We start from the raw sequence: 144,179 nt of genomic DNA, 5'->3' as shown, positions 1-144,179 counted from the left end.
TGATACCATTAGGTTACAAAACACCATCATCCATTTTTATAAAAAAAAATATATATATATGTATATGCCTAAAAATGAACAGGAAGTACTTTGAACAAAATATTTACAGTGGGTTTACCGGTGATTTTTCTTTGTCACGCTCGTTTGTGTTTTTTACAATACATACCTATTTCTTTTGTAACTTGAAAAAGGGTATTAAAAAACCACCCACAAAATGACTTGGTGCCATTTGGCTATGGAATACCCAATAACTTAGAGCAAACACTGCTGGTCCCTGAATTCCACCCACATTCCGTGTACCAACAGGGCCATCCCCTTGTACCAGTTCTTCCTGTCAGAGCTGGCTCTCCTGATCTACCAAACTTGGAAAATGACTCTGGCTAATAAGCAAGATCAAACAGGAGATAACTGGTTAAAACAAAGTGAGTTAAAACATTTGAAAACACAGGGCATTTATTATTTAAAGATTTCAAATATTTTACTTTCCTAAATTAGGATCCATTTCTATGCACAATGTTTTTCTCACCATACCTACCTGGGGAACCTGCCAGCTTCTATTATGTGATTTTAGATAGCTGAGAAGCCAGCAAGTACACTGGTTGGCCAATATTCTCCTAGTAATCTGAAACACACTGGTTTCTTACCAAGCCTACACTTAACTCTATTCCTAAAAATTAGTCTATCAATATATCAACATCTGTTAAAGCTGGATGGTGGACACGTAGCTTTCTGTAATATTACGGTCTGTAATTTTCTATACATTTGAAATACTTAGCAATTAAAAAATAATTTTAGTTTCCTGCAGGAAGTTCTAACCATCTCTGGGGGAAAAAATGGCTTCTAATAAATTTAATGCAATTTAATTTAATTATTTAAATCATCTTTTAAATAATAATTAGCTCTTCTCTGCCTATTTCTTAAAATAGCAAAAAGAAAATTAAACATGCATAAATGAAATTTTTTTTAACCCTAAATTGCCATTATTATACTTACCAAAGCTAGATACTTTGATCATTTCCATTAAACACACACACACCAACACAATAGGTTGATCATACATCAGAATTGGCTGCCACATTTTGAAAGTCACTTCCAGAATATGAACTCTATTGCAACAAATCTATTACTCCTGAGACCAAAAAAATGCAACTTGTATGCTCTGCCTTTTTAAGCAGTAAGAAAATCATGAGTGTGTTAATAGGTGGGACAACAATTTAGTCAGCATAAATGGATTTGAGGTAATTGGCTTGTATGTGTCATCTAATATTTGGTAGTATTAGAGTTCAAGTTAATTCTCTCTAAATTCTAGATATAAACATCAGCTTTTCTCCTTTTTTAAGTGGTTGCTTTGTGTTACAGTCCTGTGTTAAATTTTTATTGGAAAGATACATAATTGGGCAGTCCGGGTGGCTCAGCGGTTTAGCGCCGCCTTCAGCCCAGGATGTGATCCCGGGATCCAGGATCCAGTCCCACATTGGGCTCCCTGCATGGAGCCTGCTTCTCCCTCTGCCTGTGTCTCTGCCTCTCTCTGTCTCTCATGAATAAATAAATAAAATCTTAAAAATAAATAAATAAAATAAAAATATAATTTGCAAAGCTTAGGGCAAAAATGTTAAGAGCTTTTTGTCGACCTGTTAGATAGTTCAAGGGCCTACATAAGATTTTTGAGGTGCAGAAGCTGGTCTGAATTCATGAGCTACCTGAAAAAGATTATTTTTACGGCTTTCCTTTATTCCCCACCAAAACCAAGTTATTTTATATAGTGCTGGGTGGGAATTGTGTTGCTGTGAAGAGATGAAGGAAGCTCTTTGAAGCAAACCTAGAAACAATTCCATCTCCAGAGAGAAACTCAGTCTGGCCAGAAACAACCCCTGCATCACTCATGCGGAAGAATTCAGATGTCATCATCCAGGGGTCCCTGGGGGATAAGGCACATGTAACCAGGCAGTAAAAGGTCCATCTACCTCTCACAGGAGAGGCTGTACCTGATAAAAACATATCCCACTTCCTGGTCCAGAGAGGAGCCCATGGAAGCTCTAATTCCACAAGTGTCTCTCCCAGAACTCTCCCAGGATTCTGGGAAGGGCTCCAAGGCCAGTCTGAGAATATTACCTTGAGCAGCTCACTTTGGCTAAGCCTAGATTTAAAAAAAAAAAAAAAAAATCACAAGCAAAGTTCATGAGAGAGTGAAGAGATTATTTTAAAATTCTACCATAGTGGGGCAGCCCGGGTGGCTCAGCGGTTTAGCGCCGCCTTCAGCCCAGGATGTGATCCCGGGATCCAGGATCCAGTCCCACATCGAGCTCCCTGCATGGACCCTACTTCTCCCTCTGCCTGTGTCTCTGCCTCTCTCTCTGTGTGTCTCTCATGAATAAATAAAATCTTTAAAAAAATAAAATAAAATTCAACCATAGTATTTTAAACCATTATTGCTACAATGGAAGCTGAATAACCAAAAACGGTGCCTGGGCGTGTTTTCCTTCCTAGGAAGGGTGGTGTGAAAGTCCTGGGTAAACCTTTCAGACTAGCTAAATGACCCCTTAATTTTTCACTGGGCTTTGGAAACTAGCTGGGGACATCTATCTGAAATGCAAGATAGCTCATGGAGCGATTCGTGCACCGCATGACACAGTAACAAATCCAGTGTGAGCTGCGATTTAATTTGTTTCAAAGACTTTTCACCACCTCAGGATAACCCTGTGAGAGAAACAGATACCTTGGCCTTAGTTTTACAGGCAGTTTCTTGGGGAACCACAGAGTATGAAGGACTTATGCTAGTTCATCTACCAAGAGGCCGAGCAGGACTGAAAACCTGACTCCCTGGGGCATCCTAAACCACAGTGTAGACCAGGAGTGGATCAGACTCGGGCTAGATGCCCAGCTCTGTCATGTACTATGTGTGTTACCTTGTGCAAAGTACCTAACCATTGTTAAATCCAGTTCCCATCTGTGAAACGGAGCTGATCATCCCTACTTTCTTTTTTTTTTTAATATTTATTTATTTATTCATGAGAGACAGAGAGAGAGGCAGAGACACAGGCGGAGGGAGAAGTAGGCTCCATGCCGGGAGCCTGACGCGGGACTCGATCCCAGGACTCCAGGATCAGGCCCTGGGCTGAAGGCGGCACTAAACCACTGAGCCACCCCGGCTGCCCCGATCATCCCTACTTTATAAAGAGAGGTGGTGTTTTTGTTTTGTTTTGTTTTTAAAGGAGATGCTGTGTGCGCTGCACAACAGGATGTGGCTATTTCTGACGCCCACCAGCTCAGGGTTTGTTTTACTCAAGAATGCATATATATATGGACAAATCAATGGTCTTTCCAAGTCATAATTTCTCTATTCACAAATGAAAAAGAATCCAAATCTACTTAACACATTACTGTCTTTTTTTTTTTTTTTTTTTAAAGGACTAGTGTAGGGGATCCCTGGGTGGCCCGGCAGTTTAGCACCTGTTTTCAGCCCAGGGTCTGACCCTGGAGACCCGGGATGGAGTCTCACGTCGGGCTCCCTGCATGGGGCCTGCTTCTCCCTCTGTGTCTCTGCCTTTCTCTCTCTGTGCCTCATGAATAAATAAATAAAATATTATTTTAAAAAAGGGAAATCATGGGCAGCCCCGGTGGGTCAGCGGTTTAGCGCCGCCTGCAGCCCAGGGCTGACCCTGAGGTCTCAGGATCGAGTCCCCGTTGGGCTCCCTGCAAATGCTACGTGGGCTCCCTGCAAATGCAACGTGGACACGCTATCCTGCAGAGAAAAAACAAAACAAAACAAAACAAAAAAAAGCACCAGGACGTAAGCTGTTCTCGAATCCAAGATCCAAGCAGCAGGTGCGGTGCGCTCCCAGCACCTGGGCTTCTGGCGGGTTATGCTGTGGGGCAGACACCACCCGCCGGCCCTCGCCAAGTCCCAAATCTAAGAAATAAGGAGACATTTCGGCTTTTCGGGAAGCTGCCTGATGAGACTAGAGCACCGCGCATCCGGGGGGGGGGGGGGCGGAGGCAGCGGCAGGTGCGCGGACTCACCCAGCAGCAACCAGGGCTTCAGGACGGCGACCCGCAGGTCGAGGCTGAGGTCCGGCACGAATCCGCAGCTGGCCCCGCGGCCCGGCGGCCCGGCCTCCACCACGACACCCCGCGCGCCGTCCCATGTTTCTATGGTGGTCCTCCCGGTCAGCGAGGTCACCCGGGTGCATTGCTTCCGGAGGCCCTTCCGGGAAAAGGCTCTAATTTCCTGGCTCAGGGCGTGCATCCCCCGCGCCCCCTGCGCCGGCCCGCGACTCGCGGCCGGCGAGCCCGGGCGGAACCGGAAACGGCCGGGGAGGAGCGCCGAGTGCGCCTGCGCCTGCGCCGGGGGCGTCGCCGTCGCTGTAAGGCGGCGTCTGATTGGCCGCCGCCGCGCCCCGGGGGTCGCTACTTCCGGCGCCCGCCCCTGCCCCGCTCCCCGCGCTGGGCCGGCCGCCGGGCTCCTTCCGGCTGCGGTTGGCTCTGGCTCTGGTTTTTGTTTTTTTTTTTTTTTGTAAGATTCTCCTTACTGGTTCGCGAGGGACGCCGAGGCCCGGGCAGGGGGAGCGCAGGCGCCCTGCGGGGCGGTGATGCGGGGCTCGGTGCGGGACCCCGGGGCACGCCCCGGCCGAAGGCGGAGCGCCCCCCCCCCCCCCCCGCCGAGGCCCAGGCGCCCCCAGGTCGGCCTCGGTTACCCCCGCGGGAGCTCCGGGCCCTCCGGGCGGGCACTGCGGGCGGAGCCGCTCCGCGTCGCTGCGGACCCCGCGCAGGGGCCACGGCGGCAGGCGCGGGACGGGGCCAGGGCGCCCGGGCTCCTCCGCGGAGACCCCCGCGGGACACCCCGTCCTCGGGGCCCCGACCTGGGCGCGGATCCGCCCCTCCGCGGAGCCCCCTCCCCCCGCGGAGCACACCCCCGGCCGCGGGGACCCCTCCCCCCCGTCCTCGGAGCCCCCCCACGGAGCCCCCTCCCCCCCCCGCGGGGCCCCCTCCGCCGGCGCCGCGCTCCGGGGCGTTTGCTGCCCGAACGCTGCGGGTAGGTTGGCGACGTCAAGCCGCAGAAGTCACGCCGCCGTTCTCGGTGCGGCTGAGACGAGCTCGGGTCTCGCCCCCCGCCCCCACGTTGACGGGCCGGAGCCGGAGCCGGAGCCTGCTTGCGGCGCATGCGCGCTCTCCGAGTCTGCCTTGCGCGGCTGCGGGAGCGCTCGGTACCCGTGGCCTCGGCTGCGGGACAGGGTCCTGCTTGCGACGGGGCGGCGCGTTCTGCAAACGAAACCACGAGATTGGGGCAGCGGGTGGCGCAGGGGTTAGCGCCGCCTTCGGCCCGGGGCGCGACCCTGGAGACCCGGGATCGAGTCCCGCGTCGGGCTCCCTGCGTGGAGCCTGCTTCTCCCTCTGCCTGTGTCTCTGCCTCTCTCTCTCTCTCTCTGTCTCTCATATATGAGTGAATAAATAAAATCTTTAAAGAAGAAATCACAAAATTAAATACGAATGTTCCTTACCCCGCTTATTAAATGCTCTTACTAAGGTGTGTATTTGCACTTGCATACGGTGAAGACGTTGCACTTAACAAAAGCTCCCTCCCCCCCCCCCCCCTCCACGACATACCCGACTTTTCCTCGTTTTGAAGTTTTCTGCTGTGGAACTGAAATAAACCAAGCTTCTCCCTGTTGGAGAACGAGCCCCAACACCCGGCCATCCACCGGGCCCTCCAACATAAAGAGCTGGAAAAAATGCTTTGCACCATCTCCACGACCACAGGTTCACCAAAATCAACTCTAAGCACACATTATTCTACATGTTTATCATACAATGATAAAAAAAAGGGGGGGGGAGCCCTATTAAATATTGAGCATTTCCTACTTGCTAGGAAGGGTGCTTGCAAGCAAGCAGTTTTTAGGTTCTCAGTGCTATCCATCAGGTGCTTAACGGCGGTTTACACACATTATCCCATCTGATCTCACCACAAGCCTATTAGGGACATAGTATAATCATCTGCATTTTACAACTGAGTGAACTCAGACACGGAGAAAGCAAATAACATACCCTACACTTCACAGCTCCTAAGTTTATAACTACAAATAAAACCTACGTTTGTTTTAATCCAATGCCTTAGCTCTTGTTTTCTTTGAAATAGTGCCTCACTCCCCCCAAAATTACAGCTAACAAATACTTATCCAGCATCTGCTATGTGCCAGGCACTATCACAGTCACTGGGGATGTAGCACTGAATAAAAACAAATCCCCTCTTTCGTGGAGCTTGTATCCAAGTGGAGGGAGCAGATGGATAGACAATATATAACCACGTTAGGTCATGATTTAAGTGCTGAAAAGAAAAATTAAGTGAGTTAAGGGAACAGAGTGAAGGCACAATGTGCTATTTGCCACAGGTCAGTGAGAGAAAGGCCCTCTGATAAAGTGAATTTTGAGCAGAAATTTGAATAAAGTTCAAGAGCCAGACCCTCCCTGCCATCTGGGAGAAGAGCTTTGCAGATGGAAGAAATAGCAAGTGACACAGAAGTGTACTGGTGGGAGGAAAGAGATGGAGACATTTAGGAAACTTAACGGGTGGCTAACATGGAGCTTGGGAGAGTGAGGGGAAGAGTGGTAAGAGAGGAGGTCAAAGACTTCGGGTTTCACGCTGAGTGAGATGGGAAGCCACGTGGTGGATCCCCCTTCAGCGAATGCCTGTTGGTGGGGGTGCTTTTGACACTCCCCTTAGGGACCGCCTCACCTGCAGAGAGCAGGTGTGCCTTCAGTTGTGCCCCTCACAGGACACACCACATCCACGACTGATGCATGAGGAAGCACAAAGGCCTGGCCATCTTAGCCCAATTTGAAACGACTCTGCAGGGCACCGTGGGGTTAAAGTCCAGCATGTGGTTGGCCGAGCCTGTCACTGGGCATGAAAACCTCTTGGCTTCTCGGTCTGCCCACGCCTGATCCTTCCATTCACTTCCACAATTGCTGATACCAAGGCCAATCCTTAAAAAAAGTCCTGCATGTCCGAACTCAACCTTAGTCTGCTTCTGGGGAAACGCAATCCGTGACAAGTGATGTGACATCATCCTTCTGCTGCAGAAGGATCTTTCTGGCTGCTGTGGGGGGGGGGGGGGGTTGCGGAATGGAGGCAGGGAGATTTGTTAGGAGGCTCCTGCAGTGGTCCACGTGGGAGAAGACAGTGGCTTGGGCTAGAACGGCAGCAGAGGCAGAGGTAACAGGTATGCAGATCCTAGATGCATATATATGGGAACCAAGCCAGGGGGATTTGTTAGCAGATTAATGTGGAGATTAGGATAATTACGAGGATTTTTGGTCTAAGCAACTAACGAGATTTGCTATTTACCAAGAAAGGGGTGATGTGCAGATGAGAAGTTCACTTTGGGATATGGTAAGTTTAATGTGCCTCTTAATCAAGCAAGTGGATATGTCAGGTGCACAGCCGCACCTATGAATCTGGACTTCATAGAAAGGATCTCTGCCAGAGGTGTGAATTTTGGAGTAATTGGCTCAAAGGTGCCTCTTAATGCCCAGAGCCTGGGGCGCCTGGGTGGCTCAGTCAGTTAGGCATCTGATCACGGCTCAGGTCACGATCTCAGGGTCCTGGGATGGAGCCCCGCGTGGGGCCCCTCTCCCTTTGTCCTTCTCCCCCCCCCCCCCCCCCCCCGCTTGTGTTCGCTCTCTCTTGCTGGCTAGTTCTTGCTCCTTCTGTCTCAGATAAGTAAAACCTTAAAAATAAATAAATAAAGTCATGAGACTAAACATGATGATCCAGTAGTGAAAACTGATGGAGAAGCCTGCCCCTATGCCCTCATTCAGGGGCGAGGAGGAAGAGGAGGATCCAGCAAAGCAGAGTAAGAAGACGAGGGAAAAGGGAGAGGGGAGCCAGAGAGTACAAAGAGAGTGTTTCAAGGACAGTGTGATCGACTGTCACATGCTTCATGCTGCCCGTGGTGTTAAGAGGGAAACCGAGCACTGTTACTGGATGTAAGGGCCTCCTCAGCCAGAACAGATGCTGTGTCCCTGCACTGTAGGTGCAGCATCTGATCCAGTCCTCCTGACAACACCATGGGGCAGATACTCTCTACTACATTTTTTTTTTTAAGAAAATGACATTTAATTTGGAACTTAAGGACCTAGTCGTTGGTCACGGACTGTGGGTTGGTTTGTTGGATTCTAAGAACACGAGGAGCACAGGTGCATCTTAATCAAAAGCCCATGTCCTGCTCGCCACGGCCCTCTCCGAGGACGGGAGGACTCAGCCTGGCACCTGCTCACGACGTGTGCCTCGGTGCCCGCATGCCTGCAGCAGCCCCATGCGGAGGCCAGCACACGGCTCTGATCCCAGCTCTCTGGATTCGGTGTTTAATGCTTGTTCTACGCCACTACATGGGCTTCCCAAAGCCCTTTGAGGGCAAGACTCCTTTTCACCTAGCTAGCCTGGATGCAGAGGGATTGGGGATGCAGAGGGATTGGGGATGCAGAGGGATTGGGGGAGCCCCGCTCTCCGGGACTGGAGTATGGGCCCCAGACAGAGAAGAGGCAAACTCTTAGGAGGCCCAGGCCAGAGGCAGACGGCAGAGGCTCATCCATGGAGGAAGCCTTGCCTATGCGGGGACACCACCGGCAAGGGAGTATCCTGGAGGAGGGCGACATCCTCTCAGAGCCCAAGGGGCACCCCATGTAACTTCCCTCTTCTAACAGATTTAGAGTATTTATGCCAAGTGCGGTACTAGGCATTTTCCAAGTATTATCTCTAGTCCTCCCACAAATCCCACTTTACTCAGATAAAGTAATCGAAATGCAAAGTACAAGTAAGCAGTGGCTCTAGTATTCAGTCTCAGGTCTGTTGGATCCCAATGCCCACTTTCATCCTGCTACGTAATGCATTCAGACATATTACATAATAAAATCATCATGGGAATATGTACTCTTACTTCACATAGGACCTATATGGGTAAAAACATTTATAAATATTAAGAAATATTTTTTGCATTACAGTTTGGGGCTTGAGTTAATGGTCCCCATTCTGCACGTCACTGAGAATGTGCAGACATAGGCTGAAATGCATACAGAGAAAAACCAAACTTCTCTTGTGATTATGGCACTGTTCCCTGTGCAAGCTTTGTAAAGATATTTCCAAAAACTCAATTCAATTAAAACAAGTTTCAATGCAGATTTTTCTTTATGGCTACAATGCCTATAGTATGAATAGGCATGCTCCAGTTTGTTACTGGAGCATTTTCATTACATAACATTTTTTGTTTACGTATGCATGGCTATAGTGATAATACAATGGTTAAGGACCTCACATGGCCCAAAACAATGGAGATCGTTTCAAAGCCTGGAGAAAGAGATTTTAGGATATAACTTAGAACTTTAGAGTTCAATTCTTTGTAATATACATTTTTTAAAAAGTAGGTTTCACATAATTGTCTAATTCTTTTTCATCTTTTCTATCTCCCCTCAAAAAACAAACGGTTTTTGTTTTAGTTTTTGAAATCAATAACATGCTAGGTATATGAGTTTATCTCTCTTGCAGCCACGGTTCAAAACCATATAACTAGGAAACAAATCAACCAACAAGCATTTATGGCATATCTGCAACGAGCATAATATTTCTCCAAGGGTAGTAAAAGTAGGAAAAAAATTGGCATTTGATTGCATTTAAGATACTATTGAGTACACAGTATCACTTTGTATACCACCAGGAGAGAATATATTCTGCCCTTGAAACTATTACAATGTTTAAGATGTCAATTTTTGTTGTAAGATGCTTCTTGACTTTAGGAAAGTTAATAATATGAAAAAATGTGCGTTTTTGGAGTTGATAAAATTAAACAACTAAAAATAGATCCTGATTTCCAAGAGCTCACAATGCTATTTTGGGGGCAGGGGAATCAACCAAGAAAAAAATAAATCACAGAATAGGAAAAACAGTATTTGCAAAAATATAGAAGTAACAAAAAAAATCCACACTGTGGGGCAACAATATGAATTAGCTTTCTAGCTATAAAGAAAGGATGCATGTTGGGAATAAAATTTATGCAGTATGGGGAGTCTAGGTTATAAAAAGCTTCAAATACCAGGTGGAAATGTTTGGGCTTGCAGTGTCTAAGAACAGTAAAAGTGACATGATAAGAAATATTTTATTATACAGGCTGAAGAAAATAATCAGAAGACCAATTAGAAAAGCAAAGAAATAATCCAGGTATAAGGGACATGACAGCTTGGATTACATTGAATCCCATAAGAGCTGATGACTTAAAAGGCAGTTTTCAAAAATAAGTGAAAGATATTGAAAGAATGAATGAAGAGATTGAACAAAGAGGTTCATCAAACACAATATGAAAATTTAAAGCTAGGGCAACTTGAACTCTAGTCTCATGAGGGTTATGATGAGTTTAGTTTTATAGAGTGTCGAGGAACCCAATTTATTTATTTAATACCTGCCATTTTGTAAGCCTTCAATAAATTTTTCACAAAGGAGTGAGGAAAGCCATGACATCTGGGTTGAGTTGAGGCCATTCACATAGAGGTGATGGTTCAATGAGAAAATATGGATTTCTCAAAAGAGCCAGTTTAGAGAAAGCCCAGTCAAGGACAATGCCTTGGGGGACAAACTTTGGAGGCCTGAAAAGCAGGTGAAACATGAAAAGAAACCAGATAAGGAGAAGTCACGAAAGCTAATAGAAAATATGGGCTGTGTAATCAAAGGTTAAAAAGAGTTTATTTTATTTTATTTTTTTTTAAAAGAGTTTAAAACAAACAGTTGCCCAACGATATAAGAAGTTACAGAGAGGCCAGGGTACAGAGAACCAACAAAAGATAACTCGACATGATAAAATGAGATCAGCTGGTGATTTTTCTTGGAATGGCTTCATCAGAGTGACAGAGACAGCTGTCAAATTAGAGGGGCTGAAGGGATTTGATGGATTGGAAGCAAAGACAGATGTAGGTCATGCTCAAATCCTAGATTATCAATGACAAAAAAATTCCCCTTCTATGCCATCATCCTCAAGTAATGTTAACCTCTCCACTTTCTTTCAGGAATTTATTGATTTATTTATCTCATTTAAATGTCTTTAATTACATTATATTATATGTATAATTATGTGTAATTATACATATTTTTAAAATATTTATTTATTTTGGAGACACAGAGGGCAAGTAGGGGGAGGGGCAGAGGGTGAGGGAGATAGAATCTCAAGCAGACTCTGCGTTGATCATGGAGCCTGTTGCAGAGCTTGATCCCAGGATGGTGAGACCATGACCTGAGCCGAAATCAAGAGTTGGATGCTTAACTGACTGAGTTACCTAGGTGCCCCTCTAATTATACATTTTATATATATATATATATATATATATATATATATATATATATATATATTTAAATTTTTATTTATATATTAGCTTATGATATTTTTATTTAAAATGATAGAAATGGAGAACTGTGAACAAAATTATTTTTTAAAAATTAGGAATAATATGGATAATGTTAACTAAGTTAATAAAAGCCTAGGATATTTAAAAATACTAGGGAGTGTATTTTGAAGTTTAAAAGAAGTAATTTTAAGTCAACCAAAAGAACATGGTGGGTCTTAATGTTAACTGATTATGTTGTCTAAAGCACCGAAATAAGCAAACAACAGAATAATGGTCAAGAAATTTATTTTTTTTTAAAGATTTTATTTTTATTTATTCATAGAGACAGAGAGAGAGAGAGGCAGAGACACAGGCAGAGGGAGAAGCAGGCATCATACAGAGAGCCCGACGTGGGACTCGATCCAGGGCCTCCAGGATCACGGCCTGGGCTGCAGGCGGTGCTAAACTGCTGCGACACCAGGGCTGCCCAATGGCCAAGAAATTTAGAAAATGTTTGGGTCATACATCAACTGATCTAATCCATTAAGGAAACCATCTATATTTCTGGATTTTAGATGGATTAATTAGAAAGCCATAGTGCTTTCCTTTAAAATGTGTCTTGGTGTCATGGGTAGAATAGGTGATTGGGACTGCATGATGAGCACTGAGTAATGTGTAGAATTTTTGAACCTCTATATCGTATGCCTGAAACTAATATGACACTGTATGTTAACTATACCAGAGTTAAAATTAACGATTTTTCAACAATGTGTCTTGATGTCAACAGTCAGCTGAATGACCACCTGGTCCAATGCAATGTGACATTTCTTCTATTTTTATCTTCAATCTTCTCAACTAAGTCAAGAGTTCATAGTAACTTTTGTTTCTCTGGAGATACTCAAAAGGAACTATATATTTATCTGAAGATATCTCTAAAAATATTCTATGACAATGAGTAGTAAAAGCTAGAATCACTAGAGCTAAGCACATAGGTGAAAGCACTCCTTCTTTTCAAAAATTGGTTATTTAAGTGCTTATGTTGGCAGCGCATATACTAAAATTGGAAAAATATAGAGAAGGTTAGCATGGCCCCATGCAAGGATGACATGCACATTTGTGAAACATTTCATATTTTTAAAAAATGGTTATTGAAAACTAAGTTAAGTTGGGATGAGACTATGTTAAAAGGATGAAAGGATTTTTTTCTGATCTCTGAGAGGTCACTCATTTGATGGTAGTTCAGACTTTTACTTCCTGATGGTCCGATTTAAAAGACCAAGATTGAAAGACTTCAGATTTTAAAGATTTGGATTTAAATACATTGATAAATAAGCATTTAGCAGGAAGAGAGGTAAGGCATATTGGATCAATGAATTTAGGGAAAAAAATACAAATTTCACAACTTTTTCCATGCTGCAATTCTAGAAAGCAGACTGCAAGAATAGTGAAGTGAAGGTTAGGGAATTATATTACTAGATATTTTGCTGATCTCAGTTTTGAATTTTGTTAATTTTTCAAATGAAGAATACACCCCAGCTCTAAAACTACATGATGCCTCAGGTTGAAAAAAAGCAGCAAATAATGAGAAACTTTACATGAGTATTTTTTATGGAAAGACTGCAAAAGATGATGTGCTGTTCTATAGTTGTACTATATAACTTTTGTGTACTCTTTTAGCAAGTCTAGAGTATTTGTCTACTAATCAAATATGTTAAAATAGTTATAAAAGCAAAAACACATTTTGGTTTTGTTTATTTAATTTATATTTCCTGTGTTTCTATAAAACAAATCAAGGTTCATGGCTTCCTGTAAATATACTTTTAAATACATAGCACTAATTAGTCTAAAAAGTTTAACTGTGTTATTAAAAAAGATTTCTCTTTTCATAATAAAGAGTCAAACAGTGCTTCAAAGCTAAATGTAGCTAAATCATCAGTGTATTCAATGTTTGAATGCTTGATGAAGCCTTATTATTCTAGTTCTACTCGTTCTTTACACTGCTGAATTTAGTACCTCACATTGTACTCTATTGACAAGGAAATCTTTGAAGTTTCCAAGAAAACTATTTAAAAAATCAGATTATGGAGGAAAAAGTTTTCTTACTGGCTAATGGAATGATTTAAAATGATGGAGGAAGGAGGGTTATAAATCAAACAGAATTAGCTGTATGTCAATAAGTACTGAAGCTGGGTGATTGGTACATGGGAGGAGGGTTGATTTTACTATCCTTTCTCCTGTTTTTTGAAAATTTGAAAATATCCATTACTGAAAAGTAAACAAATACATAAATTAAATAAAAACAACTTATCAGAACATACACCTTTGTGGGGCACTTGGGTGGCTTAGTCAGTTAAGTGTCCAATTCTTTGATGTTAGCTCAGGTCATGATCCCAGGGTCATGAGACTGAGCCCCATGTCACTGGGCGTGGAGCCTACTTAAGATTCTCTCTCTTCCTTTCCCTTTGCGCCTCCCCCATTCTTTCTTTCTCTTAAAAAAAAAAAGAAAGAAAGAAAGAAAATATACCTTTGTGATCTCCTGAAATTGGCCTGTGTCTTGGCAATTTAAGGATCTTAAAAATTGTGTTCCGGGATCCCTGGGTGGTGCAGTGGTTTAGCGCCTGCCTTTGGCCTAGGGCATGATCCTGGGGGCCCTGGATCGAGTCCCGTGTCGGGCTCTCTGTATGATGCCTGCTTCTCCCTCTGCCTGTGTCTCTGCCTCTCTCTCTCTCTGTGACTATCATAAATAAATAAAAATTAAAAAAAAATAAAAAAAATTGTGTTCATTAAAGGAAGAGCAAAAGAAAAAAAAAGCAAACGAAAAAAGGAAAGCAGGGAGAGAAAGACTAACCAGAAAATGATGCCCTCATGTAATTAATACTACTATTAATAACTGTTCTTATTAACCTTAATAATATGTTAGTGTTAATACTATTGAATGCTCTGGGGAAAATAACTCAATAACTTTTTAATAATATACTCTGGGTTTTTCTACTACTTTTAAAAATATATTTTACTTTATTTATTTTATTTTTAAAAATATTTTATTTATTTATTTATTCATGAGAGAAACAGGGAGGGAGAGAAGCAGAGAGAGAAGCAGGCTCCATGCAGGGGGCCCGACGTGGGACTCGATCCCAGGTCTCTAGGATCACACCCTGGGCTGAAGGCAAGCCCTAAACCGCTGAGCCATCCGGGCTGCCCTTATTTATTTTTTTTTAACTAAGTTCTATGTCCAATGTGGATCTTGAACTCATAACTCCAAGATTAAAAGTCACGTGCTCTACTGATTGAGCCAGTCAGGCACCCCGTTGTACTTCCTTATTTCTGCATTTCTACTCTAAAGAGGACTGACAGCTAAGAAATGTTTTCATCACTTTTTTTTTTTTACATGGAAAGTGTGTTATTAGTCTTTTAGTGCGATTCAGGCTACTGTTACAACGTTTTTAAAAAGTCATTTTATATATTTGTACAATATAACATTTTAAAGTCTCTAGAGTTTGCAGGTCCCTTCCCCATCAGAGATCAGCACTGCATGGAGTTTTATTATTTTACCAAAAGAGAGGAACCATATAACTTTGCTGTGCACGTGTGCATGGGCTGGTGTGCACGTGTGTGCGCGCAGCTATTTATGTCTTAGTAGCATAGATGACTTGTAATTTACAAGCTGTAGAGTCATACAACGTGTGCTTGTCTCCATGGCAACCATCTCTAAGATAAATGCACTTCTGAACAATGATCTCAAAATAGTCTGTTAACCATTTTTGTAGATTTCCATTGTAGCAGCAAAAAAACAATTTTGAATATTTTTGATCCATTCCCTAACCAACAAAAGTAGACAACAAAGATATTTCCAAATCCGTGAAGAAACTACGGTTAAGTGCAATAACAATTTCTATAATAAACTCAAGATTTTGTTCAGTCTCATTTTCATTTTATGGGTTATCTGTATTTATTGCTTCTCCTGCAACTTTTTGGCTTCATACATTTTAGCCATTTATCCTCTTTTTGAGAGTTCTTGGCTATAAAATGAAGAGGAAGAAATGATCTTGCAGGTCTCTTGCAGCCCTGAGATTTTATGTTTTTATGATTTCTCTACTCAACTTGAAATATTATTAGAAAATGAGCTTGGAAAATAAAAATAATTGGGACCTAAGTCAGGCAATTTTTTCTCCTTTTACTCAGAAAGAGGAGAGTTGGGTTTTGTTTTTTAAAGAGTCTGCTTTATTAGTATTGTTGTATCTTTTTTTTTAAAAGATCTTTAATTTTTTTATTTGACAGAGCATAAGAGAGCATAGACAGGGGTGTAGGCAGGCAGAGGGTGTGGGAGAGACAGGCTCCCTCCTCAGCTGCCTCGGGAGCCTGATGCAGGGCTCCATCCCAGGACCCTGGGATCATGACCTGAGCTGAAGGCACACCAGCTCAGGTGCCCATACACTTTTTTTCTTTAAGTAGGTTCCATGTCCAACATGGGGCTTGAACTCATGACCCTGACATCAAGAGATGTATGCTCTACTGAGCCAGCCAGGCACCCCTATAAAGGACAGTTTTAAAACTATTTATCATAATGACGGGATTGCTGTTCCTATAAATTCCAAATTTTTAGTCTTTTTTTTTTTTCCTATGTAAGTTGTCTACATGTTCTTAACCTTCATTAGAATATCTTAATTTTCTAAAAATGAAGGCAAGTTGAATGGAGTTCTTACATTGGGGGAAATCCTTTCTGTAGTTTTAAAGATGCTCATTTTGCACCCACTCCTCCACATCCCCTCGGTTGGAGTTTCAATATCCGAGTCCTCCAAGGGACTGGGAAAGTCTGTGACCCTAGATGGGCTGGGTCAGAATGTACCTCCATGGAGAGGACTGTAAAAAGCAGGGCTGATTCTCCCCAACCCTTTTCAGTTCCTGGGGAATGGAAGGCTGATTCCTTGGGTTTTTGTGTCTCTACCACTCCTCCTCCCCCGCCCCAACCACCTCTGGGGCCAGAACATTCTCTCTCCCCCAAGATTTGTAAGGAGAGGGGAGGGGCAGTTTCCCTAAGCTTTCACTCAGAGCAGCCTGCAGCAGAACTGTTAACGCCACACTTTCTTTTCCTTGGAGAGCAATCCTTACTTGGGGCCCAAATAAGGATTCTTTGATCCTTTAGAATTCCTTTGAAGTAGTTTCCTTCCTTTGGAGTATCATGTCTTCTCTCAGAGCTCATCTGAATGCTGCTATGTCCTCCTCTTGTACTTTCCCCAGGGAGAGGAAACTTCCTCTTTCTCTTATCTGGGTTATAGGTGTTTCTAGCAGCGCACCTTGGCCAGACCACTGAAACCATCATCATGGTTATTCTTGCCAAACCCAGACTCCCTCTCACACGTACCAACTCCTCCTAGGCCTTCCCCCTCAGCGCAAGGCTGGCTGCCTCGGGACCTCATCCATGCTAACGAAGGAAAAGAGGGGCTGGAGAACTGGGGTCTACCTTTGGGATACAAGTATATTTCAAAAGCAGCCTTTGCAGTCAGGACCATTACATTTTCTGGCTCGCCTCAAGCATGTGGGGACTTTCAGAAGGTAGGGCGGCACCACAGAATGCCTACAAAAGGCATACTTTGCACAATGGCCCCTTCAGCCAACAAAAGGGATGATTTTGGCATTGGGTTTTGTGAATGCCACAGAAAGCGCAAAGAACCCCAAGTGGAAACTTCACGTCGGTTTCCACAGGTTAGTGAATTTTATATCTAAATGTCCAACTCTGGGGATCCCTGGGCGGCTCAGCAGTTTAACGCCTGCCTTTGGCCCAGGGTGTGATCCTGGAGTCCCGGGATCGAGTCCCACGTCGGGCTCCCTGCATGGGGCCTGCTTCTCCCTCTGCCTGTGTCTCTGCCTCTCTCTCTCTCTCTCTCTGTGTCTCTCATGAATAAAAAAATAAAGTCTTTAAAAAATAAAATAAAATAAAAGTCCAACTCTATCAGTCATTGTCCACAGGCCACGTAGGACTGGAAACGGCAGTGCTTGCCTTGTCTTGACCATTTCTTTTTGGACCATCAAGGTTCCAGGTGTCCCTCCCTCAAGACCCATTTCATATAAAAGAATCTTGGGTTATGACCCAAGTACTTTGAAGGAGCCTGAGCGGTAGTTTAGTATTTCATCTACTTTCTCCTTTCTGCTAAGAATCTGAAGATGAGTAATACCATAATGCTTTAAGTATCAAGAGCTTACAGTGTTACTCATATCACATCAAGTTGGTGATCTACATGCTTTTATTATAGGGCCTACTTTACCAATAAATACACACCTTCTAGTTCTCAAAAACTAAATAGAAGACCAAGAACTTCTATCAAAAGCCTCAGCTAGCAGCAGACATGTAACAGGTTTTAATAAGACCTGAATATCCTTGTTTTCTTTCACTGACATGGAATTGCTTAGAAATTTCTTAGTAGGGATATGCTATGACTCCTGTGACTATAAGAATTTAAGTTGTGTTTAATCTATGTAATTATAAATAGTATCCTTACACGCAAAATTGTTTTTATTTTGGATTTTTTTTTCCTTACGGAATTTCCAGTAGTCAAATATTCAATTTATGTAAGTATTTATATACCTGTATTTAGAAGTTATGGATATTTTGAATGTTTTTCACATATATGTCCAAACTGACCTCCAAAAGGGTTACAGCACTGTTTAAAAGTGGTCTTTTTACTTCCTAAGCAGCTTATCTTTATTTTTATTTATTTATTTATTTCACAGAGTGAGCACAAGCAGGAAGAGGAGAAGTAGGACCTTGGGACCGTGACGCTTGATCCCAGGACCCAGGGACTGTGACCTGAGCCGATAGCAGTTGCCCATCCAACTGAGCCACCCAGGTGCCCAAAAGCACCTTATTTTTAAATTTAATTTTTGTTTTCCAAAGTATGAAGTCTTGCTGCTCTAATTTTTGGAAATCTCCTTTTTCCCGTACCATAAATTCATGAAGAAAATGCAGTTTGGATTTTTTGTGCTATAGGAAGGAAAAGGCATTTGATATCATGGATAACACAAAACTATAAAGATTAATATTTTTCTATGTTGTTGTAGCTCTTTTTCTTACAATGAATCTTAGGCTTAACTTAAAATTTACTAAACAATAACTAAATGGGGAGTATATTTATCAAGCTTGTCAAACTAATATAATTGCCAATATAATAAGCTAAATTTCCCAAAGCTATAGCCAATATTGCCAGCAAAAATGCTCTTCCATTATTTTTTTGGATATGAAAAAAGGAGAAACTGTTCTTAGGCTGAGTCAGTCAAAGTGATTTTTGTAATTTTCTTGCCAATTAGTGTAAATATCTAGCAAATGTTTAATAGTAACCTAAAAAAGGTTTTGTTTAACAAAATACTTTGCTATTATTTTGAATATTATCTGATCAAAAAAAAATTTTTTTTGACTTACACCTACGTACCAGCCAGAGAGCTTTTCACATAAGCAAATTCTCATAGTCACAGTTGCCTGAGATGAAAATATACAGAACAAGCACTGGGTGAGTATTATTGTGGGCAGGACAGGTAACAAAAGGCCTGGTGGCTTTCCTCCTGCCAGTCCTCAAAGACTTGTGAGTCACCTAGAAGAAAAAATATATCATTGTTTTTCAGTAGGTGGTTTATCTTTCTTTCAACCCAGTGACTCAGCACAATGAATGTGCTTGGTGCATTCTTTATTTGCTTCTCTGATCAAAGCAAGATTTAGGAAGCGCCACTCAGATAGCTGTGATATCACATGCTGCTAGCTTAGCTTCAGTTTGATAAAGAGATACGCATTTAACTGTTCTTAAATTTACCACTTGGTTTGGCTAATTGCTAGTCATGCCCCTTGGATATTTATCCTTATGGTCTCCTCTTTTAAAAAATCTGGCTAAACATTACCACTAAAAAACGTGAAAATAAAATTAACCCTATCTTAAGAATACTATTTATAATTCTAGGTCCTTCCTTAGGAAACAATAACTACTGGTCTTTTTTTTTTTTTTTTTTTTTTTAGATTTTATTTCTAAGTAGTCTTTAAATTCAACATGGGGCTTTAACTTACAACCCTGAGATCAAGTGTTTCATATTCCACCAACTGAACCAGCCAGGTACCCCTAAATAGTTGTCTTTATTATTATTATTATTTTTAATAATAATATTATTGTTTATTATTATTATATTTATTAATATATTTATTAATATTATTATATAATAATATTAATAATATTCTTATTTAATAATAATATTATTTTTATTATTATTTTTTATATTTATATATAAATATAATATTTATATTATTTTATTATTTTTAATTATTATTATTATTTTTATTTTATTCATTCGTGAGAGACACACAGAGAGAAGCAGACACAGGCAGAGGGAGAAGCAGGCTCCCTGTGGGGATCCCGATGTGGGACTCGATCCCAGAATCCTGGGATCATACCCTGAGCCAAGGCAGATGCTCAACCACTGAGCCACCCAGGCATCCCAATAGTTGTCTTTTAAAAAATAATTCAAAGTAGGTGGATGAGGTAACTAGGTGATGGGCATTTTATGGAATAAACACTGGGTGTTACACGTAACTGATGATTCACTAAATTCTACCTCTGAAATTAATAATACACCATATGTTAATTAAATTGAAATTAAATTTTTTAAAAAAGAAAAATAATTTAAAGTGATCTCTTCATCAAGATTCCCTAGTTATTTATTATTTATATTATAATAATTTATTATTTATTATAATAACTTAAGAATTTATTATTTATTACAATCATTTATTACTTATTATAAGAATTTAAATAAATTTAAATCTTCTGGTTTGGATTACAGACAAATTAAAATCCTTTACAGTCAAGTTTGGGAAAATGTTACGTGTCAAACTTGGGTAATGGGTACATGGGATAATTATACTCTACTCTTTTTATGTTTGAAACAATTTTGCAATAAAAATTAAAACTTAGAAAAACCTTCCTTTTGAATAAATATCTCTTGAAATTAAAGAAATACCTCTTTTTTAAAAAAGATTTTATTCATTTATTCATGACAGACACAGAGACTCAGAGACACAGGCAGAGGGAGATGCAGGGACCCCGATGTGGGACTCGATCCTGGGACTCCAGGAACATGCCCTGGGCTGAAGGCAGGTGCTAAACCACTGAGCCACCCTGGGATCCCCTAAAGAAATACCTCTTGAAGTAAAAAAGACACATGAAGAAAAATAAATCTTTTGTATGAATTAAACAAAAGTGTCTCCCATGGAGGGAAGGGGGAAAAATCCCTTAATCTTAGCATTTGGTTATATTTTTACATGATGTCACAGAATTTGAGGCACCTTACTTAACTCTGGTAACTGTAGTCAAGTCCATCGTTTTGTGTCAAACTGTTACTTAATGTTAAATAATGCTGGTAGTGGTGGCGCTTGCACTTACTTTATATCCATGTTTTGCCTACCTGGAAAAGCATTAGCAGTGGAAAAAAAAATAGGGCCAATTATATGGTGGTAGAGTGGGAACTTGCCACCTGGCAGGAGTATATTATCAATGTTCAAGGACACGTTTCATGTCCAGGCATTTGAAAACCAACCAACACTGAATTTTCTTAGAATTCATTGCTTCTTCCATTTTTGTGATCCTTTCATGTATCCTAGGTCCCTTTCTTGCTCGAGTTAAGTTTGTAAAGTCTTACTTCTTACGAACAGAGTGTGTATCAGCAACAGATTTCCAAATGTGCGGCTTTATACAGAGCAGCTTTGAAAACCAAAAAGCTGGCTGAGTCTGCTTTAAGCAGCAGGTTTCTGAGACTAAATTTACAATTTCCCTGCAATCATTCCGAGGCCGACTAACTGTGGCTTATGTAATGTGCAGAAGCCACAGGAGCTCTTTAAACCAGTGCACATTTCATTAAGGAGGCAGCCAGCCCTGTATTGCACATAACAATAGGAGAAAAGGATAGGGAGGCAAATGATAACCTGCATGCAATTCAGAGCCTTAGTGCTCAACAGCAGTTTCCATCTTTTCCTCGCGCTAAGCTGTTTAGTCAAGGTATTCAACTGAAAGAAAAACAAAACAACTTGAATTTCTTGCTTTCCGGACTCTTTCCCACCTTCTGCTGGAGGTGCCAAAGTTCTGGCAGCCAGAGGTAGATAAAGGGAGAACCTGAGTCATCCATCTACAGTGGGATGTTTAGTACTGATATTAGCCTGATAAGAAGATTACCATGGAGTTGATCTATCTAACAGATAACAGAACTACCATAACTACTTGCGATTTAAATCAATTTACAGGGACACCTGGGTGGTTCTGGGGTTGAGCATCTGCCTTTGACTCGGGTTGTGATCCTGGGGTCCTGGGATCGAGTCCCGCATCACGCTCCCTGCAGGGAAACTGCTTCTTCCTCTGCCTGTGTCTCTGACTCTCTCTCTGTGTCTCTCATGAGTAAATAAATATAACCTTTTAAAAAAATTTTAAAAATATATCAATTTACAAATGCTTACTGTTCATGTCAAACTATTCTATAATTAAAATCTGACATAAGAAAGTGTTTATGTATATACATATATACACCTATATGCAAAAGTTTGCTTTAATATGCTCCTAATATTTTATTTTTTTTCTTTTTTTTTTAATTTTTATTTATTTATGATAGTCACACAGAGAGAGAGAGGCAGAGACACAGGCAGAGGGAGAAGCAGGCTCCATGCACCGGGAGCCCGACGTGGGATTCGATCCCGGGTCTCCAGGATCGCACCCTGGGCCAAAGGCAGGCGCCAAACCGCTGTGCCACCCAGGGATCCCTGCTCCTAATATTTTAAATGCAGAACCTACTATATAAAATAAGTGATGTTTTGAAACTAGTTAGAAGTAGTTGTCCTTGCTTTATAAACTAAAAGTTAATTGCTTATCCTATCATTTCAAATATGGCACAAATAAAGAGCATTAGGAATGGGAGAAATACAAAAAGTATGAAAAATCGGAATAAATTCTGATTCTGGGGCAGCCCTGATGGCCCAGCGGTTTGGCCCTGCCTTCAGCCTAGGGCATGATCCTGGAGACCAGGGATTGAGTCCCATGTCAGACTCCCTGCATGGAGCCTGCTTCTCCCTCTGCCTATGTCTCTGACTCTCTCTCTCTCTCTCTGTGTCTGTCATGAATAAATAAATAAAATCCTTAAAAAAATAAATAAATTCTGATTCTTGAAGTTTTATTGTGAAAATAGGAATTACAAATAGTGGAAGAAATGGTAAAACTTTAACATGCAGACAATCCAGGTGGGGCAGTTGTATATTTATAATTTCAAAGCAGGATAAAAAAAGGATTTGGCAGTAGCAGCTTAGTTTTTAGGATAGTGGTTAAGTAACACTGGATTTGAATTTAAGCGGGAATACAAATTTGAATTTAAGCATCAGCGAACACCTGACTTATTGTAAACATTTAGACTTCAGTGATGTTTTAATGGGGAAAAAATCATCTTATAATGAGTTTATAATATTTTAGCATAATGTATATTTTATAATAAGAAATGTAATGTTCTTAACATTTGCACATAATCAACACTTAGAAGCTTAATGATTATGGTGTGTGTCTAACATGAAATAGTGAAAATATCATTTTCAGAAATGATTACTTTGGAATAGGAATTTGTCAAGCAAAGCAATGTTAATACAATTAGGTGGGCTTTTAATTTTTTTTTTCAAATGTTAAAGCGCAGTGAGTTAGCTATATTATTCCCTAACCACTTCTCTCAACTCCTTTGCTACTTTCTCCCTCCTTTGCATTCACTTAAAAAAAGAAAAATCACAACTTTCCATATTTCTTTGTGCCATTCTCAATATAGAAAATTACACAACTGAGCAGACTGGGGCAGTAATAATAATAATAATAACCATAACAGTAGTAATCATAGGCAACATTTATTCTCAATTGTATAAGGTACGGTGCTAAGAATTATCTCATGCATTCGTCACAACAATGATGCCCATTTAAGGTGAAAAATTGAGATTTAGAGAGCTTTAGTCACACGTTCAACGTCACGTTGCTGCATGTGGCAAAGGCAGGATCCAGCTCTAGCAGTCTGACCTCAGAGCTTAGGCTTTCCTCTGCGAATCATTTAAATATATAACACCAAGCTCAAATGAACACTTAACATTTTTCTGACACATGACCTTCCGTTTAGTCTAATGAACTATTTGTTACGAATATGAAACACATTAATCCACGAAAAGCACTTGGAATAGAACATGACACATTGCAAGTACTCAGTAAATATTAGCTAATATTATCTTGTCTCTCCCTACAACCCCCAATCAAAAATCAGTCTGGCTCTATGTTATCTGCTTCCCCATCATCCCTTTCCTTCCTGTTTCATCAAAGCTTTATTTATTTATTTGAGAGAGAGAGAGAGAGAGAGAGAGAGAGAGCGCACACGTGTGCACCAGAGCTGGGGGGGGGGGGTAGGAGAGAGAATCTCAAGCGGACTCCATGCTGAAGGGGAGGTAGGGGCAGGGCGGGGTGCAGTGGGGCCAGTCCCTGGACCCTGAGATCAAGACCTGAGGCAAAGCCAAGAGTTGGATGCCACCCACGTGCCCCAAAGCTTCTGCTCTTTTGATTATCCTATTTCTCTGCGCTGAGTTATAAAATCTCCCTTTCCATAGGATAATTTGGCAACCACCACTGAAAATAAACAAAAACCCTCCCTTAACCCCTCCAGATACTGCCCCAGTCTTTGGTCCCTTTCATAATTATTTTGAGTCTCAGTTTGCTGGCTCTTGATCTTAAAAGTTGGGAGTTCCTTAGGGCTTTCGACTGATTTTATTTTATTTTTTAAAAATACTTCCTCCAAAAATGATCTCATCTATCCCTGTGGCTTCAAATAATTCATATTCTGATGATCCCAGATTTGTATCTGGGACCTGATACAGACTGTATCTGACCTACGTCTAGGTCATTCCTTGGATGTCCATCCAGTTCAGTATACTCAATATCCCTCCAAATTTTTGAAAGACTGTTTACTTTTGGGGTCTGCTAAATGTAAAAATGTTGGGTCTCATATGTTCAGCTGGAACTTAAGTATCATCATAGGTTTATCCTGTATTCTTTTTTAAAGAATATTTATTTATTTATTCATGATAGACATAGAGAGAGAGAGAGAGAGAGGCAGAGACACAACAGGAGGAGAGAGAAGCAGGCTCCATGCCGGGAGCCCGATGCGGGACTCGATCCCGGGATCAAGAATTGCACCCTGGGCCAAAGGCAGGCGCCAAACCGCTGAGTCACCCAGGGATCCCCTTATCTTGTATTCTAATTCAAGTTTTGTTCTACCATTGACTTTGCTAATTTTCTATGCATTCTCATATTTAAAAGAAGACTTAAGATCAAACTAAAAAGAGCCACCAATATTTGTATATACTGATTCATATTTTATCATCTACCATTTTAAAAAAGATTTTATTTACTTATTGTAGAGAGAGAGAGAACGAGCAGAGGAGGGACAGAGGGTGAGGCTGACTCCCCACTGAACAGGGAGCTCCATACGGGACTGGGTCCCAGGACCCTGAGCTCATGACCCCAGCAGAAGGCAGACACTTAAGCGACCGAGCCACCCAGGCATCCTCGTCATCCACTACTTAAGTGTAAGTCTAAGCATAACACTTATCTAAAACAAAACCAAGAAACTCACAAATCCTTTGTATTGGGAAAATAAGAAGTGAAACCAATCATAAAATTTTTCATTACATTAGAATTTTTCTACAGGGAAAACTGAAGTTTTCTGGGTGACTTTAATAGGAAAGACAAGTCTATCATTAGTTTTGCAGAGCGGAAGCAAAAAAACACCTGTGAAGTGCCTTATCAGAGATCCAGCCCGCTAAAAGATGAATCTAATTGGGTGTGAATGGTCAAGATCAAGACTGTTAACAAATTTTTCATTGTTTTCTTTTTGAACTTTCTGGCTCGGTCCTATGTCTGGCATCTCTTCTGCTGATTACTGGAAACATCTTATGTTTCATTTAGGCCTGTCTTCATTACTCCTTTGCAATACCAAGTTGCAATCTCTGGCTAAGTCTGAACTCCTTACTTCATTTACTACAGATACTGGGATACTGTTGCTCCATCTGTTCCCTATCCTCTTTCCTAATTATTTTCCAGTACAGTACATTTTCATGCCTGGTTGTCTTTGGATGTATGGGGTACAGAACTTCAAGTATTGATTTAGCCATATATGTTACTGTCTTTGAACACTGTTAAACAGTGAAATCTTCGATTGTTCTTCTCCATACTTCTTCACCCCAACTTGGTTCTTCTGTTTGCAATATGGTCCAACCAAATGTAGTCTTTAAAACAATTTTTAAAAACGCCAATTCCTTGTAAAACTCCATTAATTTCTATTTTATAGGTGGTCTGACCCTTCCCACTTTTTTTCTTTCTGTGCTCGATTCTATCAGAATGTAGCAGTTTCCCAAAGGAAGGGATGGAGGATAGAGAAACCCAATCTGCTGCACCATGCTCTCTAAGGCTGTGAGAAATTTGGCCCTCTATCTCTGAAGTCTGATGGGGAAAAGAAAATGTTGTATTTGTCTTGAAGAACAAGTGGAACATTACCTTTGACAAGGAACATCCTAATCAAATGGCTCTATCCCAAGAACCCAAAATGATGGGTTTTGGGTTCTTTTGTCAATTCTTCTCTCTCCTTGCCTTAAGCATGGAGGCACCACAAGGCTGGGTCTGGTCTCATAAGTGATTTTTAAAATTAGACTGAAATATTCCTCATGATTAGCAAAAAGCAATACAGAAATAATTTTTATCCTAATTTTCTGGAGAAAATAAAGCTAAAGAAAGCTATCTAAAAAAGCTGGCATATTAGGGGAAAATATGACAGAGTCTAGCTGTTATTTGAAGAGTTTAAAGAAGGGTCCTAGATGGCAGTCATTGCATCCTGGTTTCCTGTGGCCGAATGAGGTTAAGTGTAGAAGAACTGGCAAAAGGAAATCTGCATCCGTCTCTTAAGGAACATTCTTGAAAGCTTATATCCTATTGGCCAGAATGTCAGTCATATGGCCATAGTGGGCTGCAAGAGATGCTGGGAAATGCAGTTTTTATTTAATTTCTAAGGGAGAAAGAGACCATGGATATTGAAGGATAGTCTATAACCCTTGTCACAGTCAGCAATGGTCTCAAATTATCTTTATTATCCTCAAGTTCCCCAAAGTCATCTTTTGTTCTCTGGCTTTCTTTTTTTCTTCTTCTCCACTGAATTTTTTTTTCCTGCCTTAGCATTCCTAAGCCTATATATTTACTGTTCCACTTTTCTTTCCACCTTCATTTCTCATTCTGTCTTTTGTGTATGTAATGAACATTCTTATTATTTTCCTGCTATTTTTGCCTTTACTAAAGTTGAACTTCGTGCATAGAATGTCATTTTCTACAGGTTTGTAGGTCCAAGACTTCACACTTTAATTCAAAGTTCAATTATAGGTTATTTTGAAAAGGGTTCCTAGAAGCTTCAGTTTGAAACCGTTCTCTTTAGGTCTTGTCCTATAGCCTTGTATCTCAGGCTGCCTCATGTTAGAGCTGTTTCCTATTTCTTTTCTCATCAGGATATGAGTTTAAGGAGATCAAAATTTATTATCGTACATAGCTGCATATGTCCTCAAAAAAAAAAACAGTACTCTGCATATTTTAAGTATTTGATTATTTTAATGTATTATTTAGAACTGGATAATATTCATTAAATCCATCCACAATTGTTACTGTAAATGATCAAATGTTTTATAATACCTATATAAAGAGCTGTGTGCCATAGATTAGTTTCTGAAATTTTATGAGTAGAATTTTTATAATTGAATCATTGTAAAATATATTTGGGAGCCACAAATTATAATTCTATTATAAGTTCTTCTATAAGGCCAACTTCACTCCTCCTACAATTTAAATATTTTCTAGTTTGGATTTCCAAATCCTTACTTTGCATTTTGCTTAGAGTGAGTACATTTTGCCTGGCTTAGAAAACAATTTTTCAAATTTAGATACATAACTTTTTAAGAATCAGATTTATTGAGATAATTTATATACAATAAAATTCACACTTTCTTAGGCATACTGGTCTCAGCCAGTTAATTTTACTAGTTAATTTTCTAAGATTACTACAAATTTGAAGCTATTATCTACTTTCTATATCTCTGAAGGCTTACAATTTTAATGATCTCTGAATACGTTATAGGGACAAAACAGTGGAAATCTCTTAACTGAAGGGAAACTATTTGGAGATCTTTAGTACCAAAGGAACTGTTAAGACTATGCTTTACATGATGAGGGGAATAATTATCTCCAGTAATGCTTTTAAAGCTTAGTTTCCTAATCTTTTTAAAAATTTTATGCTTTTCCAGAAAGCTATGTATGGTAGGAAAAAAAACATAACAGGCACACTTTTTCATAATAGCCTTATAGGCTGATTAACATGATACAGCATATATTTTCAAAGACTGAAGAACCGAAAGAAAATATAAAATGATACATACTGACTACAACTGCCATAAAATCATCTGTACATGGCAAAATATATAATTACCTTAGCTCTGATAGTATAGTTTTTATACATATAGGCAGATACTTGAAAGGGTTGAATCTTAGCAACAAAATGCTTTTTGATGCAAACTGTAGAAAAAAAATGCAAGAATTATGAATACTTCATCTAGATCTAGTCCCTTTTACTCAAATAGGCATATTCTATTTTCAGTCTACGGTCAATATGTCTAGAAATCCGTTGTAATAAAAACTGGATAATGAACGAGTATCTACAGAGTTCTCCCTCTATTGGGTATTCTGAATTATAAGCAGGTACAAGTGTTCAAGTTCATGTGGAAACTTTTCTTGAGGAGTAACAGTTGTGTTCAAATTATAATATGGTGCCATTTCCTTGTTCTCTTTATACAACACTTTTGAAAAACTGGAAAATGATGTAAACTTTCTTTTTTCAAACAATTCATTTATATGAGCAGAGAGAGAGAGAGTGTGTGTGTATGTGTGTGTGTGTGTATGAGCAGGGGGGAGAGGCAGAGGGAGTAGCAGACTCTGGGTTGAGCAAGGTCCCAGGTGAGGCTGGATCCCAGGACCCCAAGGTCATGACCCGAGCTGAAGACAGATGCTCAATGGACTGAGCCACCCAGGCGCCCCGTGATGTAAACTTTCATTGGTGGGACTCTGTAGGTCTGCTTCTAGCTAAATTTGTTTGTGGTCGCCCCAAAGAGCACATCTTTCCCTCCACATCCAACATCTTTCAGTTCCCTTCTTGGCTGGTCTCAAACCCCTCATGCAGCTTAGTTTCTCCCAGATCCATCACTGTGGCAGGTTCCAGATAATCGCCTCCTCTAAAGTTTTAACTATCAGGTTGGAGAGTAACCAGATAAATTAAATCCCCCAACAGGTTACTGAGTAATAACAGCTCAATAGGTCTCTGGATTAAAAAAAAAAAAAAAAAAAAGGACTCTAGGTACAAAGCCTTCATTCAAGGCAAAGCAGTTCTATTTGCAGAATTTAAAGCGCAGTGTCAGGTCTGATTGGTGGATGTTGGATTCCTCTAACGTCCCTTAAGTCAAATGCATTCAGTCCATTCCCTTTCCCTTGTCAAGACGTTAAAATAAAGATTTCTGTAGGAATAGTACGTGTCTCAGCTTTAAAGACTTTAAAAAAGCCATTCATCATCATTTCCTTTTCCTAAAGCGTTTTGATCGATGCAGCGATAGCTTATTTGCTCTTAGAATGTCTTTTTTTTTTTTTTTTAAATTTTTGCAGGTGCCAGAGCATTTTGTCATCCACTTAAAATTAAGGAATACACTGGGAACATCGACCCTGGAGGGAAGTTCAGGGCAGACCCTCCTGGCTCCGCTCAGGCCGCTGACCCAAGTGCCTGGTTCCTCCACTTGGGGCCCGAGGGCCGCGTTAGAGCGCGGCCGGGGAGCAGCACGCACAGCGGGCGGGAAAGTAAGAGGTTTCCAAGAGGAGGTGGAGTTAGGGGGGAGGCCCCGCCAGCGCCAGCGTCCCGGGCCCTGCGCGAACCTGGGGCTCCCGCAGGCCGGGGCCCACGAGACTCCTCTCCGGACGGGAGCCGCCAGGAACGGATTCCGGGCGCGGAGCATCTCCGGAGCTCCAGCCGCCCTCGCTTCCGACCTCGGGTCCCCACCGGGGGCGGGGCGGGGGGGACGGGGAGGGAAGGGCTTGGGGCCACCGCCCTCCACCGCCCCCCACTGCTCCCCTCCACCCCCTCCACCCCCTCCGGGGGGCGCTGCGGGGACTCGTAGGAGCGCCGTGTGGGGCGCAGGGGGGGCCGCAGGGACGCGCGACCCCTCTGGGGCCCGCCCGGGGATCCCGTCCCGGGCGGCAGAGGCGGGGAGGCCGGGCGGGGCCGGGAGGTGGGGAGGTGGGGAGGCGGGATGTGTGGGGGGGACCCGGGCGGCGGGAAGGTGGGGGGGCGGAGCCGGGGATGCGGGGGCGGGGCCAGGAGGCCGGGGGCGGGGCCAGGAGGCCGGGGACGGGACAGAGAGGCGGGGCCCGGAGGCGAGGGGGTGGCTGGGAGCCCGGGAGGGGCGGGGCCAGGAGGCCGGGGGCGGGGCCAGGAGGCCGGGGGCGGGGCCAGGAGGCCGGGGACGGGAGAGAGGCGGGGCCCGGAGGCGAGGGGGCGACTGGGAGCCCGGGAGGGGCGGAGCCTGGAGTGCGGGGGGCGGGGCCGGGATGCGAGGCCCGGAGGCGAGGGGCGGCTGGGAGCCCGGGAGGGGCGGGCCTGGAATGCGGGGGGCGGGGCCGGGACGCGGGGGCGGGGCCAGGAGGCCGGGAGGCAGGGCCAAGCGGCCGGGGGCGGGGCCGAGAGGCGACTGGGAGCCCGGGAGGGGCGGAGCTAGGAGTGCGGGGGCGGGGCCGGGGGCGGGGCCGGGCGTGGCGGCGGCGGCCCCCTCCCCTCCCCTCCCCCCGGGCGCCGCTCCCCGTCCGGCCTGGCGGGGGCGCCCGAGCGTCGGATCAGGTGACCGAGCGTCCGTCCGGGGCTGCGGGAAGCGGCCTCGTTCTCAGCCGCCGGAGACGCCGCCGCCGCCGCCACACCTCGCGGAGGAGCCGGGGAGGGCGGCGCGGAGGGCGGCGGGGCGCAGGGCGGCGCGGGCGGAAGGGCGGCGGGCGGGAGGCGGCGGCGGGGGCCGCGGGGGCGCGGGCGCGGGCGGCTGCGGGGCCGGGCCCGAGGCCGGTGTGGGCGCCGGGGTCATGGGCGCGCTGCCCTGAGCCGGAGGCCGCGGCGGGGGACGGGGCGCGAGGCGGCGGCGGCGGCGGCGGCGGGGCCCGGCACCATGTCGCGCGCGGTGCTGCAGCCCAGTCAGCAGAAGCTGGCGGAGAAGCTCACCATCCTCCACGACCGGGGCGTCGGCATGCTGACTCGTCTCTACAACATCAAGAAGGTGCGCGCGGGCCGGCGAGGCGGGGGCGGGGGCGGGGGCGGCGGCGGGGGCGGGGGGCGCGGGGCCGGGCCCGGGCGGCCGCCGAGCGCCGCGGCCTGCGGGCGGGTCCTGCGGGCGGGTCCTGCGGGCGCGTCCTGCGGCCGGGCCCGGGGCCGGGGTGACGCCGCGTCGGCCGTCCGCGCCCCCCCCGCGGCCCCCCCAGCGGGGTCCCGGGGGAGGGGGAGGGAGGGGGAGGGGCAGCGCGCGGCGAGCGGGGGCGGCGGGGCCTGGGAGGGCAGGGGCCGCCCGCGGGGGGGCCGCGAGGGTGGAACCAGTTTTCTTCCGAAATACTTGTGGCCGTGAGTCACTGCGACCGGAATAACCGCCTCCCCCCGCCCCTCCCCCTCCCCGCCCCTCCCCACCTGGCCCGACGCCCCGGGCCCGTCCCCCGCTCGCTGCGGGCGCAGGACCGAGAGCGCCCCCGGTGCGGCCCGCCGTGGCCCCCGCCCCGCCCCGCCCCGCCGCGGCCCAGAGCCCGGGGAGAGTCTGCAGATGGCTCCGCCGGCTGAGCCCGGGCCCGTCCAGGTAGAGCGGACGCGGCCAGGCCCCTCCCTCCCGGTCAAGGCAGAGCCGGTCGGTGCGCCCAGGGCCTCGGTCGGAGGGGAACGAGGGCTCCGTGGGCACGGCCGGCCCCTGGGTCTCCAGCGTTGGCCTTTCCGGGTCTGACGAGCGTCCCCTCGGGCTGGACGCCGCCGGGACCCCAGCGTGCGTCCCTCGGGGCTGCTGCTGCTGCTGCGGACACGGTTCTGAAATGCAGACAGTGAGGCTCGAGCACGAAAGTAGATCGCTGCAGCCGTTTGCCGAGGATCCTGGCCGCCCAGGGGGGACTGTGCGCCTCTGGGTCGGGCACATGGGGTGTAAGGATCGCTGCTCCTGTGGCCCGGCGCGGTGCAGCTCACCTGAGCTGCCCCCCCCAGCTCAGCGCGGCCTGGAGAGCCCCTGAAACCGTCCAGGTTGTCACAAGGGGGGGGCAGGAGCGCAGCATCTTTACAAAGAAGCCGTCTGCCTTGACCCGAGAGCCTCGGCCACACGCTTGTGCACTTGCAAAGAACTTGATTTTCCTGACTCACAGGCTGTGTTGACCTGAGCTTTCTGGCCAGATTATTATGCTTCTTGACAGACTCTGAAACCGGTTCCTCTAGGAGCTTTGTCCAAAAGGACGAGCAAGGCAAACAGTACTGAAAATTACTAGACCTGTGGTATTGTGGTTAGAGGAAATGGTTATGATGGTTTTCAGAAGAGGAAGTGAGAGTGACATCAAAAGTGATTTGGGTGTTTGGGCGACCTACCTTTCCAAGCGTGCCTTGAAACACGTCTATGGTGTAAAATACACCCAGACTTTATCTCCTCCACCCTCATATAAATTATACAGGAGATTAAGCCGAGTTTTAAGCGTTTCAACTCGTATTATTTCAGTTCGCTGCCTCAGAAGCATATTTTTTCACTTCCTGTTTGTTGAGGAACTTCAGGCTCTTCTATTACTGAGCTACTGAAATTTAAAATGGATCGAACCCCAATGGTGACATCCTAGGGTCAAATATTTTTGAGTTACTGGAATGTGTTTCAGCCTTTAACACATATTTAGAATTTATTGAGGAATGTTTTGTCTCCCCTGCCTGATGGTGAGTTCCCTCTGGGCAGGGAGAGTGCTACTCATTTTTGAATTGCTTGTGCTCAGGCCCTTACCTGGTCTACGGAGTCTTGAGTCAAGTCTTGTTGAAGAGGACGAAGACACAGTATGTCTTAGGTTATACGTATATGTTTAGCATATGAGCGTATGATCTTTATCTAGTTTTAATAGTGCCTTTGGGTTTGCTCTCCTTGTGTAATTTTGCATACAAATGCATCAGATAGGTTTAGAATATTTTAGCCTGTAGAGTTGTCTGTAAGACTGGCACATCTTCCTGGCTGACTAGGGATTGAAACATTTGTTCAGAAATCTTGCCAAAAAAAGTGAGTAAGATTCGTTCACCATGTGTTTGTAAGGTTCATGCCGCCTGCATTTTTTATGACAGTATAAGCTACATAATCTTTTAGATCTCAATCTCAGAGTCCTCAAAAAAACACAAACCAAACCCTTCCACTACACAATACATGTCTACCAATCACTTACTACGTTTTTACTAATGCATACGTGCATCACATTGCCTGTCAGGTCCAGTTGCTCTGTTTCTATTGGAAGTCTGCATGGAAATATTTTAGTGAGCATACACAATGAAAATATTTAAATGACCTGAGTAAGATAGCTTCATACTGTGATCAAAAATAATATGCTTTAATGCTTGTCATAGGAAGAAGGTAACATGGTTGTTGAAAATATTTTGCCTTTTTAAAGAAAATTTCATCAGTTGAAAATTTTTTTGAGGTCTTAATATGTACAGATTATGGAAAATTTAGCAAAATCGTAGACACCTCAGGCATGTGAGAACACATGAAGGAGTATTTTAGAGAAAAGACAGGAAGGTGGTAGGTAGTTTTACATTTAAATTTATTTGTTTCTTGGTTTCTTACAAGTTCTGTTTGGTTTTTTTTATTGAAAATATGTCTTTTTCCAGACCTGATAATGCTACTCACTTCTATCTTGACTTTTAACATTTTCCAGGCTACTTTTATATCTTTTACCGTGGCATGGTAGGCAGTGTGGTTGTGGAAGTGGAGTACTAGGCCAGGTTTGGGGGGACCTGCCTCCCAGTCTTGAGTCTGTCGCTAAGAGTTCTTTAACATTGGGAGATGTCTTGACTTCCCTGAACTCCATTTTTTCCTCATCTGTAAAATGGGAAAGTTAACTGTTAAAAAAAAATGGGATCCCTGGGTGGCACAGCGGTTTGGCGCCTGCCTTTGGCCCAGGGCGTGATCCTGGAGACCCGGGATCGAATCCCACATCGGGCTCCCGGTGCATGGAGTCTGCTTCTCCCTCTGCCTGTGTCTCTGCCTCTCTCTCTCTCTCTGTGACTATCATAAATAAATAAATAAATTTTTTAAAAAATGCTAAAGTCCATTCCAGCTCTGATTATCTTTTCTCTAGAAGTGATAGCCCATTTTAAACAGTGCCTAGGCTCAGGTTAGTTTTCTGTAATACACAGATGGCAGTGCCTTCTCTGCCTACCTCACGAATATAAAAGACAGTAACAATGTGAACACAGTTCAGAGCTTCAGTGAACGTAAGGTAGTATTTATTTAGGAGTCTCAGCCACTATTTTTGGGCGACATTTGTTTCTCTGAAATTTTACTGCTATTTGCAAACACATTCCCAAATACCAAAACATTTTAGCTGAGTTCAGAAAATACTTGTTTTTTTTTTTTTTTTTTTTTTTTTGTCTTTCTTTTCCTACCTGTCCCCAACCTGAACTTGATGGTTCTGTACCACGAAGGTCTCCGGTAATACTTGCATAATTTTTCTTGTTACGTTATTGCCTTAATTCTAAGGGATAGAAAAGAAGAGCCACCCAACTATTGCAGACTTTTTTTTTTTTTGAATGGCGTGTGTTTGCAGATTTCAATGCACTTCCACTTGTTTTTTAAAAAAATTCCTCAAAAAAAAATTAAAAAAAATTTCTCTTATTAGTGATTATTTTTCTTTTTCTTTTTTTTTTCCGTAGTTTTCCCCCCGTGATTTTTGGATATGTTTATTTTATGAGGAAAAAAATGAATGAAATAGCAGTGTAAAAAATTGAAAGTATTTGGCTGGTATCTGCTTATTTAATGGAGAAAAAAAGATGTGTGTGAAGGGTGTAGTGCAAGGTAAAGGGAGGGGGAGCCACCTTTAGCTTTCTCTTTCAGTGTTAACCTTTCTTTTCATTTAGGGTATTTTCTCTGTTCCTCAATCAGGAGCAGAAACATGCTCCAAAGATTGGCTTGTAGCAAATTGTAAACTAATAAGTATTATTAGTATGAGATTTTTTTCTCATCATTATGGGGTTTCATTATTAAGAGCCTTAAACATGTTAAGGAAACATACATCTCTTCATAAATCTGAATTATGTAATTTTATTTATTTATTTATTTATTTATTATGCAATTTTATTTTTCAGGAAAGCTACTCATAAAAATAAGGATTTGATAATCTTTTTTGTTATGTTGGATGGTAGGCTGAGGAGATAAAGATCACTGAAAAATACTTAGGAAAACTTTTTTTTTTTTCCAAGTGGCAATGATAGATTGTCCCTTACGGACTTGTTAAATAACTTAATACTAAGCTTTTCTACCTAATACAAAAGGAATATATGTTTATTATCAGCAACTAAAACATAAGAGCATTGTGTCACTTCAGAAATTCTTTGCCTCCCCTTCTCCCACTTTTAAAAATAAGCCTATATACTTACATCCTTTTCTGTACAAATGCTAACATATGTGCATGCATATTTTATTATATTTTGATTAAATTAGACTCTTCACAAAAATAAAATTGAAGCAGCATGGTGCAGTTTGCATATCAATGAAATTAGGGTCCTTAATATATTGCTTGTGTACTTAGACTAGTAAGAAAATTATAAAGGAATGAACATACTTAACTATCTATATCCAATATGTAAAAAATGAGGGAGCTCAGATGAAAAGTATGTCAGTGTCAAAAGTTCCTGTCCTTACTGGTTGGGATGATTGAAAGATCTATTCCATATTCTTGTTTGATAGCATAGGAATGTTCACATTAACTGAAGTTCCAGCAGTAATTTTGAGTCAGCTCCAGTAGTTGCACATTTTAAATGTTACTAGAACTAAATAATTTCATCTCTTTATTGCCCAATAAAAATAATGTGTAATGAAATTAACACTTGCTGCCATTTATTGAGGCTTTACTGTATACTCTGTATTTTTTATTTTATTTTTTTAAAGTTTCTTTTTTTAATTTTTATTTATTTATTTATTTAAATTTTTAAAAATTTTTATTTACTTATGATAGTCACAGAGAGAGAGAGAGAGGCAGAGGCACAGGCAGAGGGAGAAGCAGACTCCATGCACCGGGAGCCCGACGTGGGATTCGATCCCGGGTCTCCAGGATCGTGCCCTGGGCCAAAGGCAGGCGCCAAACTGCTGCGCCACTCAGGGATCCCCTATATATATATATTTTTAATTTGTCTTTAGGTCTGTGATACATATACTTATTTATTAGTAAAAAATTTGAATTTGGAGAGATTAAATAACTTACCCAAGTTATAACTTACCTAAGTTATTTTGGGTAAATAACTTACCCAAGATATTTATTATATCTTTTTTTTTTTTAAACTTTATGTTTTACTAACCTACAACCAGTATTGGACTCTTAATTCATGACTCTCAGATCAAGAGTCACATGTTCCTCTGATGAGTAGGCCAGATGCCCCATGCCCAATTCTTATTCTAGAAAATAATAAGAATTTAGATTGATACCTTTTTTTATTGACCACTAAGATGGTTTCTAATTTAATTATTTTGCCATTAGATTTATAGTCATTATTGACATTTTTGTGGGAGATACAGTTAGATTTTTTTTTTTTAAGATTTTTATTTATGTATTCATGAGAGACACAGGGAGATGCAGAGACACAGGCAGAGGGAGAAGCAGGCTCCATGCAGAGAGCCCGATGTGGGACTCCATCCCAGGTCTCCAGGATCATGCCCTAGGCTGAAGGCAGAGCTAAACTGCTGAGCCACCCAGGCTGCCTGAACACACAGTATCCTTAAAGAAACATGTACATAAACATAGTACAGAAATTGTTTTGTTTTGTTTTGTTTTTTACTGGAGATGACTTTTGTATGAACTTTCTGTGGATTTGCATGAAAAGATCATTGAGATCATACTAACTGTATCAGAACAATTTTTTTTAAATTAATTAATTTGACAGAGGGAGAAAGGCAGGGAGAGAGAGAGAGCACAAGTAGGGGAAGCAGGGGAGGGAGAAGCAGGTTCCCCGCTGAGCAGGGAGCCTGACGTAGGGCTTGGTTCCTGGACCTTGGGATCATGACCCCAGCCAAAGGCAGATGTTTAACTGAGCCACCCAGGCACCCTGGGTAATTATTTTTTTTAAGAAAGATTATTTGCAAGAGAGAAAGAGAAAGAGGGAGGCGGGAGGGCGGGTGGAGCCCCATGCAGATTTATTTATTTATTTGAGAGAGATTGAGAGAGCGCGTGAGCTCACACAGGCGCGAGCTCACACAGGTACGGGCAAAGGGAGAGGGAGAGAATCTTAAACTCTCTGCTAAATGAGCCCCACACAGGGTTCTATCCCAGGACCGTGAGATCGTGACCTGAGCTGAAATCAAGAGTGGGGTACTTAACCGACTGAGCTACCCAGGAGCTCCTGAATTTGGAAATTTGAATGTATTTTTTCATTTTAAATCTTACATACAGTTAAATGGTAACATTTTCAGGTTGGGCTCTCTGCTCAGCAGAGCCTGCTTCTTCCTGTCCCTCTCTTCTTCCCCTTGTTTGTGCACACTCTCTGTCTCTCATAAATCTCAAAAAAAAAAAAAGAAAATTCTGTAACATGAAATATAAGAAATGCAATTAAGAAAGTCAACTGGTAAGTTTGTTTCTTTCTGTCTTGGGCAGAAACTAGTAATTAGTATGTCAGTCGTATGCTTTTTCTCTTCTCAAAATGCGTTTTGTTGTTGGCGGCTTTTTATTATTGCCTTTATCAGTAAATGTAGTAAAATCTTATTTGGATCCTATTAGACATTTGCAAATAGTATAATTAGACTGGCAGATTCTTTACTTATCTGACAGCGAGGAGACTGGCTCATCATTTCTTCAAATATTATTCTGCAGTGTCTTAAATGAGTTAACAAACTTCATACACTCTTAAATTGCTAATTTTTAAGTAGGGTTGTACATGTGCCAGTTTTAAAGGAATTTCTTGTTTTAAGTAAAAGCCTGTACTGGAAAATACTTTTGTTATTGCACAGCTGATTATTTTAGATACTTGACAGTAATAAAACTGCATTTTTAAAGAAGTGTTTTATAAATCACATGAACTATTCTTTTAGTTAATCCCAAATTTTGAGGGTTTCCTTTTCATTCATTCATTTCCTCTTTTATTGAATGTCTGGGGAGACAAATAAATTAAGATGCAGTCTTCAGTGCCAAGAAATTCACATTTTAGTAGGTTACGAGAGATTTACAGATACTTACCTAAAATGTATTATGTAAGTGTTCTTATGGGAGTCTTGAGAAGGGTGTTGAAGATTCCATTCTGGGGAAGAAGAGATAGTAACTTTTGTGCTTGATTTTGAAGTACTAATAGCAGTTTCAGGTAGGCAGTGACAGGTATAGTCAGTCATTATTTAATGTGCCAGAACTTTTGTTCAGCAGAATATATAAAGATAGATATATATAAGGTTACAAAATAATGCCCTAGTAATGTCTAATGTCCTTGCTGGCATACAGCCTCTGAACTTCTCTCTCGTTTTCCATACTTGCAGTATATTCTATAGCTTGAGAGAGCTTGATTCAAGATAAAGCTCTGATACTATTTTTTTAAGCTTTGGACAAGCTATTTAACTGTTGTTCCAGGTTATAGTTTCTTATAAATTGGGGAGACCAGTTTCAAAAGTTTTTTTTTTTTTTTCTAAGATTTTATTTATTTATTCATGAGAGACACAGAGAGAGAGAGGGAGGCAGAGGCACAGGCAGAGGGAGAAGCAGGCTCCATGCAGGGAGCCTGACGCCTGACGTGGGACTCGACCCTGGGTCTCCAGGGCTGGGCCCAGGGCTGGGCTGAAGGCGGCGCTAAACCGCTGGGCCGCCGGGGTTGCCCCCTGAAAATGTTTAAGAGCAATAGTGACATACACATCTTCTTATGAATTGAATAGTAATTGGTAACTCATTTGAATCATTAAAGTTTTTAATAATGAATTTTGAAATACATAATGCTTTGAAATATTTAAGTTTGTGAAATTCCCAGAACTTGTGCTTTGAGACCAAATACCATAATATATATTTTTAAGTTGGCCATTATTGGCTCTAAGTAACAGTTATTGATAAATTTGCATTAACTCAAAAGTATTTCTAGTAATTCCAATATACTTGCCTATAAAGCCTCTTAATCTAAATTTTAGCAGTGAGTTGCTTTTTTTCCCACCTCAGCTCAAGGGGAAGTTCAAAGCAGATTGGTTGGCCAAAATGTAGGTGATACACAAGAAAACAAAACAATTAGAGACTAAACCACTTAGTTTACTTTCTAAAAAACTGCAAGAATTTAAGGCTTGTTTTGCTCTTGATAATTTTCCAATATTTATTGAAAATTTTCATTGTATTTCTTTCATCATTTTTAAAAATAGAAAATAAAAGAATGATAGGTAAGTTGTTTCTATAGTTTTTGATTTTAGGTAATGTCTGTTTTCCCTCTAAGCATTAATGACAGTTAATTTCCTTTCAGACTCAACGGAGAATCTTGGTCCTGTTTTGCTTTTAGTTTTGCAAAACCTTTAAAAACTATGATTTTTCTTGTTTACTGAGTAAAAATTAAATTCCTGTTTCTAGCATAAATTGGTCACATTTTACATTTTCCTCTCCTTCCCTGACATATTCAGATAGGGCTAGTTTATTTCCTGTACTCTCACAAATAGCATTCTCACTCTGAACTCTGGAATTTTGTTCATATTTTCCATTATGTTATTATATTTAAAAAATTGGTTTGTTCTACAGTATTTTGGCAAAGGAATGTGTTTTATTGCTGAGTTAGACTAACAGTTAAAAATGAAACTGATCGAATTAAGCAGATATTTCCTTTTTAAAAATATTTTTATTTTATTTTTATTTTTTAAAAAGACTTATTTATTCATGAGAGACATAGAGACAGAGGGAGAGACACAGGCAGAGGGAAAAGCAGGCTCCCTGCGGGGGGAGCCCGATGTGGGACCGTGACCCATCCTGGAACCTCAGGATCACGCCCTGAGCCAAAGGCAGCCGCCCAACCGCCCAGCCACCCAGGCGTCCCCAGATACTTCCTTTGATAGTAATTACTCCAATTAAAGTTTTGGGCGGTTGAGGTAATTAAAGAATGGAGATCTTTTGTGTGTTTTTTTTTTTGTATTTTTTTTTTTTTTTACTTTTTTTCCAAGCATATATTTTTAAATAACCATTTTAGTGCTTTGGAATCTTTAGGTACTCACAGCTAAACCTTGAGCAAGTCACTTAATTTTTCTGAAGCTCCTTTCCTCTCTGCTGAGAGACACTTTTTAGACAGTTTCAAAAGCATAGATGTTTTACACACAACAGGTGCCCAGTAAATTTTCTTTTTATTCCTCATTCTTCGTTTTTTTTTCTCTTGATTGTTGCTTAACCTGTTACGAATAGATAGAAGACTATTTCTATATTTGATTTTTTTTAACATGATACGTTTTTGAAAAAATACGTAGCATTAACCGTGTAAGGTTAGTCTGTGGGATGTAATCTGACGTTGTTACAGCCTGAGGGAAGGATTTGGGAAGGGGTTTTTTGGTGGTAGATTGGCAGAAAAATTAGTTTTAAAGTCATACTTTAAAGTTTGGTCTTAAAGTTTTTAGTGAAAGATCTTTATTTTGTGGCCTGAATAAAATATAATGCGGTTTTCTAAAACATTTTTATTCTTTATATTTGGTAGTAATATTATATTTATGTTTCATGAAGAAAATGAACTTGGAGATGTTGATTAATAATTGATACTGAGCTAATACTGAAGTCAAATGGAAAATCTTACTTTAATAATTGGGAACTCACTATAAATATCAATGTATTTTTGAGAAGTTTTATTTTAAAAAGTAGAAGATGATTACTTAGAACTTACTAAGTATTTATGTATCAGTCACTGGAATAAGCACTTTATGTGCATTTTGTCTTAAAAATCTGAGCAGTTTATCCAGTGAAGCAGGTAGTATTAGTGCCCTTAAGTTTATGGCTTAGAGAATTGAGGTTCAGAGATTAAACAGCTTGCCAGGAAGTCATATGGGCTGTGCTCCTGACTCAGAGACAGATTTTTTAATTATTATATTTAAACATTCCCTGTAACACGAGTACAATTTTATCTTCTACATTAAATAGTTCTAACTTTGTTGAATTTAAAGATAAATAGAATATTCATAGAAAATAAAGTTCTAATTGTGAGAACTGGAAATTTAAGTATATAGATATTTAAATTTCCTTTAGATCTTCTGGAATTTTAAATTGGAATTTTAAATTACAATATTTTATGCAATATGAAAGCTTGCTGAGTCAAGATAAAGTCACCTACACAGTTTTGAGGTTGTGGGTTTTTTTTTTTTAAGTTCTGTGGTTCAGATATGGTTTCCTTTTTGTCTAGGAAAAGTAGCTGTTTTAACCACTCATGCAAAAAAACTTTTTCTTTTTTTTTTGATAGGACCATAAGGTTCAGTTATTTAGATGCAGTTTTGCCCTGTACTCCCTTTTTCTTTTTCTCTTTTGGTATGGGAAAGATAGAAGTATTCAAAAGTTTTGATTGAATTAGTAACTTGTTAAACCTTTGGTTCAGTCTTTGTGGTAAGCCTTTCTGATACATATCAGTCTAAAATTTATTAATAACCATTGTATGTATTTTCTTAAATGTGGTACTTCAAAGGGTGATATTTTTGAGAGTGTAAGATTAATTTTGTGTAATTTTGTAGTTGAATTAGGATGAAGTAGAGTTTCAGGTATACAACTGCAGGCAGTGTTTTTGAAATCTAGGTTATTTTATGATTTCTTTGTCCTCTGTGTCCTGAGAATGAAATGCTTTCAGTTAGGGTAGAGAAGAATAATTTTTATAAACTGAGATATCTGGCTAGTTGCAATTTTGCTATACTACTTTGGTATGATAAGAAACCCATTTTAACTGAATTACTAAAAGTATGGCTTTTTGTCAGATTTTAATTACTTAGACATTAGTTTTTTTTTTGGCCTGAGTGTTCCCTATACAGTATCACTGTTGGTATTAAGTAAATAAATCAAGCAGATTGATTTCAGAAAACAACAACAACAACAACAAAAAAATAGGGCCTAGTTCTGTATAGTATCTATGAGCCTCGTGTAGTTTATTGGCATATTGGAGTGCTCATGGTATTCAAGATATTTGTGTAAACTGCATGCACACATGTGTGCACACACGTAATCGGCCTAAAAACTTTTTAGGGTAAATTGCAATTATTATCAACCTATTTAGCAGATGGAAAAGTTGAGGCACAGAGGAGTAAAATCATGTGCCTATGGTTCTGCAGCTTAGAATTGATGGAGTTAGAATATGAACCTGGGCAGTCTTAGGACTCATGTTCTTAACTACCAGGCTAAACCCTTTCTGTAAGTACAACATATTTGGCATTCAGACTTAGGACAAATGAAGGAAATGTGCGATTGGAAGAGGGAATTTTAGTCATTATCATTAGTTCTGTATATTATGAGAAAGACGATTTTGCAATTATATTCTTATGAGACTTTTACTTGGGTAATTATAATTTTGAGGCGGTTTTTGGCAACAGCAAACATTTTTAGAGCATCTTAGAGTGCTTACCTGTTAGTCCTGCTAAGTACTGTACATGGTTTATCTGTCTCTTTTCTAATCCTCATAATGACCCTAGGAGGTAAGTACTAATTTCCCCATTTAAACATGAAGAAACAGAGTAGGAGGTATTTTGTAATATATTCAAGGTCCTATGGATCGTTAAGTGGTGAAGATTGAAACTCAGTAAGTCTTATTCTAGAATGTGTCTCCTGCCTCCTGGGATAGGATGTTTAGGTATGGCTCATTGAGCAGTGTGGAAAAAGGTAAATCAATTCCAAGGGAAAATTAAACAACCATTTATTTTTCCATTGAAATGAAATTGGATTCTTTTTGTTTTCAGTATAAGAAGGAAGAGTTCCTCACATACATACATGCATGTATGTGTATGAGAATACATAAGTTAGTTTGTAGATATTTGATTAAATTCTCATACAGTATAATTTGTGATCATGGGAAATGCATATGGTAGCCTGATGTATTTTCATTATTCTAAAGTCACTGATATTGTTGGAATGGAAAGCTAAATTTTAAAATACTAGAATATGGAAGATAAAACATACCATTAAAAAACTGAGTATAATTCGGAATCACGTTAGGATTCTGGACCACCTCAGGCGTATTTAGGGAACTTGATTTTCATTGTATTACATCGCTGTAAGGAAATGCTAATCTGTAGGTATTTCTATTTGGACAAACTCTTAGTATGTGGTTCTTAGTTATTCTCTTATATAGTATAATATTTTTGGGGAAGTGGATTAATTGGCAAATGAATTTATAAGAAATAATATTTTAAATGAACGATGGTCTGCTCTGAGGAAAAGTCAGGTACAGTTAGTATTTATGATGTTGAAATGAAATTTGCAAAGCTGCCTTGTGTCACTCTGGTTAAGGATTATGAAATTCTAAGTTTCTTGAGTTAATTTTGTTTTATCTACTTATGTTTCAGAATTAGGAGAATTCTTACTGCATTCCTATTTCCGTTTGGAAAATACAGGAATGTTTGCATTGATTTTTATACTTTGAGTTGGAAGGGAGTTAGGTGAAATTTGAAAAGTAGTTACAATTTGAGCTGAAGTAAAAGAGTCATCCAATAACGATTTATTTTTATTCTTGGCTACCGTTTCTTTTTAAGGTATGTAAAATTTCACTGACGGTTTTGCTCCTACTTTTATAGCTGCATGTAGTCTTCATTTTTTTTCTTCTAGTATTATTTTAAGTTTATTTAGAAAGAGCACCAAGAAACTTACATGGTTGTACACTTACACAATAGTATTTAAATATATATATGAATAATATAAAATCTATTGTATACTAAACTCGCTACTTAGAATACCTTTAGAGTTGTAGCACCATATAGTTGTTTTGTTATTCATAGTCTGCAGTGCATAAAGTTCTCTACTGAAACGTATGTCATAGTTTGACAATCATTGTTTACACGTAATTTTCTCTCTTTTTATTACAATGCTTCCCCAGCAAGGACAAGTTTGGAAGGTTTGCAAAGCTTTTCACCTTCCCTCTGCCCGCTTGCCCGCTTTCAGATCAGTTTCATGTTTCATAACTTCTCTTTCTGCAATTCACAACATAGCCATAGTAAACAATGAAAGAAACATTAAATTGCAATACGGTATTTCCTCACACGAAGTAGAGATATATAAGGGAGAGACGAAACTTTGCAAAGGACACACTTAAAAAAAAATGCAATGAGAAGTTAAATAGCAGTGCTACAATTTTAGTAATTCCCTAAGAAATAACATCTCACTAGCACGCAGTTAATTAAATGTCACATTACAAAATGCTGAATAGTATTGATTATATTTGGTAGTGCTAATAGTTTAGGTAAAAAGTTCTTTCTAATACAGTTTACTACAGAGAATGCTGTACGGCTGATGTGGTCAAAATGTAAACATTCCCATTCATTCTGTGCTTACGAGACGAGACGTAGGACAGATGCAGATTCATTGTTTTAAGTGCTGCTGGTATGATGGAAAGATAGTGCTGTAACTCAGATGTTCAGAGGAACAGGCAGTACACTTCAGTACTATAAAGACAATTTTAGCAGCTTCCAGTTCTTTTGAACTAGGGCTCTTGTATTAAAATGTTTAAAGTGAATGAGGAAGACATTTTGGAAAAGACATTTAAACATAAGCTTTTATTTTATAACACGTAGAAACATTTCCAGTACTCTTCTGAATATTTAATTTTGTAATATTTTATTAGCTTCAGATGAATACAATCCTACCTCAAACCAAGACTTTTATTTTCTTTTTCTTTTTTTTTAGGTTTGAGCTTTTTCCTTCACTGCTGTTCTGCGCTAACTGCTTTGAAACTTTCCATGCATTTTTTTCAGTAGAAGAACATCTCTGTACTGTCTCCCATTGCATATTTCAGCTGTGACAATCCCTGCACTTTGCCTATTCATTTTATCACCTGCTCACCAAAAACAATAAATATCTTTAATTTCTGATTACAGATTTGCTTTACTTGGTTTTAGAATAAGGATGCATTTCACCTTTTTATTACTGTTGTTTTATAGGCATGTGGAGATCCCAAGGCAAAACCATCCTACCTTATTGACAAAAACCTGGAATCTGCTGTGAAATTCATAGTCAGAAAGTTCCCTGCTGTAGAAACTCGCAACAACAATGTGAGTCATAGAAATTTTCGTATTACCTGATTTTTGCCATGTGTGAGAGAAAGTAATGGTTAGTGTAATACTTGAAGTAGTTTTTATTTGTCTAATTCTTTATATTTTGGTATGCCATTTATGTACGTTGATTAAGGGCTTTTCGGGACAATATTTTTATCTCTGAAACTGGAAAAAAAAGACTGAATCATTTTATTATAGAAAAAATAAAATCTTAATTTCTTACACACTTACTCCCTTTCAAGTTGCAACAGAAAGTAAGGTAATATGTATATATATTCCAGATATTTGCATGACTAGTTGGGGAGTTTTTCTTTATGGTAATAAACCTTATTTTGAGGTAAGTGAATGTCTTCATAGAACTTGTATTGTTTTTAGTAATTAGCTGTGTTTATTCTAAAATATATTTGTTTAGTATTTCTACAATTGAGAAAACTTTCTGAAAAGTATGTAACAAGGTAATACTGTTGGACCTTTATTTTTCCGTATTTTTTCAGATTGGATACTTTTTCATAATATATAAAATACAGTCATACTCACAGTTTTCCTGATAGGTTACAGAATCTTTTGGTAGTTCTTTATGATAATTTCTACATTTAACTAATTTTAGAAAATTGGAGTTAATTTTTATCTCACTCTGGTCTTTTCATATGAATTTTATTGACTTGGAATCTTCATGTCTTCTTTTAAATTTTTTTCTGTTTGTAGTCTCATGTTATAATCTTTGTTCTCTTTTTATGTACAAACTTAGTCTAGAAATTTCCTTATATATATGGTCTCCCTATTCCTAAGAAACTGTTTAAAAAATATTTTGTCATCTTTTGGTTTCCTCAAATCACGTATATTTATTGAAGATTCATATTTAACCTATGGATATCACCTTTACTTAAAAATAATGTAGGAAGAAAACACTAGTCAGAATTTATAGTCTGGTAAAGTGCTTTTTAAAGAACTAGAAAGTCTGTGATTCTTGTAAGTACAAGTTAATAGAAGTCTCCCTTTGTTAGAATATCGTGTTTTATAATTGGTATATTAATGTATCACAATTAGTTCCTGATTACAAATGGGTGATTCAAAGTATGCACTTCTTAAGAATACCGTTATTTGTGTGGAGAATTCTTTTTTCGTTGTTGACACTTCTTTTTCTCTGGGCTCATAAAATCTCTGTGATATGAGCTCTTCCGAGAGTCATTTAAATTTTGTGTGTGTGTGTGTGTGTGTGTGTAAATTTCCATATAAAAATAACCATAGTTCCTAAATCTGAGGTCTTTTCTTAGAAAATTAATAAGATACAATTAAATACATATTCACTGTTTTTATAACAGTAACATTTTTTTGTTAAAGAGTAAATTAAGAATCTTTGCTCTTCCTGATTTGCAGGGCAAACTTTATAATGCTTCTGTTTTTTGCTTTTTAATAGTTTTACTTCCCTTCTCAACTTCTGTAGTATAAAACTGATTTTTTTTTTAAGTAACAGTTTTATTAAGGTATAATCCACATATATCCAGTTTACCCACTTAAAGTGGGTTCAGTGGGTCTTTAGTACATCCACGGAGTTATGCATCCAGTACCACAATCAATTTTAGAACCTTTTTGTCACCCAAGAAACCCCAAACCTGTTAGCATTCACTTTTGTCAATCTCCCATCCCTAGGCAAACACTAATCTTTCTTACTGTATTGCCTGTTTTGGAGATTTCATATAAATAGAATCATATAACATGTGGTCTTTTGTGACTGGCTTCTTTACATTTTGCATAATGTTTTTAGGTTTATCCAGGTTGTAGCATAGATCAGTACTTCATTTCTTTTTGTTGCCAAAAAATACTCCATTGTTCAGATACACCATTTTATTTATTCATCAATTGATAGATGTTTGAGTTTCTACTTTTTTTTTACAATTATGATTAATGTTGTGAACATATGTATAAAAGTTGTGTGAACTTATGATTTCGTTTCTCTTGGATATGTATCCTTAGATGTGGAATTAGTCATGTGGTGATTTTTTGTTTGACCTATAAAGTCAATTATATGGTATTGTTGAATATTAGGCTGCTTGTGGAATTGACTCTGGTGTTTTGTTTGCAAAGCCTGACTTTTGTCTTAGAACCTTTGCATCTATTCTGTGATGCTGTTCTTTTGTATTTTGCCTACTGAGGTACTATGTACTGGGTGCTTAGGAAGTTTTGTGATCTCAGTTTTGATCTGAGCCTGCTAAAATCCTGGTGAGGGGTTCCTGGCAAACTTGGGTTACGAAATGAGAAATGAGTTCTGTTTTGTTTTCGTTTAATTTCATAGAAATATTTAATGGAGGTTTAAGGACTGGGAATGGTAGTAGCATCTGGGAATGATAGATACTCGTAGACTTCTGGCTGTTAGGTACACTGAAGATACGGTATTGATATCATGGTCGGGGTTTTTTTCCCTTATTTGGGTCATTGAGTCATAGTATAAATATGTGCCCCAGAGAGTATTTATCTCCCTTTATCTCAGGGAGAATTACTGGTTAGCATCATTTCTATTTTGATTCAGATAAGCACCACAGTTTCATAAAAGGCCATCATAAATTGTTTTGGTGAAAATTAAGCACAAATTTATTTTGAAGTTTCCATGATTAGAGTCGTGTGAAAAGGCTACCTATGTGCTCACGGATGATTATCTTACACTCTAAGAAAGGAGGGCGCTGCTGACAGATCTAGCCGGATTGGTGCCTAACATAGCTTTAACAGTGATGCTGTTGGGCTCTGTTGAGTCAGTTTTACTGTCTTGCTCAGGCCCCTTTGTAACTAGGTAGAAATTTTTATACTCTCTCAATTTTGGGTTTAGGGAAAGTCTGGATCAAAGAATTATTATTTTTTTTTCCTGAGTGCCCTGTAGGCTTCAAAGCAGGCTGATTAAATTAACATATAGTATAGGATATTATGTAATAATTTTTTAAATATTAAATAACAAATTAAGTAGTTTATAGCATCATTTACAGAATGACAAAGCAACTCTAATGTGAGACATAGCTTTAGAATCTGGTTTTATGTTTATTTATTTTTTAAAGATTTTATTTATTTGAGAGAGAGAGTGTGCGCACACACACACACACACACACACACACACACACACGGCATGAACAGGGGAAGGGGCGGAGGGAGAGGGAGAAGCAGACTTCTCGCTGAGCAGGGAGCCCAACCTGGGGCTCCATCCCAGGATCCTGGGATCATGACCTGAGCCAAAGGCACATGCTTAACTGACTGAACCACCCAGGTGCCCCTAGAATCTCTTTTTAAACATCATTTTATTCAACTGAATAAAAGTGATACCAGTTTATAATTATACCAGCACTTACTGAGTGTCTCATATGTGTCAGGCTATGTATTTTAATAGAGTTAATAGATTTTCTTATTTAATTAATTTATTATTTATTTATTTTTAAAGATTTTATTTATTTATTCATGAGACACAGAGACACAGGCAGAGGGACAAGCAGGCTCCCTGTAGGGAGCCCCATGTAGGACTCCATCCTAGGACCCCGGGATCACGACCTAAGCTGAAGGCAGACGCTCAACCAGGCATCCCTTATTTAATTTTAAATTAAAGAAAGCATTTGTGAGCTGATTGTCTAATTTATCTATAACATGATATCTTCTAGTATTTTGAATATGTGACTGCCAGATGGGTGCATAATTTGTCTCCTGTAAGTTTCTAATGAGCATATAGAGGGAATCTGTTATTTTCCTGGATAAAGAAAATAGTAGAAATTTCTTATTTTATTAACAGGTAAAAATTGTTTTGTCCAGGAAATTCTAAGGGGCATTTTAAGGAAATGTTTGGGTGTATGTATGTTAAAACATTTCTTCTGAAATATTTTTCCTAAAATATTTTAAACTTATTTCCTGCTTGTTCCTGTGTTGTATTTCCATCCAAAAGCTAATTTGTGTTTTTTAAAGATTTTATTTATTTATTTGACAGAGAGACAGAGAGTCAGAGATCACAAGTGGGGGGAATGGCAGAGGGAAAGGGAGAAGCAAGAGTGCCCAGTGTGGGGCTTGATCCCAGGACCCTAGGATCATGACCTGAGCCAAAGGCAGATGCTTAACCTGACTGAGCCACCCGAGCGCCCTAATTTGTGTTTTTTAAAATAGTAAAATTATCTGACACAGAGGTGTTATAAGATTTGTCTATTTACTGTACATTTCAGTATAAAATTTTGGATTTAATTCCCAAATTAATGGTAAAGTGATATAAATTACTGCCCTGTATATGTTGGATTAGGTCTTAACTCCCTAAGAATGAAGGCATTGTTGGTGAAGAGAGTGCTATTAACAATCTTACAGGGATTCTGAAGTGAGATATAGGCCATTATTGAAATAATTTGAGGGGCATCTGGGTGGTTCAGTTGATTAAGTGTCTGCCTTTGGCTCAGGTCATGATCCCGGAGTCTTGGGATCCAGGCTCACATCAGCTCTCTGCTCAGGGAGGAGTCTGCTTCTCCCTCTCCCTCTGCTACTCCCCCTGCTTGTGCTCTCTCTCTTTCTCAAATTAAAAAAAAAAAAAAATTTTTTTTAAATAAAACTTGAAAATTAAGTTTTCAAACTTACAGGAATACTTTTTTTTTAATTAATTAATTAATTAATTTATGATAGTCACAGAGAGAGAAAGGCAGAGACACAGGCAGAGGGAGAAGCAGGCTCCATGCACCGGGAGCCCAACGTGGGATTCGATCCCGGGTCTCCAGGATCGCGCCCTGGGCCAAAGGCAGGTGCTAAACCGCTGTGCCACCCAGGGATCCCCCAGGAATACTTTTTTTGTAGATGTTAATTATCTCTGCTCTTAAGGAACACGGTATTATAGGATACCTTGTAATAAATTTAAGTAGCTTATAGCATCATTTACAGAAAGACAAAATAAAGCAATTCTAATGTTGGTTGTGAGACATAGTTTTAGAATCTATTTCTATTTTTTTATTATTTTTATTTATTTTTAAAAGATTTTAAGAGAGTGAGTGAGTGCGTGTGCACACACATGAACAGGGGAAGGGGCAGAGGGAGCGGGAGAAGCAGCCTCCTCCCTGAGCAGGGAGCCAGATGCGGGGCTCCATCCCAGGACTCTGGGATCATCCCTTAGCCAAAGGCACATGCTCAACCGATTGAAATACCCAGGTGCCCCTAGAATGTGTTTTTAAATACCCTTTTATCCCTAGTGCTGAGTACGTAAAAGAAAATAAATATATGTTTGATGAGTGCATAAGATTTCCTTTATTCAATCATTGTTTTAAATTTATATCAGAACTCAAACTTAGTAATAATTTTTTAACTTCGTTATGTTATTAGCTAAAAAATATTCTTTTTAGTAGAGCTACACAAATACATCTTATTAATGATACTATTGAGAGTAAACTGGAATAAGAATAGGAGTCCCAGCTTCTTAAAAACATGAATGTATGTGGGAGTGGGATGGTGGTATGGAGGATGGGTACGGGGAAGCCTGACACACGCACTGTGGTTTAGTTAGTAGTTAGAAGGAAAGGGGAAGGACTTCCTTGTTTCTAGCTAATCTCTAAGAGAGCATGTGTTGTCTTGTCCTGGCTTCCATTATGATGAGGTAGTTAAGAGGTTGGACTTCAGAGCTAATAAACCAGAATTTGAGTTCTGGTCTTTCAACTTACTAGCTGAGTGGTTTGGGCGTCCTTTCACATCTAAAAGCCTGTTGGTTCTTATCTATAAAATTATGATAAAACCCAATTCTCAAGAAGCAGTTTAATATCTTCTAAGTACTTCACAGATCTGTGTGACAAATTGCTTCTGAGAAAAGGAAGCTGTTACTTAGATTACCTCTCTTTTTGGTCTACTTCACTGGCTTTTTTTGTCCTTTAAATGTGGGTGTTTCTGAATAATTTCCCCCACCTCCCCACTCCTCCCTGCCCCCCTTGCCTGCAGTGTATATGTATGAAAACATTTACTTCCATGGCTTCAACTAAGTGATATACTCTCTTCTTTTCTCTGGGTTCTGGATTAGCTACCTTTTGGACAGCAGCACAAGCAAACTTCATATCCAGTATTGAACACATGATTGTGATCCATTTTGTTTCTCTTATGTGGTTTCTGTCTTGAGCCATCATCCTCTACTTGGTTGCCTACACTAGAATTTTCAGAAATCCCTTTGACTTTTATAAAATGTCAAGTTATTTAGGGGTCATCAGTTTTAATACTTGTCAGTTTTAATAATGTCTTGAATTTATCCCCTTCAGGTCTGCATCTCCTGCTGGGAGAAACGCTGTGATAATCCAAACACTGCTTTTCGTCTTTTCCAATCTCTCTTATGTTGTCACCCTCTGCCTCCCACACTAGGGGAGACCAAACAAAACAAAACCCCTCTATTTCTCTGTGGTAACTCACATCTCTGTTTTCCTGGCCCAAGCACTCATCTTTGAATCCTTTTCTTTCTTTTTTTTTCTAAGATTTTATTTATTTATTCATGAGAAACAGAGAGAGAGAGAGAGAGAGAGAGGCAGAGACACAGGCAGAGGGAGAAGCAGGCTCCATGCAAGGAGCCCGACGTGGGACTTGATCCCGGGACCCCAGGATCACACCCTGGGCTGAAGGCGGCACTAAACCGCTGAGCCACCCGGGCTGCCCTGAATCCTTTTCACTAGGATATAGTAGGCCAGCAAATAATACTTTGGTTTTAAAAGGATTTATCTTACAATAAAATGATGTTACAGTATTTTCATGGTATATTTTGTCCTTAGTATGTCTCTCTCTACGCTAATGGAATATTATGCTAATGGAAACTTGTATATACGCTAATGGAAACTTAAAGAGATATCTGGTCTTGACCAATTAAACTTTACCAAAATTAAGCAGAACTAACTAAAATATCTGTTCTTTGAAAAAAGAATCATCAGGGTGCTTGTTTGGCACAGAGAGCTCAGGTCATGATCCCAGGGTCCTGGGATCAAGCCCCACATCCTGCTTCTTGCTCAGTGGGGAGCCTCCTTTTCCTCCTCCCTCTGCCTGCTGAGTTCCCTGCTAGTGTGTTCTCTCTCTCTCTGTGTCAATAAATAAAATTTTAAAAGAAAATAAAAAGGTATCATCAGTATTCATTTAATATTTTTTCTACATGTAATGGTCTTTAATTCTAACTTGAATAAACAGTAAATAAAAGAATGAACCCCTCATTAGCAGATGCAAGTAAGTCATGCTTAGATATATTTGAAAAGTATTTGAAATTGGTCAGATGCTGGCAGGGAATTGCATTAGCACTAATGACTTACCTAAACTGGTTTAAATGATCTTTTAATTTTTATCAAAATAATATGAATGCATGGTAATGAGTCAAGAAATTCAGAAGAATTTAGGATAAAAAGTGAGTATATCTCCTTCCTATTCCACTCTTTCCCAACCTGGTCATGTTTCTCAGAAGGAACTTCTATCTCTTTTTTTAAAATATTTTATTTATTCATGAGAGACACACAGAGAGAGAGGCAGAGACACAGGCAGAGGGAGAAGCAGGCTCCATGCAGGAAGCCTCGATGCGGGACTCAATCCCGGGACCCCAGGATCATGACCTGGGCCGAAGGCAGGTCCTTAACTGCTGAGCCACCCAGACGTCCCAGGAACTGTTATAAGAAATATGCTTATTCTTTTTTCTTTTATAAATTAATTTAATAGTGTTAGACAATATCTGTTATAAATTCTTTGCTATAAAAAAATGAAAGTTAATTTCATACTTCTTGCCTACTCTCCTCCCGATATTTGATAGTTTTTTTTTTTTTTTTTTGGTTAATATTTTTAGATCATTGGTTACTTTCTTTTTAAACATTAAATAATATAGTTCTCTATTTTTATAGCCTTACTTTTGGGCATATACTTAAATGTTGTCAAAGTTGTTAGTGCTCCCTTTTGTTTCTGAACTCATAAAGTGTTCTGAGATTGAACTATATGCTGATTCTAAAAATTAAAAACTGGTAAAAACCTGAGTGATTATTTTGCATTACTTCACTCCATTGTCACACTGGACTTAAAATAACTTTTATTACATGTATTTATTTATGTTTATATATATGTAACAGTAAAATTAAATGGATTCTTCTAGAATTATTTCATACTTAAATTTGTCTCAAAGGTATATGTTGATTTTTCTGGACTTACAGTAATGTGCCTTGATAGAATTCTTAAATTTATCTGTCCTAATAATCATATCACTTTTATAAGCTTTCCTTTTTTTGTGAAGCCCACCCTCCTATAACCCGCAGTCTTCTAACTTCTCTCTGGAGAAGTTAGAACTTATGTTAGCTTATGTCTGCTGCATAGTTTTCATCCCGGGAAATCTTCTTTTTGTTGTCCGTGGGCTTTCATATGGAGTTTTCTTAGAGTTTGGGAATCCCTTGAAATTGTGTACAACGTTTGAGTGTGAATATACTTTCAGCTTTCATTGTATTCTCCAGAATGGTTTTTATGATCCCAAACCACATCTGCTTTGAATCACAGTATTGTGTACTGTATATGCTAATTATACAAAACTGTAATCATAACCTCTTCAGCTCATTGATGCTGTTTTCTTGCAAATGAGACTGCAAGTGGACATTATATTGGGGTTTTATAGCGTAGCCCCTAGCATAGCCCCCAAAGAGATACATTCCTGGTATTTGCAATCATCTTTATGTTTTCCTCAAATTTCCTAAAGTTATATCTTGCCTTTAGTGATAGCTTTTCAACTCTTTCTCCCTTTGGCTGTAATGGTGATTATGATGCCCTTTGTAATAACAAAGGATGTTACCAATACCTAACATTTGTTGATCTTTAATTTTTATTTTTCTTGGTCATTTGTTTGAAGGAGGCTTTAGCCACTTTTAGCCTGGTGCCCTTTGAGTACTCTTAGCATTTATCATGGCAGGTCTGGTCTTTATCACAGCAAAAGTTATTTGCCAACATCCAGAATAAAAGACAACAAAAGAAATTACAATGGAGTAAATAAGAAATGTTGCAAAAACTCTTATTTTTCTTTATTCTTCTTCCTAGTGGTGATCTTGGCTAAAAATGTTTTAAATATGTATACCAATGATCTTTGGCTAAAAATAAATAGGGTAGTATATATTGTGTTAGCCCTCTGTCGATAGTATTGGGTAGGTGTAGAGCATGAGAAAATTTAATTGCTTATATATTTTTTAAGAATTTATTTATTCATCTGAGAGAGAGAGAGCATGGATGTGCCATAGGGGGAGGGGCCAGGGGAGGGTGAGAGGGAGAGAATCTTAAGTGGACTCCACACTGAATGTGGAGCCCCAAGCAGGGCTTGATCTTATGACCCTGAGATCATGACCTGAGCTAAAATCAAGAGTCAGATGCTTAACCAGCTGAGTCACCTAGGCACCCCTAAATTGCTTGTTTTTTAAGAAGTATTTTACTTTGGGAACATATAGTGTATATACAAATAGCCATGCTTTACTTTGCCTCTAGGCCTTTGTTTATGTTGTTTTTACTCTGGAAAAATACTTTTCTCTATAATCCTTCACTAGGCTAACTTCTACTTGTTTTTTGGGTCTATCCTTAGATGTCATCATTCCAGAGAAGCTTTCTTTAACCCTTTCAAATTAGGTTGTGTGCTGCATGTATAGTGTTCTCCTTTTATCACTCATTTTTATCACTTTATTCATTTATTTAAAAATTTTGTGGAGTGCTGTCTGTGAGCCAAATCCTATTCGAGAAGGCAGTAATGAATAGACAAATTACTGCCCCTGAGGAGCTTACATTCTATTGGGTAGAGATAGAAAAGGATTTAAATGTAATACTAGGTAGAGGTGAGTTCTAAGAAGAAGAACAAAGCAGAGAGAGTGTGGGGGAGATGCTTATTTACTTAAAGTGACCAGGGAATGCCATTCTGAGGAGGATGAAATTTGTAGTCCTTGAGATAAGAGGTGATAGTGGCTTGGGGTAGAATGGTAGCAGTGAGAAATGTTCAGATGCTGGAAATGTTTTTGAAAATAGAATCAACAGTAACTTACTCATGAGTTGATATGGGATATATGAGACAATAAGAAATAAGACCCCAAGATTCTGGCTTGAGTGGATAACAAAATTTCCTTGGATGAGGACACAAGAGGAACGGGTTTGGGATAGGGGTGTAGAAGAGATAGTACTCACCAGCTCAATATTAGATATGTTAAATTTGAGGGGCATACTAGAAATCTGAGTGGAGATGTTGAGTAGCCAGTTGTATATATGAGTCTTGAGCTCAGGCTAGCCTGCACCTGAGAAGTTGAAGAGGAATTACTCAGTGTTTTAAGAGGGAGAAGTGGCATAATCACTGAGTGTAGGAGAATGAATTGATAGTAAAAATTGGCGGTGAAAATGGAGTAGTGTTACTCGTTATGGTTTATGACCATGAATTCAGGTTGAGGTCAAGGCAGCACATGTATATGCTTTCTCTCATTGTGGGTTTTATCAGGCAATAATGATAGAGGGAGACAGGGGCAAGGAAGTAATACAGTGAGGGGCCATTCAATCTTAAGATGGATAAAAAAGGAAATAGGGCATAAGACGGTGAGTGAAAAGATGGTAGGGTAAATGGATAGGAGGTGCCTCCGAGTTCAAAGACTTGATAAGGATATACAGGTATTAAGAGGGTATTAGAGGTATTAAGTGGGAGTTATTCTTCCATTGATGCCATTTTACCTTGTCTCTAAATCTGCTATGAACACAAATAAAAAGGCCAGAAAGAAGCCAAGGCAGTTTAAGCATTAACGTTACTCCTGTTTATAGGCCTGTGAATTGAGGAAATTTAACATGAGCCACTCTCTGTCAGTATGTAAGAAAAATAATTCCAGTCTTCTCTGTTTTAAGATCTCCTTTAACTTTCCCCTCTTCCTCACCATCCTCACTACCCTTAGAAACTCTGACAATTCTTATTGCGGTCTTCCTCAAACTGGAGTGTGTGTGTGTGTGTTTTAAACCTCTTTCATGTAATTACTAGTTGGTGAGGGTCTTGTTTGAAGCATTATACATGATAGTTTTTCGCCATGTACTTTGTACCTAGAAGTTAATTGTGGTGTAACCAGCTTCTAAAACTGGATATTTACCTAGAAAAAAAAGTGAGAATTACCTGTATATCTACATATACATCCCTCAGTAGATTATATACTGATTTAGAGGGCCATCATTTTATTGTTTTATCCCCAGGTTCCCCCACAATGCCTGATAATCTAATAGGTTAGGATATTTGTTGACTCAATGAATAATATATTATTACAGTCTTCCCTTTCCCAGAGGTTACTTTTCGTATCACTTGCCGCTTTGCATTACATCTGAGAACTAGGAAGGAAGCAATTCCACTTTTAAGAATCTTCCCAAGAGGACCACCTGGGTGGCTCAGTCAGTTAAGCACCTGCCTTTGGCTCAGGTCATGATCTCAAGGTCCTGGGATCTCAGGGTCCTGGGTTCAAGCCCTGAGTTTGGCTCCTGATCGGTGGGGAGTTTACTTCTCCCTCTCCCCTGCCTCATCTCACCACTGGTGCTCTCTCTCTCTCAAAGAAATAAATAAAATCTTTTTTTTTTTTTTAAAGCATCTTCCAAGAAAAGAAAGTATGTGTCCACTTATAAAGATATGTTTATAAAAGCATTCATTATTCATAATAGCCTAGAACTGGAAACAGGTCAAATGCCCAGCAATTGATGAATAAATAAACAAAATGTGGTATATCTATTTAATGGGGTACACTGTTCAGCAAAACACTACTGATACCTATTATAGTATCAGTGAACTCCAGAAAAGTTTAGACAAGTGAAAGAAGCCAGATGCAAAAAGCTACATATGGTGTGATTCTATCTTCTAGGAAATGTCCCTCTAGAAAAAGCAAATTTGTTGAGAGAGAAAGTAAGTAGTTCCTTGGTGCTGGGGGTAGTGAGGTAAGAACGAGGTTAACTATAAATAGGCACAAGGGAAGTTTTTGGGATAATGGAGATTTTCTCAAATAGGGTTTGTGGTTGCACAAATCTAAATTTTACACAAATTACTTAATTGTTCATATATTATCAGTGAATTTTATGGAATGTAAATTGTACCACAATAAAGCTATGAAGAACAAATAATTTTGAGCATCCAGATGTGGTATTTTAGAAAAAATGAAGTTTATCCAGAAATAAGCTTTTTGGTTCTCACTATGCCAAGCCTGTTGAGTTTACTTGGGCAAAATTGTAACCAGTCTATTTTCTAACACAGTGTACACGTCGTACATTTAAAAGATACTGATCAGGAGCAAGTGATGATTGACGGAAAAGAAATAAAAGCTTTAAAAAGTAAAAAGTAGGGCAGCCTGGCTGGCTCAGCAGTTTAGCGCCGGCTTCGGCCCAGGGTGTGATCCTGAAGTCCTGGAATCGAGTCCCACATCGGGCTCCCTGCATGGAGCCTGCTTCTCCCTCTGCCTATGTCTCTGCCCCTGTGTGTGTGTGTGTGTGTGTGTGTGTCTCATGAATGAATAAATAAATAAATTTTTAAAAAAAAGTAAAAAGTATATCCAGCAAAGAGTGTTTAATGTTGGCTTGTTACCTTATATATGTCAGTAGCACCTGAGGCCATCTTGACATTAATAGCTTGGTATAATTACTGATTACAGTGATGACATCTAATCAGTAAGAAAAGCTTGATTTATTTCTGTGTCCCTAGGTTATGAAAGCAAGGTAATTATGTAAAAATTTATAAAAATTAATTATTAAAATTGAATGTAAAGGAACTAGCTTCATTTATGCTTTTATTTTTATTGGAAAATGGTGCCAATGTATGAGGTAAATTATATTAACAGTGTGCTGTCTTGGTCATGTTACACCTGACGAATCACACTATACTAGGACCTGTAATTAGTGATTTTTCTAGTATTAATAATAAAATTATAGTAGTTTCATCAGTTTGCATTAACTTGACTGTCTTGTAACTAGAAATCTTAAAACTTTCAGGATTTTTTTCTGATGCAAGCTAATGCATTCAGATGGTAAAATAAAGGTGGTTTTCATTTAGTGCTAGTTTTAACCTAGTACTACATAACAGACCACCCCAAATCTTACTGAACTTAAAACAACTTATCTTTCATCATTCTGTGGGTTGATTGGGCAGTTCTTGTGCTTGTCTTACCAGTCTTACTTACATCACAGCTGCATTTAGCAGATGGGTTGCCTGGTGGATGGGCCAGGGGATGAGCCTAGCTGGGCTTAGCGAGATGCTGAGCTGCTTCTTGCCACATGATATATCTGAGGGTTCTTCACACATAGTGCTTTAGGGCAGTGTTCACAAAAGAGCAAAATCAGAAGTTGTAAGGCCTTAAGTTAAGAGTGTCATTTCTGCTGCTTTTTGGTCAAAGCAAGTCACAAGGCCGGCTGAGATTATAAGGGTGGGAAAGTAGACTACAACTCTTGATGGGAGGAGCAGTAAAGTCCTATGACAAAAGAGGCATGCATACAATGTTTACTTTTTTTTATTTTTTGCCTTTCTGTTCTTTAAAATATAAAATTCTGCTTTTCAGAATTAATTGGAACAGATGACTAGGAATATAAACTTGAGGGATCCCTGGGTGGCGCAGTGGTTTGGCGCTTGCCTTTGGCCCAGGGCACGATCCTGGAGACCCGGGATCGAATCCCACATCGGGCTCCCGGTGCATGGAGCCTGCTTCTCCCTCTGCCTGTGTCTCTGCCTCTCTCTCTCTCTCTCTGTGACTATCATAAATAAATTTAAAAAAAAAATTTAAAAAAAAAGGAATATAAACTTGAAAAGGTTTGCTTTAATATAAAAAATGAAGAGGTTGACTTAGAGGAGTTCTTGGAAGCTTCAGTCTGATGAGGCTACACGTAAATACAAGTATTTTCTGAAAAGAAAATAGCTTTAGCTTTGCTTGTTTCTATACTACTTTTGTGTCATTGTACGGCAACTTGAATGTCGAAGTGAGAAGAGGTGTTTTGAGCTTTGAAATTTGATTGACCTGGATGGGCATTTTATGCTTTTATGGTCTGTTTCTGTATCTGGAAAGTGAGGATAAAAATATACCTGGATTAGGAAGATAAAAAAAAGTTCTAGAGATAGATGGAAATGATGGTTGCACAACAGTGCTAGTATATATCTTTTTAAAGATTTTATTCATTTAGAGAGTGAGAGAGAGAGCGCACACATGGGGGAGGGAGTAACTGGACAAAGTGGGAGGGAGAGGGACGAGCAGACTTTTCATTGAGTGCAGAGCCCTATGTGGGGCTTGGGCTCCATCCCATGACTCTTGAGATCATTACCTGAGCCAAAAACAAGAGTCGGATGCTCAACAGACTGAGCCACCCACGTGCCCCAATGCTGGTATATTTTTAAGGGTGAACTCAACACCTAAAAATGACTGAAATGCTTAAAGTAGATTTTATGTTATGTATATTTTATTGCAGTAAAAAAAAAAAAAAAAAACATGTACCTTAAAAAGCACTTATGAGGATTAGATTTAGTAACAGACACTCAGTTATGCTTATTCACTAGGCAGCTTGTTAGGGTTACCTTCCCTAAAATTTATTTAACCTTTACTCAGAGAAATGTGTTTCTGAAATACTGACTACTGGTAGAATCATTTTATGTATGATAAAAAGAGAATCCTACAAAATCCTATGAACCTTTTTAAAAATGAGTACTCTGGGTGAATTTGGATTTTCAGGTAATCAAGAGATTTGCTTATATTGGATAGAAAATGTTCTCTTTAGATGTTTCTCGTTTTCTTCTTTTATGCTTTCTTGTCCCAGAAGGACATAATGAAATACTTTGCCCAACAGTGGGGATTTATTCAAGGGGTTAAATATTACTACTCTTTGTTAGGATACATAAACTCACTTGAGACATGAATTGATGCCTGATACTGCATTCATTTATAGTCAGCAGTGCAATTTAAAAAATTAATTCATGATTTTTATGTTGAGAATCTTGAAGATTGGTAATTGATTGACAGTTCATCTAATATGTGCTAGTGTTCTAGATACTGGAGATACAGTAGATAATAATACAACTGTCCTGGCTCTCATGGATTTAAATTCAAGTTGAGATTTTAGTCAATAATTAATGGAAATAAATACGTACTTTGATTTGGAGATAAGTGGTAGAAAGAACTAAAAAAGCAGGATAAGAAGTTAAGAGAGTAATGAGGAAGAAGAGACTATTTTAGAGAAGAGGGTCTAATGTTGGCATCTCTGAAGAGAAGTGTGGGAGTGAGCTATGCAAAGAAGTGGGGAAGAGCATCCCAGACTTGAGAAATAGCAGGTGCAAAGGCTTTGAGGTAGGGCCAAGGGTGGTGAAGTTGATTGAGCAGGAAGTCCAGTAGTTGACAACTACTGAGTGAGGCTAGAGGAACATTAAAGAAGGTGAGGTCTTAAAGATAGACAGGTGTCCTATTTAAATTTTTTTCTGAGGCACTGGTAGGGACTTTGTATTTTAAGTGTGATGGGAAACCATTGGAATTTTTTTAAAAGCCTTTTATTTTGAAATGGTATTAGACTTTAAAAAATTGCAGAAATAGTGCAGAGTGCCCATATATTCTTCACCCAGTATCAATATCTTGCATAACTATTATTGGAATCAGTTTTTTGAGGTAGTATTTTTTTTTAATTTTTTTTTTTTATTATTTATTTATGTAGTCATACAGAGAGAATGAGAGAGAGAGAGGCAGAGACATAGGCAGAGGGAGAAGCAGGCTCCATGCACCGGGAGCCTGACGTGGGATTCGATCCCGGTCTCCAGGATCGCGCCCTGGGCCAAAGGCAGGCGCCAAACCGCTGCGCCACCCAGGGATCCCGAGGTAGTATTTTTTTTTTAAGATTTTATTTATTGATTCATGAGAGACACAGAGAGAGAGGCAGAGACACAGGCAGAGGGAGAAGCCGACTCTATGTAGGGAACCTGACGTGGGACTCGATCCAGGGTCTCCAGGATCAGGCCCTGGGCTGAAGGTGGCACTAAACCTCTGAGCCACCCGGGCCGCCCTTGAGGTAGTATATTGCTTTAAAATTTGCACTCTCCTGCTTCTATGTGAAGACTGAAGAGGCAAGAGATGAAGTCTCGAGACCAGTTCAGAGGCTAGTGTACTGTGGAGAGTTGATGAGGGTGGGAAGCTGACAGTTCCTTAAAAGAGATGTACCCAAGTAGCTTCTTGGAACTCATATTTTTAAAAACCTGCTTTAGAGTATCTTACCAAGAAACTGCAGAAAGCATTCCCTGAGACCAAACTTCTGTACTGGTTATTTTTTAAGAGGAACAAAATACTAGCATAATTTAGATCAAGAAAAATATTATGTATAAGCAATTTTGATAATGAAAGAAGGTAGTAATTGACACAGGTGAATAAAGAACAAATAGCCACATTTATCTGTCTTGAAAATCAGTGAGTTACTTAGGCATTGGTTCCTTTATTGTAAGTTGCCAGTAGTTTTTCTTTGAAAAAGAAAACTAGTAAATATCACATTTCAAGTTTTTACTTTGTGTGGAAAATGCTTCTTATTTTGGCAAAGATTGATTACCAGGATTTTTCAGTGCAAAGATATAATCTGCATGGCTAATCTTTATCCTTTTTATTTTCAATTTTTACATATTTTACTTGAACGTTAAGAATATGATCCATAGTTTGAAAGTTTAAGGAAAGCATTGTACAAATATTTTGCTAATGTATATAGTTAATTTATAGATCTATGATGGTGCTTATATTTATTTATTCATATTTTAAAAAGATTTTATTTATTTATTCATGAAAGACACAGGCAGAGACACAGACAGAGGGAGAAGCAGGCTCCATGCAGGAAGCCAGACATGGGACTTGATCCTGGGACTCCAGGATCACGCCCTGGGCGGAAGGCAGGCGCTAAACCGCTGAGCCACCCAGGAATCCCCCCCCATGATATGCTTTTAAAGTATTAATGAAGTTCATGAATTATTCTCAAAATTGTAGTTTTCTAATGTTCTGTAATATCAAACAATTTACTAATTTATGTACTATTTCCAGCTTTTTGTTTTTTATAAAAACAGTGAGGTGATGAATTAAATAAACCTTGTTCTGAATGTTGAACCTAAAATTAAGTACTTTGTAGTAGTATCTACTCTCCTTCACTTTAAGAACTAAAAGGTAACATTTTTTTTGTGGCGGAAGTCTGAAAATCGTAGATACCTTTGTTCTTTGTTCTAATTCAACTCTTTAATGCATGGCTTTATGGAATTTATTTTCATTAAAGAGGGAACATAATTGAGAGGATTGAGTGAGATACTTGTAGAATATTTGGAACAAAGTCTGGCAAGGAGTTCATGCTTACTTAATATCAACTCTTAATAGAAGTAGTGTAAGTGGGATTGAGATTATTTAAAATAGCTTTATTTTTGCTTGTTTTGAAGAAGTGGTCTGTGAGCCCCCTTTGTTATTCACCTGATGTCTAATGGGTAGCTTCTGGTTGTCAGGCAGTGTCAGATGTTCTCATGTACATTATTTTGGCTTATGATGAGGGTAATAGGCTCTGAGATGTGAAGTTATTGAGTCATGGTTGCATAAGAGGTAGGCTTTCTAACAGAACTACCCAAACCTGCCATCTGTTGTTGACATAAAAGGCTTTTTAATATGTCAGAATCACTCCTGATAAATGTTTATATTGGATACTTTCTTATATGCAGAGGTGTAGGATATGGGCTCTGGAGATTGAAGATATGTTTGGTACACTGTCTTGTAGTGTTGGGGACACTGAGATACAAGGTAAAAACTGGTATTATTAGAAATTATACACACTTAGAGGACAGAGATGTTTGCTTCAGGGAGGAAGTTAAATCAGGGATTTTTTTTTAAAGATTTCATTCATTCATTCATTCATTCATTCATTCATTTATTTACTTATGAGAGAGCGAGAGGGATTGAGGAGAGAGCGTGCGCACCCACACGAGCAGGGGTTGGGAGCAGAGAAAGAGAATCTGGAGCAAATTCTGCCCTGAGTGTGGAGCCTGACAAAGGACCAAGATCCCATAACCCAGAGATCATGACCTGAGCCTAAATCAAGAGTCAGATACTTAACGGACTGAGCCACCCAGGTGCCCTCAGGGATGGTTTCTTGAAAACAGTTAACATTTAAACTGAGTGATTTGGGAGGAGTGGGATTTGGATGACTTAGTTGAAGAAACAGTAACGAAACATGAGATGTGTATAGAAAATAGTGCGTAGTTTGTTTTGGCTACTGTGTGTGAATGAATGAATGTAGGGGAAATTTTATTATTTATTTTTAAAAGATTTTATTTTTTTATTCATGAGACACACGGGGGGGGGGGGGGGGCGGGGCAGAGACACGGGCAGGCAGAGGGAGAAAGCAGGCTCCATGCAGGGAGCCTGACCTGGGACTTGATCCAGGTCTCCAGGATCACGCCCTGGGCTGAAGGCAGGCGCTAAACTGCTGAGCCACCCGGGCTGCCCTCTAGGGGAAATTTTAGATTGAAAAGGTAAATTAAATTTAGGACCAAATTGTGTAGGATCTTGAAAACGTGACTTTTGAATTCAGACATTCATTAGTTGAGTGCATTTCTTTTAGTCACTATAGAAGCTAGGTACATATGGTTTGGAGAAAATAAAAGGGAATGAAAAATTTAGACCACGATGAGATTTTATTAAAAAGGGAAATTGGTGGGCATGCAGAATGGTAGAAAGAACATTCATTTTATTAGGATAAAGGGAATGAAATTTCCAATCCTTGCCCTGCCATGAAGTAGTTATATAATGTCAGGAGAGGCCTTTTACAATCTATGTGCATCAGTTTCTCAGTATGTAAAATGAGGTTTGTATAAAAGATCATTAAAGCCATAATGAGATGGTGACTGTGTCTTTTCTTGTCTAAACTAACTAAGATGCTGAAATTGAAAGGAGGTACTATTAATAATTAAGCTCAGTAGCAACTGAATTATATTCTTATTATGAGTCTACTTTCACCTATTTCAAAACTCAAATTTAAGCTACTGAAAAGAAAAAGAACTAAGACATAAATCATATGTTTAATGTTGAACAAGGTAAAAGTAGTATAATCTGAGGAAATAGAATCTTTTAAACATTATTTTTAATTGAAGTATAATTGGCACTCGGCGTCACATTTGTTTCAGGTGTGTAACGTAGTGATTCCACAAGTTTACGTGTTAATGCTGCGCTCACCACCAGGGTGGCTCCCATCTGTTACCTGCAGTGCTGCTGTAACACCCTTGACTGTATTCCTCCTGTTGGACTTTTGTTCTTGTGACTGACTCATAACCGGAAGCCTGTACCTCCCACTCCCCTTCACGCATTTTGACCATCTACCACCCCCCAGAAATAGAATCATTTTTAAATAAGTATCTGCTTGATGTTACGTACGAGTGGTGATGATTAAAAACGTGCATATGAACATGGAATTGTTTTGAAACGTATATTGTTCAAAATAAAGTCCGTTACTCTCATAGACAAAGCTAAAGACAATTACACGTCACTGTAAGAAGTAGTAAGTCTGGCATTTAGGGGAAGTAATGAGGTACTTCATTTACACGTGTTTTCTCAACATAATTCTTTAAATGTCTTCAGGGACTGCAGTCTTCAGGGTAGTTTACCTTGTATTAGCTGGTCTTCCAGACTGCTGTGCTTGCTGTTTTAAATATTCTTGTTACAGTTTTCAAGATCTTCCCTTGATGATAGACTCAGTGCTGTAATTTTCTGGCTTTTCATGATGGTTCAATACAATTATGCAGAGGCATCTTTCCCCCCAGCCGTCCTATATAAGTAAGAACTGCCTGAGAGCTTCAACACTATGGATTTTGATAGCCAGATTGTTATTTCAAGCCACTTTCCCATATTTTCTAGTTTTCTCATATTTTAGACAAGAGATTCTCAGGCACTTGATGTACATGGAGATCATTTGGGTATTTTGTTAAAAGGCTAATTCTGATTCAGTAGATCTGTGGGCCTGAGAATCTGCTTTTCTAATAAGCTCCTAAATGATGTGGAGTTGCTATTCTGTAGACTGCACTCAGGACCAAAAGTTCTAGAAAGTTTACTGGAATTCTGTAAATCTTAGGATACGGGGCATTAAATTCCCCGGATTCTTTCAGAATTATCGATAGTTTTAAAAAAGAAAACTTAGTACTTCTGTAAATTTAATAATACAGCTGATTGAATAATGTTTATCTTTTATATTCACATTTCCCTCTTTCATGTTTACCTGTGTCTTAACTCTAGTTTTGCTTCTTTCTCATTTCTTTTTTTTTGTTGTTGTTGTGGTTTTTTGCTTTTGTTTAATGTATTATTGTGTTTTGTGGATCTGGTCAGGGAACCGTTACTGTATTTTATGTTTGTATCTACATTTTATTTTGCATGCGTAACGTGGCTTTGCCTGGATGTTCTTTTTGGTAAGTTCCAAATTTATAAAGCATATTGTTTTTTTGTAGTGTAAGTTACAGTGTTTTTCATCTTTTTTTCCCCTCTCACTTCTAGTAATGTGCTCATGCTCATGAGTTGTTTTTAATTTTTTTTTGAAGAATTCATTTGTATTTTTTCCTAACATTTTCCAACTTTCCTTAATAGTAGTACAGTTTGATACTAATCTGCTTTGATTGGTTTTATAGCCTCATGCTGTCAGTTGCTGATCACTATTAGCAATTGCTGTCTCAAGTATTTTGGTTTTTTAAAAAAGCCTTAGTCATCTAGAGATGTTGTTCTAAGAGCTTCTGCTTCCATATAGTAATCATAAAAGAAGATAGTTTGTAGTAATATTAAATATCTTTGTTCTGAATGAACAATGCATTCTGATTTTGTTTTTACAGCAACAGCTTGCACAGCTACAGAAAGAAAAATCAGAGATTCTGAAAAATCTGGCATTGTACTACTTCACATTTGTAGATGTTATGGAATTTAAGGTAATGTATTTTAATATGTAAAATTTAACATAGAATGATGTTTGTTAATTGTATAAATTGCTTTGTAACTTGTAGATAATAGGGATCCCTGGGTGGCGCAGCGGTTTGGCGCCTGCCTTTGGCCCAGGGCGCGATCCTGGAGACCCGGGATCGAATCCCACATCAGGCTCCCGGTGCATGGAGCCTGCTTCTCCCTCTGCCTGTGTCTCTGCCTCTCTCTCTCTCTCTGTGACTATCATAAATAAATAAAAAATTAAATAAAAAAAAAAAAGTAACTTGTAGATAATAAAATTAGAATTCTTCTAGAACTAAAAGTTAAAATGCATTTTATTTGTATGTGTTTTCTAAATTCAGTATTATTTATATAGGTGAAAGATTAAAATCAGCTTTTATTTTTAGGACCATGTTTGTGAATTGCTGAATACTATTGATGTTTGCCAAGTCTTCTTTGATATTGTAAGTATTATTTTCAGTAAAGTTTCCAGTTCTATTCTGATTTTCTAATAGAACTATGGAGACTGAATATTTTTCTTTAGAAAAAAATCTCCATGACTAGTGTGTGAAATTTTAGCATTGTTAATTTGGCTTATTTTCTAGCATTTTTTTAAGGTAAGAAGTTATAATGTATTCTTTGTTTTTGTTTATTTGTCACTGAGTATGAGTCTTGCATATTGAGAAACAGTTCTTAATTCTAGTATTTTATTTTAGTAGGTCTTTTAAAAAGTTAAGTGAATAATATTTTTCTCTGTAAAAGACATACTTGATGGGATCTTTCTTAGGTGAGACAATTTCTATATACAGAAAATCAAAGTGAAGAATGTCTCCGGTGACAATTTACTGATTGAATGACTTTTATTACTTATTTATTTAATACTTATTTTTTTTGCTTAGTGAGATTGGCTCCATATTCCTTGTTATTCTACTTTTGTTTATTCTTTTAAACTGTTACCAATTAAGGCAATAACAACTTTTTTTCATCCATAAAATTGTGTCACCAACACAAAACTATTATCTGTAACTTCCAAATTTTAGGTATGTTTTTTGGTGAAAGGAATTAGAATTTTAGAAATGGGAATAAAATAAATAACTATAGATTGGATTTCAGTAGCTGCTGTGAAGATTTTTGTACATTTAAAAGTTAGCAAAATAAGGAGTTAAACTTGATTTTTGTTTTCTAGACTGTAAACTTTGATTTAACAAAGAACTACTTAGATTTGATCATAACGTATACGACACTAATGATACTGCTGTCTCGAATTGAAGAAAGGAAGGCAATCATTGGATTATACAACTACGCTCATGAAATGACCCATGGAGCAAGGTAGACCTCCATTATACAAATCTTTGTGAAGTTCTTAGTTTGATGGCTAACAACTCACTGATATTTGATATGTCTGTTTTAAGTGACCGAGAATATCCACGCCTTGGTCAGATGATTGTGGATTATGAAAACCCTTTAAAGAAGATGATGGAAGAATTTGTACCCCACAGCAAGGTAGGACCTGGTTTTTAAATGTGCTTTAATGGGCATGTGAGATACAGGGTAATGAGATTGAGCTCCACATCAGGTTCCATGCTGAGCATGGAGCCTGCTTAAAATTCTCTCCCATTCTCTTCCTCCTGCGCCCCTACCCCCCACCGCCCACCCATGCACACTTGCTCTCTCTCTCTTTTTCTCTCTCAAAGAATGAATGAATAAATAAATAAGCATATGAGATGACATAAGGGTGAATAGAGTTAACAAACTTCTTTTATGAAAAACATTAAAATGGGATATGAATAGTAGGCAAGCATGGTTTTATCTAATTGTGAACTGGAGCACTCATTAGTTAGATTCCAAATAGTATATGGAGACTCAGGGATCATTCATTATAATTTTCACATTTGGTATTGGGTATAGAGGTAGTGAAATTTAGTATTTGAGAATGTCTACTCTGATACCAGACTATCTTGGTACTAATCCCAATGCTGCTGATTATTAAGTATATAATATTGGGAAAGTTACTTAACTGTTATCATTGTATCTCACTTTTCTTATCCGTAAAAATGGAGTAATGGTACTTGCCTCATGGTTGTTAGGATGTTTCAATGAATTACTTCATAAAAAGTGTTTGGATACATAGTACTTGATAAATTTTAGCTATATTAATTAATAAAGCTTTTTAATGAGGAAAAAATGACGAGTTTTGTGAAAATGCTTGGGAATGTCTGTCTTTTACAATATATTGAAAAAACTTCTGTTCGAAGGAGTCTTGCCATTATGGCTTCTCTGCAGTTAAGGCTGATTTAGTGTACGTAAGCACATGAAGGAAATGTATAGGTATCTCATAAATCCTCATTATAGGTAAGGAAGTTGAGTGCTGGAGAACTGACACGATTAGGCATTTGGCAGTAATGGCAAAACCAGAGCAAAAGCCAAGATTTCAGAATCTTAGTTCATTCTTTTTGAATGACGAGTATTAGACATTTTAATAATACACTATTTTGTATGCATCTGTTAACACCAAAATTTTCCTTTGTTTTCTTACCTCTGAAAATTCTGAAGGTGTATTTGCAGTTTAATTTTTGCATAGCTGTATTATAGCCACAAATTTATATATTTAATGTTTTGAAGTTAGTTGGATCATTAGTTATAAGCTAATAGATGGCATCAGATTTGAAGTAAAAATCATCCTTATAGATGGAATTCCTCAGAATTCCTCAGAGTCAGGAATTCCTCAGAGTGTTGATGAGCACATTGTAGTCATCTGTCTCTGATTTTAGTCATCTGTCTCTTTTTCCTCACCTAGAACTAGCTTCCCTACTTCTCCCTTGTTTTTCCTCTGGATCTGTGTCTGACTTCTTGCCAATCATGTCTGACCTTATTTTTAATTACCCACTTCAAATTTGTTTTTTTTCCCACTTAGGTGATAAAAATTTCCTTAAAGGTTTAAGGGTTGGATCTCTTTTTAAATAAGCTCTCCATACTCATTCACATATACTAGGCTATTAAATTGCTTGAGGACAATCATACAGTTGGATTAGACCATTTATTTCCTTATTATGATTTTTTCTGATGTACCATGATATCCCAGGTTTTTTGTTTTGTTTTAAGATTTCCTTTTTCTTCTTTTTGAGAGTGTGAGTGGGGGAAGAGCAAAGGGAGAGGGAGAGAGAAAAATCTCAAGCAGACTGTACTGAGTGCAGAGCCTGATACAGGGCTCAAGCCCATGGCCCTGTGATCATGACCTGAGCTGAAATCGAGAGTCAGATACTTAACCAATTGAGCCACCTAGGCATCCTAGTATCCCAAGTTTTAGTGGAAAGCCTATTTTGTATTTGCTAGAATTTGTTAAAATTAATTTAATTTAAAAAATATAATCATTTGGTAGAGCATCATAAAAATAGAGATTTCTAGAGTCTACTCTCAGAGGTTCTAGTTTACTAAGTTATAGGTAGGATCCTGCTTTCTGTTTTCTGAACAAATCCCATGGTAGTTCATGTGCAGCTAGATTAAAGAATTACTCTTAAACAGAAGTTTTAGGAAGCAGAGATGAGTACCAAAGCACAGTTAAAAGCAAACAAGAAGCAGATGAGAAGAAACATTGAGTATCTTGATGATAAAGCTGTAGTTAACAAACCAAACGGCAGATAGAAGTTAAGTAATTTATTAAGATAGAGTACATTTTTTTATAAGGCATTCTTTGGAGAAATATGAAATGTGTTGCGCTCTCTTAATACTTAGTCATATAACCCTAATGTTATGTTATTTCAGTGAGAATTATCAGAGTACAAAAGAATGACACTAGGTTTCCTACCCCTTTTGAAATAAATATGTCATGATTGCCAAACATTTTAACTTCTAAGGAAGTAACATGATTTCCTGAGCTAAGCTCTTGCCCAGGAATGCAGAATCTATTTTGTTTTTATGAAGTTAAAAAAAAAAAAATTCTAAAGGAGATTGCCAGACCCATCTCAAATATTATACGGAGTGTAGTTGTGATTAGGCTTTGTTGTTTTAGGATGGTACAGTTTTAGAAACACACAGCAGTTGTAGCTGAAATTTAAATGAGAAAGGAAAATGTTATTCCTCAACGTCCTTTTTTCCTATTTTAGTCTCTTTCAGATGCACTGATTTCTCTTCAGATGGTGTATCCTCGAAGGAATCTTTCAGCTGACCAGTGGAGAAATGCCCAATTATTGAGTCTCATCAGTGCACCTAGTACAATGCTTAATCCTGCACAGTCTGACACTGTATGGTTCTATTTTTCCCTTTTTGAATGAAAATCAACTTTAGTTGATTTTTAAAATAACATAAGTTTTACAGTATTGTTGCAGTTTTTCTTCTAATTGATATTAGCTCATCAGTGAAATTTATTGCTAAATGCTCATTAAGCCCTACTGTTGAGTTTTATTTCTAAATTCTGATGCTGAGTTAATACAATTAGTGTATTTTCTTACACTAATTTAAATGTTTTGTTCTGTTATGGTAGAAAATTTGGAAAATGCAGAAAGTTTTAAAGAAAAAAACAAAAAACACCTCAATCTTCACCAACCAGAGAAAATCATTACAATTCTTTCACGTAGTTGACCCTTGAACAACACAAGTTTGAAGTGTGTGGGTCTCCTTACACTTGGGTTTTTTTCTTTGATAAATACCATAAAAAAAAAAAATACCATATTTTCTCTTTCTTAAGATTTTCTTAATAACATTTTCTTTTCTGTAGCTTAATTTACTATAAGAGTACATTATATAATATGTATTAACATGCAAAATATATGTTAATTGACTTTGTGTCATTGGTGGGGCTTCTGGTCAATAGTAGGCCATTAGTAGATAAGTCTTTGGGAGTCAGAAGTTCTGTGTGAATTTTCAACTGCGCAGGGAGGGGGTTTTGACACTCCTAACCCTCATGTTGTTTAATCTTTTCTCTGTGAACAAAGATGTTCTGCAGGTGGAGAATACACACACATAATTACTGATTTGGGTGAGACACTGAACATCCATGTACATTAATCTTTTTTAACTTGATTAAAATATTATCTTTTGGAATACTGCAAACTCTGAAATAGACAGGAAATTTGGAAGTTGCCATTTACCAAATTGAAGACAAGCAGGAGTATTATTTTAAGGGAGGTTTCAGGGAGTGTAAATATGAAAGGGGCACAGCTCTTATTGTCCTTTATGACTGCACATTTAAATATAAGTTATAAAACTATTATCTAGCTTTTCAAATATGTCATGGTGGTATTTGAGCCAATTATTGAGTAGTAAGAATTTTTAGGAGGAAAAAAAGGAGTGTAACTCGGTACAGGATTTGTGTTTTTAGAAATTCTTTTAATCACAGATTTGTATCTTCTCTTTTTAAGATGCCTTGTGAATATCTTTCTTTGGATGCAATGGAAAAATGGATAATCTGTAAGTAAAATTAGTTTTGTAATTACCCCTCAGGTTTTAAGTTTTTAGAGAAAAATAACAGGTAACATGGATTACTTCTATGCTAAGCACTGTCCTGCGCCTTCTCTGTGCGTTACTTCATTCAGTTCTTTTATGACCCTGTCAAGACTAGATTGTCTCTTTTATAGATAAGGAATCTAAAGCTTAATTCACATAGGTAATCGATAAAGGCAAAATAAGAACTCAGGCTAATGCCAGGGCTCATGGTGTATTATGTTGCCTCTCAGTAGAGCTGTCAAAACTACATTTTTGTTTTGTTTTTAAGGATTTTAAAAAATATTTTGTTTATTCACTTAATGTTTTTGGTTTTGATTTACTTCAGTACATATAATAGCGACTCGTAGTTGGCAGTTAGATGCATGGAGGATAAAATTTCTTGTGCTCCTGAAAAGTTCACAAATTTTCGGGGAAATAGACATGGTGACACACAGATAAAATAGAGAATGAGAATTGCTATAATACAGCTGCTTGTATCACCCCCCGGTCCAGTGGCAGAGGGAATAATTTTAAGCAGTTTGTGTTTTTTACTTTCTCTAGTTCTTGTTTCTTGATTTTTTGACTGTTAGGCAATATTTGTTGATTTCTTTATTATAGTATGCCTCAAATTATAGTGAAGGATCAGGTTTTTTTTTTAAACAAATTTTTAGATTGATACTTACATAAAATATGAATGACTAAACTACTAATAACTGAAAGTGAATTACTAAAGTTACCAGAAATAAAGTAATAAAGATACAAAAGAAAAGCTCACATTTTTAGGGGTGGCTCAGTGGTTGAGCATCTGCCTTCAGCTTGGGTTGTGATCCCGGGGTCCTGGGATCCAGTCCCACATCAGGCTCCCTGCATGGAGCCTGCTTCTCCCTCTTCCTGTGTTGTGTCTCTGCTTCTCTCTCTGTGTCTCTCATGAGTAAATAAATACAATCTTTAAAAAATCCACATTTTTAATTATTAGATTGTTCGGTCTAATAGGTTACTAGATTTCTACTATAAATGTCAAATTTTTATGAAAATTTCTAAATACTCGTTTTCGTTACTTAATCTCAGTACACCCTGTCACTTTGAACAGCACTGTTTTTATTATGAAAGAAAAGTAATTTAGGACATACTCCCTATCCTTAGCCTTTTTTTAAAAAAGGTTTTCTTTCTTTCTTTCTTTCTTTCTTTCTTTCTTTCTTTCTTTCTTTCTTTCACACACGAGTGGCGGAGGTGGGGTAGGGGGAGAGAGAGAGCGAATCTCAAACAGAGGGGCTCAGTGTGAAACCTGTCATGAGACTTGATCCCACCACCCTGAGATAATGACCTTAGCCAAAATCAAGAGTTGGATGCTTAACCATCCAGGTGCCCCTCCTTAGCCATTTTTATTAATTATATTTTTCACATTGATCATTTTTTTGATACTTATATTTTCTTCCATTATGATAATTAAGATTTTCATTGTTTGCCTCTTGGTTGATTCAAAAGACAGCTTTCAAAGTGTTGATTTTGCTTAAATGTATCCTGATCCCTGATTGTTCATGTTTATGGAAGTATGGTTGTAGAACAGAGGTGATTAGTAGAATTAGGTGGCATGGGTGACTTCTAGAATTAATAGCACTGGTTCCCCCAGGCTATACAGGAATGCTGATTGCAAGGCTCTGTACTATGGGCAGGAATGTGGGTCAGAAGGCAGGCTACACAAGGTCATATATAAGGCAGATAGATTTGGCATGAGAACAGTTGCTGAAGTATGGAAAGTGTTAACTCTGAGCTTTGCTGAGCCTTGAGTAGAGTTAACAGAGGTTAAGAATTACCTTCAACTCAGCGCTTTTTTGACCCTGATATTCATAGTAGGACTTTTTCTTTTCTTTTTTTTTCATAGTAGGACTTTTTCTGTAGAAGATAGTCTTTCTTTAGCACTTTGCTTTAGATTAGTTCAAAGTGTGGTCCCTGGGTCAGCAGCATCACATAGGAGCTTGTTAGATACAGAGAATCTTGATGTCGGCCTAGACCTACCAACGTAGACTGTAAATGGATCGTGGCAGTGTGATTTAATAAGCCTTCCCAGTACTGATACAAGCTAAAGTTTGAGGATCACAGGTCTAGATTGTAACCTGGGGCCAAGAGTTACTGAGTCTGGAATGTTGAAGACCCAGCTTTTTGGAATGCAGTTATAAAATAACTTACCCTGTTGTTCTTACTATATTGGTTGCACTCAGAGGGACTCCTTGGAAAAGATTTCTTTTTCATTTCTAGACTTTTGTGTTACTAATTTCTGTTTCTTTTTAAATTGATAGTTGATTCTTTCTTAAAAGATTTTCTCCAACTTTCTTGTCTAGTATTGGTCTTTTATCTTGTTTTCCAACAATTTTGTGGCTTAAAAAATGAAAAAAAAAAGTTCATTTCTTTTATTGGGACCTTGGTGGGGAAAGATGGGTAAAATGTGATTTAATAAACTATCCTGGGGCAGCCTGGGTAGCTCAGTGGTTTAGCGCTGCCTTCAGCCCAGGGCATGATCCTGGAGACCCGGGATCAAGTCCCACATCAGGCTCCCTGCATGGAGCCTGCTTCTCCCTCTGCCTGTGTCTCTGCCTCTCTCTCTGTTTCTCATGAGTAAATTAAGTAAAATCTTAAAAACAAAACAAGCAAAAACTATCCTGATCTGGGCAATCTTAAATTAATTTACTTTTTTTGATTCTATCATAAACAAATATAGATACACTAAATTCAGAGGTAATCTGTATCTTAAAAAATAAAACATGGTAACACATAGTATAACTGCTAATATTTTTAGAGAAACCTTATATTATCAGCAGCAATTTTGTGAATCTAAGTATTCCACAAGGTATAAGACACTAAGTGAAATCTCTTTTTACTCAGGGTTTTAGAGTAAGAAGTCATTATATAAGGAAAGAATCTTTTACAGACAATTTCTCATAAGGATTCTTTAAATTTCCATGCATGTATTCTCTGTCTTTGGTTGTGTACCAGGTCGTATAATTGGCTTGTGTTTAGGGGTCCTCTTGTATTAAAAATATGTCTACGTAACTTAAAAAATTAACCTGTGGGGCTACCCAGGTGGCTCAGGGGTTGAGCGTCTGCCTTTGGCTCAGGGCATGACCCCGGAGTCCCAGGATCGAGTCCCACATCAGGTTCCCTGCAGGGAGCCTGCTTCTCCCTCTGCCTGTGTCTCTGCCTCTCTCTCTCTCTGCATCTCTCATGAATAAATAAATAAAATCTTTTTTTTTTTTTTTTAAGTTAACTTGCTTGTGTAGTGGCTCTGTTAAAGGAAGGTTCTTGAGCTAAAAATAAAAAGATAAATGGCAAGTTGTATGTTAATGATTCAGGAGTTTGTTTAAAGATGGGAATGACTACTGAGAATCCTAGGGAGATTTCATGGGAAATAACGGTTGATTTGTAACTGGCCCAGTACAGTAATTTGTGTATAGCCCGCACTGAGTAGACGTTGAATGAATGACAGTTGAGGTTTTGTGGCCTAGTACAGAGGGCTAGAGAGAGCACCCACAAACATATATATGATTATACATTTGTGTAGGGTTTCCAAAGTAGATAACAAAAGATGAAAGAGTTACCTGAATTCATATACTAGAGAGCAGCATAATATATTGAGTGGATAATAGACTTTAAGGGTAAATACTTGAGGCTAACTCTAGCTCTAACATGTTAATAATATAACTTTATGTAAGTCATTGAGCCCTCATTTTTTCAACTATGAAAGAAAAGGATACCATCTGTTTTATCCTCTCCGCAGAATCATGTGAGATAATATACGTGGAACTTATTTGGTAAACTATGAATTGCTATGAAAATGCAAGATGCCATTACATCTCTTCTGGTGATTTAGAAAAGTAGATTAGCCGTATTTTTCAGTTATTATAACAGTTGTAACGATTAGTAAGTTATGTGTTAATTAGTAACTTCTGATCTTTTGTTTAAAATATAAAGATTTTATAAATAAATATATTCATTTATTAAAATGACTTATACAACCCAGAAGCAACATTTCCTTTTCTCATCAGTGTGGGTTCAAAGAACTGATTTTGCAGTATACAGAAGATTGAGAGAAATATGTTGCCATCTTTATGTATATGAATTATCGCCTGTCACTTGAAATCCTCAATTTAGTGATTATGTTTATATTTCTGAAAATTTTGAAAGCAACTTTATAACTGAAAGATTTCAATTTTGGAATACTTTTATATTTGTATTTACTTTTGTTTCTTTAAAGTTGGCTTCATTTTGTGCCATGGGATTCTAAATACTGATGCGACAGCTTTGAACCTTTGGAAGCTAGCTCTTCAAAGTAGCTCTTGCCTCTCTCTCTTTCGGGATGAAGTTTTCCACATTCATAAAGCTGCAGAAGACTTATTTGTAAACATACGAGGGTATGACATTTTCATTTGTCTTTTATTTTTTTTGGAGAAGGGTAGTGAGCAGATTATTTTTATTGAAGTTTGGTGATAGAGAAGGATCATGTGGTGATCACCTGTACTTTCCTACTGGCCATAGCAAGTTGTTTTTAACAATTGTCCTGTTATGGTAGTATTCATAATTTTATAGGTAACTTTGTAGATTAAAGTTTCTAGTGTTTCTGCCTTTTCAAAATTTTCATTCTAGGATAGAGAAGATGTCTCCTCTTTTTCAAATCATGATATGGGTTTAGACATAAATATTGCTATAAAAGCACCATATACATTTTAGAGTTTTGACATTTTTATAAGTGCTATTTAAAATTGTGAATCAATCAAAAGCTCTTCTTTAAATTAATTACAGCAATTATAGAACTCAGACCACTGCACAAGAGAAATCACGGTTCCTTTTAATAAGATGTTCCAAGTGACTCATTTATATTCATTCCCTGTAAAGCAAACAGTTCATACAAATTCGTGTCCTTGAAATTTTTAATGCCTGCATTTCTTTCCACTTGAGGTTCTGTAGCTGTTGTATAGAAGTCAGGCTGAGCTCAGACTTGGTAGCAATTTTGAAATCTTTTGAAATTAGAAGCATCTAAAATATTCTGGGACCCCCTGTACCTGAGAATGTCAAATAATTATGTTTGGTTTTTTAGCTGCGGGTAGAAATGAAGTTTACCTAGATTTACTTCATATCCAGTTTGGAAATGTCTTGATGAAATTGATACAAAGCATCTGTTAGTCAATAAAAAATAAAGATCTGTTTAAGACTTTCAACTTAAGCCTCAAATTTTAGTGTAAGAATTACTCTGTGATGTGAATTAAAAGCCTGGACATCATTCAGGAATGATGTCCTATTGTATTTCCTATATCTGTATCTTGAAGGGGTTAATGGAATCTGCTTTTTTTTCCCCCTAGTAATTTTGAAGTAAAATTTACAGACAGAAAAATGCATAAATTTTAGGTGTATAACTCAACAACTTTGCATATGAATACTGTTGTTGATTTCCTAGATCAGATATAGAACATTTCCATTATCCCTAGAAAATTGATTTGCACCCCTCTGGGTCACTGCTGCCACGCTCCATCTCCCATCCATCAATCCCCTTCTCAAGTGACTATTGTTCTGATTTCTGTCACTGTGGGTGTTTCTGACATTCTCAGTCGTAAACTGAGGTCTAGTGCCCCGTGTACTTTCCAACTCTTATGTGGCTTTTATTTTAGATGCTGGAGTACCTGCAAGTACCCCCTGTCTTTTGGGATGTTTTCTAATTGATTTTCATTTTCTAATTAATTCAGATTGAAAATCCTGAAACTTGTATTGTGTCTTACCATATTGATAACCTCTCTGTGAAATCATATTTATATATAAATTATAAGCATTTAGAACAAGGTGGTCTATATATTGAGCGAGCTTATTTAAGATACACATACGCTTCATGGCATCATGAGACCGTCTTTTTGTTACACTTTTCTTTCCCTTTTTTTTCTGTTATGCTTTTCTAATAAATTTACCAGTTAAGAATCTTATTTAAAGTTGGAAATTGTTAATTTTTTATTCAATCATGAGTGATCAATTTAAAATATGATTTAGCAGTAGTTACAATCGGATCATTAAGTATAAAAGCTTTTTAATTGTAAAGGACAATGATTACAGAATTAGTGTATTTTGGACATTTGCTCAAAGAGCATATAAATCTTAAGAGTATTTAGTTTAGAAGTTGAAGTTCTTGGTATACTGGTTTTAGCCAGGTTTTCAGGAATATAGTTTTTCTTTAACATTATAGGAATTTTCAGTTTTTGTATGTAGTAGTTACGAAAATAACATTTATTAGCACTTATTTTTCAGATGTTACCTTTAAACTTTTTAATGTTGGTGTCCTGTTTTAGTTTAAAGTAGTCATATGCTTTCCCGCCCCAGTTTTTTGTACAACAAAACTCGTATGTCTAAACATTCACTAGTGTTGCTGACCTAATATATGTCCTTTCAGAATTTTTTTAATGAGATAGTATTAAATAGCTTTGTTATTACTTTAGATTTTTAGAAACCAATATTAATTACAATGGAAGAATAATTTTAATGTTTTTATGGGGACTGAGTGAGGTGTATTTACTCAAGATCTACATAGTGAGCTTTATTTTTTTTTGTTAGATTTAATATAATATGAGATCTGTTTTTCTAAGAATACTTAACTGGTACTGTAAGGGACCGAGAAAGGAGGGAGGTAGATTTCTTCCATGCACTTCTAGTTTGAGGGCTAGTTTTTCTTGTTGCTAATAGTCATTTTTAATTGACTTTTAGTATTTGGCTAACTCGTTTTGACTGTTACTGATGAAATTAAGATTAACATGGCTCTAAATTTTTTTTTTGCATGTAGCTATAATAAGCGTATTAATGACATAAGAGAATGCAAAGAGGCAGCTGTGTCACATGCGTAAGTAGTTCAATCTTATCTGTGGAAGTTACAATCAAGAAGAATTCTTTTCTTAAAGCATAATTTTGTTCAATGATTGCAGACTTTTGGTATGCAAGATGTGATAGAAATGGGGGACTTTGAATCAATGAAAAATAAGTATATATCAGTATCTTGTAAGCTTCAAGTTAGTGCATACATACAGTCCTTAAGTATTTTTGAGGTATTAATAAAAATACTCTATGCCTTACATAAAAATACAATGCCTTATACAAAAATACTCTGTACCTTACAGAGCCTTTATTTTAGGTGTCATTCAAGTCTTTTACCATTACTATGCTTTTGTGCCAATACTTTGCAAGTTGTGATGATTTTTGTACTATTTCATGAAAATTGACATCTTTACACTCCCCTCAATAGTATTTACTTTTCAAAATATGGCTTTCCTGAATTGTGGTAAATATTTTACATTAGTAAGTAGAATAACTTAAAAATTAGCATATTTAAGATCTTTGAGCAACTTCCCAATTTTCTCAGAAATAATTATAAATAACTTGATATTTCAACTTAATTGTTAAATATATGGTATACTTGTGTATATCTTTTCTCTGTTGAGCCTAGGTAGAAGTAATATTTGACCTATCTGTATTTCTATAAGCCAGAGAGAAGATAATGCACCTTTGCCATTATAGCACTGCCAGATGTAAAGCCACAAGAAGTTTTAGAATTTAGGTTTAGGTTATGGGATGGATGTTGGGAATTTAAACCATCTTTATTCATTGCTGTCAGTGCTATATCATTTCTTCATGCATATTTTTTTACTTGAATGAAATGCTTATATGATTAAAAAGTTATTTTCTAGTACAAATAACATACTTTGGAGTGTGTTAGAATTCCTTTCTTAACATACAGAAATACAAATGTTTTTCACTTCTTCATGGGATAGAGTTGTAAGCACATATATGGTGTCATAGCTATCTTTTATGAAACTCTTTTAAAGGTAAGGCATTTCCCCCCCTTTATTATATAAAGTAATCATAAACAGTAAGCAGTAGTAATTTTTCATAGGAATTCCTCATTACCATGTGCCAGGCATACTACTTTATAGACCTTTTCTCTCTGTATTAATAACACTGCAGGTTCCTTGCAGCAACTCTGTATAGTAAAATAGTCCAAATAACCTTGCCCTTTTTCGTCTTAGAAATCATACTGGAGGACTTTATTGTTAGATTAAAAAAGTGCTTGTCATTGGAATTAACCTAACATTGTAAAAGTACTATGTATCAACCATTATGAAAGATGTATCCTTTGAGGCAGGTATCATCATCCCTTTTTTATAGATGAGAGGCTGGAACTAGAAGTATCTGTGTCTTCTAAAACTAACCTGCTGTGTCCCAGCCAAATTTCTGGTATTCTGTATTCTTTACACTTGCTGTTCTGGCATATATACATAGTGTGTGAGTGTGTGTGTGTGTGTGTGTGTGTGTGTGTGTGTGTGTGTGTGTAGGACTGCCATTTTTTTTTTAACCTATCACAATCTTAAAATTAAAACTTAAATTGAGACAGTGTATGTCTTGCATAGTGTGAGGAGTTGGAATACTTAGGACATTCTGTGATTTTTTTCCATGTTAATATGTAAGAGTAATTATTTTTTAAAATTTTGTATTTTAAAAATACCTAGTAATGAATATTTATAATTATCTCTTCCCTTCCTCATCTTTCTGCTTTTGAACAAGAGTGCCAAATGATCTCATCCTAATATCTTTATTGTATATAGCTCTTTAGAGGGTCTTACATACTTAATAGAATGTACTTATTAGTAAACTAGGTTATAGATAATCAGATATTATCTTGTGTTCATTGATTTTTTTTTTTGTGGGGATGACAGAAATTATATAGTAGAACATTGCTTGCTTTCAAGGATTTCACAGTTCAGTTTATGAAGTGCTATGCTAAATGTTATTAAATTTATGGAAATTATTTAGAAACAGACATCTGGATTTTGGGAAATGCTTCTTGAAGGATTGGTCTTAAAGTTTGGGTAGGATTTTGATAGGTGGAGAGTAACAGAATAAACATGGTTCTAAAAACAACGCAAGAAAGGTGAGGATAAACGTAAGATTGGAAAGTCATTTAATGAGGTGACATACCATAGAAGATATTTGTAGGGCTTCTGGTTTCTAAAAAAAATCTTTGGAAATTGACCTGAAATGATAAGTCATTTAATAGCCAATAATGATTTTAGTGGCAACAGATAAATTATAATGATGTCTTTCCCTATAGTGGTTCAATGCACAGAGAAAGACGCAAATTTTTAAGGTCTGCGCTGAAAGAATTGGCTACTGTCCTCTCTGATCAACCTGGCTTGCTAGGTCCTAAGGTAATTAATTTAATTTTAATTATAGGTATGCCTTCTTAAAATGAAAAACTCATTGTGAAGTTTTACTAAAATTTGTTTTAATTCTTATCTCAGCTATTGGTGTACCATATTAAAATTTAAAAATACTCTATGGGAAGTTGTGCTAAAATTTGAAATATTACTAAAACTGAGAATGAATTGACACTCACATATCACACTTCTTTGCGTTTTTCTCACTTCTTCCTTACATGTGTACTTTCCCAAGTTTTCTTCTGTTGTCATTTTTGTTTTTTGAACTTGATTTTATTAGCTTTTGCCAGTGACTTTTCGCTTACAGAAAAATTGAGTAAGGTTTTGTTTATAATCTTGGCATGAGAATAAGCAATGTTGTTTATTTTTTTAATTAGGCACTTTTTGTTTTTATGGCATTATCCTTTGCCCGTGATGAAATTATCTGGCTACTTCGTCATGCAGATAACATGCCAAAGAAGAGTGCAGATGACTTTATAGACAAGTAAGTTAGTGACATTTAAAAAGTTATTTTTTGAATATTTTGATATATGGAATGTGGAATTTGAAAACGTGGAGTTAAATTATTTTGAAAAATCTTTTTTAGGGCTTTTCATATTTCATAGTAAAGTAATATTTGTAATATATCATTAGATGATACGAATTATAATGCAAAATCAACTGTAGCTTAATATTAGGGCTTTTAATGTTTCCTTTCCAATACGCTAGGTATTAAAGTAAAGTTCTTACTTGTTTTCTTGCTATAACCAGTAATATTTCCTTTGGAATTCAGTTTTTAAAATGATTAACCACACAAAAATTTAAATAAGAATCCTTATGAAGTAGAGTTGCACCAAGTGTGTTATTTGAAATGTCTTTCTATCTTTTTAGTCTACAGTCTTTCAATAAGAGTTAGATAAGTGAAGCAGAGAAGTAAGAGCATATAGAAAAATCTTATTTCTTCCCAATTCTCTAATCGTCTTTTATTTGTGGTTTTTTTTTTAATGATGTAATTTTTGAGATACCCTAATTTTATTTTCATTTTGGGTGGTCCTTTGTTAATTTTTTAGTTATAGCTGTTTTGCTGTTTTTTAAATTTTACTTTCCATGATGGGAGATATCTTTAAAAAGTAGTTCACATAAGATGATATTTAGCAGTGCTTTTTCTAAGAAAAAAAACTTGTAGTAATACCAAAAGCATTTTATGTGTTCCTTGATAGTGATGAATTTATTTTTTGTATACTTCTCTTGAATTTTTTTTAAAAGGCACATTGCTGAATTAATATTTTACATGGAAGAGCTTAGAGCACATGTAAGGAAATACGGACCTGTAATGCAGAGGTATTATGTGCAGTACCTTTCTGGCTTTGATGCTGTTGTTCTCAATGAACTTGTGCAGGTAAAAACTGTCTCATGCTGTTCTCCCTCTTATGCCTTCCTTCCCTCCTTTCTAGTAACTAATTTGCTTGCTCAATATAATTTAGTGTCAGGTGGTGGAGATACAAATATAAGTAAGTCATTGTCATATCTTGTCAAAGAGATACGTAATAGGTGTTATGCTTAAGTGTGTACAAAGCTCAGAGTGAACACAATGCAGGGAATAATTCTTTACTGTGGGGGTGGAGGTGTACAGTGATGAAATTTTAGAAGGCCTTGCAAAAAGATTTACTAACAGAATCCCTCTGGCTCAGTGTGGATGATGGATTTGCTGGGGGCCAAGGGAGGAGGCAGAGAGGTCAGAAGAGAGCTGATGAGAGCCTGAACTTGGTTGGCGGTTGTGGCAATAAAGATGAGATGATGGAGACATTATAATTGGTAACCAAGTTTTAGAGGAAAAGTAGAATATAAATCTTTTGGCATAGTGTGTTAGTAAATGACCAGATTTAAAAAGAAATCATCTAGTCCTAATTTTATTTTATTTTCAATTTGGACTTCCTCTATGGATTTTTAGTCTTACTTTTGTCTCCATAATTTCTTTATTCAGTCTTTTTCATCTTAATGTAAATTTGTTTTACTTTTATTCCAGATAAGCTAACTGTAAGGAAAATGTTTTTTTTTCCACTTCATTTTATAAAAATAAAGATGTCTAAAGAGTGTCGTAAGCTAACACAGTATAAAGAACAGCATGAATTCTCTTTATAAGACTTTTCTGAAATTACTCATTTTCCAGGCAGCTCGGGTGGCCCAGTGGTTTAGCGCCGCCTTCAGCTCAGGGTGTGATCCCAGAGACCCAGGATCGAGTTCCACGTCTGGCTCCCTGCATGGAGCCTGCTTCTCCCTCTGCCTGTGTCTCTGCCTCTCTCTCTCTCTCTCCCTCTCCCTCTCTGTATCTCTCATAAATAAATAAAATCTTTTAAAAAATTACTCATTTTCCAATGAAATAACCATACTTTGAAATACTGATTTTTTTTTCAAACCTACCTAAAAATGCACATAAGAAAAGAAAAAATTGTAAATTGTTTATCTTAGATCATACACACCTTATAGTTTGGTATCCTGAACTGGTGTATTTCTTCCTTTATCCACTAGATGGAGCTCAGATGCTTCTTGTCTAGAATGTCCATTAAAAAAAGAAATAGAAGAGCTGATTTTATCCCTAAAATGTTACTGTTTTCTGTACTTTTATTTAAATAGTTTTCACTTACCAGATAAAGGAGAGGCTTTTGTGCTATCACAATTTAAAAAATAAACCAGACTCCTGCTTTCATGTTATTTTGAAACTTGCTGAAGCTGGTTGGATATTAACTAATACATTTTACAGGTTTATGTTATATAATATTCAATTTTTTAAGTCATTCCATCTCTTTAGGTATTTTTTACATCAGTTGTGTTTTAACAATACTAGGAAAAATAATGTTTTATTTTTTTCTGGAATTACAGTCACATTACCAATACTATTACTAATAGTAATTATTATCAGATCTGTTGATGATGTATTTTACTATATCTATACAACAATTCTCTGGGGGTAGGTATTGTTACCATTTGTTGGGGAAAAAAGACTTTGTATGACTTGCTCAGTATCATACAGTTCATAAGTAATAGAACCAGTATTTGAGCATAGGCTTTATTAACTCCATAGCCCGAGCTTCGTATACCCTTTTTGGTTGTAAGGTACATGCATGGTGTTTTTACCCATTTACTAGGATTTAAATTTAGAACTAAGATTAATTTGTTAATATAGTTCATTGTAATAGGTGTTAAATTTTTTTATTGTGGTAAAATAAGTATCATATGCAAATTTTTATGTTAACCATTTTCAAGTGTACAGTATAGTGAAATTATGCACATATTGTATAGGTTTTAGAAAATTATGCTGTTTGTGAGCTAAGTATCTACTTTTTGAAAAAATGTTATTCAGCATGCACTTCAGGTGCAGTTTATAAGGTATTCATTTTTTTTAGCTGACTTGAGAGGGATTTTTTGGTCTTTTGTTGAAGTATAATTTATACACAATAAAGGTCACTTGTTCTCAGTGTACCATTTCAATTTTGACAGCTGTGTACATTCATGTTACTACCACTGCAGTCAAGACCTAGAAAGTTTCCAACACTTAAAAGTTTTCTTGTGTACTTTTGTAATTGATTCATTCTCTAACCCTGGGCAACCATTGATCTGCTTTTGATCTGCTTTTTGTCACTTTTACCTTAAAAAAATTTTTTTTCATATAAATGCTATCATATGCCACATAATCTATTTGTGATTTATTTGAATTAGCATAGTGTTTTTGAGATTGATCCATGTTAATGTATGTATCAATATTTCATTCCTGTTTCAGGCTGAAAAATATTCCATAATATGGCCATACCAGCTTGTTTATCCATCCACCAAATTGACGGACCTATGAATTGTTTCCCGGGTTAGATGTTTTTAACATTGTTCTTTGTTTCTTTTTTCAGAATCTTTCTGTTTGCCCTGAAGATGAATCAATCATCATGTCCTCTTTTGTTAACACTATGACTTCCTTGAGTGTAAAACAAGGTAAGTCTTCCAAATAAAAGCATATTTTCTTCTAATTAGGTTTTCAAATGTGATTAATTAAGGAGGGGATTTAACAGTTAATTTTTATATACTTATTTTTGGACACATTTAATTTGTTCTCTCTGAAGCAAAAGTTGCCAAAGTGTGTGTGTCATAATGTTTATCAAAATAATGAGGGATGCCTGGATGGCTCAGCAGTTGAGTGTCTGCCTCCTTGGGTCCTGGGATCCAGTCCCACATCGGGCTCGTGAGGAGCCTGCTTCTCCCTCTGCCTGAGTCTCTGCCTCTCTCTGTGTCTCTCATGAATTAATAAATAAAGTCTTAAAAAAAATGAGAATTATAGCTTGAAATAATCTTATTTTTCAGCAGGGAGAAAAAAGGTATTTTGTAATTAAAAAAACAAAGCATAACGAAGTATATATACAGCCCAAGCATCAGCTATGACAATAGTTGGTACCACTGATAAAATGTTTTAAAAAGTGGTAGGCATGTACATATTATCCTATTTATTAATTCAGATAAGTTTTAAAAAGCTGTTCATACTTTTGTTTGGTAGATTTGGAATCTCAATGTTTGATAGTGAATGAGAGTTAACCTCTCAGTTATTTAACATGATTTGCTCAAGCTGTGAACAGGTATTAAGTACTAGTATAGGGATTTGAAGTTCAGGTCTGTCATTCCCAAAAGTTAATGTCGTATACTAGACTGCCTCTTTGTGATTTGAATACTTCATTCCAGCAGATTGATATGATGTGTGAGTGTTGTAATCTTTAAGTAAAAGATATCCAAAACCTTGAAAAGTTCTGAGTAATAAATTTTATTTTTTTATTTTTTAAAAATATTTATTTATTTATTATTTATGATAGACATAGAGAGAGAGAAAAAAAAGAGAGAGAGAGAGAGAGAGAGAGAGGCAGAGACACAGAAGGAGGGAGAAGCAGGCTCCATGCCAGGAGCCTGATGCGGGACTCGATCCCGGGACTCCAGGATTGCGCCCTGGGCCAAAGGCAGGCGCTAAACCACTGAGCCACCCAGGGATCCCCTGAGTAATAAATTTTAATCAGTCTTTATCACACTTAAAAATAGAGAAACTATTGTAAAGTTGCCTGGTGATACTTGGTTTATAGTTACTTGGAGGAGCTTCACCATGCTCTGCAAAAGCCTCTGTTAACAGGACTTCTCAAGCTCTGTTCTAGCTTCTTCAAAATTGTCACTTAGAGTTAGGGGAGAAGTCTGTACTTTACACTTCTCCTAGCATAACTCCCTCCTTATATCAACATCTTTATAGGATTTGAGAATGACTTCAGTGTCTTAGTGATTAAATTATTTTTGTTTTTTTTTTTTAAGTGTGCTGTGTAATGGTGTTTAGTGTATTCACATAATTGTGCAACCAGTCTCCAGAACTATTCTTCTTGAAAACTGCAATTCCATAGCTATTAAAGACAGCTCTTGATTTTTTCCTTGCCCCTGACTGCTTTCTACTTTCTGGTTCCAGGGGTTTGACTACTCCAGATGCCTCACAAGTGGGATCACTTTTGTCTTTTTGTCACTAACTTACTTCACTAGCATAGTGTCCTCAAGGTTCAACTACGCTATAGCATGTGCCAGAATTTCCTTCCTTTTTAAGGCTGAATAATGTAACACATTTGGTTCATCTATTCCTCTGTTGATGGACATTCGGGCTGCTTTTGCCTTTTGGCTCTTGTAAATCATACTGCTGTGAGCATGGTGTACAAATACCTCTTTAAGACTCTGGTTTTAATTCTTTTATGTAGATGGCCATACATGGAATTGTCTTAGATCTTAAATTTTAAAACTCTGATTCTATATTTGTGAAACATTAACTTCCTTTGTAATCTTTTTTCTCTTATTGTAGTTGAAGATGGGGAAGTATTTGATTTCAGAGGAATGAGATTAGATTGGTTTAGATTACAGGTAAGAATAGTTAATAATTTTGTCATTCTGTTTTGAGTATTGAATATTTTAGTTAACATGAAAACGTTTAATAAGAAAAAGATTCATTGTTATGTGTTGAGAAGACTAGTTTTGTATAACTAACTATAGTTTTTACCTCATAGAAGAAACATTTTTATTAAGGTATCAACATAGAGTTTTCAGGTTTACAACATAATGATTTTTGTACATATTGCAACATGATCATAATAAGTCTAGTTAACATCCATCACCACACATAGGTAGAAATATTTTTTCTTATGATGAGGACTTTTAAGATCTGCTGTCTTAGCAAATTTCAAATATGCAGTACAGTATTCCTGAGACAGTAATCATGCTGTACATGAAATCTCCAGGACTTATTTATCTTATAACTGGAAGTCTATACCTTCAGATTACCTTCACCCATAATGCCCACCTCTGGCTCTCCACCTCTGGCAACCAGCAATCTGTTGTCTGAGAGTTCAGTTTTAGATTTTTGGGGGGTTTTGTTATTTTTAAAAATTCCACATGTGAGATCATTTGATCTTTGACTTTCTGTGTCTGACTTACTTCACTTAGCATAATGCCTTCAGGGTCCACCCGTGTTGTTGCGCATGGTGGGATTTGCCCCATTCTTCTGATTAAATAATATTCCTGTGTGTGTGTTTATACATATATGTATTTGCAATGTCATTTCTTTTATCTGTTTATCCACCAGTTGCCACTTAGGCTATTTCCATGTCTTGGCTGTTGCAAATAGTGCCGCAGTGAACATGGGTTTGTAGATAATCTTTTTGAGGTAGTGTTTAATTTCCTTCAGATAAATACCTGGAAATGGAATTATTGGATCATACGGTAGTTTTAATTTTTTTGAGGTGTCTCCATACTGTTTTCCATAGTGGCTGCATCCATTTACATTCCCACTAAGTGCATGAGGCTTCCCTTTTCTCCACATTCTTGCCTTGTGTTTTTGATAATAGCTTTTCTAACAGATGTGAGGTGATATGTCATTGTGATTTTGATTTTGATTTCCTTGATAATTAATGATGTTGAGCACCTTTTCATGTGTTTGTTAGCTGTCTGGATATCTTCTTTAGAAAAGAACAAGCAGGCAGCTCACAGGGTGTAGTTTGTTGTCCCGATATAGTGTCATATGCTTCATTTTTCTGAAATGCAGAAATAAATGGTAGTAGATTTTAAAAGTTTAGTTTTCATTTAATATATAACTCACATACATAGTTTTTAAGGACTTTTAAATTCAAACTTAAAATCTTTGTGTATACTATGAATTTAATGATGGGATTTAATTGCCCCTTAAATAGTTCTAGTAATTATGTGGAAACTGTGGCCCAGTTTTTTCAATAACTGCATATTTTTAAAATATATTTTTTTAAAATAATAATATTATGTTCTCATTATAAAATGTCAGAATACCCAGAGGTAAAGTAGGAAATGAAAGTTTGAACTTTTCCCAGTTTCATACCTCAGAAATACTCACTTAATAAGTGGCTTATATCCTTTTAGGTATTCAAACGGTAAGTGGGATTATACTATATATATACGTGGCTGTGCAACTTAAATTAATTTTTATTTGTTTAATTATAAAGTAAAATATAACCAATATATATTGGTGGAAGTCATTTTTAGATCAGCCCAGTCTCAGGAAGGACTCCTAGGAAGAGCATACTTTTCTGGCAGTCTGCTTAGTTCCCTTAGGTAATTTTGCTCTCAGGTTCTTTTCTTCCAACCTCAAAATACATGGACATTTTTCTCATTCTCATTCTTTGTTCTGTGGTTGCATACTTTTGGGGATGATTTTATAAAGAAGGCCACTAGTATTAAGTAACTTGCCTGAAGTTGCAGAGTTGGTTAGTGGGAAATCAGGGAAGAACGCTTAACACCACTACCCCAAAATAATAAGTGTGTATGTATAAAAGATTTTTTTCTTCCTATTAAAAATAAAGTTTAGAAATTAACATTTCTTTGTTTTAACAAGATCTGTGAAACAATATAGAAGTGGAGCATGTAAGGTGAAAATAAAAGTGAAATTGCTCTGCCAAAGGATATCCACATTTAGAATTTTGAAAGTCATTCACTGTCAAAAAGCTTGAACTATTTAGTATTTAAGTCTTCTGCTGTCAGTTTGTGAGAGTGCCTAAACCAACATTTGGGTTCAGAAAATTATAGAGATTTAGGTACATCCCAAATTTACCCTTATTAAATACTTTCAGGATTATTAAGCTTACTCATTTGAAGGAATCACTTGATAATTTAGCTGTGTTCAGTCATATGACAAAATATAAAGCATTGTATAAGCATTAAGAATGTAGAACTGACAGATCCCTTTGTAAGTATTTTTAATTTTTATGAGTGATTATAAGAATATCACCTGCTCTCTGATTTTTTCATGTGTTGTATTCTTGCTTTTATTAGTTTGCTAAGGCTCCCATGATAGCATACCAAAGCTGGATGCCTTAAACAATAGAAATTTGTTGTTTTATAGTTGGAGGCTTGAAGACTGAAATCAAGGTGTCAGCTGGATTGATTCCTGCTGAGGGCTATGAGGGAAAATCTTTTCTATGCTTTTTTCCTAGCTTCTGGTGATTTGCTGGCAATCTTTGATGTTTTTTGGCTTGTAGATGAGTCACTGTCATGGCATTGTCCCTGTCTCTCTTCATATAATCTGTACATATCTCTGTGTCCAAATTTTTCCTCTTATAAGGATACCAGTCTTATTGGATTAGGGCCCACTCTAATGACCTCTTTTTTAACTTGATTACCTCAGTAAAGATGCTGTTTCCAAGTAAGGTCACTTTCTGAGGTACTGGGGACTATACTATGACTTCAACATATTTTTTGTGGATACAATTTAACCCATAACATTGCTCATAATCATGACTGGGACATAAAGTCACTCTCTATAACTCTTCATTTTTAGTGACAGAAGGGTAGAGCATACAAGGAAGAAAGCAGTGGGATATACAACTAAGCCAGAGAAGTCTTGTCTAAGCGGGAAAGTGCAACTTGTGAGGCAGTGGTGAGAACCCTGAAGGTTTGCGTAGGTGATGAAGAATGGGTCAACAATGAAGGTTCCATGCCTACTGACTAGACCATAGGATACAGGAGATAAAATATTGAACATTATTTTATAATCTGTAGAGGAGTACAAATCTTGTTTTGAGGATATTATAAATTTGGGTGTGGAGACAGGCATAAAAGATAATGAAAATTAAGTAGCGGTTGAAAGTCTAAAAGATGCTACTTGACAGAGTATGATTATAATTAACTATAGTTTTCTTAGAGGGGAGAAAGCTTTTTTTCATGTTGGAATTGCTATTAATGACTATAGAGAAAGCATCATTTTGCCCAGATTTTGAAAGATGGGTAGAAATTGAATAGGAAAATAGCCTACACAGGAGGAAAGGGCAAGTAAAGAGACTTTTTAGTGTAAAGTATTACTACAAGAGGGAAGAAGTCTTCACAAGACAGATGACTGATGAGTGATCAAATAGAAGGATAAGAGTTGGGTATGAGCACGTGGCCCCAGAGGGCGAAGAGTTCTCTAGATAGCAGTAATTCTTGTACTGCAGGGCCAGAAGGATAAGCTTTGGGAGAATTTTATAATTGCTTTCTGCCTTAACTGGAGTCCTATCCAATTTGATCTTAAGGTCATTGGTCTTTTATAGGTCATTTTGATCTTTCTCCTTTTTTCTAATCTTTAAAGCGTTCTTTCTCCATGTATTCTCTGTCATTTTCTTTCTCCTTCCTACTTCTTGTTCCCCTATGTATTCCAGTAGTGTCTTAAGCATCTTTAGTCATTTATCTTCATTTATCTTCTTTTCTTCTGTCATCAAATTTACTTGGGTTGTTCATGTCTTACACTTTTATTTAAACCTTTTTTTTTTTTAAACCTATTTCTCCTTTCATTGTTGTCAAGTATTTCAAATAAGTCTTTTACGTAAAATTATCTCATTTTGTCACCATCCATTTCATCTGAAATTGTTTCCACAGTGATATTTTAATTCAGAATTTTTGAAATGAAGGTCAGTTAATGAAGGTCTTTATTAAGCTCATGGCCACAACTGTATTTCCTCTTTAAACTGTAAAGCTGATTAAAGATAAACTTCAGTTAGACTTAGTTTGTAATATATGTCCATGCCATCAGAATATTGCCCTCATTCTTCTTCATTCATTCAAAAACTATAAAATTGTTTTGTCTGTGGTGTTTCTGTGTTAGTAAACAGTAATTATCCATGCTCTGGCCCCTTGTTATTGTAGAGGCTAAGAGTTGATTTTTATCCAGTTTACAAGGAAATAATTGTTTATAGTCTACTGTTTCATGGAAACTGGCAGAAGACATGGGGCCCCTGCATCAGAGACAAAGGACTTAATTATTCACTGCACAGGAAGCATCATGAGCATTAGTGTATGTGTATCATTTTTTCCCCCTTGCTTCCATGACCCATGGTGGAAGGCCCAGAGGAACCCAGATGAATGGTGGGTACACAGTAGGTTTATGTTGCAGCTAAGGAACACTGAATTTGATGCACCCTCCGTTTTACCAATACAAGCATACTAGCTCTTTGATCCAGAGGTCGAGGTGACCTCATTCCTCAAGTTTGGTAGCTGCAAATACAACCTTGAGAAATGGCCTGAGTAATGAGTGCTCTGGATCTTGCATTCTTGGCATATCCAATGTGTAGGCATACATGAGATCCACGAGGAAGTATTTCCCAAAAGCCAGAACCCTGGCCATGATTCGTAGCTCTTCAGTTGCCCACCATTTCTAGTCATTTCCCAGATGAAGCTGTTTTAAACTATACCACCATTGTAGACCAGACCATCATGATCCTGTCTGGATTATTGCCACTACTGCCTGCTAACAGATCTCTGCCTCCTATTCCCTTTCTGTCCACCTTTCCCCAATTCTCTCCACTGCATAGAATAATCTTTCTAAAACAATAATTGGCCACTGTGCAGAACCTTTAGTTCATGAAAGGGGTCTACAAGATCTGGTTGACTCTCGTCTTATACCACTTTCTCTTTCTTTTTTTTCTTTTTCTTTTTAAGATTATTTATTTATTCATGAGAGACAGAGAGGGAGAGAGAGAGAAGCAGAGACACAGGGGGAGAAGCAGGCTCCCTGCAGGGAGCCCGATGCGGGACTCGATCCCAGGACCCCAGAATCACGCCCTGGGCCAAAGGCAGGTGCTAAACTGCTGAGCCCCCCAGAGATCCCCTCTCTTCTTTTCACTTTAACTGTAGCCATAGTGAACAGTATTTATTCTGTAGACACTCCTCCTATTCTCGTTCTGTGCCTTTCTGGAATGCTTACTGTCCATGGACAGGTTTCTGCTCTCTGATTTGATACCCTTATAATAAACAAGAATAATAAAATTTTTTATAATAAAAAAGAATAATAGTGTTTCTTTTCCCTAAACCTATCCTCATGGTTTTGGTTAAGTTCTATCACCTTATTGGTCAACCTACATTAATTTTTACTATCTTCAGTTCTTTTCTAGAATCCATCAGTTAGTACAGTGTGTCATATTACCTAGTTTTTAATTATTCAGTATAATCTAAAACCTCAGTGAATCAACATGTACAGTACTTACTTTCATCTCTGTGTTTCCCACGTATGTTTTCTTTCAAACTAGATTGAAAATTTCTTTTAGTAGAATTAACTGATAATTCACTGTTTTATACTTTTGATATTGTAACTTCAGTTCCTTTGGGGTTCAAGATGAATGACCCACATAGTAGATTTTGTTTTATTGACAGTAATACCTGTTTGTTTATTTAAACAATTTTCTTGATAGGAATTTCAAGTTGGTCACTATTGACAGCTTTAAAAAGGTGATGTTATTGATATGGTGTCAAATACTAGAAATTTTTCAGTAGTGGGTTTTTTTTTTCCCCTGTAGAATGTCAAGGCTGAAATCATTGGTCTGTTCTTAAACTACTTTTGTTTTTGACTTTCACAGGCATATACTAGTGTTTCTAAGGCTTCACTTAGCCTTGCAGATCACAGAGAACTTGGAAAGATGATGAATACAATAATTTTTCATACAAAAATGGTAGATTCTTTGGTGGAAATGTTGGTGGAAACATCAGATCTCTCCATATTTTGGTATGTGGTAATTTTTTAAAAATCAGAATTTGAAATTTTTAGTATTCAAAGATATCTTTGTTGGTTGTTTTTATGTTAGTGTTGTAGTCCTTGAGCCCATTCAGTAAAAGACTCCTAAGAATAAAAAGAACAGGGGTGTCTATAGCTGGCTCAGTCAGTAGAGCATGTGACTCATGATCTCAATGATGTGGGTTTGAGCCCCATGTTGGATGTAGAGATTACTTAAAAATAAAATCTTCAAAAAAATAAAAATAAAATGGAATAGTTGGCAACTTGCTAACAAAAAGTCTACAAAGTTAGGGATCTTATGTCTTTTTTTTTTTTTTTTTTTTTTTTTTTTTTAGTTCTCTATAAGAGTTGTGAATTTATTTTACTTTTTTTGAGGAGGTAAAAAACAGTCACTTTAGATTGCCTCAAGGCCCTCTTTTGCATCATTATATGAAGGAAAAGAAGTTGTGAATCAGGGTCAAATAGAGCAAATGTTGGAAACTAAATGGCAAGTAATTTCGCTCTGCAGTATTAAATTAGACGTTAATATTATGATGATGTGGTGACTACTCCTCCATGGTGCTCTGCTCCTCTCTGCTCTTATCATAGCCTTTTTAGTTCTTTTCTTCCCTCTCTTTCCCCTTACATAATGTGGTCCTTGAAGGAAGGAAGTATCTAACATGGTAGATACTTAATAAATGTTTGAAAGAATAAATGAACCTGATTGTGATCAAACTAATAAACAGTGGGACCAGGATTCATACTCAAGTATTCTGGCTCCTAAGCTGTGCAGTATCAGTGCTGTATCTGCTTCTTGGCTTTTTTTCTGTGTATGGAAGCTAATTGGAGTAACCTATTATCCTTTATTTCTACAATGCTGAGATAGTCTCAGTGGATAATAATAGTAGTTTCTATGTGTTGAAAGCTATCATTATGAATAGCTTCTCACTGTTTTTTGTTTTTGTTTTTGTTTTTTTGGTGTGGGGAGATACCCCCAGTCCACACTGATTGGGCTGTTTGTTAGGATAGCTTTAATTAACAGTATTGCAGAAGAAATCCAGGTCATCAGATAGGGAAGGCATGAGAGGTTTCTTAAGGGAATTCCTGAAACAATATATCACTGAAACACAATATATCACATGTCAGATTTGTAAGAATTTTAAGATTATTTTTAGAACTGTATACTATTGTCTGACTTGGAAAGAAAAATGGAACATTTTAGGTTTACATATATTTGATCTACAGCAAGGTACCTATTGGTAAAAGAAAGCTACTGCAATAAAAAATCATTTTCCCTTTCCTTAGAAGTAAAAATACATTGAGTAATGTTTAAAATTTGTGATTTTCAGTCATATTTAATTAATTTTTATCCATTTTTTTCTTGTCACATTCTTATTTTGTCTACTACATCCAAAATAAAGACATATTTACTACTTTTGGTTGTCTATTCCAAGATGTACTATATTTTATTGACTCATAGTCTTTTATATTTAATATCTCCTAAATCCAGAAGTAATTTTAAATTGATGGTGCATCATTATTTAATTGACAGTGCTTTTCTTTCCTGGTGGCACATAAAATAATGGTGTTTCTTAAAATTGATAATGACTTGACTTTGATAAATCTGGTAGTGTGAGATTTGAATGTCATATGTTCATATGCCATAGATAGTTTTTTTTTGTATTTTTATTTTAAAACTTGGTTAATATTATAAAATAATATTTCTATTATTCTGTAATGATTGTTGGTGTATAAAAGATAGTCTGGAGAAATAACTACTCTCTTCTTAAGGGAATAAAGGCTACCAGTTGATAGCTTTCATTCACTTGAATCAAACAAAATTAACTAAGTACTGTATCATAAAATTTTTAACTATAAAATATTCTAATTTTTAATTTGTTTCCTTATATAGTTTTTATAGTCGTGCTTTCGAGAAGATGTTTCAACAGTGTTTGGAGTTACCCTCTCAGTCAAGATACTCCATTGCATTTCCACTACTTTGCACTCATTTTATGAGTTGCACACATGAACTGTGTCCTGAAGAGGTAATTTCAGGGTAGTACTATGATTTTTTTTTTTTTTTTTTTTTTTTAATTTATATGGTATGTAGAGTACACCAGAGTACACCAAAATGTAGCTGGCTACATTTTGCAAAGTCACAATTACCTAATCTAGTTTCTTACCTAATTTCTCTGTTTGCAGAATCAGAAGAATGTTAGAATAGATTGAAATAGATGTAGTATTTACTTCCACAGATGGATAAATTCACATATATATTTTTAAGAACATATTATAAAATCACTTGGGGTTACATTTATTAAATGGATTAAATATTCATATTTATGCTAAAGTTACATACAGCAATTGATTTTGTATGCTTACTTTTCCTCTTAAATTATTATTGGAAAGAATAAAAAATTGAATTACTGATTACTGACTGTAAACATAAAACATGTCAAGGAGGAATTTTACTGATGTTAATATGATAGATATAGTAAACAAAATTAACATTATTAGTATTTGTAAGACATACAGCTGCACATAGTTATTGAATATTTGAATTACTTGGTACTTTTATCAATAAAAAGTATCAAAAAAGTATGCAGTATTTCTCCTGATTTTAGAAAAGAAATGTCACTTTGTAAGTGTGGTAAGACTATATATTAAAGTTAAGTGGTCTGTTTTTTTATAGTTTAACTTATGTTGAGTCCCTTTACTTAGAACTACAGAGCTTGGAGAAAAGAAACTAACAAATAGCAGTAGCATTATTAATGTCTTTAAGCATTAAGTAACATCTGTTGCAGATTGTATTCCTCAGTGCATTGGAAGGGGACTCTGAGACAGAACTTAGCCTGCAAGAGGTTTAGGAGGAATTGCTTTTAGGAATATTACCTGTGAGGGGATAGCAGCACCAGCAAATTTTAGACTTTTTAGATTTAATAGATTCTTTCCTTGAGCTTTATACCCAAGATATACTATTAATTTTTTCTTTGCAGTCATCCTTCCCATTCAATCACCATGAAGTCTTCTTAATTTTGTCTGGTTTCATTTCTTGAATTCACCCTCTACTTTCAGTTTTGCTTTTGTGACTATTGTAGCTCAGATTTGCAGTACTCTTCACATGTACTCCTATTTTGTTTTTTTTTTTTTTTTTAAGATTTTATTTATTTATTCATGAGAGACACATACAGAGAGAGAGGCAGAGACACAGGCAGAGGGAGAAGCAGGCTCCATGCACGGAGCCCTATGAGGGACTCCATCCCAGGTCTCCAGGATCACGCCCTGGACTGAAGGTGGCACTAAACCGCTGAGCCACCCGGGCTGCCCCCACATGTACTGCTAAATAGTTTTCCTGCCTTCAGTATTTCTGCCTTTAAGATTATCTAATACAATGCCACCAGAGTCTCTTTCCTTCTGGGAGAATCCTCAGTGGTTGTCTGTTGCATATGGAGAAAGTAAAAATTTCTCACCGAAGCACTTAGATCTTCAGCAATTTGGACTATCATTCTTTTTTTCTCTTAAAAAAACTGTAATTAGGGGCACCTGGGTGACTCAGTAGTTGAGCAGTTGCATTTGGCTCAGGGCATGATTCCGGGGTCCTAGGATCGAGTCCCACAGTAGGCTCCTTTCCGGAAGCCTGCTTCTCCCTCTGCCTGTGTCCCTGCCTCTTTCTGTGTCTCTCATAAATAAATAAAATCTTTAAAAACAAAAACCTTTTAATTAAAAATATATATATATACTTATCTTTAAAAACAAAAAGCTTGTAATTAAAAATATATATATATATACTTATATTTAGTAATTTTGAAGAAATGCTAATTCAGAGGTCTTTTTTCAGAATTAAGTGATAGCAAGGGATATGTTTCATCCTCCAGGAGTCAGAATTTGGTTACATAAAACCTTAAATGTTTACTATTTGAAATCTTTCCTTATGTAAACCAATATTTAATTGTATCTGTCCTGGAGGTTCGTTTTGGTTTGGTTTCCTATAAAAATTTTCAGTGGTGCTTAGAATAAAATACATTAAGGTGTCATGATAGATCTAGGAACTGTTACTTTAGGTATTGAAGTATTTTTATATTCTTGTATATTGCATTTGTTTTATCACCTAGAAATACCAAATGTAAACTCTCGGTATATTTGTTATGTAATTATGGAAGATTTGGTAAGGTAAACTTTCAAAAATTTATCTCTTTGTAAAGTATTGCAAAAGTGTAATACAAAATTTTATTGCATTATATACTCAACATTCTAGTTACCATTGACAAGAAAAACCTATTAAATTATTATGACACCACCAAAACTAAAAAGATTCAGATTCCTATAGAGAAAGATGGATGGATTTAAGTGAGTGTGGTGTGCGTGCTCTCTCTCTCTCCCTCTCTCTCTCTCTCTCTCTATATATATATATGTATATAAAATCTCCTTAAAATTAAACATAATATAAAAATAATAATTCTTTTTTTCCACTGTTGTGTTCAGAAAATGCATGGTCAGCTTTTTATCTCTTCTGGGTTGGGGGGTTTGATTTTAGCAAGTTGAATGTCTTGTGAATTTCTTTGTTTTATTGACATGATTTCTCACAATTTTAATTAAATATTTAAGCTTTTTTGTTTATACATTACCAAGTTAGTTTTTGTGCCAAGATTTACATATATCTGTATATATATAGTGTGTGTGTGTATCAGTTAAGATTAGAGAACATTACTCTTTTTTTTTTTTTTTTTAGAGAACACTACTCTTTTTTTTTTTTTTTTTTTTTTTTTTTTTTTTTTTTTTGAAGAGAACACTACTCTTAATGTGTTCTTTCACATCTTCTGTTTGATGGTTCAGTATTTAAATAAGAACGAATGTAGGACCTTGTGAAAATTGAATTAATAGCTTTTCATGGTAAAGAAATTACTGGTCCTCTAAGATCTCCCCAATTGTACTTGACTTGTATAATCACCAAATATTTATTTTATGTCAATTATGTAAATACAGTATGATAGGTTAGTTGTTCTAAGAGATAAAAGTAATCTAGAACATTCTCTACTACCACTCCTTAGTGTACAATGGACTTTAACTTTATTTTCCGTGTTTATTTAAAAGATATTTTAATTCAAGCTACTTTCTTATAACTTTTATTATTGTTGTTATCATTCGGCTTTGACAGCGACATCATATTGGAGATCGCAGTCTTTCTTTATGTAATATGTTCTTGGATGAAATGGCCAAACAAGCTCGAAATCTCATCACTGATATTTGCACAGAACAGTGTACTCTTAGTGACCAGGTAATAATTTACATGTTTCCTTACAGACAGGACTTTTGTGTATGAAGGCAAGAGAATTAAGTGTTAGGCAGTTGTAATTTTTTTATTGTTAAACTGTCAGTAAATCTCCTTACCTCCTCTTATAAAACATCATTTTTAGGTTTTTAAAAATTTGCCACCGTCTTACTATTTAAAATCCAGCCTCTAGCTTGGCATTCAAGTCCCTTCCTCATAGCTCAAACCATCTACTTCACCCTTCACTTGGTGCTTTAACACTGAGTAGTTCCCACTAAATTCTGAATTTTCTTTCCAGTAAAATGTTCTCATTCTTTGCTTGTCTAGTCTGTTTTTACTTACCATTTAAACTTTAGTTTTGATATAACTTCCTCTATGAAGCTTTCTTCACACAAGATTTACCTATTTCTGTTTTCTACCAAGCTGTGTGACTTCCCTGACCCAGGTAGGTAAACTGCATCTCACGTATGCCTCTGTTCTTTGCGCTAGATGCTATTTGCTACCTTGTCTGGATTCAGCTGAGATTTGCTTAAATAGTTAATGTTTTTTCAAAATAATTGGTGTAATGTAAGATTTAATTTCTTTTTAAATTTAGTTGTTGCCCAAGCATTGTGCCAAAACCATTAGTCAAGCAGTGAATAAGAAGTCAAAAAAACAGACTGGTAAGAAAGGGGAACCTGAAAGGGAAAAGCCAGGAGTTGAGAGTATGAGGAAAAACAGGCTGGTAGTGACCAAGTAAGCCATCCAATTTTATTGTATCTTTTTGTTACAAGTAGAAGTTTTTCTCTTTTTGTATGGCATTAGTACTGAGGGAATGCTCATAGTTGTAAATTCTTAATTTCTTGTCATTAAGTATTATCATTATTATTACTATTATTTTACCTTTGTGTATTTGAATAATTAGTGCTTATTTCCAAAATACAGATTTTGGATTTTTGAAGAAAATTCATTTAATAGGTAATATTTGTCTATATATAATGAATGCAAAAGGCCAAAAATCTGTCTAAAAATTGGGAGGATACACTATAAGTAATCCATAATTTTCCATTTATTAAAAAGCAGGTAATCTGAGACTTTATTTTGGCATATTGTTGTATTAGAACATAAATCATTTTTATAGTACGTATATCAGACTAGATATTATTAAGGATTGTGTTTTTGGAGGGTAGGCATTGGTGGACAATAATGGATGAACATTTGTTTAAAGTAAATTTCTTACTTCTTGGCTTTTTTTATGTTGAGCAAGCTGTTTGCCATTTTGTAGACAACTTTCGTCCTCCAATACAGAAAGTACAGCAAGATTGTCTATGAGCATGTAATAAACTTTCTTGTATATTAAATCAATGTAATTGTCATCTGAATGGAGAAACAAATGAGTGATACTGTCTTTAGAAAACTGCTCTCATGTTAGTGATATCCTTAAAGATTTTGAACTTGTCAATTTAGGAAGAAAAATACTGAATTCTGGAATTATTATCCCCAAATGAGATCTGATACATTTATAAAAGTAATTTTGTATTGTTATGATGAAACGTTGAATATTTCATTTACTGTTCATTAATATTTTTTCAGCCTTGATAAATTGCACACTGCACTTTCTGAGTTGTGTTTCTCTATAAATTATGTACCAAACATGGTGGTTTGGGAACATACTTTTACCCCACGAGAATATTTGACTTCTCATCTGGAAATCCGCTTTACAAAGTAAGAAAGAATATAAAGTTTTTTTTGTTGGTTCAGTTAATGAGTTTGTTATGTACTTCATATCCATATAGTGTTCCTTGTTACGAGGAAAAGTAGTAGTAGAACTGATATAGTATCAAGAATAATGAATGGGGAAGTATAGAGAATGGTGAACTAGGAATCACTTTAAGTTACCCAGATTCTTGTCCCATACTTGTTATTAACCAGTTTTAACACTGGACAAGCCAGTTAATTCTGTGAGTCTCAGATTCCCTATAAGTAAAATGAGAAGATTGAAGCCAATCAGTATATTTCAGCTGGTAGGTCGCAACCAAGTCGGGTCATGAAATCAGTGTAGAAGGTTGTAGTAAACATTTAAAAAAAGAAAGAAGAAGCAGGGAAGGAAAAGAAACAAGAATAGAAAAAATCATCCAGTGCATGTAGTAAGTATAATACTGCTTCATGAAATTTTTCACTTATATGTATATATGTACCCAGTCATGATGCCACATACATATCTTAAAAGTCGGTCACAGTCAAATATTTGAAACCATCAGGACTAGATGATATCTTGTTTTTTCTGAGTTCACATATATGCTCTTAGGTCAGTAGAATTCTAGACTCTTGGGGCACCCCTAATTAGAGTTCTATAAGTCTTATGTATGTTTCTTGAAATCATATTGCATGTGATATCAGAAACCTTTCAGTTTTATAAATGTTGCTTCAGCTTTTTTCTAAAGTTACACATGTATTTATTGAAGAAAATATTGATTGATTTGAGAAGTTTTTCTTAAAAAATCAATTTATAAAACAAAATTTAGCCAAAGATTTTTCAGTTTTGTGGTCATTAACAAGTAGTATTTATACCATGTGCTTGACATTTTTTTAAGTCCTGTAAGTAGTAATGAAATAGTATAAAGCTTAGAGCTATAGTTTGTGAGAAGACTACAACAATTAGAGAACAAAATAGGAGAATATGTAAGTGGGTACTAAATTGTGTGTTAAGTCATCAGTTGCCTAGTGAGATGTTAAACAAAGACTGTCTTTTGCTGTCCTTTATAAAGTAAGGCAGGCATTCTGACAGTGAAACCTAGAATAGTTTTTAAACCAAAGGGACATTATGCACTCTGGTATTTATTATTCTCAACTCGGTGGGAATGAGAGCGTGGTGGGTGAAAGATAGGGTTTACTTTACACCCCCCTTGTTTTCCTTCTGTAAGTAGTCTGGTCTGTTAATCCATAGAGAAACAGATGTTCTTTTGACAAAACATCTACTTAGTTATCAGAATCAAAGCAAGGCTGTAAACTTGTTTACCTGGGAAAGATTTTCATGCCAAAACAATAGCTTGCATTAGTTTGTTGATTTTTGCTGATCACTTGAGTACAGTCTTGGAACTTGAGGGGATATATGCAAGAATAGCAGTTATTGCCTTGCGTTGATCTTCTGGGGGTTGTTTCTATTAATGGAATTTGACGTTGTCTTTAAGGATTTATCCTTACAAACACAAGTTTAAGATCTTTACAGATCCAAAGCTCAGAGTTTTAAAGATGGTAAGATGGGGTGGCCAACATAGGAAAAGAACAGGTAGGAAAGTATTTTCAAAATTTGTGTTTCCTTTTAGGCTTATAGTTCATTGGGGTATCAATATAATAGAACTGTGTTTTGTGTGCTGCAAATGATTAAAAAACAACATGGGAGGTTTTTTGTTGCCTTGTTTGAGTGTTGTGCATTTTGTTGAGTGGCAGCACTGTCAGGCGGATGTGGACTCAAACCCTAGACCCCCTACTTCCAAACAAAGTGACCTTATTCAGTTTACTTGAGTTCTGAGCCTTAGGTAGTGGTGGTGGTGGTGTTTAAATCTGTGAAATGGTGGTGATAATAACTACATAGTAGAGTTATTAAATATGAGAATGATTGGTATAAAGCCTACTGGTGTGTTAGAGTGCCAGATAAATTTGAGCTGTGGATTAAATAATCCATTGTACTTGCTATAGACAGTGTATCTTGTTAAGGAATTTTTTTAAACCCTCTTTATCCTTAAATCATTTTTAATATTGATGTCCTTAGAATTTTTTAAATCATATTTCTACTTTATTGTAGCTTTTAGGTGTTCATTTTTTTTGGAGATAATGATAGTAATTTCATGGCTTTGTAACAAATTGTCTTTAAAGTTCATGTTCTTGCTATCAGTAGGTTAAATGGCCTGCTTAATAAATGGAAAAGTCAGTTCTTTTATTCACCCCCAACAGGTCAATTGTTGGAATGACTATGTATAATCAAGCCACACAGGAAATTGCAAAACCATCAGAGCTTCTAACAAGTGTAAGAGCATATATGACTGTACTGCAGTCCATAGAAAACTATGTGCAAATTGACATTACAAGAGTGTTTAACAACGTTCTTCTTCAACAAACACAACATTTAGACAGTCATGGAGAACCAACCATTACAAGTCTATACACAAATTGGTAAGCACATTTAGAAATTTGGAGTGATACAAAGTTTCTTTGTAATGAACTGCTTAGGGAAGTTTTTGGTTTTTTTTATTAATAAGTGCTCATTTTTGTTATCAGTCAACTTATGTAGGAATTTATACCATAATAAGTATTGACTTAATTTCTCCTGATTATAAATTTACTTTTTCTTCTTAGGTATTTGGAAACTTTGTTAAGACAAGTCAGCAATGGTCACATAGCTTATTTCCCTGCAATGAAAGCGTTTGTGAATTTACCTACAGAAAATGAGTTAACATTCAATGCAGAAGAATACTCTGACATATCAGGTGAATAAAACGGACATGTTCTCTAGAGTGAAGACACCTCGATTCTTTTAGCTTTTGATTGTTACGACTGTTTTCATTTAATTCATTCAGTGCATAATCATACATTATATTTTAGACTTACTTTGCTTTTGTGTTACCTTGTTTATTCTAGACTTCTCAGGATTTTTGCATTAATAATTTGCTTCTATAATGAAACATTCCAGTGTGTTAACATTCATTTTCTGAAAGTGTTTGCTCTGTCAAAGTATAAAATTAATTACATTTCCTTTCAGAAATGAGATCGTTATCAGAGCTCCTAGGCCCATATGGTATGAAGTTCCTAAGTGAGAGCCTTATGTGGCACATTTCATCACAAGTTGCTGAACTTAAGGTAATATAGTCTTTATCGGTTTTCGCTTTGAAATATTAAAACTGTTTCCTGCAAAACATTTTAAGAATATGAACAGCAAGCCTAGAATGTTAATTACTTTAACCCAACATGAAAGTTCTCATATATAAATGAAATTATAGAGCTAGCATGGCCTTTTTTTCTTTTTTTTTTAAGATTTTATTTATTTATTCATGAGAGACCCAGAGAGAGAGGCAGAGACACAGGCAGAGGGAGATGCAGGCTCCATGTAGGGAGCCTGATGTAGGACTCGATCCTGGGACCCTGGGATCACAATCAGAGCCAAAGGCAGACGCTCAGCTACTGAGCCGCCCAGGTTCCCCTAGCATTTTCATTTAGTACTCTCTCTTTTACAGAAGAAAAAACTGAGAACCTAGAGAGGTGAAATGACTTGCTAAACTCAGATTTCTTGACCGTTGGTCACGTCTTTATTCTGTTGTACCATGGTGTTTCTGTTTGAATGACTATTCAAAATTCCAACCAAAGTCATTTATTTAAATTTGTAGTTTGAATGTATTGCTTTCCACAGATTATATTACAAACATTATTAGGCTCACTGGTTTTGGTTTTTGTTTTTCCCTAAGTAATCTTAATTTCTCTGCCCACTGTGGGACTCAGACTCATGATCCTGAGATCAAGAGTCACATGATCTATCAACTGAACCAGTCAGGCACCCCTAGGCTCACTTTTCTTTTTCTTTTTTTTTTTTTTCCTAGGCTCACTTTTCTAAGTAATCTTTTAAATTATCTTATACCCTTTACACTGGATTAAAAAAAATGTCTTTAGAATGCTTACTTAGCATTTTTTTAAACGGCTTTGTTTATTTATTCATGAGAGATACAAAGAGAGGCAGAGACCCAGGCAGAGAGAGAAGCAAGCTTCTCGAGGGGAGCCTAATGCAGGACTCGATCCCAGGACCCCGGGGTCACGACCTGAGCTGAAGGCAGACACTCAACCCCCGAGCCACCCAGGTGCCCTGAGAATGCTTAGCATTTTATTAAAGATGTAAAAGAGCTGAAGCAACAGCATTTTAAATGACTTTTTTAAAAAGCCTTTTAGAAATATCCCAGTGTCAAGGTGATTTACTTTGAATGAGTTTGTTTATAGCTGTCAAGTGTTTGAAAGAATTTGAATTTGAGCCACTAAATCTTTTCAACTTATAAACAAAATAGGAGAGGCATATTTTTAAATGTGCTCTTTTAGGGGCAACTAGTTGGCTCAGTTGCTGGAGTGTGAGACTCTTGAGCTTGAGATTGTAAGCTTGAGCCCCACATTGGGTGTAGAGAAAATAAAATCTTAAAACAAATTGTAGAAAGATATGCCCTTTGTGAAATCTTTTTGGTGGTTACTTGTGTCTTGCACTTTTAATTTCTTAACAATATAGTATATAGCACTGTTAAGTAGCTTGCATTTTAAGTGTAGCACTTAGAGAGGTCTAAATGTGATAATCTTATTTACTGAAAATTGAGCAAATATATGGGATAAGTCAGTTCCAGCAAGGTGAGAAATATATTACTGAAAGAATAAAATAGATGGCAAGAAGAGTCTGTGACTAAAAGGACAGGTGATATTACCCAGTGTTTAAGAACTCACGCTTTTTTTTTTTTTAAGATGTTATTTATTTTATTTTAGAGAGAGAGTGCATGAGTGGGGAGAGGAATGGAGGGAGAAAATCTCAAGCAGTCTCCACGCTGAGCATGGAGCCTGATGCAGGGCTCCGTCTCATGACCTTGGGATCATCACCTGAGTGGAAACAAAGAGTTGGACACGCAACTGACTAAGCCACTCAGGTGCCCCAAGAACTCAAGCCTTCGAGACTGAAATTATCTTGAATTTCAGTCCTCTCACTTAATAAGAGCTTTGACATTGGGCAAAGTTTAAATTCCTAAACTTTTACTTTGAGAGAAATATATGAGATAATACATATCAGATACTTGGGTTCTGAGACTAGTCCTTGGCCCACAATAAACGTTAAATAAATCTTACTTGGTATTCATCATGTCCATTATCCTCTTACTGTTCTTTTTCAAAAGAGTGTTTTGCAATTTTTGTATAAAAGTTAACTTTTAGATACTTTGTAATATGGGTTTTAAATACATAAGCTGTCTACTTGATATAGTTTTGAAGACATAAACCTTTGAATGACAATTTTGTTCTTTACAGGCAGTCTAATTTCTCTTTATTAGACTCACTCACCTCTAAATACACGATCTCTTTTCCATCCTGTTATTCTTAGGTAACAAATTTCTCATCTTAACATACGTTCTTGTGTTCTTTACAGTAGGAGAGAAAAATTAGGACAAGATATTCTTGTTCTTGAATTCTAGAAAAGAATTTTACTTGTACCAGCTATTTTTTATTTCAGACTGAATAATAGGTACTTTTAGAATTCTTAAGTATTTTTAGTGCTTGTTTGCCATTTAATGTGATAGATTGAATATTGTCATGTAGTAGAAGAAATTAGCCTATTTAGATCTCCGTATCCATATCCATGAGAGTTCAAAGGCATGATGTCCTTAACAGTACTGAATGCGGCCTGGAATATAGAGCTGGCCTTTCACTTTTCTCACCTTAACTCACCCAGCATGGTTGGCTTACTTGTTCTTATTTCAAAATACTCTTCACTGAGGTATTGTCTTAGCTTACTTTCTCGTAATATTCATCATGTATTTTTCAAATGTTGCCTTATCAGAATATCCTTTCTTCACCACACTTTGTAAAATAGCAAGCATCACTTTTTATTCTCTTTATTCAGCTTCCTGTGTATCTTACTTGTGACTCTCATGTCAGGTATTTGTTTATGTCCCTGTCACTAGAATAAAGTCTCAGCTATAAACTCTCTTAAAACTTTGGTACTAAATTAGTATCCACACATAGAAGGTATGCACTAAATATCTGTTGGGTGTAGAAATAAAAATAGGTAGCTATTTTGACTTTTTACTTTGTTCCAGGACTTTTCTAAGCTCCTTACATAAAACTGGTATTGTTCCTAATATATACAAACTAGGAAAATAAAACCAAGAAATATTAAGTACCTTGTCTGGGTTCACATGCTTATTATAAGTGGTACAACTGAAACTTGAACCTGTCTAGTCAATCTAGACTTAGAGCTTATCCTAGTACTGTGCTAGACTGTTCTTAGAAATGAAAGGGATCTAAGCAGTCATCTACCCACGCTTACGTGATACAGGAAAATATACTACATTTTTCCAGGAGGATGATCTGGTATTTTTGAAAATGAGGCAGTCTTTTTAGTTAACTACATATCTCTGTTGAGTCAGTATCTAAGTAGCGATTTTTGATTGGTTTTTATTCTAACATCAAGAGGTAAAGATTGCCTTTGACAAAATTACCCTTCATATATTTTAAAAGCTTTTGTAGTGTATTGCCTTTGTCTTCCGCGTGTGAAATATACTGATGCTTAGTCTCCCCTATACAAATTCTGCTGAAATTGTTTGTCTCATCCTTAGAGAATAGCGCTTTGAACTGAGAATAAACTTTAGTTAGAGATCCGATTAGTGAAGATGCACTTACCTATTCTGGATACTATGTTTACTAGTACAGGTAAAGATTATGTTGACACTTTTGGTAGCTATAGCATAATATTTTTAAGTTTTTTTTAATGTATTTTTTATTTTTTTTAAAGATTTTCTTTTATTTACTCATGAGAGACAGAGAGAGAGAGGCAGAGACACACACAGGCATAGGGAGAAGCAGACTCCATGCAGGGAGCCTGACGTGGGACTCGATTCCCCATCTCCAGGATCTGCCCCTGGGCCAAAGGTGGCACCAAACCGCTGAGCCACTGGGGCTGCCCTATTTTTAAGTTTTTAAATTCTAGTTGGTGAACATGCAGTGTAATATTAATTTCAAGTGTACAATTTAGTGATTCAGCACTTCCATACAATATTTGGTGCTCTCCACAACCAAAGCACTCCTTAATCCCCATCACCTATTTAACCCATCCTTCCTCCTCTCCCTTCTGGTAACCCCTAGTGTGTTCTCTACAGTTAGGAGTCTGTTTCTTGGTTTGCCTCTCTCTCCTTTTCCCCATGTTCATCTGTTTTGTTTCTTGAATTCCACATATGAGTGAAATCATACGGTATTTGTCTTTCTCTGACTTATTTCACTTAGCCTAATACTCTATAGCTCCATCCACATCATTGCAAATGGCAAGATTTTGTTCTTTTTTATGGCTGTGATATTCCAGTGTGTACACACAGACTACATCTTCTTTATCCATTCATCAGTTGATGGATATTTGGGCTGTTTCCATGATTTGACTATTGTAGAAAATGCTGGTATAAATATTGGTCTACATGTATCCCTTTGAATTAGTATTTTTGTATTTGTTGGGTAAATATCTAGTAGTGTGATTACTGTATCATAGAGTAGGTCTGTTTTTAGTTTTCTTAAGGAACTTCCATATTCTAGAGTGGCTGCCTGCACCAGTTTGCATTCCCAACAACAGTGCAAGAGGGTTCTCCTTTCTCTACATCCTTGCTAACACCTGTTGTTTCTTGTGTTTTTGGTTTTAGTCATCCCAACAGGTATACAGTGAGATTGCATTGTGGTTTTGATTTGCATTCTGATGATAAGTGATGATGAGCATCTTTTCATGTGTCCGTTGGCTGTATGTATTTTTTGGAGAAATGTCTGTTCTTCCCATTTTTAATTGGATTATTTTGAGGGCTGTTGGTTTGTGTAAGTTCTTTATGTATTTTAGATATTACTTTATTAGATATGTCATTTGCAAATACCTTCTCCCATTTGGTAGGTTGTCTTTTAGTTTTACTGTATAGAAGCTTTTTATTTTGATGTAGTCCCAATGGTTTATGTTTGCTTTTGTTTCTCTTGACTCAGGAGACGTAGCTAGAAAGAAGTTGCTACAGCCAATGTTAAAGAGGTGAATGTGTATGTTCTCCTCTAGGATTTTAATTGTTTCATGTTTCATACTTAGGTATTTAATTCATTTTGAATTTATTTTTGTATATAGTGTACATAGGTTGCAACATTCTTTTGCATGTTGCTGTCCAGTTTTTCCAACACCTTTTGTTGAAGGGACTGTCTTTCCTGCTTTGCCAAAGATTAATTGACCATATGGTTGTGGGTTCATTTCTGGGTTTTCCGTTCTGTTCCATTGATCTGTGTGTCTATTTTTGTGCCAGTACCGTACTGTTTTGATGACCACAGCTCTGTAGTATAACTTGAAGTCTGGAATCGTGATGCCTCCAGCTTTTTCTTTTTCATGATTGCTTTGGCAATTTGGGATCTTTTGTGGTTCCATATAAATTCTCTAGGATTGTTTATTCTAGTTCTATGAAAAATGCTTTTGGTATTTTGATAGAGATTATATCAAATGTGTGTAGATTGCTTTGTGTGATATAGACATTTTAACAATATTCCTTCAATTCATGAACATGACATGTATTTACATTTTTTTAAAGATTTTATTTATGAGAGAGATAGTGTGTGCTCAGACACATGTGCACATGTGAGCTGGGGAAGGGGCAAAGGCAGAGGGAGAAGGACAAGCAGACTCCCCGCTCAGCATGGAGTCCCAACATGGGGCTCCATCCCAGGACCCTGAGATCATGACCAAGAGTTGAATGCTTAACTGACTGAGCCACTCAGGCACCCCATCTTCAATTTCTTTTATCAGTGTTTTGTAATTTTCAGAATATAGATCTTTCTCCTCTTTGGTTAGGTTTATTCCTAGGTATCTTACTATTTTTTGTTGCAATTGTAAGTGGGATTGTTTTCTTCTCTTTCTGCTGCTTCATGATTAGTGTATACACTAATCTATAGAATATAATCTAATCTATACACTGTCTATACACTAATTGTATAGAAATGCAGTGGATTTCTCTACATTGATTTTGTATGCTGTGACCTTACTGAATTATTTTATCAGTTCTAGTAGTGTTTTGGTGGAGTCTTTGGGTTTTCTATGTATAGTATCATATCACCTGCAACTAGAGTTTTACTTCTTTCTACCCAATTTGGATGCCTTTTCTTCCTTTTTGTTGTCTGATTGCTGTGGCTAGGATTTCTAGTACTATGTTGAAAAAAGTGGGAGATTGGACATCCTTATCTTGTACCTGACTTTAATGGGAAAAGCTCTCAGTTTTTCCTCACTGAGTGTCATGTTCACTGTGGTCTTTTCATGTATGACCTTTTTATGTTGAGGTATGTTCCTACTTTGTTGAGGGCTTTTATCATGAATGAATGTTATACTTTGTCAAATGCTTTTCCTGTATCTGTTGAAATGATCACATAATTTTTATCCTTTTTCTTATTGATGTGATGTATTACATGGATTGATTTGCAAATATTGATTCACCTTTGCATATTGGGCATAAATCCCACCTGATCGTAGTGATTGATTTTTTGTAAAGTGTTGTTGGATTCTCTTGGCTGGTATTTTGTTGAGAATTTTTTCATCTGTGTTCATCAAAGATTTTGGCCTGTAGTTCTCTTTTTTTTGTGGAGTCTTTATCTGGTTTTGTTTTCAGAGTAATGCTGGCCTTGTAGAATGAGTTTGGAAGTTTTCCTTCCTTGTCTGTTTTTTGGAATAGTTTGAGAAGAATAGCTATTAACTCTTCTTTAAATATTTGGTAGAATTCGCCTGTGAAGCCGTTTGGCCCTTGACTTTTCATTTGTTGGGAGATTTTTTATTACTGATACAGTTTCTTTGTAGGTTATCAGTATGTTCAAGTTTCCTATTCCTGTTTCAGTTTTGGTAGTTTATAGGTTTCTAAGAGTTTATTCATTTCTTCCAGGTTGTTCAATTTGTTGGCATGTAGTTTTTCATAGATTTTAGCATTTGGGAAATCCATGTGATTTTTCTTACTTGAGTTTTCATTTTATCTTCATAGAAACTTGCATATTTTATTAATGACAAGAAGTTGTAGTTACAGGAAGACTTTTTTTTTTTTAATTTTTTTTTTTTTTTAATTTGTGATAGTCACAGAGAGAGAGAGAGGCAGAGACACAGGCAGAGGGAGAAGCAGGCTCCATGCACCGGGAGCCCGATGTGGGACTCGATCCCGGGTCTCCAGGATCGCGCCCTGGGCCAAAGGCAGGCGCCAAACTGCTGCGCCACCCAGGGATCCCCCAGGAAGACTTTTTAAAAACCATGATTATATTTTGGTATTTAGGGACTTGCTGTTTTTACCTTTTTACTTCTGAAGTAGTAAATCCTGATTTAAATATTTTCAAAAGGCTCCTTCACGTAGGCAGCCATAAATATGAAAGCTTTACATTTCTAGCATTGTGCCTTTACCATTTAAGTTTCTTCAAAACAAAGCTAGTCCTAATGATTCAATTTTCTGGAATTGCACAGTGCTTTACAGCCATTTTCTTACAAATCCCTTTTAACAACCCCAAGATGTAATCCAGTTTTATCTGGATTCAACTACTTGTATATTATTAAGAACTGGAGAAGATGTTATTTATGACTTTGTTTTCTTAGCCTCTGTATGCTGAGGCATACTTCCATGTATATTCTTGTATTTTATAACATAAGAAATCTTATCATAATACATTGGTGTATCACATAGACAAGTTCAATGTGTTGTATACTATTCTGTCCCATTGAGATAAATCTTTGAAAGTACTCAGTCTCTCAGTGATGATTCTACTTGTTTTACATTTTTAAATGTATAAAGTTACTTTCCTTAGAAGGACCTAATTTATGAAAACACAGAAACAAAATAGCTTACAGATATTTGCTTCAAGTATTGATAGGCTAGGCTATTTAGACCATCTTTTCTCCTAAAGACAACTTAAAAAGTTGGAGAGAGATATAAAGAAAGATTCTTCTTTTAAAGAAGCTAAAAAGGTATAGGCCAAAATTAGGAGAATGTGGGAACTCAGAGACATGAGGCTAGCACTGGAAGCTACCCTTGACCTGAGGACATTTGCTTATCTAGAAGCAATATTTGTAAGAGTAATACGTAGGTTTTGTGGCCTGTGTACTGGTGGATTCTGTAGTAAAAAAGCCTGCTAAAGTGGAGAGTGGAAAATCTGCTTAAATTCCTCTCAACCTTCTTTACACATATACCCCCAAAGGGTTGTATCTGCAGGGTAATCATGAACTGGAAATGATTTGCCCCTGCCCAGGATCTCCAGCCCTTATGGTGTTGCTTTTTTTGACCAAGGAACCTGTAGTCTAAAACTTGGATTAAGGTGGTCCTAGATTAGTAGTGCCTCAAAGTGCTTGACAAAAGCTAACAAATACTCTTTGGAGGAAGGTATCTTCATCATAGTTTCAAATGATTCCTACAGTCCTTTTTCAAAAACAGTAACCTCCACCTAGAGAGTAGAAGTCTGTTGGAGATCATTGGAATGTGGAGGTAGGAGTTTCCATACATCTGTCTGGCTGTCTCAGGTCATTTTCTGCCCCTTCTCTTCCTCCTGTCGACTTTTGCTCCTGATTTTAGAGTTGTCGTAAATGGCATCACTTCTTAAGATGGTGAGAGGTGTGTGACAACCTCCCATTTAGACATGTAATAACTATCTTGTTTACATCTTCCAGTCTTTCTATGCCACTGCCTACAACTTCTACACCCTACGTGGGTCCTAAAGGCATGTATCAGCTTGCCTTCTCTACTATATCTCCCCTGCAGGAATTTGCTGGGTCACATTTCTCCCCTCTACTTATTCTTTGGTCCAGTTTCCATCTTCTAGAAGTTTGTTGACTTTCTCATTTGATCTTGTTTCCTGTAATGTTTTCTTATTTATTGTAGATTTATTCTTTTTTATTCTTTTCCTTTCACTTTAGTGAATTTCTGGAAGAAGAGTTTTAGACGTGTGTAAAACACTAGACATTTAACCAGCACTTCCGCATAGTTTATAAACATAATGTGAGCATAGGAGAAATTTCTGAAAATGGATCAAAAGATAGGGATGTCTAAATATTTTCTAATATTGCCAAGTATCCCTCTGAAGAGATTGTAACTCACACTCTTCACATTAGAACATGAGGATGCCTCTAATAGCATTTTATCCTTTTTTTTTTTAAAAAGTAGGTTCCATACCATATATGGGGTTTGAACTCAAACACTGAGCTTGAGCCTCATACTATACTGACTGAGCCAGCCAGATGCCCCGCATTTTTATCTTTTTGAAATTAGTATATAAAGGGACATCTGGTTGGTTTATTTGAAAGAGCATGCAGCTCTTGATCTCAGAGTTGTGAGTCTGAGCCCCACATTGGGTGTAGAGATTTCTAAAAATAAATAAATGATGAAATTGGTATATAAAATGTTATGGAGGGAATTATAATACTTTTAAGATAATTTCTATAACTTCTTAGCTTTTATTTTTCTGTTTTTATTTTTCATGTTTAATCTAACTTGACATCAACTAAATATGTGGTCACATATTTTCTTTTATCTTAAAGATGACCTTCATTGTTTCAAAGAGTAAGTTTGTGTGTCAGAAAAAAGGAGAACTTCTTTATATTTAATGATTGTGAATAAATCATGTGTCAGACATAGTCAACACTGTGCATGCATATCATGCATATTCATGGTAAAATGTGTTCATTGCTCTTTGGAGAAGAAAACAGCCAGTCTTCTTTCCTACTAAAATTCTTGAGGTGTTTCATTTGGTGGTGTGCCCATTGAGTCAATGTCTCCTTCTAATCCTGCCAAAAGAATCGTTTTTTGGCATTTTACAGATCAGTTCTTCTAGTTCTTCATAGAAGACTTTTTTTTTTTCAAATGAAGTAGAAAATTTAAATATGAGTTATGCCAAGAATTTAACACTTTCTTATTAACTGAAAACCAAATTTATTTTTAGTACTGTTGATATATTTCACTTGATTTGTATTCATTAGTATTACTTCCAGCTTATGGTCCATTTGCCAGTGATACTAATCAATGGCCTAAAATATTTAGAGTTCTGTTTCAGGATGCAGTTGAGGGAGGAAAAAAAATTTTTTTTAATATGTAAACTATTTTTTAAGTGGAGACATCATTAACTTTTTTTAAGGAATAATGTACAAACAAATACTTTAGGGTAATTATTTGTAAAGTATGATCCTCAGATCAGTGGCAGCAGCCTTACCTCAGAACTTAACAATGCACAACTTTTGGTTCTGCCTCAGACTTGCTAAATCAAAATCTGTGGGACCAGAACCCAGCAATGTGTGTTCTAATTAATAAGTCCTCCAGATTGTTCATACACTAAAAATTGGGAACCATTTCTTTAGGGATTAAGAGCATGGATTTTTAAATCAGAAATATCTGAATTCAAATTCCAAAACTCACTGTTTTAATATCTCTATAACTTTGGACTAGTTACCTCATTTCTCTAAGCCTTCATTTAGTTTCCTCAGTTGTAAAACTGGAATAACACCTCTTTTGTGTAGATCAGGTAAATGGGATTGTTTGTAAATTGGTCTGGTACAGAGCTAAAAGGTGATTACAGTAGCTTTACCATTAAATATACACTACAATTTATTGATTCTAAAACATAGTTAATATATATTTATGTTTCTGAAATTATAGGTATCTTAAAGTCACTTGATTGGAAACACTATCAATTTAATTGGTAAAAAAAAACAAACTTTTTTTTCCTTAATGCCATATAAGATAATGGTGCATTTAAAATTCAGTGGTGTCTGATTCAGTGATACATGTGGTATCATGTTCAAGGTGCAGGACCACTGTCAGGGTTGAGCATATATTTGAGTGTGTATTGACTGAATCAAGGTTTAGCATGGAACAGATTTTGAATTGGCCCCAGGAGGAGCAGATAGTATAATCAGAGACTGTAGAAGTTGAGTTTAGCAAACAGATATGACTGGAAATGTGTATCTCTTTGGGAGCATGAAGACAAATAATGTGAATACAGGAACACCTTGTTTCCTTGCACTTTACATATACTGTAGTTTTACAAGTTACAGGTTTGTGGCCAACCCTGTGTCGAACAAGTATATCGGCACCATTTCTCCAGCAGTATTTGCTCATGTCTTTGGCACATTTTGGTAATTCTTCCAGTATTTTGTGCTTTTTCATTATATTTGTTCTAGTGATCAGTGATTTATGATTTGCTGAAAGCTCAAATGATGGTTAGCATTTTTAGCAATGAAGTATTTTCTAATTAAGGTATATACATTGGTTTTAGACATAATGCTGTTACACACTTCATGGACTATGGTGTAGTGTCAACATAACTTTTTTTTTTATGTACTGGGAAACCAAAAAATTCCTTTGACTTGCTTTACTGCAGTATTTGCTTTAATACAGTGGTCTGGAACCAAATCTGCAATATCTCTGAGGTATGCCTGTAATATCAAGTAACCTAAACAAAATTCATACTAGTATAGGAAAATGAAAAAAAAAGTATAGGAAAATGATTTTTATAAATTTTCTGAATAGGTTTTCATGCTCCCTTAAGTCAGTTACCATCATCCTTTGGCTTGTAACAAAACCCTTTTGGCACTTTAACAGTACATTTGCTGTTAAATCTTTGCAACCAGATTTGCTAAATTGAAATATCTAAGGATGAAGCTTGGATTTGTATGTATTTTGAAATATACGTAGGCTTCCTCCCTGGATATTTAAATACTACATCGAGGCTCTCCACATACATATATAGGCATTATCTCTGCCAGAATCAAATTAATTATATTTGTTTTAATTTTAATTTTTAAACTGAATTACTTTTCCAAAGTACCTTTTAAGAAAAACATTCTTTAATGAGTTATACTTTTCTTTGAGTAACTATCCTTTACTCTTCCTCTCCGTTATTTTTATCTCTTCTTCTCTTCTTTTTCTCAGTGGTCTCTGAAAGAGAAGGTAGATAGTTAACACTTTCATTTTTATAATTTGTGTGGGAAACCTTGTTCTATTATAATCCCCATGAAGTGGTATATACCCCAAAAGTTATTCTCCCTCTGATTGTATGCATCCAGTGATGAACTGTAGGCTATCTTTGGCTAGCTTTAACTTTAGCAAGTTCTTCTTATTTTGGTTGGAATTTATTGCTCTCTGTATCCACTTCAGTGTCTGTTTTTTATTATTGATGCTGTTCTGTGTTTAAGCATTAGGTAATCCTTTATCCTACTGCATATCTTTATTGCTTTTTCCTGAACCATCCTCCCTTCTTGAATTTGCAAACTGAAGAAAAACATTAATCCTATGTAAATAATTTTAAGATTCTTTAATTAAACCACCAACAAAAGTATATAGCATAGAACATCCGGATTTCATGAATTGTATTTCCTACTTTACTGGATTATGATTTCCAAGCATGCTCTTATTAACACAAGGTGGTCTATGCCTAACCTAGGATCTTTATTTTTTTTTCTTTCTTTCTTTCTTTTCTTTTTTTTTAGAAACTTGTGGTGGAGAATGTTGATGTGCTAACACAAATGAGGACCAGCTTTGACAAACCAGACCAGATGGCCGCACTCTTTAAAAGATTATCATGTGGGTAACTCTTGAAACTTTCTATAAGCATTAAGAAGACCTTGACACTCAGTATTTATTTAGCTTTTGCTAAAACGTAAATATAAGTACTCCTTAGCTTATGAAGAGAGCAGAAAATATTTGCAGTGAAACAGTATTTTAAGTCTATGGCTTACGTATTTCACATTTATTTTACTATACTCTTAGTACCATGTATGAAATACTTGATGAATATTACTAGTTTATAAAGTCATTTAATCCAAGTAAGTCTATATCAATTTAGACTAAAGGAGAATTAACTTTTGAGTCTATAACTTTCTAAAAATCAACTTTATGGTGGTTTAGTTTGCATACGATGAAATTATGCATGTAAGTGAACGCTTTGATGAATATTGACAGAAGCATATATCTGTGTAACCATCATCGCAAGACATAGAGCACCTGCATTGCCTCAGAAGTTCCCTCACGTCCCTTCATAGCCAGTTTCTGGCCATCCTCCAAACCCAGACGAAAAGTGATCTGATTTCTATGACTGTGGATTAAATTTACCTGTTTTAGAACTTCACCTAAATGGAATCACACAGCATATACTCTTGTATTTGCCTTTTTTCACTTAGTGTGTTTTGGAGATTCACCGGCTATGTGAAGTGAATCAGTAATCTGTTCCTTTTCATTGCTATCTAGTATCCATTGGATGAAAACCTGAGCCCTACAACTAAAAAAAATTGTTTTTATTATCTTCTTGACATTGGTTCTTTGTAGGAGAAGAAATAAGATTCATTGTGGAATAACAGTGAATCTTAAATATTTATCAAACTATATTTAGCCAGGTAACTATTTTAGATGCTTTTGAATTAATTTCATTTTCATTTGCTTTGGTCCTGGAACTTGACGTATAATTAAAAATCATTCTAAAGTCATACTTTTATTGATTCATTTAAAAACCTTTCCAACATTAAAAAATTAATGAAATACCAAATAAAGTATTCTTTGTGTTTGAGAAAACCAAAGAGTTTATTCTCCCAAATAAAAAATAATCCTGAAAAAATTATAGCCATGTATGTATTTTACTCAATACTTCGCCTTTGATAATTTTCTTTTAACTGTTACGTAGCTTTATCAAATTTTATAAATGTATAAAGTTTTAGAGAATCATTTTATTAGGCTATCTTATGCCTACCTTCAAAAATATAAACTTCTTTAATAAAAATTCATATAAAATTAAACTACATGATAGGTGACCTTGTAGAACAGCTCAGTTGCCAGAACTGGGAAGGCAATGAGGGAGTTTTTTACGTTGTTGGAACTGTTCCCCACGGAGGCAGTGGTGGTGACACAAACCTACATATGTTAAAATTTTTTTCCTAGAGCTATCTACCAAAAGAGGGAAGGAAGGTCAGGTTTACCATATGGGACTTTAAGAAATGAAATTAATGATAAAAATGAAAATACTGACTTGGTAGTATTTAAGGGAGGTAGAGTATGAATACTTAATAGGAGGTTATTTTTTAAATTTCTGACTGATCTCTTTGGTTCATTATTGTACTATATACTTATATTTTCCAGGCTCGTTTTCTTTATTCTTATATTTTTCATGTTTCTCCCATTTTTTAATAGTCAGTTGACCCACCCAAGCAGCCTAATTACCTAACTTCTTACTAGTAAATAACGTTTTCACTGTATCATCTGGTGAGAAGCATGGAATCCACTGTACTGTTCATTGCCTGTTTACTGTTACGTTAACTCTCCTGTTTGTGGAATTGAAACAAAATGGAGTTTGTTAAAATTCCAGACAGTTTGTAAATTTTTTTTTTCAGTTTGTAAATTTTCAAAATAAAATCCATAATCCTTTATGTAGATTCTGTTTACTTGAATTCTGGATATGGTAGTGGTGAGTCATGGTTTATGGAATTGTCCAAAATCAAAATCTGAATTGCTGAGTCTGAATGACCCGTGTATATTAAATTTGCCTATAAGTAGAATTTATTAATTCTTTTTTGTAATTTGGAAAAAGAAAAGCTGCTCAAGAATGGCTTACTTGGGACTAGAGAAAGCTGTTCTTTCAGTTGAAATATTTTCTAAAATACTCTGTTGTCTCGGATTCCTATCTTTGTTATCTTTGTGCTTCCTTCACCTTATATCCAGAAGTTGATACACTTTTGTAGCAGTTGGATTTCCATAGTCAACAACCATATTCTTTTTAATACCCTTAAAAAGCCATATAATTTATTAAAAGTGACCCTAATTGGGGCAGCTGGATGGTGCAGTCAGTCAAGCGTGTGACTCTTGATTTTGGTGCAGGTCATGAACTCAGAGTCGTGGGGCCTCAGGCTCAGCATGGAGTCTGCTTGAGAATCTCTCTCCCTTTTCTTCTGTCCTTTGTGCTCACTCTTGCATGCAGGCTTGCTCTCTCTCTCTCTCTCTCTCTGTCTCTCTCTCAAATAAATAAATCTTTTTTAAAAAGTAGCTGTGAATTGGGAGGTAATCTCAAAATAATTTTCAGTTTTTGGGCTTTTTAGCCATGTGACTTGAGCAAATTTAATACTGTCTCTATTTCTTTCTGTTTTCTCACAGTGTGTCTCCTAGGGCTCGCTTTATTGACTCCCCTTACTAGAGACCTTCATTTTCTAGTTTTCCTGTAGTTATTCTTCCTTTTTAAAATCCATTTCATTCACTTTTGCCCTGATGTTGCCACCATCTACAAACCTACAAGTTGCTTCCAGAGACCTTTACTTTAGCAGTACTTTGGAAGGCAGCTATGCTCACCACTATACCACCAACGCTACTTTAGCAGTACTTTGAATGTTATCACCTGAAATTATTGCACTGGTAAGATCTTGAATTTGAAGCTTTACTCTCAGATCATAGTCCTGTCTTCCAGCTTTCCCACTTCTTCACTCCTACTAAATCTTTTGTTCTATCTCCTTGAAACTTGGATGTCTCCCTAGTTTTCTAATCAGCTTCTTCCTGGCTTTACTTCCTTATCCATTCTGGACTTTAAAATTCAGTGATTTTAATGGCATTCTCCTCTGCTATCAGATCTTTGACTTTTTGCTACGTTTGTCATTCCAAACAATTTTCCTGATCCCAGAAAAGTCTCCTGCTCCATGGAAGCCAGATACTGCTTGTAAAATAACACTTGTTAAAGTCTGTTGTTAAGCCTACCTTTTATTCATTCTAGTGTTATTCATATTGCTTAATTCTTGACTAGCTTGTATTCACTGTTTTGTTTTCCTGGTCTTCTGCTTTGAGTATAATGTGGCTACTCTCTGAAACTTTTCTGGAAGAGGTCATTAGTGACTACCCATTTGCAAAATCTGGGCCTCTTTCCTCTTACTCTACTTGAATAAGATTTCTTTTTTCCTCCTTTTGATTGAAATTTTATTCTCTTCATTTTCCAGTAATTTTACCTTTTTAAGCCATTGTTTTAATAATCCTATTGGGAAAATGTATCCAGTCGTATTCATCAGCGTATCTTTAAAATATTCATCCCCATCCTTGACTCTATATATGGAGCTCCAGGAATTTAATACCGAGGGCTGGTTTGGTCAGGGTGTGTGTGGTCTATGGACCACAAGCAACAAGCAGGCATAGCATGTAGAAGTTTGTTAAGAATGTAAATTATTTCCACCCCAGACTTACTAAATCAGTTTGCTGTGGCCCAGCAAGTAATTCTGATTTTCATTGAAGTTTGAGAAACATTGTTAGATTATCTACAGCTATATGACCCACAGATACTATGCAATATCTCTGGAATAGGAAGGATATTCCCCTCATTGGAGGTATGAATGGGTGAGGAGAAAAAGCCTGATATTCTTCTATTACTGACCATTTTATTACCTCCCATGCCATTCACCCAGTGATTCTCACAGGGAAACTTGGGTTCTGCTATCTTGACTTTTCCTATAATCACATTCCATATCTATGAGTAGCTGTATGTTCCAGATCAGAGTTTGCAAATTGATGGATCACATTTGGCCCAAAGAGAAAAAAATTTTGACTCTATGCTGCATTAAATTTAAAAACATTTTTTGATCATTATTTTAAAAATGGAAGATTTTGCATAAACATCCAAACTTCTGGGTCCCCTCCCCCCAAATTCTAGGCAGTATTTCCCCATATGGCAGTGATGGACTGGAGCTAAGTAGCAGTTGCCCCCTTTAGAAATGTTTTTCTTCAGTTTCCCCCCCTCACTGTTCTTTTGCTTAGTCTACTTCACTATTTTATGTTACCTACTGTAGATGTTTGAGCCTGTAACTCCTGCTGCAGATCCCACATCTTAAATATGATGCCTAAATCTATTCCTTTTATTCCCATGGTTCTCATTTAAGGTTTTGTCATTATTTTGTGAACTCCAGTCTTGGTTTCCTAACGTGTCCAGTCTTCCCTCTCTAGCCCATCTCCCACATTTAGAGTCATATTGATGAAGATTTCTTTTCATATTAGTCCTTATATTTAAAAACCCTGAACTACCTCCTCTTTGCTTGGAGGATAGTCTAAAAATCCTTAGCATGTTATTCAGAAGCCATTATTTAGATAACCTCTTTTCCCCCCACTACTTTTTGCCTGCCTGGCCTGAGATCCAAACATAGCCTGTGCTCAGTGTTAGTTCCTTGGCATGTATGTGCCTTAGTCTGTTTGGGCTGCTACAACAAAATATCACAGATTGGGTAATTTATAAACAACAGAAATTTATTTCTCATATTTCTGGAGGCTGGAAGTCCGAGATCATGGTGCTGGCATGGTTGGTGAGGGCCCATTTCGGGGTCACAGACTCATCATTTTATTTTCATGTGACTGAAAGGGATTGGGTTCTCTCTGAAGCTTCTATAAGGCAGTAATCAAATTCATGAGACTTCACCCTCCTGGCTTGAGTGCACTTCAAAGGCCCCACCTTCTAGTACCATCAGCTTTGGGGGCTTAAGTTTTTAATATATAAATTTTGTAGGGACATAAACATTCACACCAGAGCAGGATGTTAATGGAAATTATGGGGGATAAAAGGAGATGCCAGTGCTTAAAAAGGTATAGCGAATAGTCCATCAATGATCAGTTAAACAACATTTCTTACCATGAAGTTTCTCAGAACTTTTAATATGTCATTATTACTGTGTATATTCAAGAGGAGGTCGTAAGATATAGTTCTGGCAAAATTAATTGATTGAATTCTGGGTATCATCCCTTGGAAAATATATGATTCTACCCCACTACTTATTTTCTGATTATTCACCTTATTCTTTGCCATTCCTTTTTCTAGATCCCCTTTTATTTTGTTTCCTGGCCTGGAATGCTTTTGTCTTCTTACTCCTCCTTTATGACCAACTTGGATGACATTTTCTCAGATAATTACTTCCTTTCACCCTTCTTTCTTCTCTCTTTTTCTTGATGGTAACAATTTTCTAGTCTCATTTTTTGAATAACCATTTCATTAAACATCTTGTAGTTTTCTGAGTCTCAGGCACTCTACTGAGTGCTACAGAAAGATGAAAAGATTGATTTAACTGATAACTGCTCGTGGAATGTATAACATATTTGTGCCTTACTTCATTTTGTGAACACCACTGTTTTAATTCTCATCACATTTTGGCTTATATTGTCGCTGCTAGCATGTTTTTTTTGTTGTTGTTTTTTTTGTTTTGTTTTGTTTTGTTTTGTTTTTGGCTGTTAGTATGTTTTAATAAAAGACGCTATGGTCACAGTTTAAAGCAAACCACGCAGGAGGTAGAAAGTCATAACAATTCTCTCCATTCCTATTTCTCATAGGTAACTATGGTTAAGGCTTTTCTGTACATCTTTCTAGAAATTTGTTATATATAAACAAGTTGTGTGTGTGTGTGTGTGTGTGTGTGTGTGTGTGTGTGTATATATATATACACCCTACCATATATACATATGGGTAGGGTCGCTGACTCCCTGTGCAGTCAAAAATCTGCATATAATTTTTGACTCCTCCAAAACTTAACTACTAGTACCACTGTTTACTGGAAGCCTTGCTGATAAAATAGTTAACATATCTTATATATTATATGTATTATATACTGCCTTCTTACAATAAAATAAGAGAATAATGTTATTAAGAAAATCATAAGGAAGAGAAAGTACATTTACAGCACTATATTTAAAGAAAAAAATCCGTGTGTAAGTGGACCTACACAATTCAAACCCGTGTTATTCAAGGGTCAGCTGTTAATCTTTTTGTCTCCTATAAATAGGGTCATATTTTCTTAGTTTTCTTGACAGTCCATTTAGACTGTTACTTATAGTCTAGATCATTATTCTTTTTTTTTTTCATTTTAAGTTTTTATTTAAAGTCACATACAAGGTTACTTTACTCTTGCATCTTCTCAATGGTTTCTTCCTTATATTTGCCCTTTTCCTTTCCTACATGGCGCTAGATCATTATTCTGTTTATATTTGTGTTCTTATTACACAGTATGATGCCTTGTATATTTGGAGTAATTCCATAAATGTTGGCTTTTTAAAATATGAAGGTATTGATCCTTCCCATTCTAATCTCCCTTGATTTTGTTAACTAAGTTTTAATATTGAATATATAGTAATAATTTTCAAAGTAATGCTTTCTAACCAAAATGTTAAATGATCAAATCCATTCGTAGTCGTCAGCAACCTGGTCTTACCAAAACTGCTTGTGATTTCAGTAGTCATTTTTTTGTTTCTTGACTCTCCAGACCTCCTCAACAGTTTAAGAATTTAGCGTCTCCAAGTTCTGGGACCATTTGAGGACTTAGCTCCTTTCCATTCTGGCAGCTTCCTGTTTCTCCCCTAGGCTCGCTCTCTCCTTCCCCCTACTTCTGCCATTTCTGAGAGGATTATACAAGTGGCTGCTTATGTGATTATTTCCAGATTCTGGTGAACCATCTAAACCATTTTAAAGAATAGTGTGTACTTGATGTGAACTGTAATTTCCTTTTAATATCATCTTTTGGTACCTTTGCCTCTTTAATGTTGTAATCAAATTGCTCTTGTACCTTTTATCATGGGAATTTTATGACTAAGAGTTTTCTCCTAGTTAAGAAAGAATCAAATTCATACTCTTCTCCTCTCCTTTCTTCCAATTTAGCTGTCGACAGTGTCTTGAAGAGGATGACAATAATTGGTGTGATTTTATCCTTCCGATCGTTGGCACAAGAAGCACTTAGAGATGTAAGAAACCATTATAAGTACACATCCTATAGTCAAATAATCCCTTTTAATTTCCCAGGAATTAAAAGTTACTTAAAATTCTAGTTTACATAGTTATATAAAATCAAATATATAGAAATTAGAGTTATTTAAACATTTTTAATTTTGGTTTTGAAATTGGGGTGGGAGGGTATAGCTTGTCTGGATATTGCACTACTTTTTCAACTTTACTCTTCATTGAAGCATTTCCCATTTTGGCTGTATTCAGTTTGGCATTACTCTTCTTAATACTTTAGAAAATCATGTGAAAATGTTTTTAAAAAGTTATGAAAACTAGAAGTAATTGAATGGTAATATTTGATAAATTTGGGGTTCACAATTAAAAGTAACTGCATTTTTATTTGTTGTCCTGCCTAGGTCTTATCTTACCACATTCCTTTTCTTGTAAGTTCAATTGAAGATTTCAAGGATCACATTCCAAGGGAAACTGATATGAAGGTAATAAACCTTCTGTTCCAATTCTACAGGGTTTAAAATGAAATATTTGAGTTACACATGCAATAAAACTTAATAAATTCTAAACTACTGTAAAGTGTCTATTTTAGAGTGATCAGTTAGCATGCTTGCCTTTGAAAGTATATCTTTGAGGGACGCCTGGGTGGCTCAGCAGTTGAATGTCTGCCTTTGACTCAGGGTGCGATCCCAGGGTTCTGGGATCGAGTCCCACATCAGGCTCCCTGCAGGGAGCCTGCTTCTCCCTCTGCCTTTGTTTCTGCCTCTATGTGTCTCTCATGAATAAATACATAAAATCTTAAAAAATAAAAAGTGAGAAGAAAAGAAAAAACAAAATACATCTTTGAGAGCTCAGCACCAAAGTGCTACTACATAGGCATTTTGAAAGTTCATCTTCCTTGATTACCTATAGCAATGTAAAATGGGTTGACTCCTCCAAATACGGTTGACCGTATTGATTTTTATCCCTTTTGCTGATAGCTGTCTATACATGGCCTTACGCAGAATAATTTGACAAGCCCGTGAAATAAGAGTTGTTTTGTTTAATTAAAATTAAATCAGTTTTTTATAAATTGATATTAAAAAGTCTTGTAAAAGGATGTCAATTATAGGGTATGATTTTTTAAAATTTTCATATCCTGTTTTTATAAATATAGCATATTAGTAGCCATATATGAGTTTACAATTTTTGTTTGTTTTGAAATTTTTTTGATCATGAAATCCAACTCCTTATCTAACCCCAGCAATAATTAACCAGTGGTTACACATCCAGTAAGTGATCTCATCTGTATGTTTTCTAAACTTTCATGTGTCTTGGAGAAATTATTTTGTTTCACATGTTTTAAAGCACACCGTCTGAAAAAAGTTGTTTAAACTCTCTTGTTTGACACTCCGGGCTTCTCAGATTGATGCCACTCACTTCCTGAGGCTTATCTTCCATGGCTTATTCCATCCTTCTCCCATACTCCTCCCTTTCTTACACTGTGCTTCTCTTCATTCTCCCATGCTCCTCCCTTTCTTACTCTATGCTTCTCTTCATATGTATCCTGTGAGGTAACTAGTTCTTCCTGGGTGCAATCTCACATCTGTCTGTTTCATCCTTTAATTATTTTACCTGAAAATCTTGCCCTTTTTCTATTTTCTGCCTTTGGAAATCCTGCATTTCTTTTGAGGCCAGATTCAGTTGCTCTCTTCTAAGAAATAGTCGTTGATCCCCAGGCAGTAAAGGATTTCTTTTTTATTATTATTATCAGAAAACTTTTTGTTTATCCATTGTGGAGTTACATATGTTCTGCCTTGTATTATAATTGTGTTTTTTCTCCTCAATTTATGCTAGATTGTGAACGTTTTGAAGACCTTTTTTCCTTTATTTTTGTGTGTCTCACGATGCTTAGTGTACACAGTACTAGTGTGATCGTTAGAGATCAATGATTGTCTTATGATTGTATGATTGAAAACCATTATGATTAGTACAAAGTGATTAAATGGAAACACTGTAGGGAAAAAAAGTTAAGAAAACATGAAAGAAGAATCATTCCTTGAAATACACCAGTGTGGGGATCCCTGGGTGGCTCACTGATTTAGCGCCTGCCTTCTGCCCATATTGTGATCCTGGAGTTTCAGGATCAAGTCCCACATTGGGCTCCTTGCATGGAGCCTGCTTCTCCCTCTGCCTGTGTCTCTGCCTCTCTCTCTCTCTCTCTCTCTCTCTCTCTCTCTCTGAGTCTCTCATGAATAAATAAATAAAATATTTAAAAAAATACACAGGTGTGTGAATTATGAGAATACTAATTAATATTCTAAGCAACCATCCAGCTCTCTCAGCACCCAACATAATTATGTTCAGTTTTTAGCAAACTTTCAACAGAACTTAATATTTTTTGAAAACTCATATATTTTTTAATTTATTTTTAATTGAAATATAGTTGCCATAAAATATTACACTAGTTTCAGATGTACAACATAGTGACTCCACATTTATACACATAATGAAATGCTCACCATGGTAAGTGTAGCTGCCATCTGGCACCATACAAGGTTGCTACGTTGTTGACTTATTCCCTATGCTGTACTTTTCATTCAAGTTACTTATTTTATATCTGGAAGTTTGTTACCTCTTAATTCTCTTCATCTGTTTGTCCAGTTCCCTTCCCCTCTAGCAACCACCAGTTCTCCAAATATATACTTTTTAATAGCTTTATTAAAATATAACTCAGATATCTTAAAATTTACTCATTTATAGTATACAATTCAGCAGATCTAAGTATATTCGCAGAGTGGTGCAGCAGTCATTGCAGCCAGTTTTAGAGCATTTTCATCTCCTGGTAGGAAGCCTGTGCCCATTAGCAGTCATTCCAGAAATCTTCCTAGTCCCCAACCCTAGTTAACTACTAACCTGCCTTCTATATCTATAAGTTTGCTCTTTTTTTTTTTTTTTAAGATTTGTTTATTTATTTTAGAGAGAGAGAGAATACACCTGCATGTGTGCATAGGGGAAGGGATTGCAGAAGGGCATCCTCAAGCCAGCTCCCCACTGAGCACAAAGCCCTACACAGGGCTTGACCCCATGACCCAGGAGAGGATGACCTGATCTGAAATTAAGAGTCAGGTGGTTAACACACCAAGCCACCCAGGCATCCCAAGTTTGCCTATTCTTGACACTTAATATAAATCATATGATATGTAGGCATTTGGTGCTAGTTTCTTTTACTTAGCATAATGCTTTCAAGTTTTATTCATCTTGTAGCATGTATCAGTACTTCATTTTTTATTACCAAATAGTGGTCCATTATATGGATATACCACATTTTCTTTTTCCTTTCATCAGTTGATGGACATTTGGGTGGTTTTCACTTTTTGGCTCTTATAAATAATGCTACTGTGGATATCCATATACAAGTTATTGTGTGAACATATGCTTTCCTTTTTCTTGGGTATATGCCAGAAGTTGGATTGCCAGGTCACATGGAAACTCTATGTGTAACCTTTTGAGAAACTGCTGGATTGTTTCTGAAGTAGTTGTACCATTTTGCATTTCAAGCAACAATGTGTGAAGGTTTCATTTTCTCCATATCTTGTCAATATTTGTTGCTGTTTGTCTTACTTATAGCCATGCTAGTATGTATGACATGGTATCTCATTGTTTTGTTACACATTTTCCTGAAACGATGAATATTGAATATTTTCATGTCCTTCGCTTGTTTTTTTCACTTGGATTTTTTGCTGTTTTAATTTTGAGATGTAAGAGTTCATTATATATTCTGGATACAAGTCTATTAACAGATACATGATTTGCAAATTTCTGTTGTACTGTGGATGTTTTTTTCATTTTCTTAATAATGTCCTCTGTGGCACAAAAGTTGTTGGTTTTGGTGAAGTCCAGTTTGTCTATTTTTTCTTTGGTTGCCTCTTCTTTGTGGTGCCCTAAGAAACCATTGCCTAACCCAAGTCATAAAGATTTATGTCTATATTTTCTTATAAGGATTTTATAATTTTAGTTCTTATGTTTAGGTTTATGATCATTTTGAGTTAATTTTTGTATGTGGAGTGAGTAATGAATCACCAAAAAAAAATGTTTTTCCTTTTTTAAAAAAAAAAAAAGATTTATTTGAGAAAAGGAGACTGAGCTTGCATGCACAGTGGGGAGAGGGAGAGGGAGAGGAAGAGCATCTCAAGCAGACTCATCTGCTGAGTGTAGAGCGTAATGCAGGGGCTCCATCTCACCACCCTGAGATCATGACGTGAGCTGGAATCAAGATGCTTTACCCACTGAGCCACCTACCCCCCCAAATGTTTTTTTGAAACTTATTCCATGACAATTTCCATTCATTTTAAGATACACAGTTTTACTTCATATTTTATCCTGAGGGTTTTTCTTCTAGTAGTATCAGAGGTAACCAACCGTGTAGGTGGTTTTTAACTGAAGTATTGAACAGAGTATTGTAAATACTTGAAATCCATATGTGAGAACCAAAAAGAATTACTTTAGTCATTAGAAATTCCTTTATCAGGTTTTAAATCATTACTCCTTAAAAATCTGTTGTGGAGCACATGGATGGCTTAGTTGGTTGAACATGAAACTCTTGATCTCTGGGTTGTGAGTTCAGGTCCCATGGTGGGCATAGAGCTTGAAAAAAAAAATCTTATTAGGATAAGTAATTTATGATGAGGCATTGAACCACCCCAATTTCTCATTTAATAAGTATGAATGTAAATAAAAGTTCAGTGATTTTGATTCACTTTTGTTCATTTATTCATCTCTTTTGGCTTGATATTTTACATCCATGCTTCCAAGAAAAATAATGTTAGGATGATTTTGTTGGTATTTGCCACAGAGAGTATACAAACTTTCTTTAGTATGACAATAGGAAGTTCAAATAAGCAGTACGTCATGAAGTAATAACTCAGTTTTTCATTGTAGGCTGGGTGTGCTGTGGTTCCTATTTCAGCCACGTTTTGAAATTCTCTAGTGTTCTTATAGGTAGATTCTAATTTAAACAGTATATCTTTTCTTAGTAAAGTGAGATTTCTTAGAAATTTGCTAAAATATTTCTTACTCTATAATTCTTATATATTTCATCAGGTTGCAATGAATGTGTATGAGTTATCATCAGCTGCTGGATTACCTTGCGAGATTGATCCTGCCTTGGTGGTAGCTCTCTCCTCACAAAAATCAGGTAAAATGCATTAGTAAATACATATCAGTCTTAGTTAAAATTATCAGGGCAATACAGATACAGGTATGCAGGTTGTGGCACTATTCAAATGCCCACTTAATGTCATATTTGCTTTTTTTTTTTTTTTTTTTTTTTTTGTAGTTGGAATATAGCAATGTAGAAGAGACAAAAATCCCTGTTTTCTGGAACTTATGTTTTAGCATAGTCATCATACAGATGATACTTAAGCCATAAGACTAGATGGAATTTCTAAGGTTAGTTAGCATAAATTCAGAAGTAAGAGGGATCAGGGTCTGAGCCTGAGGATACTTTCAACTTCAAGAACTCAGGAAGAAAAGGAGTAATTACCAGAAAAGAAACTGAGAAAGAAGGATGGATGAAGGAGAAAAAAAACTAGGAAAGAGGAGCTTCCAGCAAAGTGGAGAGAGAATGATCAACTATGTAGAGTTAATGGGTAATGCTGCCAAGAGCAGTTGCAGTGGAGTTTTCAGAGCAAAAGGCTGATTAGAGAGGTCTTAAGACAGAACACGAGAAAAGGAATTGGAAATAAGTATAAAATAACTCTATCAAAGAGTTTTACTATAAAAGGGAACAAAGAAATGAAATTACAGTAGCCAGAGGCAGGAATAAAATCAAGAGAAGGATTTTTTTCAGGTGAGAGAGTAACATAACAGCATTTGCGTACTCATGGAGATGGACCATTAGGTAGCAAAATTGATACCTGGAAAACAGGGCGTCCTGTTTTCACTGGGCTAGAGCTATTTACCAGTCAGTGCATCATTGTGTTATATTAAACATTTAAAAGATTTTAAAACCGGGTAGCCCTGGTGGCGCAGCAGTTTGGCGCTGCCTGCAGCCTGGGGCGTGATCCTGGAGACCCTGGATCGAGTCCCACGTCGAGCTCCCTGCGTGGAGCCTGCTTCTCCCTCTGCCTGTGTCTCTGCCTCTCTCTCTCCCTCTGTGTCTCTATGAATAAAAGAATAAATAAAATCTTTTTTAAAAAAAGATTTTAAAACCAGGTCTTCGAAATATAGAACCCAGAATGCTCTAGATATTTCTAAATTTGTCTCCAAAGTAGGTAACATTTTATCTGTTTCTGATACTAAAATGCCCTTCCCTATCCCGTTGTACTCAGCATGTTTGGCTGGGCTCATCAGTTCTTTTTTTATTTAACACTAGTTTTTGTTTCATCATTCGTGCAATATGTTAATTATGGTCACATGAGCAGTTGCCATTATTACTCGTTTGGCTACAGCTCTATTTTTCATAGCCAAATTTTTAAGACCTATTCTGGCACTTATGTTCAATTCTTATATATGCGTGGTAGGGTGAATAGTAGAGTAACTAGAATTTTCCAGGCACCAAATTCAAGTGCCGAGGTGTGACCTAGAGTTCTAGTACACATTATAGTAAATATTTTAGAAAGGATTATGTCTTCAAGGACTTAGAGCAGTGCTAGTTATTTTCATTTATGACTGGTTCCTTCTGTCTTTTAGAATGGAGAGGTTGGAAATCCAGTCCACTTTCCACATTTTATGTCTTTTAAATAGTAATTTTTAAATTACATTTATTTAAGGATTTTTTGGGAAGATTTTACAGAGTAATTTATGAGATAATTTTCTAAACTGTAGTACACAGAATTATCTTATGAAATAATAATTTATCAGTTTTCAGTTAGGAAATTTTAGGATTCCACTTATCCTAATCGTACTTTTTTGTCCTATCATCTCTGTCTTTTTGTCTTATTGGGTTTTTAGAGGTCCTTGAAATATTCTTGGATAGTTAATAATAGACAATAATAATATATGTTACTTCTATATTTCTTACAGCAAAGTTGTGATTAGTTCTGTAGAAGCTCAGTAATATACTTTATACAAAAATTAAATTTTGCATTTTCTGGTTTAGATTGATAACTCTTAACTAATATTGAAGAAATACCTTGGTTTTATTTTTAATTTTCTCCCTTAGAAAACATAAGTCCAGAAGAAGAATATAAAATTGCCTGCCTCCTTATGGTCTTTGTGGCAGTTTCCTTGCCGACACTGGCAAGTAACGTGATGTCTCAGTATAGCCCTGCTATAGAAGGTAATAGTGCTTTAAAACTGTTTTGGCAATGAAGAAGTAACTTTTGATATAATAGGTAGTTTTCAAGTAATTAATGTTTGTATATAATAGAATGCGGGTTAATTTAGTAGCCACTTACTAGCTTGATAACCATAAATAGTTTTTTCTTTAGAAAGAGAAAATAGATTTTTCTTTTTCTCAGCCCTAGTTTCCTGATAAATGAAATATGTATGGGTGAGCTTTTGGGTGCCTGAATGTGTGTGGCAGGGGATGGTGAAGGAGTATCCAACTCTTAAGATTATTTTAAAGATTGAATGACAAAATGTTTCTACAGCAGCTAAGAGCTTCTTTTTTTTAAGTTTCTAAGGCAAGATAAAAATGATACATGATTTCTTTTAGGAATTTTTTTTTTTAATAGAGACATCATCACTTGTTGCTTTTCTACTATAGTATTTTTAAAAGCACTAGTCCACATGAAAATGAAAGGAGAGCAAGGCAGGCTATGTCCTAGCTCTTTAATAATGTCACTATTTATATAAATATTTTTTATATTGTGAAGTTTTTTATATTGTGAAGTTATTAAAGACTTGCCATTTATGTATTATTTGAAATATCGGAGTCACACAGAAACCACAAACCCTATATGAACTTTCTCAGGGCACTGCAACAACATACATTGCTTGGCCAAAGCCATCAACCAGATTGCCGCAGCTTTGTTTACAATTCACAAAGGAAGCATTGAAGACCGTCTTAAGGAATTTCTGGCGGTAGGTATACTCAAATAGCAGAACTCTTGATGTTTTATAAGGAAAATTAAAATGATAACTATCAAATAAAGCAGAATACAGTCTCCGTTTTTTCCCCCCTGAAAGGAGAACCAAATAAAGGAGCCAGTTACCATTTTTCCCTTAGCTGTCTCTCATTTCTAGAGCTCTGCAATATGACCTTTTTTTCTAAGCTGGTATTTGGACTGCCTAGAATTTTGCCCATTATCTTACAGATAGCCACTGAATGATTGAAATATATTGTAAGTTGAAACATACTGAAAATAAACAAGTAACTTGTGAACATTTCATTAAAACTTCCTTAAATTGTCTGTATCCTTCTAAGCTGGCATCTTCCAGTCTACTGAAAATTGGCCAGGAGACAGATAAAACAACAACGAGAAACAGAGAATCTGTGTATTTACTGCTAGATATGGTAAGTCTCATTTTATGTTTTATTAACAAGAAAACAGTTCCAGTCTGATAGTCTTTCTTGGCATTTAGTTAATTAAATAACAACATGAGCTGAAATTCCTTTTGATCCCCTCTGAGTAGTTGACTCAAGCCACACACTTTCTAAATATTGCTGGAAAGACTGACGTGCTTGTGCTTTACCATATGATAATCAGGTCAGAAAACAAAGATGAGTAGCATTATCTATAAGGTATTCTAAGGTATTCTTCACTGTTTGAACCAGCTCTGCTTGTTTCTACACCGTGCCTCTTTTCTCACAGTAATTTCCTTTTCCTGCGGAGATCTCTATCTGTTCTGTGATCATCACTCCCGTCTTTTTCTGGATAGACTTTCCTGATGACTCTGCCCCACGTTAATCTTTCATCCCTTTTGAACTCCTCTAGCTTTCCACTTAGTTACATACAGTTGGTCTTATGTGTGATCTGGCCTCCTAGCTTAGACTTGAGAACCCAGTTACACTTGATGCTATGGACCATATTTTAAATATGTTTATATTCTCAAAAAATATGTTTATATTCTCTTAAAGGTCTAGTGTACTGTTGAGGGCAAATGAAAGTACTCAGTCTGTTCCTGTGATTAATAGACTTAATTGAAAAGTGATGATTTTAAACATTTTGATAGCAAAACAGTGGCACACTTAGACTTCATGTTTTAAAGTTAAAAGGAAAGTAATTTTCTGTTTCTAGTAACACTGTAATACTGGCTGTGAGTCAATGTTGCTGCTATAAATAATTCCCAAATCTGTGATGCATTATTGCCACTTTTCAGATTGTGCAGGAATCCCCATTCCTGACCATGGATCTTTTGGAATCTTGTTTTCCTTACGTCTTGCTGAGAAATGCATACCATGCTGTCTACAAGCAAAGTGTTACATCTTCTGCATAAAATACCTACTTATTGAAGACAAGCACGCATTTTTGTTGGTCTGGTTTTACCTGTAAACTGTGGAACAATTTTACCTTAAGGCCTGAAAAACAGTTTTGTGGTTATAAATTTCTTTCATATGGTTGTGTTTTCTGATCATTGGTTTCATTTAATATGGTTGTATTACAGTATACTTGGTTGATTTAGGTTTCACATTCACTGAATTCACTAAAATTATTCCTATAATTTTAGAATATCATTGTTTGGAAAACATACATTTATCTCTATGTTTTTGATATTTGAAAATGAACAAAAAAACCCTTTGCTTGTTTATTTCTGAAAAAGAATTGTATTTAGTGATTATTTTAGATAGTGATATTATAGCATTCATCTGTGTGTAAATTATTTCATATAGGGAAGAGTTCTGATCTGTACCTATGGTCCGCATTGAAAACAAAACTGGATGTGTATTTCTGTGATGTTATGAATACATTTCTACTTTATTTTGAAACATTTGCCAAACTAAATACTGTAACACTGTATAACATTAAAAATGTTTAAGGACTGCTTAGCGTTAGAAGCAGGCTATGTCCAGAAATTCTAAAACGGCAGCACATGTTGTTGCTTGTATAAAGCCTGGTGATGATTTTTAGACTAACTTCCCTGGTGCCCTACTGGCAATAGCACTACCATTGTACCCTGCTGTATAATAAATAATCTTAGACATTTATCAACTGTTGATACAAATGTTAGTCCCTAACCACTTTTTATATGTTTTAAATTTTTGAAATTCAAGTGTACCTGCCATAACATAAAATAAACACTAGACTGTATCACATTTTGAATTATTTCTTTAATTTTAGATCTCTAGAAATTTATTAAAAATATGAAAGTTTTAGTTTCAATTTAGTTTAAAATAAGCTTTTAGTTTAGAAATGTCTAACTGTAGCATTTGATACCAAGTCAGCTGTCAGAAAAATCTGCTTAAATATTTTGAAAAACATCCCACTGGAAAAAAATTTTTTTGAATAAATAAAATCAGAAAATAAAATCATATGACATTTTTTTAAGAATTAAGAACTAAAAGGATATTCATGTGCCATCAGCTTGCAGTTTCATGTGACCAAATGGACAGAGTTATTTGAAAGAATGGGAATAAAATGATTGATTATGGAACAGTAAAGTGTTGCTGAGAGCTACTACATCAGTCAGTAATGAATGGGAAAGACCTATTGCTTAGTGGTTGGCCGAGGGTAGAGCAGCTAATTTTGTTTAAAAACTAACCAGATGTTTTGCTCTTTGATTGGCATTATAAAGACTATTTCTCAACAGCTTTGTATCTGGATATCAAATAGAACTTTTGCTCACAGCTTCTTAAATATACACTAGTAGCACGTTAAGAGAAAAGGAAGCTACTATGAACTCAGTTATATATTATTATTCTTTGTTCAGGTAAGAGAGTAGAATGAAATTGAGGTGCCACAAGATTATCGTGTTGCTATTTTGTGTGTGATCCTTCCAATCTATATTTCAAGCGGGGAATAGTCCGCACTCTCTGTTGAAAATTTTCAATAGTTCAGTGAGGATTTTTGAAAAGAAAAGGAATTTTCTGGGGTGCTGGGTGGCTCAGTCATCTAAGCATCCAACTCTTGATTTTGCCTCACGTCATGATCTCGGGTCCTGGGATCAAGCCCCGAGTCCTGCTCCATGCTCAGCAGCAGGGAGTCTTCTTGAGACTTTCTCCCTCTCCCTCTGCCCCTCCCCCTGCTCATATAGTCATGTTCTGTCTCTCTCAAAATAAATACATCTTTTAAAAAAGGGGGGGGGGGGAGAATTTTTTTTTTTTAAGATTTTATTTTTCATGAGAGACACATATAGAGAGGCAGAGACTCAGGCAGAGGGAGAAGCAGGCTCCCTGCAGGGAGACCGAAGGGGGACTCGATCTGGGGAACCCGGGGTCACGCCCTGAGCCGAAGGCAGATGCTCAACTGCTGAGCCCCCCGGGCGTCCCTGGGAAAGAATTTTTTAATGGAATAGTTTTAGATTTGAGATAGCCTGATAAGTCAATGAACAGTTGAAATTAAGAATAAATGTTTGTTTTGAAATCCTAGCATCCTAGAGTGGTAGTAACTGTTGGTAATGATATCCTGAGAGGTAAAGTGGGCATTTGAATATGTGCACTTATATTGGTAAATGTAGGGACCTAAGATGTACGCACGCCATTATTTACCCCTGCGCAGACCCAAGAAAAGATCGCCCCTTCCTAGTGACGTGAAGTTTTTCTTGCCCCTCTTTTTTCCTCATATACCCAAACTGCCTAACTGGTATAGTGTCTGATTATTCTTACAGGCAATCTTTCTATCAAAAAAAAAAAAAAAAAGGCAAAGATAACTTAGAAAGTTAAAAGGTAAAATTAAATTGACAGTACTAAAAAAATAAAATAAAATAAAATAAATTGACAGTACTATTTCTAACATTTTGTTTTACTGCTTTTTTTTTTTACTTTTTTTTTGTCTTACTATTTCTTATTCTAAACTTAAACCACAACATGACTGTTTTTATTGTTTTCCATACAATCATGCAATCATGCCACATATGCTAGCCCTCTGCATAGTACTCTGCATATTTCACTCAAGAGTCAAAAAAAGTCTTTGATTTTTTTTTAACGCTTCCATATATGATATATGCCATGACTAATTTAGTAACTTCACTTGGGTGAACATTCAGGCGATTTCTTGGTTTTTCATTTTAAATATCTTGTATCTATATCTTGGTGAACTTGGCCTGTTATCTCCTTAGGATAATTTCTCACAAGTGAGATTGCTTAGTGGAAAGATGTACACATTTTAAACTTCGAAACATGATATTAGGTTCCTTCCAGTAAGATTGTATCAATTTTACCTTTTCAGTTATGTGAATATAATTTCCTCTATTAACTGCCAATGCATCTTTGCCTCTTCAAAAAGTGAAACACATGTTGTGTTTTAATTCACATATCTTTATTCATTAGGGAGATGGAATATCTTTTTTTGTGTTAATTGGTTATTTTTATTTCTTAAATGGATTTCTCATTTTCACTGTTTTAAGTGGAGTGTTGAAAAGCTGTTGTTTTAAAATACTAATTGAACACTTATTTGCATATGTAAACATTTTTTAGTACAATAGTTAGGGTTGAATATAGCTCCCAATATTGAGTGTAGTCATATGACTGTTAAAATCTAGTAGTGCATAGTAATTAATGTTAGGATGCAGCTACTTTGATAACTGAATTTTAATTGAGTTTTAGAAGTATAGGACATTTATTTCCAAGTCCAAGTTAAGAATGGCATTCAGGGATCCCTGGGTGGCGCAGCGGTTTGGCGCCTGCCTTTGGCCCAGGGCTCGATCCTGGAGACCTGGGATCGAATCCCACATCAGGCTCCCGGTGCATGGAGCCTGCTTCTCCCTCTGCCTGTGTCTCTGCCTCTCTCTCTCTCTCTGTGACTATCATAAATAAATAAATTAAAAAAAAAAAAAAAGAATGGCATTCATATAAAAAGGGTGTATACACACACACACACACACACACCTGTTAGAGAATAATAAGATGTCCAATTTAAAAATATGAACTTAGGGGCCCCTGGGTGGCTCAGTCGGCCCAGCGTCCACCTTGGGCTCAGGTCGTGATCTCAGGGTCCTGGGGCTGGCTGTCCAGCGGAGAATATGCTTCTCCTTTTCCTCCTTGCTTTTGCCCTCTCTTAGCTCTGTCACTATTTCTCTCTCTCTCTCTCAAATACATAAATGAAATCTTTAATACATGAATTTAAGAATCAATTAAAATTACACCAAGATTGCAATTCCTTTATTCTATTAAATAGGTATATTGTGAATTATATATTAAGCTAATTCAGAAAGATGCCATTTGTGTGTTTAAATACTGTATATAGGAGACTGTACATAGCAGTTTTTAACTTCATTCCTCAGAGATGTCATTTTGGAAACTGTTCTCAGTAAAAATGTCTACCAATCAGAAGGCAAAAAGTTGTAAGACTCCTTGCCTTTCATACCAATCGTCTGGTACACATCATTTTTTTAAAGAGAAAAAAGACCAAAGAGGACTTCAGTACCTAAATTGGTGTAATTAATGTTAACCTTTGTCTTTCAGTTACATCCTTTGTAAAGCTTTTTATATTCTAATGGGCTTGATAAAATTGTTTCTGTCATTCATTCCACCCCAGCCTTCAAGTTATGGAAAGTTTTTCCATTTTACAAAATTTTTCGGAGCCAAGGTTAAGTGACCTTTTAAAAAAAAGATTTTATTTATTTGTTTTTAGAGATAGATTGTTCAGGGAGAAGAGTGAAGGGCAAGGACAAGTAGACTCCATGCTGAGGGTCAAGCCCCACCCATGTGGGGCTCAATCTCATGACCCTGAGATCATGACCTGACCTGAAATCGAGAGTTGGTCTTTAACCAACTGAGCCACCCCGGTGCTCCTAAAGTGGCCTTTTTGTTATTACAAATAGGAAGGAAAAAATACATAAAGGAAATGGAATCTATATCATACATTATTTTAAATGTAATTAAGATAATTCCTTGTGAGAAAAAAGCTGCCTGGTCATTAAGTCATCTTTATTTACTGTAATCCTGACCTTCATAGATGGTGCTAATGCAGGAAATCCGGTCACAGAATGTTCGGTAATGCAGTCAGTCTGACAGCATATGTCCATACAGTGGGATGAAAGAGACGTGTAAGATCTTGCACCTACCTTCCGGGAGCTCAGAGCACACCTTGCTGTTAAGTCATAATCAGCTGATTGTTCTGCTAGTGTTGCCGATCTCTTAACCCAGATGGGATGGAAAAACTCCAAAGTTCAGTGGACTAGGATTAGGGCCCTGGAGAAAAGGCTTCTGCGGATTTACAGGTGTTAACGCAGAGTGAGCAAGGCTTTAGTAGCTCTAGAGGTCAGGAGTTCTTGGAGCCTACGCTGGGCCGGGGGCCGGGGAAACACACTCTTCACAGTCAAGAAGGGCTCCCGACAAGGAGTAGTTTTTTGCAGGGTTATACACTTCTTGCGTTTTCTAAGAGCTCAGACGAGTACGGCCCCACGGGCAGGCATCCCGTTTTCATCTGATGGCATTGGCCTGAATTTTCAAACAATGGCTCTTTCTTATTTTATTTTAGTTTTTTATTTAGGTTTTATTTATTCATGATAGGCACAGAGAGAGGCAGAGACACAGGCAGAGGGAGAAGCAGGCTCCCTGTGGGGAGCCCGATGTGGGACTCGATCCCAGGACCCTGGGGTCATGACCTGGGCCAAAGGCAGGTGCTCAACCGCTGAGCCATCTAGGTGCCCCTTTTCCTAAAGATTTGCTGTGACCCTTGTCTTTTGATAAAAAGATTGGTTTGAAATTTTAAATGTGTTAATCTTTAATGACAAATGGTTATTTAGTTATTTGGTCCTGTTGAAAGGAAAATCAGGATTTATTGAGCCCACTTGGTATTATTTTCAGGGTGGAAAGTTGCTTTAGGTATATTGAAATTTGGATATTTATATGAATCGAACTTTCCGTACACATTATTGTCATTACCGTTTCAGGTCAAGCATGCCTAACTCTAATATGTCTCATTTCCAAGAAAGGTTCTCAGGCTGTTGTTTTGACCTAAAAAGAACAATATAGGATAAATGAGCAAATTAAAGTGAGGAACCTAGCCAGAGAGGCCATATCTTATTTCCAGTTAAATGCACTTTACTACTTTCTCTTAACTTCGAGAATGAGGTGGAGGGATGTGTTCTGGTCAACTTCTTGCATGAGGTCCACAAACCTGGGACATGGGTGGCCTGGAGATGGGACGATACTGGATAAGCAACCTGTGATTGCCGTGTCTTAACTGTGGTATGAGGCTAAGTCATATTCGTAGTGTACATACTGACCAAATGCTCAATCGTCTGGTCTTGGAATTATATTTGGGCAAGGCCTAAGTGGAAGATCACCATTATAGAATATAAGCTTCTAACACATATGAACAAGTCTTATTTAAAAATTATTATAATTTTATTTCATCAGTTATATTTTTAAAGTGTAATGTGGTTCAGAATCATTCATTTCTCACCTCTATCAACTGCTGAATTGCTCCTGTGCTCATGTTAAACCACTCATTTAAAATTCTAAATAGTGACTTACTTTTTTTAAAGATTTTATTTATTCATGAGAGACAGAGGCAGAAACACAGGCAGAGGGAGGAGCAGGCTCCTTGCGGGGAGCCCAATGCAGGACTCGATCCCAGGACCCCAGGATCATGACCTGAAGCAAAAGCAGACGCTCAGCCACTGAGCCCTCCAGGTGCCCCTAAATAGTGACTTTCAAGTGGAGAGCAACTTATGAAGTTGCTATCAAATTAGTAAGATTTGCTTTTTCTCCATTAGTAACTGAATAAGTTAAAGGCATATCTTCTTTAACTCCTGCATTTGAAGTTTTGGGGGTCAGTGCTAATGATAAAATTTCATTACAGTATTCTCCCAAACTGAAACTTCATGCATTATTGGGTGGTATTTCCAGAAACAAACCTAAAACATGTCGCCCTTGTTTATTTTTTCCTAAGTTCTTGCATACATTACTGCATCATAATTACTTGAGAAAAAATTTTTTGATAGACTTTGGTTCTAAAAATGTGACAGTGGTACAAATGCAACTAAATTTTCCACTTGCATATTTAACTGTGTGCATGCTAATTTCGGCATCTTGTGGTAGAAAGAGAATCTTCACAGCAAGTAGTATCATGTAAGAAATCCTTACATTCTAAAGGCACATTTGTACTTAAACTGATAGAATCCAATTTAAGGAGATCTCCACTCCAATTATATCTGAAATGTTTGTCTTGGGGCACCAGGGTGACTCAGTCGGTTAAGTGTCTGTCTTCGGCTCAGGTCATGGTCCCAGGGTCCTGGGGTGGAGCCCCTCATGGGGTTCCCTCCCAGTGGGGAGGCTGTCTCCCTCTCCCTCTCCCTGCCACTCTGCCTACCTGTGCTTTCCCTTATGTCTCTAATAAATAAGTAAAAGCCTTATAAAAAAAAAAAGTATTTGAGAGCAGATATTCAATTATGAATCATAAATCAAGATGCCATACCAACTGGGTATGACCATAACCTATGGAATTACATGGCCATTGATCACACACAACTTGTAGAGGCCAAAAGGCAGATTGGAGCTGACATTCGGTGGTTAGACCTTGCAAAAACTAAACCCGAATCTGAGGAGCAGCTAATGCACAAGTTCCTAGGCTGACGCTGAACTTTCAGTTCATCCTAATGCCTACCTCCAGCCAAAACGTACAAGGGTCTTTTTGCATAGCCTGAAGCAAGGCCCTGCCAGTAGGACTCAGATGGGAATAAAGGTCAAATTTGATCTTGGCTGTTAATAGGGGTTTGTCCAAGCTGAAAATGCTGGTCAGAATAATAATAATAATAATTTATTGATAGTTCACTGTTCAGCGGACACTGCCAAGTTTTATCCCATTTGATCCTCTAAGTATTGCTCATCTAGTCTTCACAATAACCCTGCGTGGGGATTATCCTCAGTTACTGATGTGGAAACTGAAGCTCAGGGAAGGTGAGTAACTTGTACAAACTCATGTTGCAAGGAAGTAGCAGCCAAGATTTAAATCTGGCCCCAAACCATATACTTATCCTTATGTTGTCTCAGATCTCTCAGATCGGAGGGTGGGCTTGTGGATGCAGTGGCATTTAAAGCTGCTTGTCACCGCCTTGGGTGCAGCTTCAGCGTTAGGAGCCACTTCTGGGTGCCTACATCATGCCATTTTCACGCCCATTGCCTGTTTTAATCCCCACAACCAAATTGCTCAAGAGGGATTGTCTTTTCATGAAGAAATGGTACCACAGAGCTTTAAGTCCCTTGTCACAGACACACGGAGTGACAGTAATAATGGAGCGCTTTAGTCTTTTAGAGCTGGAGAGAGCCTTAGAAATGATCTACTTTAACCTACTCAAGGGTGAGTAATTTATCCAGTCACATAGAAGAAATCTTGTGATTTCTTTTAGAATTTTGTCATCTAGGTTCGTGGCATAGTGGGTCTAGTGCTCCTTCTACTGTGCCATGCTGCTACACGTACGTGCATGGTTCTACAGTCCTAACGCCTTAGTCATCATGAGCGTTTCCGGGTTCCTGCTAGGATTTTAGGGGTCTATGTGAGGGATGATCCCATGGCATCAGAAAATCTGGGATCGCAATCCCAGCTCTGTTACTTTCAAGTTACTTGACTTTTCTGAGTTTGTTTCTATAGACGTAGAGTGGAGATAATATCTACCTCAAAGGGCTGTTGTCAGGACTGAAGTAAGTGAGGTCATATGTATAAACTGATAAGATTCGATAGATGGAGGTTGTTTTTCTGATTTGTGGTTGATTTGACAATTTGTTCTGCATCTTATACAACTGTCTTCAAAGAGTTTGCTGTGGATTCTAGGAATAGTATCACATCACAACTTCCACTCACGAGACTGGGACACTTTTGCATCTTTATCCAGGCAGCCCGGGTGGCTCAGTGGTTTGGCGCCTGCCTTCAGCCCAGGGCGTGATCCTGGAGACCCGGGATCGAGTCCCACGTCGGGCTCCCTGCATGGAGCCTGCTTCTCCCTCTACCTGTGTCCCTGCCTCTCTCTCTCTCTCTCTCTCTGTCTCTCATGAATAAATAAATAAAAATCTTAAAAAAAAAATCCTTTGTGTCTATACCCCAGCCTATGTTCCAGCTCTGGTCTGAGAGTATGTGATCTTGGATGGGAAAGAGTTCTTTTTCTCAGGCAGCTTTAACATAAAGCAATGCTCAAGTTGCTTGAAGCCTGCTCTTTACGCGTGTAGGTTGTACTATATTTATGTGCATTATACACACGGATGTAAAAGATAGAAGCTTGCATTTTCAATGTCATTGTAGCATCCGGAACATTCCTAACAATTGCTTGCTGGACGTCTCTGTGCTTTTTCCTCATGTTGTTTCCTGCCTCTAGAATGGAATGTTTGCTCATATTCTGGCCTCAACCTCCTGATCGCATTGTCAATAGTGAGTTCAAACCTTCTTTGTACAAGCCATGGCTCTATAGGAGTGCCTGCATCATAGCACATCATTCTCTGTTTTCTTCTGAACCTCGTAAATACTTTTATTACACACTTACTGGATCATAGCGTAATTGTTACACATCTGCGTCTCCTTTGATTCTTGGAATACCTTCTGGGTCCGTATTCACTTCACCTTTTTTTTTTTTTAATATTTTATTTATTTATTCATGAGAGACACAGGCAGAGGGAGAAGCAGGCTCCATGCAGGGAGCCCGACGTGGGACTCGATCCCGGGTCTCCAGGATCAGGCCCTGGGCCGAAGGTGTTGCTAAACCGCTGAGCCCCCCGGGCTGCTCTCACCTTTCTTTTTAATCAAACCCCCAACTCAATGGAAAAGGCTGATGGCTGGACAGATGTTGTAGAAAAATGTCCTTTACTTCATGTTGGGGGCAAGTGGGTATTTTTCTTCTTGTTCTGGCTTGTGAAGCTCGGGCAGGTAGGGCTTCCAGGGCCCGGAGTGCAGGTAGCTCAGTGGTGACACAAAGTGGTTTCTGTGACTTCTCCCAGTGAGGTCATTCCCATGTTCGGAGTCTCAGGGGGACACTTGGAATCTGAACTCCTTATGTAAATAGGCATAAGCCCCTGAGACTGATGACACACTATAAGTCAACTAAACTGAATTTAAATATAAAAAGTTTTAATAAGTAGGCATAAGGGGAGGGGTCGTGAGAGATCCAGAAAGTGTTTCATGTAACAGAGTAAAGAACATGACTTTTTTTTTTTTTTTTTTAAATCTGGAAACGTAAGTGAAATGCCAAGAGCAAAGAAGAGGAGCTCTCAGAGAGATTGCAAAGTGACAGTTGAGGTCCCCGCCCTGAGCCTGGTGACCCAGGCCTCCCGGAGGCGGGCGCTCCACGCACAGGCCCGGGGCTGCGAGGCCTTCACCGCAGGCCAGCCCTGGGCAGCGCTGCCTCCCGCCCCGGAGCTCGGCCGACGGTCCTCTGCGGCCATCGGGCGCAAGGCCCAGTGGACCCGTCACCCCATCCGGCCCCGCGATGCGCCCGCAGCTGCCCTGGCGGCCAGGCCCACGCTGAGGAGCGGCAGCTCCTGGAGAGAAGAGCCTGTGCCGCGGGTTCTGGGCTCGGCCCGAGGGGCGCTGCCCAGGGCGGGGGCCTGGCCTCAGCCCGCCCGGACGTGGCCTTCCGTACAGGGTGTCCCAGCTGGGAGACCGATGTGGCCTTTCAGGAGCAGCTTCTCCAGCCGCCCCCTCAGGCCCCGTGGAGGCGCGCACCGGCTGCGCTGGGCCTGAGGGGAGAAACCCCGGGGGCCACAGGCGGACACAGGTGCTCGGCCGCTCGGCCTGAGGGGAGAAGCCCCGGGGGCCGCAGGCGGGCACAGGTGCTCGGCCGCTCGGCCTGAGGGGAGAAGCCCCGGGGGCCGCAGGCGGGCACAGGTGCTCGGCCGCTCGGCCTGAGGGGAGAAGCCCCGGGGGCCGCAGGCGGGCACAGGTGCTCGGCCGCTCGGCCTGAGGGGAGAAGCCCCGGGGGCCGCAGGCGGGCACAGGTGCTCGGCCGCTCGGCCTGAGGGGAGAAGCCCCGGGGGCCGCAGGCGGGCACAGGTGCTCGGCCGCTCGGCCTGAGGGGAGAAGCCCCGGGGGCCGCAGGCGGGCACAGGTGCTCGGCCGCTCGGCCTGAGGGGAGAAGCCCCGGGGGCCGCAGGCGGGCACAGGTGCTCGGCCGCTCGGCCTGAGGGGAGAAGCCCCGGGGGCCGCAGGCGGGCACAGGTGCTCGGCCGCTGGGCCTGAGGGGAGAAGCCCCGGGCGCCACCGGCGGGCACAGGTGCTCGGCCGCTGGGCCTGAGGGGAGAAGCCCCGGGCGCCACCGGCGGGCACAGGTGCTCGGCCGCTGGGCCTGAGGGGAGAAGCCCCGGGCGCCACCGGCGGGCACAGGTGCTCGGCCGCTGGGCCTGAGGGGAGAAGCCCCGGGCGCCACCGGCGGGCACAGGTGCTCGGCCGCTGGGCCTGAGGGGAGAAGCCCCGGGGGCCGCAGGCGGGCACAGGTGCTCGGCCGCTGGGCCTGAGGGGAGAAGCCCCGGGGGCCACCGGCGGGCACAGGTGCTCGGCCACTCGGCCTGAGGGGAGAAGCCCCAGAGGCCACAGGCGGGCACAGGTGCTCGGCCGCTCGGCCTGAGGGGAGAAGCCCCAGAGACCACAGGCGGGCACAGGTGCTCGGCGTGCCCCGACGGCCGGCCTGTCAGTGGGAGGATGGAGGGTGGCGGGTTATGTCGGGGCCTTAGGCTGATGTCCGTGCTGTGACCATGGGCCGGAGGAGGGTCACATGCTTCTGGACCGCAGGCGGCGACCCCAGGTCCCTGAACGCGGGGCAAGTCGCCCAGGAGGTCAGGAGCACCGCTGTCGCCTCCGCAGCCCGCATCAGTTCAGCGGGTGCTCCTCAAGCCTGTTCCCAAGCCACCTTCCCGCGACGTGGGGCTGGAGCTCACCACCCCGAGACCGAGAGCCACATGCCCCTCTGGCTGCACCAGCGGGCGCCCTCAGCAGCGACAACACGTGGGTGCCTTATGGCTCAGCGTCCCCAGGGCGCACGTCCCGCCTCGCCTCCCCGCTTGCCCACGCGCGGTCTCTGAACTCGGTCAAGGAGAAGGTCGAGCATCCGCAGGGCCAGGCCCGTTTCTGGCCCAGCGACGAGGGGCCACGTGCCCCTTCCTGGGCAGGGCTGCGTCCTCCCTTGCAGAAGGCGGTCTCCAGCCGAGCACATGGACTCCGCCCGCTGCCCGTGGGCCCGACTCACGCGTCAAACTCCAGTTCGCTGTTTCTGGTAACGGAGCTCAAGGAAAACTAGGGCCCAAGGAAGAGTCTGTTCTGAATGGACGCGGCCGCGTGGGAACCGCTGGGCCGTGCAAATCCCTCCACGCCTCTGGGTGCACGACTTAGCTCGCTTCTGTCGTCTCTACAGATCTGGGCCGCGCCCGGGTTTCCAGCGACCAGCGTAGGGTCCAGTGTTCCACCAGAAGGATCCGGCTTCGGGACGTGCCGTCCGCAGAAGGGCCCATTTCACAGGAACTGAGCTAAAATCTCTATCGTGGAGCAAATGTGCTATGATCTTTCCGAGTAAAAAGCCAATCGGGGCCGAACTCCGCTGGGGAACTGGCATCGGGGTACTGGAGGGCAAACACGTTTACGTGGATCAGTATGAGGAGGGTTTCCTAGTTGTAAATCTAAAAAACACCCAGGACAATCCTCTTTTCACAATTGCTTACTGAAAACTTTTTCAAGAAATTTCTTACCCCAAAAAAGGACTGTGGAATTGGTCTACTGGTCAATTAAAGGTAATTTTAATCATCTTTTTAAAAATTCTTCATACAAAGCACAGATGTTGTGTGTCTCTCAAGCAGACTGCATTAAAAAAAAAAAAAAAACAATTGAAGACCTACAAATATTTATGCCAAGCAGGAATCTGCCTGCCACTTCCCTGCAACATCAACTCAAAATTGATGTTGAGGGGCACCCGGGTGTCTCCGCAGTTGAGCTTCTGCCTTTGTCTCAGGTCGTGACCCCGGGGTCCCGGGATCGAGTCCCACACCGGGTTCCCCGCGGGGAGCCTGCTTCTGCCTCTGCCTGTG

The 144,179-nt window shown here is 37.7% G+C and overlaps 2 protein-coding genes, 1 long non-coding RNA gene and 1 other non-coding gene across 16 annotated transcripts in view; 3 read left to right on the top strand and 1 right to left on the bottom strand.

The window, feature by feature from the left end:
• DUSP19 (dual specificity phosphatase 19) overlaps nt 1–4,578 on the bottom strand; it is a 19,475-nt gene extending 14,897 nt beyond the window's left edge. The window contains exon 1 of the mRNA XM_026018387.2: nt 4,021–4,578. Coding sequence (XP_025874172.2) covers nt 4,021–4,246 — 226 coding nt within the window. The 5' untranslated portion in view covers nt 4,247–4,578. The remainder of the gene's footprint in view (nt 1–4,020) is intronic.
• A 7,813-nt stretch (nt 4,579–12,391) lies between these two features.
• Nucleotides 12,392–12,497, top strand: LOC112934890 (U6 spliceosomal RNA). The gene has a single exon (XR_003238074.1). It is a non-coding gene; the product is annotated as a U6 spliceosomal RNA (small nuclear RNA).
• A 17,833-nt stretch (nt 12,498–30,330) lies between these two features.
• Nucleotides 30,331–132,332, top strand: NCKAP1 (NCK associated protein 1). 13 transcript variants are annotated; one of them, XM_072752112.1, is made up of 33 exons: nt 30,331–30,403; nt 30,638–30,778; nt 43,738–43,755; nt 44,798–44,908; nt 65,697–65,789; nt 66,189–66,245; nt 66,968–67,110; nt 67,194–67,284; nt 69,885–70,022; nt 71,139–71,187; nt 75,452–75,608; nt 78,014–78,070; nt 80,333–80,429; nt 80,816–80,922; nt 81,684–81,816; nt 84,317–84,398; nt 86,275–86,333; nt 92,318–92,463; nt 94,364–94,496; nt 97,607–97,726; nt 98,316–98,455; nt 99,293–99,424; nt 101,654–101,872; nt 102,056–102,186; nt 102,459–102,556; nt 114,924–115,017; nt 122,078–122,160; nt 122,557–122,637; nt 127,235–127,328; nt 129,297–129,413; nt 130,050–130,159; nt 130,503–130,592; nt 131,399–132,332. In XM_072752112.1, exons 2-33 carry the CDS (start codon nt 30,671–30,673, stop codon nt 131,513–131,515), a joined length of 3,405 nt encoding a protein of 1,134 aa, XP_072608213.1. In that variant the 5' UTR covers nt 30,331–30,403; nt 30,638–30,670; the 3' UTR covers nt 131,516–132,332. The 13 variants fall into 13 exon arrangements, with proteins under 13 accessions (XP_072608213.1, XP_072608218.1, XP_072608214.1 ...); XM_072752113.1 differs by having other exon boundaries at nt 30,363–30,400; XM_072752115.1 differs by having other exon boundaries at nt 30,371–30,403; nt 65,703–65,789.
• On the top strand, nt 60,355–63,490 carry LOC140598194 (uncharacterized). The gene is made up of 2 exons (XR_012000349.1): nt 60,355–60,489; nt 60,697–63,490. It is a non-coding gene; the product is annotated as an uncharacterized lncRNA (long non-coding RNA).
• Nucleotides 132,333–144,179: the final 11,847 nt, after the last annotated feature.

Source organism: Vulpes vulpes, chromosome 3, assembly GCF_048418805.1.
Source record: "Vulpes vulpes isolate BD-2025 chromosome 3, VulVul3, whole genome shotgun sequence".
In the NCBI taxonomy this organism is placed as follows: Eukaryota; Metazoa; Chordata; class Mammalia; order Carnivora; family Canidae; genus Vulpes; species Vulpes vulpes.
Note: the sequence above shows the minus strand (reverse complement) of the source record. Positions and strands in the feature narration are given on the sequence as shown.

Bases quoted from the DNA above. Each gene is read 5' to 3' on its own strand.
- NCKAP1 (XM_072752112.1), top strand. From the start codon at position 30,671: ATGTCGCGCGCGGTGCTGCAGCCCAGTCAGCAGAAGCTGGCGGAGAAG. The intron at 84,399-86,274 runs GTAAGTCTTCCA...CTCTTATTGTAG, and splicing joins TTCCTTGAGTGTAAAACAAG to TTGAAGATGGGGAAGTATTT. The intron at 94,497-97,606 runs GTAATTTCAGGG...CGGCTTTGACAG, and splicing joins ATGAACTGTGTCCTGAAGAG to CGACATCATATTGGAGATCG.